Source organism: Mesoplodon mirus, assembly GCF_964341445.2.
Source record: "Mesoplodon mirus genome assembly, chromosome: 18".
Classification (NCBI taxonomy): Eukaryota; Metazoa; Chordata; class Mammalia; order Artiodactyla; family Ziphiidae; genus Mesoplodon; species Mesoplodon mirus.
This window is the reverse complement of record NC_138994.1, coordinates 44532905-44654800: the sequence shown is the minus strand read 5'-3', so window position 1 is coordinate 44654800 and position 121896 is coordinate 44532905. Positions and strand designations below refer to the sequence as shown.

The following is a 121896-nucleotide window of genomic DNA, read 5'->3' as shown; positions in this document are numbered from 1 at the left end:
CTTGTTAACTGTTTCTTGCATTTTGTCTATTCTATTTCCAAGATTTTGGATCATCTTTACTATCATTATTCTGAATTCTTTTTCAGGTAGACTGCCTATTTCCTCTTCATTTGTTAGGTCTGGTGGGTTTTTATCTTGCTCCCTCTCCTGCTGTGTGTTTTTCTGTCTTCTCATTTTGCTTATCTTACTGTGTTTGGGGTCTCCTTTTTGCAGGCTGCAGGTTCGTAGTTCCCATTGTTTTTGGTGTCTGTCCCCAGTGGCTAAGGTTGGTTCAGTGGGTTGTGTAGGCTTCCTGGTGGAGGGGACTAGTGCCTGTGTTCTGGTGGATGAGGCTGGATCTTGTCTTTCTGGTGGGCAGGTCCACGTCTGGTGGTGTGTTTTGGGGTGTCTGCGGACTTTTTATGATTTTAGGCAGCCTCTCTGCTAATGGGTAGGGTTGTGTTCCTGTCTTGCTAGTTGTTTGGCATAGGGTGTCCAGCACTGTAGCTTGCTGGTCGTTGAGTGAAGCTGGGTGCTGGTGTTGAGATGGAGATCTCTGGAAGATTTTCGCTGTTTGATATTATGTGGAGCTGGGAGGTCTCTTGTGGACCAGTGTCCTGAAGTTGGCTCTCCCACCTCAGAGGCACAGCACTGACTCCTGGCTGCAGCACTAAGGACCTTTCATCCACATAGCTCCTCAATTTGGGATGATTCGTTGTCTATTCATGTATTCCACAGATGCAGGGTACATCAAGTTGATTGTGGAGCTTTAATCCACTGCTTCTGAGGCTGCTGGGAGAGATTTCCCTTTCTCTTCTTTGTTCTCACAGCTCCCGGGTCTCAGCTTTGGATTTGGCCTCGCCTTTGCGTATAGGTCGCTGGAGGGCGTCTGTTCTTCGCTCAGACAGGACAGGGTTAAAGGAGCCTCTTATTCAGGGGCTCTGGCTCACTCAGGCCGGGGGGATGGAGGGGCACGGAGTGCGGGGCGAGCCTTTTGGGAGGTCTGAGGTCTTCTGCCAGCGTTCAGTAGGTGTTCTGTAGGAGTTGTTCCACGTGTAGCTGTATTTCTGGTATATCTGTGGGGAGGAAGGTGATCTCCGCGTCTTACTCTTCTGCCATCTTCTGGCTTGATTTTTATGGTAAAATCCCAGTCAGACTTTTTCCCCACAATTTACCATGTAATTTCGGACTTCATTTTAATTAATTTAGATTCACCTTAAGTGGTTGTTTTCTGAGGTACATGATTGTTGATGTAGAAAATCCCAAAGAATTTCCCCCCAAACTCAGAACTATGAAGTGAGTTTAGTAGGTTTCAGGGTATAACATAAACATACAAAAATCAGTTGTATTTCTTTATGCTGTATGCTAGCAGTGAACATGTGGACACCAAAATTAGAAATACAGGGACTTCCCTGGTGGCGCAGTGGTTAAAAATCTGGCTGCCAATGTAGGGGACACAGGTTTGATCCCTGGTCCGGGAAGATCCCACATGCCATGGAGCAACTCACTTCGTGCACCACAACAACGGAGCCTGTGCTCTAGAGCCCGAGAGCCACAACTACTGAAGCCTGCGCGCCTAGAACCCGTGCTCCACAAGAGAAGCCATGCAATGAGAAGCCTGTGCACCACCACAAAGAGAGGCCCCTGCTCCCCGCAACCAGAGAAAAGCCCACGCGCAGCAACAGAGGCTCAATGCAGCAAAAAAAAAAAATAATAATAATAATACAATACAATTAACAATTACTTAAAAACAAAAAGAAAGAAAAAGAAGAGTTTAGGTGTAAATCTAACAAAACATGTACAGGACTTGTATGCTGGAAAGTGTAAAACAAGGAAGAAAGAAATTGAAGAAGATCTAAATAAATGGAAAAACATACTTTATTCACGAATTGGAAGAATCAACATAGTAAGTAAGCTAATTTTCCCCAAACTGGTAAATAGATTTAATGTAATTCTTATCAAAAATTATAACCCTGGCTTTAAAGCTTGACATACAGTATCCTAATTATTATTTTCCCAAAGCACTATAATTGTATTTCCCCCAATGAAAATTTTAACAGCTTTATGGGGATATAATTGATATATAACGAACTGTACATATTTAAAGAGTCTCGACATATGTATACACTGTGACACCATCATCTGAATCAAGATAATGAACATGTCCATCACCCCCAAAGTTTCCTCCTGGTCCTTTGTAATACATCCTACCGTCCTTCTGTGCCTCCCATAAATCCTGCCTCTCTATCCCTAGGCAACCACTGGTCAGCTTTCAGTCAATATAGATTCTTTTTTTTTCTAGAATTTTAGATAAATGGAAAAATAGAGTCTACACTTTTTTGGTCTGACTTCTTTCAATCAGCATTATTATTTTGAGATCCATCCATGTTTTTGTGTGTGTTAATAGTTTATTTTTATCATTTAAAAATTATTTATTTATTTAATTAATTATCTTTGGTCTAAGCCACTGTCATATTTTATCTTTTATTTTGCAGTAGGCTCCTAAATGGTCTCACAGTTTCTACCTCTTACTTATTTATTGTTTCTGGCTGCGTTGGGTCTTCATTGCTGCGGGCGGGCTTTCCTCTGGTTGCGGCGAGCGGGGGCTACTCTTCGTTGCGGTGCTCAGGCTTCTCATTGTGGTGGCTTCTCTTGTTGCCGAGCACGGGCTCTAGGTGCACGGGCTTCAGTAGTTGTGGCTCCGGGCTCTAGAGTGCAGGCTCAGTAGTTGTGGTGCACGGACTTAGTTGCTCCGCGGCATGTGTGATCTTCCTGGACCAGGGCTCAAACCCGTGTCCCCTGCATTGGCAGGCGGATTCTTAACCACTGCACCACCAGGGAAGCCCAATAGTTTATTTTTATCATTTTGTAGTATTACATTATATGGATTTACCACAATGTGTTTATACATTCACCTGTTAATGGCCATTTGGGTTGTTTTCAGTTTGGGGCTATTACAGATAAATATGCTGTGAATATTTGTGTTCAAAGTTTTTGTGTGGACATATGTTTTCATTTCTCTTGAGTAAATACCTAGAAGTGGAACGACTGGAACAAACGGGTAATTTCTTAACTTTTTAAGAGGCTGCCAAACTATTTTCCAAAATGGTTATGCTGTTTTACATGACCACTAGCAGGTGTGAGAGGTCCAGTTCCTCCACCTCTTGGCCAACACTTGGACTTTTAGTCATTGTAATAGGTGTGTTGTGATATCTCATTATGTTTTAATTATTATTCTCCTAATGATTCATGATGAGCATTTTTCATGTGCTCCGTGTATATCTTCTTTGGTGAAATGTTTGTTTAAATCTTTTGGCTCTTTAAAAATTGGGTGATTTGTTTTCTTTTTAGTGAAGATATAGATTTCTATATGTATTCTGGACACGAGTCCTTTATCAGGGGTATAATTTGCAAATACTTTTTCTCAGTCGGTGGCTTGTCCTTTCATTCTCTTTAACAGTGTTTTTCAAAGTGCAGAAACTGAATTTTGATGAAATCCAGTTTATCAATTTTTTCTCTCATGGCTTGTGCTTTTGGTGTTGGCATCTAAGAAATCTTTGTGTAAACCAAGGTCACAAAGATTTACTCTTATGTTTACTTCTAGAAGTTTTTGTGATTCTACTTTTGGTTTCCTCTTTGATCCAAAATTTAATTTAGGGGAGTATTTTGAATTTTTTTGTTTTAAACTGTTATTAATTTTAGACATTTTTGCGATTGAGGCCTGTGCAGTTTATACTGTAAAGGAATGAGGCTGATAGGGGTTGGGAGGCAGGGGAGTGTGGATGGTAGAAGGTGGAAGAGGGACAGGAGTGCATAAAGTATAATTTTTGTCTAGATTGCATTTTTGTTCTACTGCTTCCTCTCTTTCTAGATACCAAACTCCTCATGTTTATACTGCACTAAATCTTTCTTGTCTTATTCTTCCTCTTTTCATAAGTCCTTTCTCTCTCTCTCACCCACTCATCCATCCAGTGTCAGAAAACCCTATGTGCGCTACCTTCACAGTACATCTAGAATCCATCTGCTTCTCGTCATCTCCCAGTGCCTATCTCTTTGGTCTAAGCCACTGTCATATTTTATCTTTTATTTTGCAGTAGGCTCCTAAATGGTCTCACAGTTTCTACCTCTGCCTCCTTCAGTGTATTCTCAATGCAGCAGAGTGATTCTTTTTTTTTTTTAAAGACTTATTTCTTTATTCATTTTGGCTGTGTTGGGTCTTCGTTGCTGCACACGGGCTTTCTCTAGTTGCGGCCAGAGGGGGCTATTCTTCCTTGCGGTGCAGAGGCTTCTCATTGCGGTGGCTTCTCTTGTTGTGGAGCACGGGCTCTAGGCCTGTGGGCTTCAGTAGTTACAGCATGCAGGCTCAGTAGTTGTGGCTTGTGGGCTGTAGAGTGCAGGCTCAGTAGTTGTGGTGCACGGGCTTAGTTGCTCTGTGGCATGTCGGATCTTCCAGGACCAGGGCTCCAACCCGTGTCCCCTGCATTCGCAGGCAGATTCTTAACCACTGTGCCACCAGGGAAGTCCCCAGAGTGATTCTTTTAAAATGTGTGTTAATATCACTCCTCTGCTCAAAACACTCCAAAGATTTCCCATCTCACTCTGAGTGAAGAAAAAAGTCCTCAGGTGGCCCTGAAGCCCTACATGATCCCTGGGGTCCCAGGTTCCTCTCTTATGCCGTAACTATCTTGCTCATTCTCCTCTAGCCCTGCTGGCCTCCTTCCTGTCTCTGGGACATGCCAGACTGCCCCTGCCTCAGGGCCTTTGCATTTTCTTTTGTTCCCTCTGCCTGGAATACTCTTGCTTCCTTCAGGTCTCAGCTCAAATGTCTTTTTATTAGAGAGGCCTTGCTTGACTCCTCTACAAAGTACTAACTGCCTCCCTCTTACTTTTTTTATTTCTCATGAGCACTTATCTGACACATTACACAGCTTCTTATTCTTTTTGTAGATCTTTTAAAAAAATTTTATTTTATATTGGAGTATAGTTGATTAACAATGATGTGTTAGTTACAGGTGTACAGCAAAATGACTCATTTATACCCATACAAGTATCCATTCTTTTTCAAATTCTTTTCCCATTTAGGTTATTACAGAATACTGAGCTGAGTTCCCTGTGCTATACAGTAGGTTCTTGTTGATTATCTATTTTAAATATAGTAGACACAGCTTCTTATTTGTTGACTGCCTTTCTTTCCTTGCAGAATATAAGTTCCCAGAGGGAGGGAACTATGCTTTGTTCACTGCTGTTCCCATAGTACTGAGAGCAGTGCCCGGTGCATAGTAGCTGCTCAGCAACCACCTGTGGAGTGGGTGCATGTGTGTGCCCTGTCTGAAGGGGTAACCTCAGTGAGTGTTTTCCTTAGTAATTTGTAACAATCTAGAGAGATTTAATAAAATTAAGTCCAGTGAAAGATAATTGAGTGTGTGTGTGGTGGAGCTGGAAATGGGAAAGGGGATGCTGGGTGGTGAGGGAGGTACAAATATTGAATGTTCCACAAAGCCATATATAATGTTAAAAAAAATAATAGCTAGGTGAGAACTGTGTTTGAGAATAAATAATTTTGGAAATAACTGAGTCTGGTTCAGTTTATCAGTTCACTGTAGTTTTTATTTATTCAACCTGAAGAGAAAAACATCACAAAGCAAGTGACCCAAAATAGCACATTTTGTGCATTTCTTCAGCCCCTTGGCAGCATCATGCACATGTGTTCACTCTTGGCTGACTTTTGTGTGAACCTCCCGGCTCTTCACCCGCAGCTTGTTGACCTGGGACTCGGCAATGTCAGCCCGTTCCTCGGCCTCCTCCAGCTCGTGCTGGAGCTTGCGGAATTTGGCAAGATTAACATTGGATTGTTCCTCCTAAGAATAAAGTTGTGAGAGTTAGACTTTGTGGTTCTCATTGCACTTGTCACAAACAGGATTATTTCCTCAACTCAGATATTTCCTTCTTATGGTTTGTTTGTCATATCTGATTTCAAATCCAGACAGAACTTGTAACTTCAATTACATTTTTTTTTTTTTTTTTTTTTTTTGCGGTACGTGGGCCTCTCACTGTTGTGGCCTCTCCCGTTGCGGAGCACAGGCTCCGGACACGCAGGCTCAGCGGCCATGGCTCACGGGCCCAGCCGCTCCGCGGCATGTGGGATCTTCCCGGACTGGCGCACGAACCCGTGTCCCCTGCATCGGCAGGCGGACTCTCAACCACTGCACCACCAGGGAAGCCCTCAATTACATTTTTTACTCTAAAGAATGAAAGAAGAAACAGTTTTGAAATGGAAGAGACAAGCTTATTATGTCAAACCCATGTATACGTGAAATCTATTTACAATGTATGGACTGGGTGGAAAGGAGGAAGAGACCCGTGTACGCTTGCTCACAGAGGTTAGAAAGTAAATGTAAAGTCAAATTCTAACTTTGGGAAAATGCCAGTTGAAATGTTTTTGCCATATATTTTGACGTTGGTATACAGAGACGCTGCGGGTGGGGGGATGGGGATAGGAAGAAAGCATGCCCTCTGTTGGTTGGACTTACTACCATTCGTGCCTCTCCCTTTCGTGTTCCCTTACCTCTTACCCACTACATTGTGTCTGGGAGAGTGGGGAACAACCAGGAAAAGTGAAGCTGAAGAATCTTCCAACACATCCTAATTTGCTACAGCGAATGTGCAGGGATAAGTCCCTGCTGATGACACTGGTAGTGAGGGAAGGAGTCAGCTGGGGTAAAAGATTTCTGTTTGGCTTTTGGGAACAATTGATTTTGTGCATTTCTAGAGGGAGAGGAATATTTATCATGGTGTTAGATTTTCTGCTGGATATTCTTTGCAGCTATCAAGTAAGGTGGGTTATTTGGAATTTTCTTTTTTTCCTCCAACCCTTACAAGCTGCTTAATAATAAAAACATCTCGTCTTGAAGTCGTATTCTATAATTAGGATTTGGGGGTAAATTCATATTCATATCACCTCTCTTAAAATAAGAATGACATATTCTTACTTGGTCGCTTTCTTTCTCATTAACACATTCTCTTAATACACTTTCTACCCCCAAAGAAGTTTTCTTCTTCCCTCAGGGGCTTAAAGATACTTACAGCCTCCTCAGCTTGTCTCTTGTATGATTTCACCTTCGCCTGTAATTTATCTACCAGGTCTTGCAGCCTGAGGACATTCTTGCGGTCTTCCTCAGTCTGGAAGTTTGAAAAAAATGGTCTGCATTGAATCCAACAAAATAAACCCACTACAGGTGGTGAAGTAAATCACTTTGATATGATGGCAGGTGGGCCTGGCGTAAATGTGGTCAACTCTGAGGCTTCCTTCATAGTATTAACAGTAGCCACTCTTGTTAAATGTCCACTGTGTGCAGGCACTATGTTGGAGAGTTATACACGTCTCTAATCCTTACCTCCCTACTCTGGTGAGTAGATGTTTTTATTCTATTTTACAGGTGATGAATTAAGATTTACAGTGTTAGGTAACCTATCCAAGTTTAAAAAGTAAGAGAGGCCAAACCAGGACTAATACCAGTTTATCTGTCTTTGAAACCTATATTCTTTCCTCACTTACACTATTTTCTAAAGGCCTTCCTGATTTTCCTAGCTTAGGAAAGGGTCTGTGATAGGTGATTGGGTCATTTGCCCCTTATATATATATCAAGTTAATATGTAGCTATTTGTGAGTACCACCTAGTCACTAGGTTTTCACTTTCCCTTTGTGCAGGAAGTCTGGATATTCTAGAAAGCTCTTCCCCTTACCTGGTAGGTGAGTTCCTTTACTCTTCTCTCGTGTTTCCGCAAACCTTTAACAGCCTCAGCATTACGTTTCTGCTCACTTTCAACCTCTCCTTCAAGCTCACGTACCTACAATCAAGAAAGATATTTATATAGTCAGTCTTGGGGGATGTTAATTAACTCACGACCTACTGAAGATACTGGGTGGCTGTCCCCAGCCATAGGATAAGGATGGGAGTCAATATACAAGAAGAGAGAAGGATGGGGGAGTGCCGTTTTCACTTCCCGGATTCAGAGAGATTGGGAGACCCACCCTGGCCTCCAGCTTCTGGATCTGCTTCTTCCCGCCCTTCAGGGCCAGCTGCTCAGCCTCGTCCAGGCGGTGCTGCAGGTCCTTCACCGTCTGCTCCAGATTCTTCTTCATCCGCTCCAGGTGGGCGCTGGTGTCCTGCTCCTTCTTCAGCTCCTCGGCCATCATGGCCGCCTAATTAGTAAATAAACCAGTATAACAAACCTGGTAATGGCAGGTAACACACAGTTTCATTAAACAAATGCTCATTTGCTCACATCAGTGATGGCCTTCTTGGCCTTCTCTTCTGCATTGCGCGATTCTTGAATTACTTCTTCCACTTCACTCTGGAGTTGTGAAACATCATTTTCCAATTTTTTCTTGGTGTTGATCAGGCTGGTGTTCTGTTAAAAGTAGTGGAAATTTACAAGACCTGCAGTTTGCACACTTGGGATTTTACAAATGTCTTACTCGTCGTTGGCTTATGCAGGGGACCTAATGACAACATTTCACTGAACTTTAAATATTTGTTCAGTGCAAAATGTTAATCATTTGCAAGGTTGGTTCCCCCGGCCCCTCCACTGCCCCAATGTCCATCTGATTTATGCATGAGGACGTGGAGGTTCAAGAATGTCCATATTAGTTAATTGCTCTTTCAATTATATGTCAACCAGACATCGCTAGTGTTCTGTCCTTAAAAGGTTGGAAATGTTAGAAAAGAGTAGATTCTTTCTGTGAGAGCCTGGCACTGAGAGTTTCTCAGTTGGAAGGAATCTATTCTCTGTTAACTTGAATGGTTTGCTCCCTTGGGGAATACTGAATTACTCTTACGAAAACCGTTTCTTAAAATTTCAACCCAGTGGTTCTCTAAGGGAAGCAGTATCACCTCAGTGGGTATTTGGAAATGTATGGGGGTGGATATTTTTGGTTGTCAGAGTAACTAGGGCGTGCTACTGCATTTAACGCCCAGGCTGGTCAGTGATGCTAAAGGTCCTGCAAGGCACAGGGACTGTAGACATAGCAATGCTGAACGCTGAAGTGCTGCTGATGAGAAACACTGCGTGGAACATTTTCAGATTTTGGAGTCAACAGATATCTTTATTCAGGTTTATTCCACACCATGGTTTTCAAAATAATCTAGAGTCAAATCTTATTTTTAAATAAAAAAAGTAATACCTTTGCCCCGTTTTGGTAGAAAATCTTAAAAAGAACACACAGCAAAAAATCATCTATAATCGCATCACTTCAGGGTAATTGCAATTAATATTTTAAAGCATCTCCCCCATCCTCTTAAATATACACATATTTATAAAAATAGAGTACTTCCATATTATAATTCTGATTCATCACTTTACAGTACACCAGCATTTGTTTGGTGTGAGGGTCTCACCTGGGTGTGCAGGAGCTGGACGCGCTCGCTGGCGTCCAGGAGCTCCTGCTCCACCGTCTTCCTGCTCCTCTCCGTCTGCTCCAGGGTGGCCCGCAGCTCCTCGATCTCGGCCTGTAGCAGGTTGGCTCTGCGCTCCGTGATCGCCAGCTGCTCCTTCAGGTCCTCTTGGCCCCGGAGAGCATCATCCAGGTGGAGCTGGGTATCCTGTTAAGTTAATAAAAAGGCTTAGACACCCTGAAGAGGATGCGAACATCCCAGGAGATGAACTGGAAGAAAGGGTTGGTGCCAGGAACGGGAAATGACAGGCCTGTCATTTGAATGAGCATGAAAATGGGGATGTCACCTGCTTAGGTGAGAGAGGATTATCAGGAGACTGATTCTTGTTGTGTTTTATGCCATCAACTGGTTATTTTTCATGTGTGAGTCACCAGTATCTATAATTTATGGAGCATTTTCCATATGCTGTACCCATTACTTGACATCTGCCTTCTCACTTCATCCTCACAAGTAACCCTGTGAGGTGGGTAGTTTCATTCTTAATTTGTAGAAGAAACAGAGGTTCTGAGAGGTTATAATAACTTGCCTAAAATCAGGCAGCTAGTAAGTGACAAAACTAAGACTCAACCTCAGGCCTATTGGTGCCAAAGTCTTTTAATTTCTCTCGTATCATAGCTTATCTCTGGGCTTCTGTTTGTTCTTTTATATAACGTTTCTTTAAAAATAATATATTCGGGGCTTCCCTGGTGGCGCAGTGGTTGAGAGTCCGCCTGCCGTTGCAGGGCACACGGGTTCATGCCCCGGTCCGGGAAGATCCCACATGCCGTGGAGCGGCTGGGCCCATGAGCCATGGCTTCTGAGCCTGCGTGTCTGGAGCCTGTGCTCCGCAACGGGAGAGGCCACAGTGGTGAGAGGCCCGCGTACCAAAAAAAAAAAAAAAAAAAAAAGAATCTGCTTACTAATGCAGGGCACACGGGTTCGAGCCCTGGTCTGGGAAGATCCTACATGCCACGAAGCAACTAAGCCTGTGCACCACAACTACTGAGCCTGCGCTCTAGAGCCCGTGCTCCACAACAAGAGAAGCCACCGCAGTGAGAAGCCTGCGCACCGCAACAAACAGTAGACCCTGCTCGACCCAACTAGAGAAAGCCCGCGTGCAGCCACAAAGACCCAATGCAGCCAAAAATAAATAAATATATATTCTATGTGTATTTATTTTTAGCTACCTCCATACTACGAACTGTATAATTTGTTAAAAGAAAAAAAAATGGATGGTGTAACAAGAAGGTGTTGTGATGAATGGGAGACGGGTCACTTCCCTGACTTGTCTGGGCTGTTAATGTGGACCCATCTACCTTCAGGATCCCTTGGGTGTTCCTGTAGTTCCTCAAGCTCTCTGCTGCCAAGCGGTTGGCGTGGTTCAGCTGTATTTCCATTTCATTCAGATCTCCTTCCATCTTCTTCTTGACTCTCAGAGCATCATTCCTGCTCCTGATCTCAGCATCCAGTGTGCTCTGCATGGACTCCATGACTCTAATGTGGTTCCTCTTCAGCTGGTCAATTTCCTCATCTTTTTCGGTAATTTTCCTATCAACTTCAGACTTGACTTGGTTCAACTCCAGCTGGATACGCAGGATCTTTCCCTCTTCATGTTCAAGAGATGCCTTAACAAAACAGTGATCAATTAATTATTAATCAATTAATAATGGAAAATGAATATTTGGAGGGTACTCCCTTGTGAGCCAAACTCTTACTAATATCAGTTTGTCTAACATTACAAAGTACAATAAAAGAGCTCTAGGACCCTACTAGGTAAATCATCCTTTAATTTATTCAGTCATAGACTTTATTGGGCAACTCTGTAATAAGGGTGCTTTGTAAAGTATAAAGTGCTATACAAATATTCTTCATATGAGTAGTAACAAAAATTATATGATTAAACTTATGTGTAGTGAACAGGAATTCTCTCCCGTTCTATAAATTAAAATGTTCACGTGATATACTAATTCCTGTTGTAGAAATTCTCAGTTTTAAAACATATATATATTTTTGATTACAAAATATGTGTCCATTGTAGAATGTGGGGTAATTTATAAAAACAAAACCTTCCTATTTTGCCTCCACTTAGAGGCACAATTTTAATGTGGTACATTTTTTTCTAGTTTTTTTCCTATTTATATATATTTATACATGATAAAGTTATATTGTATATGCAAATGTGTCTTGCTTTAAAAAATTATCCTCTACCATAAATATTTCCCCATATTAACTACATTTAATGGCTGTAGAAAATTGCATCCCATGGATGTTCTATAGTTTGCTTTACCTTGTTTTTGGATTGGAGATCTTGTGTTTAAACTTTGCCTCCATTTAGGATAATTTTCTTGGGATAGATTCTTAGAAATAGAACTGATAGGTCATATTATTAAAATTTTAAGACTTTTGATAACTGTTGCCAAATTGCCCTTCATAAAGGTTATATGAGTTCAGATTCTCACCTGCTCTGTAATAATGGATCCATCTCATAGTACCATTGCCCAATGAAAACAGTGGTGTTTCCACCAATGTTTATCTTTGATTTTCCCCCCACAACATCAATATACATACCTCTGCTTCCTCTAGGGCAGCCTGAATTTCACATTTCTCTTGTTCCACTTGCTTCTTTATCTTCTCCAGTTCATGGATTTGCTTCCCTCCCTCAGCAATCTGCTCAGTGAGGTCAGAAATCTCCTCTGTGGGTGAACAGAAGAGAGAAGTGGTCAGACTGATATAACATGGAAAGGTCTTTCCAGGGCCATATAAGGTAGGGAAGTTCAAGAGCACTCACGCTGCAAGTTCTTATTTTCTCTCTTTAGCATTTCAAGGTGTTCCAGGGATTCCTCGTAGGCATTCTTGACCTTGAACAGCTCAGTACTGAGAGAACGGGACTCCTTCTGGGAGCCCTCAAGTTCAGCCTGGGTTTCCTCATACTTCTGTTTCCATTCTGATAGGAGCTGAAAAGCAGTAAATTGTCAGCTAATGGAAGGAGAAAGGGAGACTAAGTAAAACATCGATGGAGTTTGAGCAGGCTGGGCCACCTTGTCAAAGTTCCTTTGCTTCTTATCGAGAGCCGCGCAGGCAGCGTTAGACCTCCCCACATCAAGCATGAGGTCCTCCACTTCATTCTGGAGCCGCTGCTTGGTCTTCTCAAGGGAAGCGCATTTGGCGTTCACGGCTTCTGCATGTTCCTCAGCTTCCTGCAGACGCTGGGCCAGCTTCTTCCTGAAAAGTTAGCCAGGCAGTTAAGGAGAGAGGTCAGGAACAGGGGCAAGTGCTAAACTCCTCAGCCCCCTTTCATAGTCCTTTTTCTACAATGTCAAGTAGCATGGTTTTCAAAACTGTGGTAGCCAGAACTGCTTTCTAGATGGATTAAACTGTGAAAAGGTCCAAAGTGGTGAACAACTGGACTCAAGTCCTTTTTGTTTCTGAATTGTTGGAGGCCATTGTTGGAGCTGACATTGTATGTATGTATCTTACAGCATATGATTTCAGGATTTTCAGGGCTTCTGATTGAGTATGGTATGGAGAATGATTAGCCAGGGCAATTCTATTGATTTATATCTCATCTCATTCCAAAAAGGATTTGAGACTAACTAGATATTTTATTGGTCACAGATATACTGGGCATATTCTTTTGCTTTCTCTGACTTTCCATTTTATTTTATATACTTTTCTTCCTAGAGAAAAATAGCCAGTTTCTTCTAATAATATATATTTGGTCATTCTCACCTGAGAGAGGAATGGATAAATAAATCAGGATAATTCATGTAGTCTAAGCAAAGGCAGGGTTTTTCTTTTTATTCCTTCTGAATTGTCTACATTCTTGCTTTACTCCCAATTGTGTGCCAACTATATATGTCTAATGTACACAAAAACCTTTAGCCCTAATGCTCTAGAAGATCTACCTGAAGGTCTCCTTTGGTCTGTACCCAGACTAAGGCTTTACTTTATTCAGACTAACTCTGAACATTATGCACAGTTCGGATGGCCTCCAACATGAGTTTTAAGAGATCTGTCTTTGTACTACAATACTTAAGAAGGTGATCTCTGGAATCAGAATGTCTGGTTCTAATCCCAGCTGTACTATTTATTAATCATATGCTCTTGTGTTAGTTGGTTAACCTCTCACAGTTTCAATTTCCTCATCTGTAAAACAGGGATACATTTAATAATGCAATGTAATGTTGCTAAGAAAACTAAATGAGTTTATATAGGATAGTATTTGACACACAGTATGCACTTAGGGTAGCTTCTGCTTTTGTTATCATCATCATCACAGCTGTTTTCTGGGAGTTGCTGATGAGCTGGGCAGCTAGGAAACCATGTCATGTCCCTCCTCTAGAGTTCACAGCACACACTTGGCCTCCTCCAGCTCCTCCGTGCGCTGGATGGCATCCGTCTCGTATTTGGTCCTCCACTGGGCCACCTCGCTGTTGGCCTTGGACAGCGCCCTCTGCATCTCGGCCTTGGATTCCTGCTCCTCCTCATACTGTTCCCGCAGCAGGTCACAGTCGTGGCGGGCTGACTGCAGGGCGTGGGCCAGGGCGTTCTTGGCCTGTGGAAGTATGAGTTCGGTGACTTAAATTCATTTCTTCAGTGATATTTAATTTATACACTTAAAGGAGAACCTAACTGAATATGTTTAGATTTGATCAGTCAAGAATACTTTTGGTAAAACTTACTTTGGTTTCTTCCTCTAGCTGACGTTTCAGCTCCTCAACCTGCTGCGTAGATGCTTGTTTGGTCCTTGAAAGCTGAGAGACCAAAGCATCTTTCTCATCCAATTGTCGGGAATATTCACCTAAGAATTACCGAAGTAAAGGAATAATGGCATAAACAAACAAGCCTAAAGTTTGTATATATATTTATATGTACATGACAAATACATACTTTATCTAATTATAAATATTGTTACAGAACTGGCTAGATTAAAAAGCAGCATTGCTATTGTAGTGTAACAAATAAACTAGGCTGCTGATTCTTTCTTGCTTTTTTTAAATTTCTTCTAACCCGCTCAGCAAATTCCTATAGTTGATTACTCCCCTCTAATATGGAAGTATTGCTATTAATTCAGAACCCCCGGAATTGCTTTTGTCTAGGCCATAATTGCGGGACTGAGGGAGATCTCTACCCGCTTCCGTCTGCAGGCGTGCCCTCTGAGCCGTCAGGTCACTGAGCAGCCGCTGCTGCTCCTCCTCCTTCGTCTTAAGTTCACTCACTTGGTCTTCTAGAGCGCGGCACATCTTTTCAAGGTTTCCCTACGGCACAGGTACCCATGAAATATGAGACATTGAATACAGTAAAAAAAAAAAAAAAAATTACCACTGGATTCTTAAAATATTTTTAGAGAATAAATTTATGTCAAGTGTGAGTAGAAACTTATGGCACCAACTCTATGGAACATGCTAGGATTCAAGTATGACGGGCGCAAAATCTCCCCAAAGCGCTCATTGTTGGAACTCACTCATTTATCCCAATGATACTTGACACTGACAAAGTAGATTTTGAAATAATCTTAACAGATTATATCCAGCATTAAAAAAAAAAAGAAATAAAATGGAATATATTAGAATACAAAATTTTAGATCAGTGCTATAAACTGCCTACAAACAATGTTGAACGCCAGAGAACAATGAGGGTTCTCACAGGTTATTAACTATGCTCATCTGAAGACAGTATTGGGTACCTTGGCTTTGGAAATGGTCTCTGCATTACTGCTAAGGTCGTCGATCTCCATCTTCAGCTCACTCTTCTCCTTCTCCAGCTTCTGCTTGACCCTCTGCAGGTTGTCAATCTGCTCCCCCAGCTCGGCCACACTGTCCGCGTGCTTCTTCCTCAGCGTGGCCGCCGTGGCCTCGTGCTGCAGGGTGGCCTCCTCCAGGTCCCGGCGCAAATTCTGGAACTCGGCCTCCCGCTTCTTGTTCATCTCAATCTGGGCCGAAGTGGCCCCTCCGGCCTCTTCCAGCCGCTCGCTGATCTCCTCCAGCTCCTGGGAGAGGTCCGAGCGCTGCTTCTCTGCTTTGGCGCGGGAGGCCCGTTCTGCCTCGATCTCCTCCTCCAGCTCCTCGGTGCGGGCCTGGCAGTGACACAGCACATTAACATGAACTCACCTCAATTTCAGTTTTTTTGGGTGCAGAAACCAGTGGAGGTGAGATGACTCACCTGCAACTCTTTGATTTTCTTCTGTAGTTGAATTTCTACTGCCTGCTCATCTTCAACTTTGCTTAGCAGATTGCTGATTTCAAATTCTTTCCTTTAGACAGAAGAACAAGGCATATTAGTACCCATAAGAATTGAAAGATGATGTCACATAGAATTTTTTTTCTGGAGTTCCTACTTTTTAAGTTTCTCATCAAGTTGCTGTTTGTCATTTTCTATATCTACTATGGATTCTTGGGCCAATTTTAGGTCACCCTCCAGTTTCCTCTTGGCTCTTTCTAGATCCATTCGAAGTTTCTTTTCTTGTTCTAGAGACCCTTCAAGCTAATGAGAAAATAAGCTTTGTTAAAAATTGAAAGTATATTAAAAAAACCTTTCAAATGGATAAAACTTTCAAATGGATAAAAACACACATCATCCACTTGCTGTTCTAACTTGGCTTTAGCTTTGGTCAGGGTGTTCACTTTGTCCTCTTCTGCCTGCAGGTCATCCAGGGTCTGCTGGTGGGCCTCCTGGAGGGCCTTCTTCTCCTTGGTCAGCTTAGCTATGACTTCGTCCAGGCCTGCCATCTCTTCTGTGAGGTTTTTCACCTAGAAAGGTTAAGGAAGAGATTATCTCTAAAGCAGCTTAGTTAGATGGCAGAGTCTCTATATGCTGTATACAAATATATTTCATACCTTGTTCTCTGTGGCATGTTTCTCCTTCTCAATCTTGGCCAGTGTCAGCTCAAGGTCATCTATGTCTTTCTTCAGTTCCGAACATTCGTCCTCCAGTTTCCTCTTCTTGGCCGTCAGCTCAGCGTTGAGCTCTTCCTCATCCTCAGCTCTCTCAGTCACTTCCTTGATCTTTGCCTCCAGCTGGATTTTGTTTTTAATCAGTTGCTCACACCTTTCCTCTGCATCAGCCAAGGCGTCAGCTTCCTGTGGAGAGATTTGCTGAGCTGTTTAGAGAATTTGTTACTTATTTTGAACTTGTACTTTGCACAAAATAGTAGTGTTTACTGAACGCTAATGAATTTTTCAGTATGAATACAAATTAATTGAACATCATTCCATTGTCTGGAGAAACGTAGCTAATTAGATATGGCACTATAGATTTAGAAGCAAATTAGCCTGAAAAATGACTGGATTGAAGCAAATGACTATTTTAAAAAGTATTGTGTAGAAGAGTGGAAGGACCAAAGGAAGCCTGGGTTCTTGTCCCAAATTTGCCTCCATATGTATGACCTTGTGCAAATTGATTTACTCCTCTTACCCTCAATTATCTCATGTAATTAAGAGGATTGGAATAAATGATTACTAAGAGCATTTCAACTATAATATTCAAAGATTTTTGACTTAAGTCAAATTGGTTAGTTTGGGTTTTGATCATTCCCTACTTGCCTCAAACAACTAGTTGCTACATTGAATTTTAAAAAGAAAAACTATGTAACATTATGCCTATAAATACATTTCCATGAAGCATTTTTCATATACTCAAAACCTCTCTGATAGACCATAACAGTGCTGTATAATTGTCCAAGGCTTCCATTTCCATTTTAAGAATTACCTATTAGTCTCAAAATGAATATTAGACTATATAAGAACTTGTAATTTTGAGAAACTACATAACTCAATGAAGTTTTTATAAATGATTAAAGGACTCATAAAAATCAGTTCAGCCACGACCTTATTACTCTGGGCTGGGGAATTTCTTTAACTTCTCAGTGTTTGTTTATATCTTAAGTTTTTAAAATGCTTAAATGTTTGATAATGAGGACTTCAGGGTTCCTTTGCTTTTATTTTTAATAGTCATACACTCAGTATATATTTACTCACTGACTAATGATAATACCTATGAAAAGAGGTTAAGATGAATAGGCTATGATTGGGACAATGTAACCTTTATATAAGTGAACTTATCAGAAGGAAAAGTTGAAAATAGCTTAAACATTTTAAGAAAACTATCCTTTTTTAAACAGATTTCTTCATGACATTGTTGGGCTTGTTGGACCAAGGAAATGGGAGGTTGTATTTGGCCAGAGTGCTGATGCCAAGCCTACCCCCACTCTGATTACAACTTCTTCTTTAACCAATAAACAGAGGCCTTGAGAACTCAGGATCAGTATCAAAGGAAGAATCACAGAGGTCACTAGCTCTGTCTTCCACCGTGGTAGTTCAGTTCAAGCAACTGCAAATGAATTTATTGAGCTAAATCCTGGGGGTTGAGGAAAAGAGATACAGAGAGAAATAAGAATAACTGTCTTTTATGAGTTTAAATACAATCTCATACACTTGTATTCAGGAAATAGGGCTCTTATAAGACTGGGATGAAGCAGGCAAGGCAGATGAGTAAAATGACAGATTTGGGGGCTTGCCTTTAAACTGCTTCCTTCATGCCTATTAAATTTGTGATATTGTTAAATAAATTCTTCAATCTCCCATTTTCCATTTGCAATTTGGAAGTAGTTGGTGCCTTGCTTCTTCACAGGAATATTGAAAGTTAAGTGAAATACTGAAAAAAGCAACTAGAAATTTTCTTTTTCAAGAAAAGGCCATTTGTAAATCCAGAGTGTATGTGAATTCCAGAAAAGCTTCCATGACGTGCATGCAGCACACAGAGTACTCACAGATTGAACCTGGAGCTGCAGCTCATTTTTCTCTTTCAAGAGAGTCACCATTTTTTCCTCCAGTTCCTTCCTTTTTGCCTCTGACTTGGCAAGTTCATCTTTGGTTTTCTGGAAATCTTCCTTCATGGTGGCCATCTCCTTCTCGGTTTCTGCACTCTTGAGGAGGGGCTTGATCTTGAAGAAGAGTTTCATCCAGGGCCAGTGCTTGACGTTCATGAAGGCACGTATATTATACTGGATGCAGAAAAGGGCTTCTCTGAAATGACAGAAAAGTATCAGTGTAGATTGATCCATTAGAGACAATGTCATTGTTAGTATTATTTTTTTACATACAAACTCCCCTTTTAATGACCCCCACACACACGTAAGTGATGTGTCAAATTCTGTGTATTTTATATGCAGGACACATGCGCACACGCACACACACACACACGTGCGCCCTCACACTCAGAGCGGTCCTCTGTGACCACTTTGCTCGTGCACTGCTCATACGCACTGCTCATACTGAACAATTGTGTGTTCTCAGGTCCCTGTCACGTTAGCAAAGAAGCTGACTTTAGAGGAGGAATACTTTGTATATATGAGCAACACATACCATTTTAAGAGTATTTGAGAAATCACAATATTAGTGACTTGGTATTGGGTGTGGCAGGTGTACGTTAATTGTGCTGCTTGGCCTTTGGCACACTGACATGACCTGTGAAAGGGCATGGCTTGCTTTCCTAATTGCCCACTGAAATTGAGCGTATGGTTTATCCTGTTTTCCTTGAAACCTCTCCTCTTATTTTAATCACTGCCGAATTATCTACTCCATAAACAACTTTTGTTAGTTTCCTCACATAATAGACTGGCTTTTCTCAGGTCCTTTCAAATGCCTACTTCTTACCTGCTCAGTTAGATTGTTAATGTCTGCAGAGCATTTAGCATGGATTGAACTACGAAATTTGTTTTATTTAAATAACATTTTAAAATAGTAATAAAAGATATTCCTTCTGCACACTGTAGCAATAGACTGGCAAGATTTACCTGCCTTATAACAATGTGTTTGCCTCTTCAAGCTTGTTAAAATGGAGATTCTCTTTCTATAGGTCCAATTTATAAGAACCATATCTCTGAGAAGGCAGATATCATGACATAAACCATAATGTTGACACATGGAAAAGACTTGGGAACACTTATACCACAGAAGTAAATAAGTACAGATGAGCAAAATGAATGCAAAACGTGTGTGTAAGGACAGGGAATGCAGTAGTGCTGGGTGGATGGGTTGGATGAGGTTAATTAGAGGAAGCGGAAATGGAAGTCTTGAATTGGTAAAGAGATAAATTAGGTTGAGAGGGGAGGGCTTGTGCAAACAGGAGAGAAGGAGATAAGCAAATTGTTTAGCCTGGCTGGAAAAGGCTGTGCAGTGGGAGATGATAGATGAGGTGGGGAATAGAGAGTGGCCTTGACAGACACACAAGCAACTTGGATTTGATGTGGGAGACCGTGGGGAACTGCAAACAGATACGGCATGATGAAAATAGTGTTTACTGCAAATGATTCCTGCTGCTGTATGTGAGATGAATGAAAGGGAGAAACTGAGGGAGGAGAGACGTGTTGAAGGGAATCCCAGTGTGAGGGGTTAAGCAGAGGCTGATGTGTTGTAAGAGTGAGTTCGGAACTGGGTGAGAAGTGCATATTAACCACAAAATGAAAGAGTTAATGAATAAGGAAGACGGATGTAAAGTCTCTAAGAGACCTTACAGTCCTTATCCTCTGCATGGTTACCTCCTTTGCAGCATCTTCTGATATTCTACCCTCATTAGGAATCCCCTACAGATGGCTTGAGTTCTTGTTATAATCTGGGCCAACTTTTCATCTCTCATTTCTTCCAGAAGACCCAGCAGGCCAGCTTTGAAGAAAACCTGGAGAGAGGGAAAGTTACAAATCATCCCAGACTACAGGAGATACAACTATGGCAGAGGACTTGGATCAGGTGTAAGTAATAGCCATACCTTTGTATGTCCAAATTTGTACTGGGTGTGATCAATATCAATAGAGGCAAGAAGTTTCTCAGAAGCCTTCTTGCTGTCAATGAACTGTCCATCTGGAATAGCACTTGCATTTAAAACTTTGTATCTGTTCAGTCAAAGAAAGAAAGAATGATTAGGAAGGTGTGATCATATATGAAAACCAAACGACACCAAAAAAAAGTCAGTAAAAAGAGAAAAAGCAAAAGTAGAAAATCCAACTGTCCTTTTAGGTTCAGATAGTAAAACAATACGATTTTCCACAAGCTAATGCATGCTTCCATTCCTATTTTTAAGAAATGCCACCTTCTCTAGCCTGTATTCCGTTCTAGCACCACAAGACTATATTATTTGACTTAATTTCATAGTATTGACGAAGCAGGATACATAAAAACAATGAACAGAGGACAACAGTGAAAATGGTTAATTAGTCACAGCATTCAGTGAAATGTGACAGAGGGAGACTGGCCTTTGTTTAAAATCCCCATATAAGATTCTGCTTGGGAAGCCCTTCCTGCAGATGCGGATGCCCTCCAGCACACCGTTACACCTCAGCTGATGCAGGACAAGCTCATGCTCCATGGCGCCTAAAAATAAATCAGAGTACTTACTACTGGGCACTGAATTTTCAAACTTGCGCCTGTGTGATTATTTCATGCTCTTAGATCTTACCAGGAGTTTTGGTTTCGTTGGGAATGATGCACCGTACGAAGTGAGGGTGTGTGCTCCTCAGATTGGTCATCAGTTTACTTAAATTTTCCTAGAAAACCAGGTAGAAGGGACTTGATGAGAAAGTTCTATTTCAGATTTCTTTTTTTTTTTGGTAATTATACGGAACGAACCTAGGCACTTTCTTAACTATATTAGGTAAAAGTCTATGAGGCTTCAGTTGCTCTGTGTTTTAAAGGTCTCAAGAGTTCTAGCCTGCCAAAAAACTGGAAGGCTAAAGTGCTGGGAAGAAATGCAGCTCTCCCTCGTATTCGTTTATGACACCTAGGATCTATCCTGTAAACAAACTGCAAATTCAGTAGCCTTGACACACAGGAAGTATTCTTGACGGGGAATCAGAAGACAAAGGACTACAGTCTCGCTTTGCCACTAATGAGCTGCTTGACTCTATAAAATCCCTTTTCTCTTTCTGGGCCTCATCTGAAAATAGTTGAGATTACCTCTAAGGCCTCTTTCATCTCTCTCAGTGCTAATATTTTTCACAGTAGTAGTTTACAGTGGTAACCTAGGTTAGCCAGTGTCCCAATGTTTGCCAGTCCTTCTTTGAGTGTATTATTCCCTGGGACCTGTAACCTCTTGTTTTTTGTTTTTTTTTTAAGAAGAGTCTAAAATCATAAGACTGTATGACCTTGTGTGAGTGGATCTTGAGTACCTGAGTATGATCACAGTCTGAAGCATATGGGGGGAGTTACTCCAGAAATAGAGTAACTGATTATGACAGACAGTGGTGTTTTACTTCACCACAGAAAACTAGCAAGTAGCTATTTCTCAGTATTTCTTAGGTATATTCATTGAGAAGGCAGAGTTGCTTTATTTTTCATATCTCAGTTAACTATTAGGAAATAAGTAATGTGAGTTTCTAATCTTGCAATTATATACAAGGATAAGTTGATGAAACAAGGGCATATTTGGTGAAATAATGCAAATTGGTAGTGAGAAAAAAAGAACAGGGCTATTTTCTTGTTTAGGTCATACATAGTATCTGCATTTTAGTTTTAAAAAGAATGAGACTTAGCCATAGAAATCCTGACAAAGCAGCCATTAGACCAGATGCTCCATATGTTCCCCTTTAGAAGAGCCAGTTTTTTTTTTTTTTTTTTTTTTTTTTTTTTTTTTTTTGCTGTACGCGGGCCTCTCACTGCTGTGGCCTCTCCCGTTGCGGAGCACAGGCTCCGGACACACAGGCTCCGCGGCCATGGCTCGCGGGCCCAGCCGCTCCGCGGCATGTGGGACCCTCCGGGATCGGGGCACGAACCCGTGTCCCCTGCATCGGCAGGCGGACTCTCAACCACTGCGCCACCAGGGAAGCCCTAGAAGAGCCAGTTTTTAAGCCATCTAAGAGAATCACATTATTTGTAGTAATGTTATTATTACTGTTATTCTTAAGAGATATTTTTCTATCTTAATCATCCATCTAAATCACTAGGTTTGGCTTTAGCTAATTTTCAGCTATTACAAAAAATTAAATCCACCTCGGAGGACAAAGATGTGATTTGGTAGAAGGATGTCCTAAAGGGTGTGTCTCGGGCTCAATTCTCAAAGGGGAACTCAGGAACATTCTCAAAGGGCAACATTGGTGGAATAAAGATACGGCTTTCAGGGCTTCCCTGGTGGCGCAGTGGTTGAGAGTCCGCCTGACGATTCAGGGGACGCGGGTTTGTGCCCCGGTCCGGGAAGATCCCACATGCCTCGGGGCGGCTGGGCCCGTGAGCCACGGCTGCTGAACCTGTGCGTCCGGAGCCTGTGCTCCGCAACGAGAGAGGCCACAGCAGTGAGAGGCCCGCGTACCGCAAAAAAAAAAAAAAAAAAAGATACGGCTTTCCACAGGGAGACCTTTGAAGTTCAGCTGTGCTTCCTTAAAAATCGGCCTTATTATATAACAGAAAGCTTCTAAGCGTATTTTGGAATTCCTGAATACATTAGATGAGCATAATAAGGAATAAGAGGTAAAACATTCAGCCCTACAGGAGGAGTATTGCTTTGGCTGTACCCTGACAAGAAGGAATATTTGAAGTAATTCCTATTAACATTCCATTCCCTCCTAATTTATTCTAAATCCTTTATTCTTATCCTAATTATGATAAGTCATAGAAACTGGATAGATTTTTCGAATTAAATTTGTACTTTACCCTGAAAAGGGCTGACACAGTCTGGAAAGAAGAGCCCTTCTTCTTAGCACCTTTCTTTGCGCCGCTGTCTAAGATAAAAAGAAAACCCATCAACGAAAGTAGAATCCCCGAGGCTGGAATGGTATGTGAACATTCTATGGGGATAGGTTAATTTAGATCAGGGGCACAGAAAGTACCGGCTTCAGCAGTAGCATATGTGGAAAAGAGACTGGTCAGAGTCTTCATTGCAGACTTCTGGTACAGCCCAACCACAGTGTCATTCAGGGGGTCCTTGTTCTTGTCCAGCCAGCCGGTAATGTTGTAGTCCACGGTGCCCGCATAGTGGACCAGTGAGAAGTGGGCCTCGGCCCTGCCCTTGACCAGTTTGGGCTTCTGGAAGTTGGCAGACTTGCCCAGGTGCTGGTCATACAGCTTGTTCTTGAAGGAGGTGTCTGTGGCCTTGGGGAACATGCACTCCTCTTCGAGGATGGAGAAGATGCCCAGTGGCTGAATTCAGAAAAGTAGACATTGGTGTCAACCTATCTTGTCTCAAAATATATAGACATAGTGGCTGTCATTTGACTGAATTATGAGCACTCCTAATTAAATATATTTATAAAGTAAACCAGGGTCATAGCTCAAAGAGGTCCTTTTGTTATCATTAGAATGACTTTTCCACCATTCTTTCTCACATTCAATCCATAGCATTATTTTCAATTAAAAGAATAGCTGGATATAAACTCCAAATGTCAGCACTGCATAAGTGCGGGCGACTTGTTAAAATGTTCTGTGATTACCACATTTTCCCCTGTTTGGTGAATTAATCTATTGTCAGTTTTATTTTTCTATGAAAAGGACTTACTGACTTAGAATGATGTTTACTTTATATGCAATAACTTAACGGTATAAATAATGCAAACCTTATTTAAGACATTTTGTGCATTTAATCCCTTAAAGATAGATTATGAAGAAGCGTAGCAATTTGACTCTTGACTTCCAAACAGATTACCTTTGATATAAGCCCTAGCTGTGTTACCTGTGCATTAATTTTGATCTAGAAAATAGTTATTTCTATTGTTGACATCTTGGATCATAGTGGAGATAGATTTAGAACAAATGAGGTAGTTCTTCTAGTGAAGCAGACCATCTCAATAGAGATGCTGCTTTAAACCTGGATCTGAGTCGGTGTTAGAACAGAACTTGTTATGACAAAATGAAGCTAAACACTCTCTGATTCTTCTTACGTAAAAGTTGGAAAGAGAAAGTCATTTCTAAAGTAATTTTCTAACTTGTTCTGATCAGTCTATTTAAGATTACAGTAATACGTTCTGGAGTTGCTTAAGGCACTTGGGAAAGTTATCCTTTCAGTTCGGGTTTCCTTTAGAAGTCAGGCGGACCTTCTCGATGAGCTCAATGCAGGCGGCCAGGTCCATCCCGAAGTCGATGAACTCCCACTCGATGCCCTCCTTCTTGTACTCCTCCTGCTCCAGCACGAACATGTGGTGGTTGAAGAACTGCTGCAGCTTCTCGTTGGTGAAGTTGATGCACAGCTGCTCCAGGCTGTTGAACTGCACAAAACCAAATTTCCAACATTAAGCGGATTTTTATAGCAGTAGAATTCATTACTGAAAAATCTTTTATTGAAAGTATGTGGAATACAGTAATGAAATCAAGTTTAAACTGATTGTTGTCTCTTCAGAAATCCCAGGGAAAAAATGATCATTTCTGACATGAACCCTTTTCATGATTTCTGAGACTATGAACTGTCACTACGCTTCTACCTCTAGGCCGTTTCTCCTCCATGTGAGGTGCCTTGTGTATGGGCCAAACATTGCATAGCCAGGTTCCTGTCGTGGCTTTGCCTTATATGGCTGGAGGCTCTTTAGTGAGTGTTTTGATTTTCTTGCATCTGTTTCTCCACATGTAATTAGAAGTAATATTAGTTACTCCTTCGTGGGTTCTTGTGAAGATTAAATGAGGTAACATTCTGAAGAGCTTAGTAGAGTGCCAGAAATACAGCCTTTGTGATAAATGTTAGCCATTATTATTACTTCTGTTACTATCTAGTTACCTGCTAGCTCTTTCGTTCTAGGTGCCGTGCTGGAGAAAGCAATGTAGACACTACAAGTGTAAGTGAATAATAATACTCTGTATATCAAAACCCAAATTGCCTTTCTCCCACTTTTTATTAATATGAAGATAAACTCACATCAAAGATCTCAAAGCCAGCGATGTCCAAGACCCCGATGAAGTACTGCCTGGGCTGCTTGGTGTCCAGCTGCTGGTTGATGCGGGTGACCATCCACAGGAACATCTTCTCGTAGACGGCTTTGGCCAGAGCGCCCACTGCATTGTACACCTTCATGGACAGAGTAATGTTTGTTGGCACTATGAAAGGCCTGGGATGTATGTGATTCATTGAGGTTGTGCACTTACCTGCTGCACAGTCTGGCCTTTGGTGACGTATTCATTGCCGACCTTGACCCTGGGGTAGCAAAGGGCTTTGAGTAGATCAGCAGAGTTCAGACTCTGGAGATAGGCAGCTTTGTCAGCAACTGCAGAGACACAATTCAAGGAATGTTGTTTAACAGCAGATACTTCTTCAAGGTAGTCTTTCCATTTTCCTCCATCCATTTTCGTTACTCTTTAAATAAAAAGCTTTAAATAATTCTAGAGAAGATCAGGTGAGGCTCTCTGTATATTAGAGCATATACTTGCTAATAAATGGTCAGTCAGTTACAACTGGCCTTTGGTGATTTGTTGCAAGCAACTCCTGAGAAATTTAACAACAATAAAAAGATGTCCAGTGTTTATGGAAATAATTTATGTAACACAAAAGCCAGAGTCCCTGCTCTTTAGACACAGTACCTGGGGGTGGAAGGGAAGATAAATACACCTTATCTCAATTTAGCTCCTCCCAATTTAACCTCAACGAATTAGTTTCTTTATCTGAAAACGTGAGGATTAAATTTTAGTGCATGATTCCTACAGAGTCCCCTTCTAAAATTTTGTCAATGACTATGATGTAAATGAGGGAGAGAGAATGTCGAGCCAGGGTGGTCAGGAAAGGCTTAAAGGAGCAGATAACTTTAGCTTCCGTGGTAGATCCTGTAAGTTGCATGTTCTTTCCATACATAGAGTATATGATTTTTCTTTCTCAGTTTCTTTTTTATCTTGTTGCCTAGATTGTCTGAGGGTAAATGTAGACAACACACACACACATGTGCACAGATGTCCTCCAACCCCAGCTCTGTGTTTGGGCAAGACCCTGTATCCCTCCACTAGGTTTGCCCAGCTGGTGCTGAAGTAGACCAATATGCCAAGTTATCCTATATACCTTCTCGCCATTGCTAAGGCAAAGCAAGCTCACGGTTCTGTCTCATTCCCTCTCTAATGATCTGGCCCCAGGTTGTGCTTTTTAGATATATCCTTACAAGTGGCTATTAGGGTTCATTTGGGCTACATAGAAAGATGGAGATATGGAGATGTGAGGAGGGAAAGGGGGTGAGGAAAGCATGCAGTGTGTATAAATGTGTACATGCCCCTCAGAAGTCCAGCTACAAAGGAAATGTGAGTTTAGAATAACTGTTTTTTTCTTGCCGTATTCTCTAATTTAAACCCTGATGGAGGTTCATTTGGTACCTTCGGTGCCATCTGGCTCCGCTTGCTCCTCACGCTGCTTTTGCTTGAATTTCATGTTCCCATAATGCATTACTGCCCCTGTGAGCTTATAGATGGACACTTTCTCCTCAGGAGTAAAGCCCAGGATGTCAATGGCTCTCTGCCAGGAGAAATGACAGGACAAAGTTAGGGCAGAAGAGACTAACATATTTTGGAGAATTTACACTATATTCTAAGGTAACCACACTTATGGTGTGGTTGCTATTGTCATTGCCATACATAATGGATTTTTTTTTTTTTTTTTTTTTTTGTGGTATGCGGGCCTCTCACTGTTGTGGCCTCTCCCGTTGCGGAGCACAGGCTCCAGACGCGCAGGCTCAGCGGCCATGGCTCACGGGCCCAGCCGCTCCGCGGCATGTGGGATCTTCCCGGACCGGGGCACGAACCTGTGTCCCCTGCATCGGCAGGTGGACTCTCAACCACTGCGCCACCAGGGAAGCCCCGTAATGGATTTTTAAAAAGTGAGTGTGTGTCTTACATCAGTGGCCATCAGCTCTTCTTGGTCATCAATGCTAGGGACTGTGATCTCCCCTTGACTGACGAAGGCAAAGTCATATGGGTTGGTGGTGATCAGGAGCATTTCTGGATACACAGAATTCAGGATGTATGTTTTACATTAGAAGTTGTTAACAAAAATAGTAACTTTTGTCTGTGAATTTAAGTTCATCCTTACCAATCAGCTCTGGCTTCTTATTGGAAGTGATCTGATAAAAAATATGGTAGCTTCTTTCTGCCTTTAACTGGAAAGTAACTCTAGACTTTTCTAGAAGATCTGGAAAGAGAGGGAGATAGACATTGAATTAGAAAAAATACCAATGCTGCTGAGATATTAAACGAACTGCAGTGTCTTTGGCTAAAATTGGGGCCTAAATTACATTAGGCTCCATTGAGATTTCAACGTGATGATCGATCCTGTTGGTACTACATGTAAGAATTCCAAAGACATATGACAATTACCCAAGGTTCTCACCGTCTAAGGGCAGAGAGTGAAGTATGCATGCTCTAATAAAAATCAACTTTGCATATGGATGACCTGTGACCTCTGTATTATAATTGATCCTAATATCCCCTCCTTCCTCAGATCACCTTAGATTCTTTGGTGAGGGACTACCTTGGAAACACCTACCAAAGCTCAGATCAAGAGCAAATCACAGAAATGTATTGTAAGCCTATAGATAACTCATAGAAGTCCATAGATAGTCCTACTGTTTTTCCTGGAGAAAATGTCATAGTTGCTTCTGGGGCAGGAATTGCAGAATGTGTTATAGAGCCATCAGTCTGAGACTGAGGTAAATAGAGCACACAGCGATTATGGATAAGTCTGGCATTAGCTCACGGGCAACTCTGCCAGCAGGCTCAGTGCTCAACAAGTGTTGCAGGATATCCCTGCAAATGACATCACTTGTTTCTCTGTTTGATTTTCAATGGTCCTGTTACTCACATGTTTCAATATCAGCAGAAGCCAGTTTCCCTGTGGTACCGAAGTGGATCCTGATGAATTTACCCTTGCAAGTGAAAAAGATGATGTTATATACAAAACTGTTAGCACACGAGTAAGAAGAGATTGAGTTAATAACCCAGACATGCCTTTTTGGGCATTTAAAGCCTGAGAAAACCCTTCTGTGACCCAGAGACTCACAAAGCGAGAGGAGTTGTCATTCCTCACGGTCTTGGCGTTGCCAAAGGCCTCCAGCAGGGGGTTGGCACTGATGATTTGATCTTCCAGAGTCCCCTGCAAAGGCAAGAGCAGTCCTCACACCTGGGGCTTCCTGTGCGCCCTGCCAGTCTTGATTCTGACACGCCGGTCAAACCCACCTGCATTTTGCTAGTTTCATCCTTCTTCTTCTCTCCAGTAACTGCAATTGTTGCAAAGTACTGGATGACACGCTTCGTGTTCACAGTCTTTCCTGCCCCAGATTCTCCGCTGTCAAACAGAAACCAGAGATGAGATCAGAACTACAGCTCACATTGTCGACATCTAAGACAATCACCACAAACCAGAGAAGAAGAAAAAAATCGCATACGTGATCAGGATGGACTGGTTCTCACGATCTGTAAAAAAGAAATCAAGACCATCAGTTTTTAAAAATAGTACACATTCAGGCTTCCCTGGTGGCGCAGTGGTTGAGAATCTGCCTGCCAATGCAGGGGACACGGATTCGTGCCCCGGTCCGGGAAGATCGCACATGCCGCGGAGCAGCTAGCCCCGTGAGCCGCAGTTACTGAGCCTGCACATCTGGAGCCTGTGCTCTGCAACGAGAGGCTGCGATGGTGAGAGGCCCACGCACCGCGATGAAGAGTGGCCCCCACTTGCCGCAACTAGAGAAAGCCCTCACACAAAAACGAAGAGCCAACACAGCCATAAATAAATAAATAAAAATTTAAAAAAAGGCAGAATTCCTTAAAAAAATAGTACACATTCAATACAAAGATTATTGACTCTGTAAAGATTAATCAGTTTATCCTTTTTAACATTTTGAAGATGTTGCCTGTGATCTTGGTTTTGTGTGTAGCTCCCAGATAGTACTTGCCTCTTGTAGTAAAATTTGTGAAAATGAGAGGCAAAGAATCATGTGTTTCTTCTTAAAATATTATTAATTTTAAAACTTATGGGAAGTTTCAAACGTATACAGAGGTAGAGGCAATAACGTATAAAGAGCTCCTATGTACCCATCATACAGTTTCAACAGTTATTATTTGGCCAACTTTGTATAACCTGTACTCCCATCCTAAACTCACTTGGTTATTTTAAAGAAAATTCCAGGCATCGTATAATTTCATCTGTAACTACTTCAGTAAGAATCATACAATTCTGAAGTTTCATTTAACAGATGAAGAAACAAACCCAGAGAGAAATAAGTGACTTTTCTAATAGTTACGTAGCTTATCAAGATGTTTAGGTCTGTTTGACTTCCAGTTTATATATTTTTCTGCTACCTGGCCTCCTCCCGGTTTTTCATTTTAATTTGACAGCTGGTAATACTAAAAAAGGAAGGGATCTGGAATTGTAAATGTTGGTGTTCATTTACTTTTATTTTCCTTTTTATTTTATACACATTTCTAAGTAATAAAAACAAAAATTGCCACTAGTTATATGACTGATATGTTGGATATATACCAATTTTCTGATTTGTTAAATCTTTAATTCTATACTGATACAGATTTTAGAGCATTCTCAAATCTAAAAAAATCTATTCAGAGAAATAAATGCTAATTTGGATGCTATTTAGATGTGGATATAGACTTTAGAGAACTTCAAAGCTCTATTCAGGGAAGTAGAGACAGATTTTGGAACATACTCAGATTGATTTCTTTTTCCAATAGAAGAAAAATCAAGAAAGAGCATATCACATCTAGTGGGAACATAGATAAGAAAACAATGTTCTAGTCTCTAACCTGATCAAATGCCACAGTTTTGGGTGTTTTTTTTTTTTTTTTTTTACAAAAATCATGTTTGGAGATAAGTAATCTTGAATTTGGAGCAACCCAAAAACTTGGGGGAGTGGGGACCTCTGTAGGGATGGTGGTGTACATAGCAGTGTAAATGCAACTGCTAAGTGTTAAAACCTCTGGAATGAGCCCACATTTGGATAATTTCTGGAAGGTAGCTAGCTTCTGCTGACAACCAAAGAACAGTTTCCTGGTATGATATCCTTGTAGAACTGCTGGCCAATTTGTAATGGAAGATTCCTATTTTATCCCTTTCTCTTTCCTCTTCTCCTTTAAAAGACAATTTAAAAACAGTGCAAAAACAAACAAATAAAAAAACAAAAAGGAACAAAATCTTCTCCAGTTTTAATATCTCATGGAAGAACAGGAAACTCAGGAATTTAGAATATTTCCAAAGGCAATACATTTGGTGTGTGCCAATAAAAGGTTTTCATGCTGTATTTGGGCCTACAATTCGCATCAAAGCCATTTGTTTATGCTTTGATAAGACAGGAATAACAGACTTTGATATAATTAAAAAAATATATTTTCAGGACTTCCCTGGTGGTCCAGTAGTTAAGACTTTGCCTTCCAACGCAGGGGTTGCAGATTTGATCCCTGGTCAGGGAGCTAAGATCCCATATGCCTTGCAGCCAAAAAACCAAAACATAAAACAGAAGCAGTATTGTGACAAATTCAATAAAGACTTAAAAAAAATGGTCCACGTCAAAAAAAAAATCTTAAAAGTATTTTCAAAGAAAGAGAGATTTCTATTCTATTCTTCTAGGAAAATACTTCAAAATCTTTGAGAGGAAAGTCATAGCTCTTTCTTTACTCCTGTTCTACCCCAAAGGCTAGTGATATTAGCTGTGTCTTTTAAAGATAAGGAATTCACAAAGCTTTCCCGCTATGGCTGGTAACTATTTTCCTTGATTGCTGTGGATGTGGATATTTTTTAAAAATCTACTTGAACTTTTTTTCTGTCCAAATCAGAAAGTAAAAAATGTGACAGAGCAACAACAAATATGTTTATGGAGGTCTACTAATGATTTCAACGAGGCTTCTGGTTACCAGCTGGGTTAGCTTGGGTAGGTCAATGAATTCAGTGAGCTTCACTTTACTCATCTATAGAATGGCTGCAGGGAAGAATATGTGATATTACAGCTCTGAAAGTTTCTTGAAAGCAGTGAAGCCCCACGTGGCTGCAATGTATTATTGTAATCAAAGCCCCAAATCTGTTTGTTTGTTAAAGATTCTATTTCCACATTTTTGTAAATAGATGCGTCACTCACTCACCAGTCAGCATGAACTGAAAGGCGTTGTCAGAAATGGAGAAGATGTGGGGCGGGGCCTCCTGGCGCTTTTTGCCTCGGTAGGCAGCCACCACCTCAGGGTTGTACACCGGCAGCCACTTGTAGGGGTTGACGGTGACACAGAAGAGGCCCGAGTAGGTCTGAGAAAATCAGAATAGTCAACATGTGGGATTTGTTTTTACCTGGAGAGATAGGTGGAATAAAGAGATACTGAAGGGCACTCACATAGATCATCCAGGCTGCGTAACGCTCTTTGAGGTTGTACAGCACTCCTGGCTCGTGCAGATGGGTCATCATGACCATGTCCTCCACCTTGTCAAATTTGGGAGGGTTCATGGGGAAGACTTGGTCTTCTTTGACAGTTAGAGTCTGGCAAGTCAAGTAAGAGACAGGTTTGTAGTAATGGTTGGAGGCAGGATTTATGTTTATCTGCTTTAATTATCAGACTACAGTTGTGGACACTTTCCATTATATTACTCGGTGTCCTTTAAATAAAGGCATGAAAATACATTCATCTTAGCGTTTGATGGTAAGAAAATCTGTTTCCTCTGATGAGCTAGAATACATACTACTCTTTAAAAAATACTTTTTTCCTCCCACATTTCCTTGTCCCAGGTTTATTTATCAGTTTATATCATTTTACTTAAATGGGTTTAATTTTTCATTTTTCCTGGCCATTTATTACAAGCAGCTTCAATTTGGGGGGAAGTAATGGGGATATTAATACATTGTTTATCTAAATAGATAGTAATTGTTTTGATAGGAGAAGCTAGTTTTTATTTCTCCCAAGTTTGGGGATTTAGACTGGGAAGTGAGGAATTGAAGGAAGATGCTGGAGGCCAAGCCTAGTGGCTTTAAAGTCCTTTGGGTAGTTGGGAAAGGGAGAAATGAGGTTACTGCTGAGAATTTCTTTTACCTTCCAAATCTGATGTCTGTTAATGGACCAGAAGGGTGTCTGTATTGGCAATAGGCTTAGAGATTCTGAGCAAGGAAGGCTTCAACTTGAAGCAAGGAGGTGGAGGAATAAAGCGGGGAATATTTTCTCCTTATGTTTTTACTTACTGCTCCACTTTCTGTCTTTACAGTTACTTTCCCTCCTTCTTTGCTTTGTATGATGCTCTTCACATAGGATTCCTTGGGCTCCACCACAAAGACTGATGTTTTAGCATCGAAGGGCTTGTTTTGGGCTTCAATCCGCTCCTTTTCCGATTTTCGAAGGTAGGGAGCAGCTTCGCCAAAAACAGCCATCTCACCGTCCAAACTCGCACTCATGGCTGCGATTTATTTAGAGAGAATTTTGCCTTGGGGAAAAAACGAGGGAGAGGAGAAATAGAAACCGTAAGTTATACATATGAGCTAGGATTTGAAATGAAAGAAATGTTGAGGCTCCATCGCCTGCCTGGGCTGTGACTGTTCTTCCAAGCTGTTGCTGACCAGTGTTATCATACAGTAACCCTAGCACAGGGCTGGTTTGGAATGAGACTGCAGTTTGAGGCTTCGTTTTTAGGGCTTTGAAAATTTCCTTCCCAGATGGCAGATCTTGATCTTCAGGGCTAAGGCATCTACAACTGAGTGAGAACGGAATCCTTGCATATTTTATTCTCTAAACTGTAACAATATCTATAGCTAAGACTGTTGTTGATGGATTGTTTTATAGCAACTGTCATTCTTTAATCCCCAGTTTTCCTTCTGCATAATGTTTGCATCTGCCATTTGCTAGGACAATCATAGAGTTAGGAGGGAAAGTTTGTTTTGTGCAAATGGAGATTGATACTTTCCAAGCTATCAAAAACATCTTTGCCTTTTAGATGGCCATTTTTTCTCTCATAAGCCAAATAATTATTTTTAACATCTACTTTATGTTAATATTTGGTGTTATATCTCTTGGTGGGTCATTAAAAACCCCATAATAAATTCTTATCATTCTAGGTTTTTTTTTTTTTTTTTATCACTTGGCTTGTTACCAAGAGACTTAGCATTGCCTTAATTCCAAAATCTCTTTTAACATTCTCCTTTTGACATGAGAGATTTCAACTGTCAGTTAACAGATCTAACCACAGAGAAATGAGAGCTTCAGCACGAAGAAGTTTCTTCATCCCACATAAATTCCACAGACTTCTTTTCTTTCCGTCCAGAAGAAGAAAAGAGACAAAAATTTAAGAGTTCATGGCATGTATGTGAGCCATTGTCCTCCATTGATAGCTATGTCTCTCAGTGTTGGTGTGTTACTTCGGTTGGGTCTTTCCTTTGCTCTCAGGCAGTGAATTACTTGGGGGGAGGGCCAGGATCTCTTCTAAATCAGGTACGATATTTAGCCCTCTGTGGGTGTAATACTTGTGATTTTTTAAACGAACAATAACCTTTCTAAAAACTACAGTGAATCATGAAAAAGTAGCTAAAATACCATGGTTTTAACAAGATGTTTGTTTTTGTTTACATTTTTAGATTAAGAATTTTTCTGGGTATTTAAAAAATATTGGTAAAGTGTATAAGTATTCAGTGCTTGTCAGGAGGGGGAGGTTGGCATGGAATAGTCCATTGCCCCTGGACAGTTCTAAGTGCAGCTGAGAACTCACTGTCAAAATTCATTCTTTCCTAAATGGTCCTTTAATCCTGGAATTCAGATGAGGGTGGTCTCTGAGAATAAGACATGCTGAAAAAATGATTTCCCAGCATTTATAAGCAGACATTTGGAAGCACAATCTATTTACATAACTGCAAAAATATGGAAATGGTGTACAGTGAGGAGCTGTTCCCAGCTTCGTTAGCCTAAATAAATCCCCTCTGTCATCAATAAATGAATAAAGCAGAGTCTTACCTCTGGATTCCAGATGAAGATGCAGGTTCAGAAGCGTCTAACACTGTAAAACAGCAAGTTTCTTATTAGTGAAGCTCTGAAATTCCAGTAAGCTAGTTACAGAATTAAAATATTTCCCTGGTCTAAAACTTGTCTGTATGAAAATAAAAGTCAAAGTTGGGAGGAACAGTCGCATGCTCAGAGATGGGCCACGGGGTAAGCTGTTTCTGCCCCCAGAGTCCTTCAGGTCCCAAGGCCCCCATCACTTACCTCTGGGTTCTTGGTGGAGATGAAGCAGGAGGGCTCCTTCGTGCTTATATAGGGGCTGATGTGCTGATGCTGCAGCTACCTCCTCTTTGTTAGAGCAAGACATTTGGCAGCATGAACCCTCAGAGTAATCTGTACTGACATCTGTCAGGTTTGGATATAATTAGAAGTATTCATATTATTTTGAGTATGTGAACCAATCTCCTATAAATAACGTGACAGCGACCAATCTGCTGGCAGAGAATGCTTTCTAGTGTGCTGCGAAGGTAATCTTCGACAGTGCCTGGTGGGGCCTCCTAAAAGCTATATTCGTTTTGGCAAACTCTCTCGCACATGCCTGTGGTGACCCAGTGATCACATACTCAGCGACGCATTGCTTTCAGGGCCCTATAACCACTTTTCCTTCTTTGGTACCACAGGAACCCCCACCTCCTCCACACCCTTGGGCCGCTTCCAAGGCTCCCCCTTGGAGTCTGGGCTCGGGCAGCAGGGCCAAGGTGAGAGGAGATGCTATCCTGAGTCTCTACCGTCGGGTCAGTGTCCATCCACTCAACACTGAAAAAAATGATTATTTACTACAAAATAATAGGTATTCATTGTAGGAAAAAAATACAGATGAGCAAAGAGGAAAAAATGTCTATAATCCCAATATGCAGAGATAAGATATAGACATATAAGTACATATATGTCTTACAACCTATTTTAAAAATTATGTCACAGGTAATTTTCATACCACTAATGAAATTTACACCCTTATTCTTTCTTTTTTAAAATAATTAATTAATTAATTTTGGCTGCATTGGGTCTTCGTTGCTGCGCGCAGGCTTTATCTAGTTGCGGCGAGCAAGGGCTGCTCTTCATTGTGGAGCACGGGCTCTAGGTGTGCGGGCCTCACTAGCTGTGGCATGTGGGCTCAGTAGCTGTGGCTCGTGGGCTGTAGAGCTCAGGCTCTGTAGCTGTGGTGCACTGGCTTAGCTGCTCTGCGGCTTGTGGGATCTTCCCGGACCAGGGCTCAAACCTGTGTGCCCTGCATTAGCAGGCGGATTCTTAACCACTGTGCCACCAGGGAAGTCCGTACACTCTTATTCTTTTTTTTTTTTTTTTTTTTTGCGGTACGCGGGCCTCTCACTGTTGTGGCCTCTCCCACTGCGGAGCACAGGCTCCGGACGCGCAGGCTCAGCGGCCATGGCTCACAGGCCCAGCCGCTCCGCAGCATGTGGGATCTTCCCGGACCGGGGCACGAACCCACGTCCCCTGCATCGGCAGGCGGACTCCCAACCACTGCGCCACCAGGGAAGCCCCACTCTTATTCTTTAAACAAATTATATTATGATCATTCTTTTAAAGTTAGAATCTTTTCTTCTTTTAATGGCTAGGGATATTGAGGTATAATTTATATACAGCAAAATTGACTCTTTTTAGGTGACGGTTATATGAGAGTTTTTCTGCTGCTATTTAAAAAATATTTTTAAATTTACAATAAAATTCACTTCTTTTGTTTTATAGTTCTATGAATTTTTGCATGTGCACTCTTTCTTGTAACCACTGGCGTAGACAGGATGCAGAACTTCATCTCTGTGAGTTTCGATAAACGTGCTGTTGTATAACCTCTTACGTTCTAATTATATGAAAAATTAAAGCCTTGTAGATAAGACTAAAATTAATTGGATTGCATCTAATGTCTCATCAAATACGATATTTGATGTATACTTTATATCTGGTTTTCTAATAATTGTAATCATAAATGAATTAAACTGTTCCATTCGTAGATATAAGGCCAAGAGAATTGAAAACATACGCTTATACAAAAACTTGCACATAAATGTTCATAACAGCATTATCCATAATAGCTAAGTGGAAACAACCCACATGTCCATCAACAGACAAATGGATAAATAAAATGTGGTATATCCATACAGTGGTATATTATTCAGCCATGAAAAGGAATGAAGTACTGATACATGATACAACATGGATGAACCTTGAAAACACTAATGCTAAGTAAACAAAGCTGGATGCAATGTGTTCATATTTGAATAACAAGAACAGGCAAATCCACAGAGACAAAAAGTAGGTTAGTGGTTGCCAGACAATGGTCTGGAGAGGAGAGATTGGGGAATGACTGCTAATGGGGTTTCTTTTTTTTTTTTTTCTTTTTGCGGTATGCGGGCCTCTCACTGTTGTGGCCTCTCCCGTTGCGGAGCACAGGCTCCGGATGCGCAGGCCCAGCGGCCGTGGCTCACGGGCCCAGCCGCTCCGCGGCATATGGGATCCTCCCAGACCGGGGCACGAACCCGTATCCCCTGCATCGGCAGGCGGACTCTCAACCACTGCGCCACCAGGGAGGCCGGGGTTTCTTTTTGAGGTGATGAAAATGTTCTGGAATTAGATAGTGGTTATGGCTGCATAACTTTGTGAATCTACTAAAACCACTGAATTGTTCATTCAAATGGTGAATTTTATAGTATGTGAATTATATATAAAAAATGCATTGGATTTTACCACTGTTTTTTCTGTATCTATTGAAATTATATTTTTTTCTCCTCTCACTTGTTAATATAATGAACTGTGTTAGATTTCCTCACTTTTACTGTTCTGCAATTCATGAAATAAAACCTATTGATGTAATGTTTAATTTCCTGCTGCTTTAAGTTTACGCATTTTTTTTGTAAATGTGGAATTTCTGCATCTGAGTTCATATGGGATTAGGCTGTAGTTGTCTTTTCTTGTGCTATCCTTTTCTGGTTTTGATACAGGATCGTGCTAGTTTTGTAAAATGAGTGCCTCCTATTTGTTTCTATTTTCTTCAACAGTGTGTTTAGGATGTGAATAATCTGTTCCATGAAGGCTTGGAACAGTTCCTTCAGGAAACTCGTTTTGCCTGTAGCCTCTTTGGAGGAGAAATCTTTCAATCTAATGTAAGTTTTTTCATGACTATTGATTAGTTTGTTCAGAGTTTCTACCTTTTTTTTTTTTTTTTTGCCCATTTGGAGAATTTATATTTTCCTAGAAAATTGCCCATTTCACGTGGGTTTTTAGATTTTTTTTGTGCCTATCTTTTTATAGTTAAAAAAACTCCTGTGTAGGCATCTATTCCTTTTAATTTTTTTAACGTATTTTAATTTTGTTCTTTTTATTTTAAACCGTATTTGCCAAAGTTTTGTCTTTTGTGTTGGTCTTTTTAATTTAGATTTACCAAATAAGTTTTCTTCTATTTTATTATTTTCTGCTTTTAATCTTATTCATTCCTTTATTTCTTTAGTTTTTTTATATTGGTCTTTAATCTAGCATCTTGAACTGAAAGCTAACTTCATTTACATTCATTCTTTCTTATGATTTTGCATGTTTATTTATGGTTATAAATTTTTCTTTGGTTACTACTTTGGCTAAATCCCATGGGTTGATATGTAGTACCCTTGTATGATTGTCCTTCAATTATAATTATTTTAAAGCTTCTATTTCCATTTCAACTCCCAAATTATCTAAAGTATTTTTTTTAAATTTCCAGATGTATAAATTTGGGCTTCGTGGGGAGGATTCTCTTTTAGCTGATAGTTCTTTTTATTGTGTGTGTGTGTGTGTGTGTGTGTGCGCGTGTGCGCGCGCATGCACATGCAGTTTATTTCCTAGTAGGCCCAATAGGAATGAGGGATCTCATGTGTTTATTTTTGTGCATGTAAGTAGTACAATAATTCAGATAGCATCCAGAGCAGAATATTATCAGCACCCCATAAACCTTTCTTGATCCTCCTCATTATAACTCTTATTTCCCTCTCCTAAAGGTAACTATGATTTTTACTTTATTTTTTATTAAGAAAAAATTTTTTACCATATTTATTGGAGTATAATTGCTTTACATTGTTGTGTTAGTTTCTGCTGTATAACAAAGTGAATCAACTATATGTATACATATATCCCCATATCCCCTCCCTTTTGCGTCTCCCTGCCACACTTATTATCCCATCCCTCTAGGTGGTCACAAAGTACCAAGCTGATCTTCCTGTGCTATGTGGCTGCTTCGCACTAGCTATCTATTCTACATTTGGTAGTGTATATATGTCAATGCCACTCTCTCACTTCGTGCCAGCATACTCTTCCCGCTCCCCATGTCCTCAAGTCCATACTCTACATCTGCATCTTTATTCCTGTCCTGCCCCTAGGTTCTTCAGAAGCATTTTTTCTTTTAGATTCCATATATATGTGTTAGCATACAGTATTTGCTTTTCTCTTTCTGACTTACTTCACTCTGTATGACAGACTCTAGGTCCATCCACCTCACTGCAAATCACTCAATTTCGTTTCTTTTCATGGCTGAGTAATATTCCATTGTATATATGTGCCACATCTGCTTTATCCATTCATCTGTTGATGGACACTTAGGTTGCTTCCATGTCCTGGCTATTGTAAATAGTGCTGTAAATGAACATTGTGGGTACATGGCTCTTTTTGAATTATGGTTTTCTCAGGGTATATGCCCAGTAGTGTGATTGCTGGGTCATATGGTAGTTCAATTTTTAGTTTTTTAAGGAACCTCCGTACTGTTCTCCATAGTGACTGTATCAATTTACACTCCCACCAACAGTGCAAGAGGGTCCCCTTTTCTTCACACCCTCTCCAGCATTTATTGTTTGTAGATTTTTTGATGGTGGCCATTCTGACCGGTGTGAGGTGATACCTCGTTGTAGTTTTGATTTGCATTTCTCTAACGATTAGTGATGTTGAGCATCCTTTCATGTGTTTGTTGGCAATCTGTATATCTTCTTTGGAGAAATGTCTATTTAGGTCTTATGCCCATTTTTTGATTGGGTTGTTTGTTTTTTTGTTATTGAGCTGCATGAGCTGCTTGTATATTTTGGAGATTAATCCTTTGTCAGTTGCTTCATTTGCAAATATTTTCTCCCATTCTGAGGGTTGTCTTTTTGTCTTGCTTATGGTTTCCTTTGCTGTGCAAAAGCTTTTAAGTTTCATTAGGTCCCATTTGTTTATTTTTGTTTTTATTTCCATTTCTCTAGGAGGTGGGTCCAAAAGGATCTTGCTGTGATTTATGTCATAGAGTGTTCTGCCTATGTTTTCCTCTAAGAGTTTGATAGTTTCTGGCCTTACATTTAGGTCTTTAATCCATTTTGAGTTTATTCTTGTGCATGGTGTTAGGGAGTGTTCCAATTTCATTCTTTTATATGTAGCTGTCCAGTTTTCCAAGCACCATTTATTGAAGAGGCTGTCTTTTCTCCATTGTATATTCTTGCCTGCTTTATCAAAGATAAGGTGACCATATGTGCATGGGTTTATCTCTGGGCTTTGTATCCTGTTCCATTGATCTATATTTCTGTTTTTGTGCGAATAACATACTGTCTTGATTACTGTAGCTTTATAGCATAGTTTGAAGTCAGTGAGACTGGTTCCTCCATCTCTGTTTTTCTTTCTCAAGAATGATTTGGCTATTCAGGGTCTTTTGTGTTTCCATACAAATTGTGCAATTTTTTGTTCTAGTTCTGTGAAAAATGCCATTGGTAGTTTCATAGGGATTGCATTGAATCTGTAGATTGCTTTGTGTAGTATAGTCACTTTCACAATGTTGATTCTTCCAATCCAGGAACATGGTATAGCTCTCCATCTGTTTGTATCATTTTCAGTTTCTTTCATCAGTGTCTTACAGTTCTCTGCATACAGGTCTTTTGTCTCCTTAGGTAGGTTTATCCCTTGGTATTTTATTCCTTTTGCTGCAGTGGTAAATGGGAGTGTTTCCTTAATTTCTCTTTCAGATTTTTCATCATTAGTGTATAGGAATGCAGGAGATTTCTGTGCATTAATTTTATATCCTCTTACTTTACCAAATTCATTGATTAGCTCTAGTAGTTTTCTGGTAGCATCTTTAGGATTCTCTATGTGTGGTATCATGTCATCTGCAACAGTGACAGTTTTACTTCTTCTTTTCCGATTTGGATTCCTTTTATTTCTTTTTCATCTCTGATTGCTGTGGCTAAGACTTCCAGAGCTATGTTGAATAAGAGTGGTGAGAGTGGGCAACCTTGTCTTGTTCCTGATCTTAGTGGAAATGGCTTCAGTTTTTCACCATTGAGGATGATGTTGGCTGTGGGTTTGTCATATATGGCTTTTATTATGTTGAGGTAAGTTCCCTCTATGCTTACTTTCTGGAGAGTTTTTATCATAAATATGTGTTGAATTTTGTTGAAAGCTTCTTCTGCATCTGTTGAGATTATCATATGATTTTTATCCTTCAATTTATTAGTATGGTGTATCACACTGATTGATTTACGTATATTGAAGAATCCTTGCATTCCTGGGATAAACCCCACTTGATCATGGTGTATGATCCTTTTAATGTGCTGCTGGATTCTGTTTGCTAGTATTTTGTTGAGGATTTTTGCATCTATGTTCATCAGTGATATTGGCCTGTAGTTTTCTTTTTTTGTGACATCTTTGTCTGGGTTCGGTATCAGGGTGATGGTGGCCTCAGAGAATGAGTTTGGGAGTTTTCTTTTGTCTACTATATTTTGGAAGAGTTTGAGAAGGATAGGTGTTAGGTCTTCTCTAAATGTTTGATAGAATTTGCCTGTGAGTCCATCTGGTCCTGGGCTTTTGTTTGTTGGAAGATTTTTTTTCTTTTTTTTTTTGCGGTACGCAGGCTTCCCACTGTTGTGGCCCCTCCCATTGTGGAGCACAGGCTCTGGACGCGCAGGCTCAGCTGCCATGACTCATGGGCCCAGCTGCTCTGCAGCATGTGGGATCTTCCCAGACCGGGGCACGAACTCATGTCCCCTGCATCAGCAGGCGGAATCTCAACCACTGCACCACCAGGAAAGCCTGTTGGAAGATTTTTAATCAGAGTTTCAATTTCAATGCTTGTGATTGGTCTGTTTATATTTTCTATTTCTTCCTGGTTCCATCTCTGACGGTTGTGCTTTTCTTAGAATTTGTCCATTTCTTCCAGGTTGTCCATTTTATTGGTGTAGAGTTGCTTGTAGTAATCTCTCATGATCCTTTGTACTTCTGCAGTGTCAGTTGTTACTTCTCCTTTTTCATTTCTAATTCTGTTGATTTGAGTCTTCTCCCTTTTTTTCTTGATGCGTCTGGCTAATGGTTTATCAATTTTGTTTATCTTGTCAAACAACCAGCTTGTAGTTTTATTGATCTTTGCTATCGTTTCCTTCATTTCTTTTTCATTTATTTCTGATCTGATCTTTATGATTTCTTTCCTTCTGCTAACTTTGGGGGTTTTTTGTTCTTCTTTCTCTGATTGCTTTAGGTTTAAGATTAGGTTGTTTATTTGAGATTTTTCTTGTTTCTTGAGGTATTGCTATAAACTTCCCTTTTAGAACTGCTTTTGCTGCATCCCATAGGTTTTGGCCATCATGTTTTCATTGTTATTTGTTTCTAGATATTTTTTGATTTCCTCTTTGATTTCTTAAGTGACCCCTTGGTTATTTAGTAGCATATTGTTTAGCCTCCATGTGTTTGTATTTTTTACAGTTTTTTTTCCCTGTAATTGCTATGTAGTCTCATGGCGCTGTCGGAAAAGATACTTGATATGATTTCAGTTTTCTTAAATTTACCAAGGCTTGATTTGGAACCCAAGATATGGTCTATCCTGGAGAATGTTTCATGAGCACTTGAGAAGAAAGTGTATTCTGTTGTTTCTGGATGGAATGTCCTATAAATATCAATTAAATCCATCTTGTTTAGTGTGTCATTTAAAGCTTGTGTTTTCTTATTTATTTTCATTTTGGATGATCAGTCCATTGGTGAAAGTTGGGTGTTAAAGTCCCCTACTATTATTGTGTTATTGTCGATTTCCCCTTATGGCTGTTAGCATTTGCCTTATGTATTGAGGTGCTCCTATGTTGGGTGCATAAATATTTAGAATTGTTATATCTTCTTCTTGGATTGATCCCGTGATCATTATGTAGTGTCCTTCTTTGTCTCTTGTAATAATCTTTATTTTAAAGTCTGTTTTGTCTGATATGAAAGTTGCTGCTCCAGCTTTCTTTTGATTTCCATTTGCATGGAATATCTTTTTCCATCCCCTCACTTTCAGTCTGTATGTATTCCTAGGTCTGAAGTGGGTCTCTTGTAGACAGCATATGTACGCGTTTTGTTTCTGTATCCATTCAGCCAGTCTATGTCTTTTAGTTGGAGCATTTAATCCATTTACATTTAAGGTGGTTATCGATATGTATGTTCCTATTACCATTTTCTTAATTGCTTTGGGTTCGTTATTGTAGGTCTTTTCCTTCTCTTGTGTTTTCCTTCATAGAGAAGTTCCTTTGGCGCTTGTTGTAAAGTTGGTTTGGTGGTGCTGAATTCTCTTAACTTTTGCTTATCTGTAAAGGTTTTAATTTCTCCATCGAATCTGAATGAGATCCTTGCTGGGTAGAGTAATCTTGGTTGTAGGTTTTTCCCTTTCATCACTTTAAATATGTCCTGCCACTCCCTTCTGGCTTGCAGAGTTTCTGCTGAAAGGTCAGCTGTTAACCTATGGAGATTCCCTTATATGTTATTTGTTGTTTTTCCCTTGCTACTTTTAATATTTTTTGTTTATGTAATTTTTGATAAGTTGAATAATATGTGTCTCAGCGTGTTTCTCTTTGGGTTTATCCTGTATGGTACTCTCTCTGCTTCCTGGACTTGATTGACTATTTCCTTTCCCATGTTAAGGAAGTTTTTGACTGAAATCTTTTCAAATATTTTCTCAGACCCTTTCTTTTTCTCTTCTTCTTCTGGGACCCCATAATTTGAATGTTGGTGCGTTTAATGTTGTCCCAGAGGTCTCTGAGACTGTCCTCAATTCTTTTTATTCTTTTTTCTTTATTCTGCTCCCTGGCAGTTATTTCCACCATTTTTGTCTCTTCCAACTCACTTACCTGTTCCTCTGCCTCAGTTATTCTGTTATTGATTCCTTCTAGACATTTTTAATTTAAGTAATTGTGTTTTTCACCACTGTTTGTTTGCTCTTTAGTTCTTCTAGGTCCTTGTAAATGTTTCTTGTTTTTTTTCCATTCTGTTTCCGAGATTTTGGATCATCTTTACTATCATTACGCTGAATTCTTTTTCAGGTAGGTTGCCTATTTCATCTTCATTTATTTGGTCTTATAGGTTTTTACCTTGCTTCTTCGTGTGTAACATATTTTTTTGTCATTTCATTTTTTTTTGGATGGGTGGTGCTGTATTCTTGTCTTACTGGTTGTTTGGCCCGAGACATTCAGCCCTGGAGTTTGCAGGCAGTTGGATAGAGCTGGGTCTTAGTGCTGAGATGAGGACCCTGGGAGGCCTCACTCCGGGGTCTCCCTCCAATTGATATTCCCTGGGATCTGAGGTTCTCTGTTAGTCCAGTGGTTTGGACTTGGAGCTCCCACAACAGGAGCTCGGGCCCAACCTCTGGCCTGGAACCAAGATCCCGCAAGCGTGCAGCAGGCGAAGTAGTGGTCCTCCAAAGACATGGACATCCAAATCCCTCGAACTGCCCGGCTGATGCGTGGCGATGAGGACCTGGAGCCACTGGAGGGTCAGGGCGGTGGCCTGAGGCGCACAGGGTGGCCTGGTGTCCTTGGGGTCAGAGTCGGGCCATCTGTGCCACCCATGCCGACTGACGTGCCAGGAACTCTGCCTGAGCTTGACAGGAATCTGAACCCCAGATTCACGTCCAATGCCCTGGATTTGCTATTAACATTTTCTTAATTGTTTTGGGTTTGTTGTTGTAGGTCTTTTCCTTCTCTTGTTTTTTCTGCCTAGAGAAATTCCTTAGCAGTTGTCGTAAAGCTGGTTTGGTGGTGCTGAATTCTCTTAGCTTTTGCTTGTCTGTAAAGGTTTTAATTTCTCCATCGAATCTGAATGAGATCCTTGCTGGGTAGAGTAATCTTGGTTGTAGGTTTTTCCCTTCATCACTGTAAATATGTCCTGCCACTCTCTTCTGGCTTGCAGAGTTTCTGCTGAAAGATCAGCTGTTAACCTTATGGGGATTCCCTTGTGTGTTATTTGTTGCTTTTCCCTTGCTGCTTTTAATATTTTTTCTTTGTATTTAATTTTTGATAGTTTGATTAATATGTGTCTTGGTGTGTTTCTCCTTGGATTTATCCTGTATGGGACTCTCTGTGCTTCCTGGACTTGATTGATTACTTCCTTTCCCATGTTAGGGAAGTTTTAAACTATAATCTCTTCAAATATTTTCTCAGTCCCTTTCTTTTTCTCTTCTTCTTCTGGAACCCCTATAATGCGAATGTTGGTGCATTTAATGTTGTCCCAGAGGTCTCTGAGACTGTCCTCTGTTCTTTTCATTCTTTTTTCTTTATTCTGCTCTGCTATAGTTATTTCCACTATTTTATCTTCCAGGTCACTTATCCGTTCTTCTGCCTCAGTTATTCTGCTATTGATTCCTTCTAGAGAATTTTAAATTTCATTTATTGTGTTGTTCATCATTGTTTGTTTTCTCTTTAGTTCTTCTAGATCCTTGTTAAACGTTTCTTGTATTTTATCCATTCTATTTCCAAGATTTTGGATCATCTTTACTATCACTACTCTGAATTCTTTTTCAGGTAGACTGCCTATTTCCTCTTCATTTGTTTGGTCTGGTGGGTCTTTACCTTGCTCCTTCATCTGCTGCGTATTTCTCTGTCTTCTCACTTTGCATAACTTACTGTTTGGGGTCTCCTTTTTGCAGGCTGCACGTTCGGAGTTCCCATTGTTTTTGGTGTCTGCCCCCAGTGGGTAAGGTTGGTTCAGTGGGTTGTGTAGGCTTCCTGGTGGAAGGTATTGGTGCCTGTGTTCTGGTGGATGAGTCTGAATCTTGTCTTTCTGGTGTGCAGGACCGCATCCAGTGGTGTGTTTTGGGGTGTCTGTGAACTTATTATGATTTTAGGCAGCCTCTCTGCTGATGGGTGGGGTTGTGTTCCTGTCTTGCTACTTGTTTGGCATTGGGTGTCCAGCACTGGAGCTTGCTGGTCGTTGAGTGGAGCTGGGTCTTAGCGTTGAGACAGAGATCTCTGGGAGAGCTCTCACCAATTGATGTTACGTGGGGCCAGGAGGTCTCTGGTGGTCCAATGTCCTGAACTCGGCTCTCCCACCTCAGAGGTTCAGGCCTGTCACCTGGCCAGAGCTCCAAGACCCTGTCAGCCACATGGCTCAGATGAAAAGGGAGAAGAAAAAGAAAGAAAGAAAAATAAAATAAATAAAGTTATTAGAATAAAAATTTTAAAAAAATATTATTAAAAAAAGAGCAACCAAACCAATAAACAAATCTGCCAATGATAACAAGCACTAAAAACTAAACTAAGATAAACATATAAATCTGAAAGTAGTCAGTTGCATACAGCAAACCCCAAGTCTACAGTTGCTCCCAAAGTCCACCACCTCAGTTTTGGGATGATTTGTTGACTATTCAGGTATTCCACAGTTGCAGGGTACATCAAGTTGACTGGAGATTTAATCCGCTGCTCCTGAGGATGCACGGAGAAATTTCCCTTTCTCTTCTTTGTTTGCACAGCTCCTGGGGTTCAACTTTGGATTTGGACCCACCTCTGCATGTAGGTCGCCCTCTGGTGTCTGTTCTTCGCCCAGACAAGAGGGGGTTAAAGGAGCGGCTGATTAGGGGCCTCTGGCTCACTCAAGCTGGGGGGAGGGAGGGGTACGGAGTGCGGGGCGAGCCTGCGGCGGCAGAGGCCAGCGTGACGTTGCACCAGCCTGATGCGCGCCCTATGTTCTCCCAGGAAAGTTGTCCCTGGATCACGGGACCCTGGCAGTGGTGGGGTGCACAGGCTCTCGGGGGCAGGGATATGGATAGTGACCTGTGCTTGCCCACAGGATTCTTGGCTGCAGCAGCCGTGTCAGCATTTCATGCCCGTCTCTGGTGTCTGCACTGATAGTCGCGGCTTGCTCCTGTCCCTGAAGCTCGTTTAGGTGGTGCTCTGAATCCCCTCTCCTCACGCACCCTGAAACAATGGTCTTTTGACTCTTAGGCAGTTCCAGACTTTTTCCTGGACTCCCTCCTGTCTAGCTGTGGCGTACTAGCCCCCTTCAGGCTGTGTTCACGCAGCCAACCCTGGTCCTCTCTCGGGGATCTGACCTCCGAAGCCCAAGCCTCAGCTCCCAGCTCCCAGCTCCCGCCCGCCCCGGCGGGTGAGCAGACAAGCCTCTCAGGCTGGTGAGTGCTGGTCGGCACCGATCCTCTGTGCGGGAATCTCTCCACTTTGCCCTCTGCACCCCTGTGGCTGCGCTCCCCTCCATGGCTCCAAAGCTCACCCCCACCCACCCACCCCCCATCTCCACCAGTGAAGGGACTTCCTAGTGTGTGGAAACCTTTCCTCCTTCACAGCTCCCTCCCAGAGGTGCAGGTCCTGTCCCTATTCTTTTGTCTTTGTTTTTTCTTTTTCTTTTCCCCTACCCAGGTACGTGGGGAGTTTCTTGCGTTTGGGGAAGTCTTGAGGTCTTCTGCCAGTGTTCAGTAGGTGTTCTGTAGGAGGTGTTCCACATGTAGATGTATTTGTGATGTATTTGTGGGGAGGAAGGTGATCTCCACATCTTACTCCTCCACCATCTTGAAGTTCTTCCCAATTTTTACTTTTATGATAATAGTTTCTCTGCTTTTCTTTATAGTTTATAGTATGCTTCCATAAACAATGCATATACATTTTCCTTGCCCCCACCCCATGCAGATACATTTTTTACCTGTTTTTAAGCTTCATATGAGACAACTTTATTTATTCTTTAGTGTCTTGCTTCTTTTGCCCAACATTATTGTGAGATTTTTTTCCATGAAGTTACATGTAACTGTATTTTATTTTCATTACTGTACAGTATTACATTGTGTGATAATGTACTTTATTCATTCTACTGTAGACAAAATTTGGGGTTGTTCCCAGTTTTTTCTATAGTTTAAATTTTATTTACATTTTGCAAGATGAATAGTGACCGTCATGTCTGTGATATCTTGTTCTAGAAATAGTTAATACTTCTTTTGTGGCTTTGTACGTGGGTCAGGTGTTGTTCCTCCCCTTCCTCCTTCTCCTACTCTTCTTCTTTTAACAGGTTCATTCAGGTAGAATTTTATATACCTTAAAAGTCATTCATTTTAAGTATATAGTTCAGTGAGTTTTAATAAATTTATGCAGATGTGCAGCCATAACCACAATCCAGTTTTATAACACTTTCATCAACTGAAAAAGTTCCCTTTGCCCATTTGTAATCACATTCCAGCCCAGACTCCAGCCAACAACTGATATGCTTTCTGTTTCTATAGTTCTGCCTTTTCTAGAAATTTCATATAAATGGAATCCTACAGTGTGTAGTCTTTCCTGTCTGGCTTCTTTCCCTTAGCATGCTTTTGAGTTCATCCATGTTGTTGCATGTATCAGTAGTTCATTCATTTTTGTTGCCAAGTAGTAGTCTATTGTATAGATGTGCCACATTTTCTTTATCCATTCAAGTTGATGGACATTTGAATTATTTCTAGTTTTGGCTATGATGCATAATGCTAGTGATAATATTCCATACAAGTCATTGTGTGGACATTTGTTTTCATTTCTCTTGGGTAGATAACTAGGAGTTGAATTGCTAGATTGTATATGGCTGCTTTCTTAAGAAACTGCCAAATTCTTTCCCACCGTGGCTGGACCATTTTACACTTCCACCAATAATATGAGGCTTCCAGTTTTTTTACATTTTCACCTACACTTGTATTGTCCTTCCTTTTGGTTATAGCCATTCTAGTGAGTGTAAAGTGGTATCTTACTGTGGTTTTAATTTGTATTTCCTTAATGAATAATGATTTTGATTACTTTTCATGTGTTTATTTGCCATTCATGTATTTTCTTTAGGTGAAGAGTCTATCCAAATCTTTAGCCCATTAAAAAAAATTGGATCATTTTCTTACTTACTTATTAGAGGTCTTTATGCATACACACATATATAGATATATGTTGTGATATAAGTCCTTTATCAGATATATGATTAACAAATATTTTATTTCAGTCTGTGGCTTGTCTTTTCTTTATCTATTTATTTATTTATTTGTTTATTTATTTATTTATTTATTTGCATCTGGTCTTAGTTGCAGCAGGCGGGCTCCTTAGTTGTGGCATGTGAACTCTTAGTTGTGGCATGCATGTGGGATCTAGTTCTCTGACCAGGGATCGAACCTGGGCCCCCTGCATTGGAAGCGCAGTCTTATCCACTGTGCCACCAGGGAAGTCCCTTTATTTTCTTAAGGGTGCCTTTTGAAGAGCAAAAGTTTTAAATTTTGATGAAGTCCAATTTATCAATATATTTTTTTATAGATCATGCTTTTTGTGTCATATCTTACAAATATTTCCTAATGCAGAGTCACAATATTTTTCTTGTATGTTCTTTTGTATGTATGTTATATTAATAGCTCTTACTTTTAGGTTTATATACCATTTCAAGTTAAGTTTTGGGTCTGGTGTGAAGTAAGGGTCTAGGTTCATTTACTTTTATGTATAGATGTCCAGTTGTTTTAGTACCATTTGATGAAAGACTATCCTTTCCTTACTAAATTACCATAGTATATTTGCTGAAAATATTTAATGACTTTTCTTGTTTTAAAATTGAAACTATTTAGTATGAGAAAACTACTGAGTTTTCCTCCCCAGAGTCAACAACAGTTATCAGATTCTTGTGTGCCCTTGAGAGGTATTTTATGCATGTATAAGCAAATATAGTTATATTCTTTTTCTCCCCCTACATGACTCAATTTTTGTGAATGTTTTAGATCAGTGTTTTTAACCTTTTTTTCATAACTGCCCACTGAAGAGAAAAATTAAATTAAATTTATTAAGTTTAATTTCTCTTTAAGAAATGAATACTAAGATTTTAATTAAATGGATTTAAATTTAAACTTTAATTTCTCCATGACAAAAGAGATTAAGCAATAAGGTTTTTTTCAGATATGCTTGAGCTTTTTTCCTGGGGGAGAGGAGCGGCACAGACTATTATAATACTAAGACATTTTTGCTCCCTTAGGTACTAATTTTTACTTTCTAAGGAGTGATGTCACCTCCACTGAGAATGTATATATTAGATGTTTGAAAAGCATTTATGTTCCCTCATTGTTGGCTACAAAATTTTATTTATCTTTACAATTCAGCTTATTATTTGTTTTTCAAATCATCTGTATTTTAGTTTTGTCTGCTTGATCTGTGATTTTTCTAATAGATGTAAGTTAAAATACTCCACTCTGATTATTCTCAGATTGTTCAGATTTTTGTTTGTGTAATTCAAAGATAGTTGCCAACTCCAGATAAATTTATAATAATTTTATCTTTCTGGTAGATTGTGCCTTTTAAAAATGAAATATGAACTATCCCGGCTGCTTTAATATTATTTTGCTTTGAGTTGTGTTTTTGCTAATACTTTGCTATACTGTGTTGCTTTTACTTTTGGGTAGCATATATATGGATTATCTTTTCCCATACCTTTATTTTCAGACTTTCTGAATATTTTATTTTACGTCTAACTTTAAAAAATCAAGTAGCTACTTTAAAAATTCATTATGCAAACTTCTTTTAATAAGTAAGTTTTAGAGGCAGCAAACTGGCTGGTGTGCCTTTTATGGTGTGCACAGTGTTTTAAATATCCATGTAACTAGCCAGACGTTATTTTTGTATGATTTTAGGCAAGTCACCTAACCTCTGTAAGTTTCAGTTTGTTCATCTGTTAAAGGAAAATTATAATAATTTCCCACCACCTCACAGGATTAATGAGAAATATAATTAATCCTCACAAGATCAGTGAGAAATACATATAAAGCATCTAGCATAGTATCCGGCACTGTAGAAAGTATTTGATAAATATTGGCTATTACCAATAGCCATCGTGAGCCAATTACCACTCTATTTAAAACCATGTAAAAGATAGGGCTGTATCACTATGGGTCATGGGATGTCACTGGAGTCTTTTAAACAAGGAACAGATGTTATAAGATTTGCATTTTAACCACAATTATGGTAGCATCATGGAAGATGGATTAGAGGAGTGCAACAGAGATAAGGAACCTCTGCAGTTGTTGTACTATTTTAGGAAAGAGCTAAGAACCTAAGCTAAGCCAGTAGCTCTTGGAAAAGAAAAGAGGTGGGGAGTGGGGAATTGTAGACTTGACTGTGCTTGCTGCTGGTGAAACAGAAATAATTTTAGATGCTTAGGAATCCTTTAAATTTATCCTACCCCAAGACAACGAAAACTAAACTGAATTTCCTGAGATTAGGGTAATGTTTCTCAGTGGAAAGGGAACAGACTTGGAAGTAATAGGCGAAGGATAGAGCTATAATTCAATGGCAAATTGCAATATTAGAATTTCCAGGAATAATAAACTTTTACCAGACGATGAAGTAGCAAGCCACCCTACCTGACATCAAACATATTTTAGAAATGTGGTGATGAAAACAGTGTGAAGTTAGTGTAGGTGAAGACAAGTAGATCGGTAGAACATAATATAGTCCAAAAATGGGTTCTTGCATGTATAGAAATTTAGTATATGAAAAGGTGGCATTTCAAATCACTTGGAGGGAAAGAAAGGACTATTGAATAAATGGCATTGAAACTTAAAAAAAAAATTAAATTAGGTCCTTGCCTGACACCATTTATAAAAATAAGTTCTAGGGCTTCCCTGGTGGCGCAGTGGTTGAGAGTCCGCCTGCCGACGCAGGGGACACGGGTTCATGCCCCGGTCGGGGAAGATCCCACATGCCGCCAAGCGGCTGGGCCCGTGAGCCATGGCTGCTGAGCCTGCACGTCAGGAGCCTGAGCTCCTCAACGGGAGAGGCCACAACAGTGAGAGGCCCGCGTACTGCAAAAAAAAGAAAAAAAAAAGTTGATAGTAGCAAATGATGGTGTGGGGTAGTGGCTGCTGTCATATCCTGTGGATAAGGGTGTAAAATTCCAGGGCGGTTTGTTACGTCTTTTGAAATTTAAAATTGCAGTAATTTCCCTCTTACTCTCTTTCCTATGGAAGCACAGGGGGACGAGAGGTATGCCAAGATTATGCATTTAGCATTTCTTCTAATAGCAAAACTTTAGAAACAACTTAAATGTCCTGTCATTTACTTTGTAATAAATTAAGTGGCCACCTGTTGAGTGGTGGTGCTCTGGTTATGTGGTGAGTGGTTGAAACCTAACACTTTAATCTGAGATTTGGATCAACATAATGTATTTTCCACTTGTTTTCTTTGAGATATAGCCCTGAAAATGGAAAACCTTATTTAAAATGACAAACAATGAAGTAAAGCGTTTTAATGGGCAATATATAAGAAAACTAAACTATGAGCTATATTTTGCTAAAGCTTATTTATTGGTATATTCCTATCTTTCTCCAATGCAGGTCTCTCTCTCTCTCTTTTTAATTTATTCATTTATTTATTTATTTTTGGCTGCGTTGGGTCTTTGTTGCTGCGTGTGGGCTTTCTCTAGTTGCGGCGAGCGGGGGCTACTCTTGGTTGCAGTGTGCAGGCTTCCCATTGTGGTGGCTTCTCTCGTTGCGCAGCATGGGCTCAGCTGCTCTGTGGCGTGTGGGATCCTCCGGACCAAGGCTTGAACCCGTGTCCCCTCCACTGGCAGGCGGATTTCTAACCACTGCGCCACCAGGGAAGTCCGCAGATATCTCTTATATAATTCTTGTGTGACAAGTCATCTCTTTTAACTTAGAGCAAAAGCTCTTCCAGGGTCTGGCTTATATCCCTTGTCCTTGCTCTTCTCACTGGTATGTGCTTACAGTTAAGCCCAGAGTCAGCATTAGGTTACTGTATCTAATGATCCTTCTGCTCTGAGAGCCCTTGCCAAAAATTAGTTTACAATTCCCAAGACTCTCTTTGCCCTAAGCATTTCTCTATCTTTCTGTCAAGTGAGGAAGAGCAGAAGAATTATAGCCACTTAAGGCATCTCTTCCTTTCTGATATGAGACTGTAGTTATCTCATCTTCAACCAAAGGAAACAACTACTCTCTTTTCATGACTCATGCCAAAGAGGGATGTTGTTTAGATACATCTATGTTCTTCCATGTAGTTCATTTCTTTTTATTGGTGAGTAGTTTTCCATCGTGAGGATTTACCGTATTTTTTTCATCTATTCTCTTGCCAATGGATATTCTTTCTTTCTGTGGACATATCTTTTATTTATTTTGGTTAAATCCAAAGAGTGGAATAGCTATATCAAAAGGTGTAAAAGTATGTATTTAATTTAAAAGAAATGGCCAAACAATTAAAAAATACTTGAGCCATTTTACATCCTCACTAGCAATATATGAGAAATGTACTTGCTCAGCATCCTTGTCAACATTTATCATTGTCAGTCTTTATAATTTTAGCCATTCTTATGGACGTGTAGTGGAAGCTCCTTGTGGTTTTAATCTGTATCCTCTAGACCAGTGATACTGAGCATCTTTTAATTTGGTTATTGGACCTTCACATATCTTTTTTTTGAAAGTGTCTGTGAAAGTCTGTTGCCCATTGTTATTGGACTGTTTGCTTTTTTATTGGTTTATAACATTATATAACTTTTATGTGTACAGTATTACATTTCAACTTCTGTATGCACTATGGTGTGCTCACCACCAAAGGTTTAGTTTCTATCTAGTCACCATATAGTTGACCCCCTTTACCCATTTTTCCCTCCCCCAACCCCCTTCTCCTCTGGTAACCACTACTCTACTCTGTTCTCTGTATCTGTGTTTGCTTTTGTTTATTTTGTTTTGTTTTGTTTGTTTAGTCCACATATTAGTGAAATCATACAGTATTCATCTTTTTCCATCTGATTTATTTCATTTAGCATAATACCCTCAAGGTCCATCCATGTTGTTGTATATGACAAGATTTCACCTTTTTATGGCTGAGTAGTATTCTATGTATACCACATCTTCTTTATCCATTCATCCATCAGTGGACACTTAGGTCGTTTTCATATCTTGGCTGTTGTAAATAATGCTGTGATGAACATAGGAGTGCGTATATCTTTTTTAATTAATGTTTTCATAATCTCTGGATAAATACCCTGAAGTGGGATAGCTGGATCATATGGTAGTTCTATTCTTAACTTTTTGAGGAATCTCCATACTGTTTTCCATAGTGGCTACACCAATTTACATTCCCATCAGCAGTGCATGAGGGTTCCCTTTTCTTTACATCTTCACCAACACTTGTTACATCTTGCCTTTTTGATAATAGCCATTCTAACAGGCTTAAGGTGATGTCTCATTGTCATTTTGATTTGCATTTCCCTGATAATTAGTGATGTTGAAAATCTTTTCATGTGCCTGTTGGCCATCTGTATATCATCTTTGGAAAAAATGTCTAGTTAATTCCTCTGCCTATTTTTTAATCAGGTTGTTTATTTTTTGGTTGTTGAGTTGTATGAATTCTTTATGTATTTTGGATATTAACCCATTAATGGACATATGATTTGCAAATATCTTCTTTCATTTGGTAGGTTGTCTTTTTCTCTCTCCTCTCTTTCTGGTAGCCCCATTACACATATACTGGTGTGTTTAATGGTTTTTCATGTTTCTCTGATTTTTTTTTCCATTTCTTTCTCCTCTCTTCTTTGGTTTGCATAGTCTCTATCACTCTGCCTTCAAGCTTGCTTATTCTTTCTTTCTGTTCAAATATACTGTTAAGCCCCGCTAATGAATTTTTATTTGTTATTGTGCTTTTCAATTCCAGAATTCCATTTGGTTCCTTTAAAATAATTTCTTTTAAAAAATATTTATTTATTTATTTATATTTTGACTGCACTGGGTTCTTTTTTTTTAATTTATTTATTTTTGGCTGCATTGGGTCTTTGTTGCAGTGTGCGGGCTACTCTTTGTTGCGGTGCGTGGGCTTCTCACTGCGGTGGCTTCTCTTGTTGCAGAGCACGGGCTCTAGGCGCCCGGGCTTAAGGAGTTGTGGCTCGCAAGTTCTGGAGTTCAGGCTCAGTAGTTGTGGCGCGTGGGCTTAGTTGCTCGGTGGCATGTGGGATCTTCCCGGACCAGGGCTCAAACCCATGTCCCCTGCATTGGCAGGTGGATTCTTAACCACTGTGCCACAGGGAAGCCCCTGCACTGGGTTTTAATTGCGGCGTGCAAGCTTCTTAGTTGCAGCATGTGGACTCTTAGTTGCAGCAAGGGAATCTTAGTTGCAGCGTGCATGTGGGATCTAGTTCCCAGACCAGGGATCGAACCTGGGCCCCCTGCATTGAGAACGTGGAGTCTTATCCACTGGACCACCAGGGAAGTCCCAATAATTTCTATCTTTTTATCGATAGTTTCTATTTGATGTGAAATTGTCATCATGCCTTCCTTCCTTTTATCATGATTTCTTTTATCTCTGTGAACATATTTATAATTGCTATTTTGATGTCTTTTATGTTAAATCCAACATCTGGTTACTGTCACTGGCAGTTTGTGTCGCCTTCTTTTTTCAGTGTACAGGTCATAATTGTTTCTTTGTATGCCTCATAATTTTTTGTTGGAAACTAGACATTTTAGATAATATGTTGTAGCAACTCTGGGTACTGCCACCATTCTCAGGGCGTGTTAGTTTTATTTGCTTATTTATTTGTTTTTAACTGGCTGGCTTATTTTAATGAAGTTTATTTCCTACCCATAGGCTTAAACCTCTGAGGTTACTCCCCTTAGAAGTGAAGTTTTGGTATGCCTACAGTCACCTTAGGATGGCAGTGGTTTTGATAAAGCTCTTTTTTTCTCTTTTCCTGACCACATCTGGCTGTTAAACTCCACTAATTTCTGGCTGATTACTTTATTGTTTTTAATAATGCCCTTGGGCATAGATTGTTCTACAGATGAATCCAATAAAATTCTGGCTCCTTTAAAAAAATAGCTTCTGAGGTCAGTGTTTGATATTTGTTCTTACACCTGTAGGACTCCTCCTAACTATAGTATTCCATAGTTTCTCCTGAATGCTAGCTGGCCTACAGGTTAACCTGTATCATGCATCTTTCCCAATTTCCTTTCACAGCTTCTGCTGTCCTTGAGAGTGAAGTTAGGCTTGAACTTCTCTGCCCTCTTTTGCAAATGAAATCAGTTCCTTTGGGTAAATATTAGGAGCTCTCTGTTTTATGACCTACTTCTCCCCTCAGGCAAAGTCTCTGAGCCAAGGCTTTGGAGCTGGTGGTAGGCACAACTGTCAACTTCTCTCCTAGTGACACTCCTACCCTAGGAGCTGAGCACTTGCTGGTGCCTGAGGTCCTCTTGGCTTATCCCTCTTGGAGTGGAACCAGCACCTTAGAAAGCAGATGTAGGTTTAATCAGGGCCTCAGTGCTCTAAGCACACTGGATCCATGAAAGAGCCTTTATTCTATGAGGGATGGCTGGGAAGGAGAGAGCCCCCACCTCATGACTGCACTTTCCAAGGACTTAGCCTCAGAAACAGGTAGCTGGAGGGAGAATGAGAAATACTGATGTCTTGTCCTTCCTGGGAAGAAAGTACTCTGTCTGGGAGCAGCCTGTGTTCTTGGCTTTAGTAATTGGGAGTGGAGTCCCTGTTTCTCTGAGCTGGGAGGGTGGAAGAGAGGAAGTGATCTTGATTCAAATATCGCAGACCCTTAGGGACTTCCCTGGTGGTCCAGTGGTTAAGACTCCACACCTCCAATGCAGGGGTCGGGGAACTAAGACCCCACATGCCGCGCGGCAAAAAAAAAAATCACAAACCCTTACCCTTATTACAGAATTTTTATAGATTTTCTTGATAGACATTTCTTCATTTGCTGTTTTCCCTTAGGACCATTTCCGAAGGCTTTCAATATTGTTGTTTTTAAAGTAATTTTCACAGTTTCACTGGGCAAAGGGTCAGTGGGACTCCTCAGGCTGTCTTGCCAGAAATTGGTTCTTCCTATAGTATTTGTGTGTGTGTGTGTGTGTCTTTGTGTGTGTGTGTGTGTGTGAGTGTAGGTGTGTATTTCTTTGCATGTCATTTTTGTAGTTGCTTTAGGTATGTATATAGAAAACTTACCATTGTCTTCTTTTGTTGTCATGTTATCAGTTCAAGTGAAATATAGAAACTTTACCTCCCTATAAGTCCCTTTACTCTCCCCTATTTATTGATACAATTGTCTTAAATATTTCCTCTTACATACGTTTATAGCCACATCAGACAGTGATATAATTTTTGCTTCAATCATTAAACATAACTTAGAAAACTTAAGAGAAAGCCTGTTGTATCTACTACTGTTTTTGATTCCTGTGTTCTTTCCTTTTTGATGTTCCAAGGTTTCTTCCTTTATTGTTTCCTTTCTATTTAGAGGACTTTCTTTAGCCATTCTTTTAGGGTAGGTATGCTGATGACAATTTTCTTAGTTTTCACTCATCTGAGAATGCTTTGATTTTCCTTTCATTCCTGAAGCATATTTTTTTTCCTGGGCACAAAATTCTGGGTTGACAGTTCTTTTCTTTTAGCACCTGGAAAATATCCTATCACTTCTTTCTGGCCTCCCTGGCTTCTGGTGAGAAATTCTCAATTATTTGAATAAATGGTATCTCTGGCTATTTCCAAGGTATTTTTCTTTGCTTTTAGTATTCAGAAGTTTATGATATGTCTTGCTGTGGATTCTCTGAGTTTATCCTATTTGGATAAACTCCGTATTAAATCTGTAGGTTATGTCTCTTGCCAAATTTAGAACTTTTCAGCCATTATTTCTTTGAGTACTTTTTCACTCTCTTCCTTCTCTTTATCTAGGACTCTGACAATATGAATGTTATAATTTTTGTTATGGAGCCACAGAGCCCTTAGGCTCTGTACATTTTTCCCATCCATTTTCTTTCAGTTGTTTAGATTGGGTTATTTCTGCTCTATATTCCAGTTCACTGACTCTTTCCTATGTCCTCTCCATTTTTCCATTGAGCCCATTTATTGAGTTTTAAAAATTTGTTATTTATTTTTCATTTCTAAAATTTCCATTTGTTATTTTTAGATCTTCTGTTTCTTTGCTGAGACTTTATATTTTTATATTTGTTTTAAGCAGGTTCATAATTGCTCCTTGAAGCATTTTTATTGTAGATGCTTTAAAATCTTTGTCAGATAATTCTGATATCTCTATCATCTTGATTTTGGCTTTTTCCATTCATTTATCCTTTTTCATTCAGTGCGAGATCTTCTTGAATGGTGAGTGATCTTCAACTGAAGCCTGGACATTTTTGTATTATGTTCTGAGATTTTGGATCCTATTTAAACCTTTTATCTGGTTTCCTGTGACATTGTTCTGTCAAGGTAAGGGGGGTGGTGGCACTTCAGTACTTCCAGGTACAAGTCCAGGTTTCCTTCTGTTGACACCTGAGAGGGAAGTCTCCTTATTATTCCTGGGTGGGGATGGGTGGCTCCCATGTGTTCTCCTCTGACACCACAGTTGGGAGGTGGTGGCCTCATTACCACTGGGCAGTGGTGAAAATGCTGACTTTCTACTAGGCCTCCTCTGACCGTGCGAAGGACAAGAGGTGCCTTGTTGTTGCCTGGTGGTTGAGAGTCAGGGATCCCCATGTCATTTTTTTTTTAATTTTGAAAAATATTTAGTAGCATGGATACATGTTCACAACACTATCTTACTGAAAAACACAGCATATAACATTCTTTATTTATTTTCTTTTTTCTTCCTACTATAATGCATGCTCACTGTAGTAAGTCACATCACATGTTGTAGTAAGTCAGATAGTATCACCCCATGACCCAGTTAATATAGTCAGTGTTAACAATTTGGTCAGTTTCCTTCACACCTTACTTCATGCTTATATAAACATATACACAATTATATACATATATACAATATGTTTTTAATTTTATAAATCTATTTATAGATTTTAAAAGTACTGGGTGGAATCCAGTACTGTATGGAATCCAGTACTTTTAAAATCTATAAGTAACTTGGATGGAATCCAAGTTATTTCTGAGAAATTAGATTAGGAAATATTTTTTTATTTTTCTGTATTTTCCAAATTATCTATATAGAACATTAAAAAAACACTGAGTGAAGCCATACCTGAGTTAACCAGGTATTTTTTGTTTTGTTTTGTTTTGTTTTTTTAGCATCTTTATTAGAGTATAATTGCTTTACAATGGTGTGTCAGTTTCTGCTTTATAACAAAGTGAATCAGTTATACATATACATATGTCCCCATATCTCTTCCCTCTTGCATCTCCCTGCCTCCCACCCTCCCTACCCCACCCCTCTAGGTGGTCACAAAGCACCTAGCTGATCTCCCTGTGCTATGCGGCTGCTTCCCACTAGCTATCTATTTTACGTTTGGTAGTGTATATATGTCCATGCCACTCTCCCACTTTGTCCCAGCTTACCCTTCCCCCTCCCCGTATCCTCAAGTCCATTCTTTAGTAGGTAGGTCTGCGTCTTTATTCCCGTCTTACCCCTAGGTTCTTCTGACCATTTTCTTTTTTTTTTTTTTTAAGATTCCATATATATGTGTTAGCATACGGTATTTGTTTTTCTCTTCCCCATGTCGTCTTTACTGGCACCATTTGTGGGGTCCCATTACTGGCTAGCAAGCATGAAAGTCTCATCTTCCTTGAATGCTGTGAAACTGTCTAACTTCCTCAGTGCTCTTCTGGGCCTTTCTTTATACCACTGTTGGAACCGTGCTTTCATTCTGCGTTCTTATTAATTTCTGTCATTGTAATCTCTAATGTGGGGCTATAGTACATCATATGTAATTCCTTTGTGAAATACTTGGTCATAATATAGAGCTGTGGTTTTTAGAATGTAGTCCCTGGACTAGCAGCATCAGCATCACCTGGAACTTGTTAGAAATGCAAACTCTTGGGCCCCAAAATAGACCTACTGAATTAGGAACTCTGGAAGTGGGACCCAAAAATCTGTGTTTTAACAAGTCCTCCAGATGATTCTGATGCATGCTACATTTGAACACCACTGATGTGGAGGTTCGCATAATCCCTTGGCTCATGAGGAAGGATGCTGGAAGTCTTAATGCTCAGAGTCACCCCTCAGCAAAATTGTTAATAAATGGCCGTTGTGGACATATTTTCTTATCTTCCCCTTGCCCTCCCTCAGGGTTGTCCTCCTTCAGGCACATCTCAAGAGACCTCTTTCTTTAGATACTTTCTTAGTTGATTAGCCAATAATTCTCTTTCTTTAGATACTTTCTTAGTTGATTAGCCAATAATTCTAGCTAGGGTATTAGCTGAAATTAGTATATTTTCAATTTAATAAGAGATTAAAGTGAACATCCTCCAAGATGCCAAGTATTCAGTCTCTAATAGGAAGCTATTTAGATATAAGATTGATAGAAGGGGAGGTAATGTTTTGGAGTAATGTTTGGAGGTAATGTTTTGAGATTTCTTCTGTTCTTGGTATCTCTTGGTTATGTGAACAGTTATGAATTGAATTGAGGGAAGAAGATTCATGTTATTTCCAAGTATCAGTATGTCAGTGGTCTCACATTTTGCTTTCAGTGACCATGGCCTTTAAGGCCTCAGAACATAGAGTGGTAAAGAAATAGGCCTTAGTATAAATTCTTAGGAGATTTTATTAGTTTAATGATACCTGGCTGGATACCAAAAGCACTAGGGCATAGTCATCTCTGCCTAGTTTCCTATGTGTATATTTTAAATAGGTTCATCAATAAGTTAGGGAAAATGTTCCTTGCCCTTTGTAACTTTTCCCAGTTTTCTCCCAGTCTCAATTTCTTTCCAATACAGTTAGTCTAAGTGCTACTTATCAGGGAGGAATCAGACTTAAACTACCTCTATTTTTCCTGATTTAAAGTTGGTTTTGGAGACAGCCTCCTGCTCTCTCCTTGCTTGTATCCTGTTTAGATTCTCTTATCCAGTATCAATAGTTGAGAAACAGTTCCCAAATCTCAATGATACCTCATATCAATTAAAGACAATGCAAAGAGTGTTACAAATATTTATAGATGATCATGTGTGGTTTTCTTGTAAGATATAAGGAAATAGGTCTATGAATCACTTAATCTGTGAGGAAGATGAAGAAGAATATTAACTAGCATAGTTGTGACTCTAAATTCTTGCTGCTTTAATCAGGGACCCCAGAGTAATTGACCCCTAGATAATGAAATCCACTCTCAACTCTCTACGTAAGCAATTATTTAAATAGTTAGGAGACAGAATAATAAAGCAGTTGCCCATTGCTTTTGAGGTCAATAGGTTAACTCTACAGAGTTTAATTAAAATTTGATAATAAATGCCTACTCTAGGCAGGATATTTCATTAGTCTTCATCGTGGCCTAGGTAGAATATTCCTTATAATTATTTTCTACCGCTTTTAAATTCTCTTCTCATGAAGCAGGCTTCTTATTGCTAATTAGGATTCTCACACTGGGGAAAGAGATTCCCCAAAAGCAGCCTCCTCATTAGAAAGGGATATCCACCACTGTAAAAGAATAAATTGGTATTCAACTATCTTATTTTTAAAATGTCTACACAATGAAGCCAAATTGTAAGCTTTAAACAAGTATCACTGCTCCCCATCCCCCACTTTGGCAATAGCTATGATAAAATTTCAGTCACATTCTTTTTTATATTAAGAAATTATTTTTCTGGTTCCTGCTTAAAATATGTATGGTACTGAGAAAATTCAGGTTCCTTGGTAAGCAGAATTGTATGTAGAAATTAGGTCAACAGGAAGATTTATCTAAAAAGTTCTGTCCTTTTTCTTGGAGAGGTATGTGGTTCAGAGGAGAAAAATTTCCCCCCAGACGGAAATAAAAATCTATAACCACAAAGTAACTGGGAATGCTGGCAAACTGTCTAACCTCTCCAGTGCTCTCCTGGGCCTTTCTTTATACCAGTGTTGGAACCCTGCTTTCATTCTGCGTTCTTGTTCATTTCTGTCACTGTCATCTCTAGTGTATCTCATTCAAAAAGCCTCCATAGTATTTCCAGGCTCTGGTCTTTCCTATCCTCCTTCATCCTCCACACTACTGCCAGAATTGTGTCAACTCTCCTCCTTGTGAAATTTGACCGGTTAGATACGTGTCCTAATTCTTTAGCCCTGCGTGTGAGGCTGAACCCCTCATAGTCAGGTCTTAGCTTCTGTCTCTGGCCTTCTCGGATGCCCTTTGCTCATGGAGCCTCTGCTTCAACTACTCTGAAATCTCATGCTTGTTTTCTCTTCTTAGAATGACCATCTCCTTTTCTCTTTCACATGATAACTATTTACTCATCCATCTCCCTTGAGCTAATTCCATCTCCCTTGAGAAACCTTTCTGGATTCCCCAGGTTCACATCTCACTCTATGTTAGTACCACACTTTGTTTTCATGCTTCTCTCAGAGTACACATATTGTACCAGCATCTGTTTGAATTGCTATCACTTGCTGGCTTGAGCTCTTCAAAAGCAGGGATGGTTGTCATATCCTTGGTGCCAATTTCTGTACAGACACGTTCTTGATACTCAATAAAATTGGTTGAATGGAATTGAGTATCCATTAACCACCTTTGCATCCTCTTAGAGCACTTCATTTCATTTGCCTTCTATGAAAGTTGGTTCCCTGACCACATTCGTTTTTTGTCATTATCTCTGACTGCACAAAGTAGGAGCATAACAAATGTTGAATAAATGAATTAGTTCAATAGCACTATTGAGCATGTAATTAAGAGACACATGCATTTTTAGACTGCAAAATTCTCTGCAGATTTATTTCCTTGACATTACAATGACATATGACAGTGACAAAGAACTTTACATTTTGTGCATTTCCTTGGTCACCTTTCAGCATTTGAATGAATTACTCTTCACTTATGACTTTTGTGTGAACCTCCCGGCTCTTCACCCGCCGCTTGTTGACCTGCGACTCGGCACTGTCAGCCCTTTCCTCGGCCTCTTGCAGCTCGTGCTGGATCTTGTGGAATTTGGCAAGGTCGACATTGGCTTGTTCCTCCTGAGAAAAGAAATGCATTTGAGAGAACAAGAAAATTTGACATTTTCTGATTCTTACTGCCTTTGTTACTAAGAGCAGCTATAGGATTTGCTTCATGAGTGAGAAAGCAAAAGGTTCTGTTCTTTGGTGATGTACCTGTTTGGGGTAGGGCATCCCACATATTCACCTTTGTGTTGGTGGGCTTACAACCCCTGTTCACTCTCTCGCACTTGACTCTCTTCCTGACAAAATTAAGATGCTACAGTGACAACAGGGATATCAAAGTAGCAGGAATTTGAATCAACCTTGTTTCTGTGAAACAAACTTTAAAAAGTAGGCACTGTGGTAGTATTGGGTGTGGAGAACCTTAAGGAAGGTTTTAGAATTAACAGGATGAGAAAGATAACTGCAGCCAAATGGAAAAGAAATGTTCTGAGGTCAATTCATCATGAATTTAAATAAGGCTTAGATTCAGAGTGCTCATTTGCACATCCCCTATGGGTGCTGGGAATTGCTGGGAGTAGAGTGTTCTAGTTAGGGAGGGAGGTGGGTTGTAACCAAGGGACATCTCTACACTGCCTTGTCTGGAAAACTGCTAGAGGTCTCAGAAGAAATGAACCTGAATCTCTAAGGCTCCAATAATTAGTGGTAAGATTTTTTTCATTCTAAATAAATACTCATTTTCAAACCTAATTTTGTATTCCCAATTTTGTGTTCTTTGCCTTAATGCAAGCCTCTTAAATTCTATGAGCTTTAGTCTCCACAAATCCTGGCCCTGCTCCTGAACCTTTCTCTGTCACTGGGGAGGTACTTACAGCCTCTTCAGCTTGTCTCTTATAAGCTTTAACTTTGGTTTGTAATTTGTTCACCAAGTCCTGTAGCCTGAGGACATTCTTTCGGTCCTCCTCAGTCTGGAATGAAAGAGGTAGCAAATAGTGTCATTGTTTGAAAACAACTCATTTTTTATTTTCTTGAAAGCAGTAGGCTTGAATTATGTGGAAGGGCTGGTCACCTAGTAAGTAAGTTCCTTCACTCTTTTCTCATGTTTCCGAAGACCCTTGACAGCCTCAACATTGCGCTTCTGTTCATTTTCAACCTCATTTTCAAGCTCCCTCACCTGGAAGAGGACAAAGGTGTTTAGCCACTTGGCTGTAACTAGCAGCATGAACAGGCTGGGAATTGAACAGACTGGGAGACCCACCCTGGCCTCCAGCTTCTGGATCTGCTTCTTCCCGCCCTTCAGGGCCAGCTGCTCAGCCTCGTCCAGGCGGTGCTGCAGGTCCTTCACCGTCTGCTCCAGGTTCTTCTTCATCCGCTCCAGGTGGGCGCTGGTGTCCTGCTCCTTCTTCAGCTCCTCGGCCATCATGGCTGCCTAATTAGCAGTAAAACAAAACCAGTAGAGAGAGCTGAGACAGCCCATCAAGATTCTAACTTGACCACCCCCGTGTGGTCCTCTGCTCACGTCAGTGATGGCCTTCTTGGCCTTCTCTTCTGCATTGCGAGCCTCTTGGATAATGTCCTCCATCTCTCCCTGGATTTGGGAGATGTCTGTCTCCAGCTTCTTTTTCGTGTTGATCAGGCTGGTGTTCTGGTTAAAATATCAAATTTGGAAATACTAAGTACATGAGAGCAAAATTATAATGTCCAATGTTCTAATGAACCCACAAACTAATTAATTAAGGTAACTAATTAGTATCCCTTCTCGTTCCATAAATTATCTGAGTTGACAGTATACTTTTACAAGACAGTCAACTCTGAATGTCATAGTTCATATAAACAAAAATATTGTTAATCCAAAGATATTACATATTTTAAACTTTAACCTCCATAAAACATTATGAATAAATTTTTAGATAGTACTAAGATTTGAGCAAGAATTTCATTTTCAGTCCACTGTATTTTTGACTTTTATGTTATACTCACCTGGGTGTGCAGGAGCTGGACGCGCTCGCTGGCGTCCAGGAGCTCCTGCTCTGCCATCTTCCTGCTCCTCTCCGTCTGCTCCAGGGTGGCCCGCAGCTCCTCGATCTCGGCCTGCAGCAGGGTGGCTCTGCGCTCCACGATCGCCAGCTGCTCCTTCAGGTCCTCTTGGCCCCGGAGAGCATCATCCAGGTGGAGCTGGGTATCCTGTGGAAGAACGATCATTGAGACACCTTGTTCTCAGGGCTGCAGTCACCCCAACCGCCCTGGGACCATCTCCTGAGCCCATTTACCTTGAGGATGGCTTGAGTGTTCCTGTAGTTCTTCAGGGCCTCAGCAGCCGTGCGGTTGGCGTGGTTCAGCTGGATTTCCATTTCGTTGAGGTCTCCCTCCATCTTCTTCTTGAGCCTGATGGCATCATTTCTGCTCCTGATCTCAGCATCCAGCGTGCTCTGCATGGACTCCACGACTCTAATGTGGTTCCTCTTCAGCTGGTCAATTTCCTCATCCTTTTCAGCAATTTTCCTGTCAACTTCAGACTTGACTTGGTTCAGCTCCAGCTGGATGCGCAGGATCTTTCCCTCCTCGTGTTCAAGAGATGCCTTAATGACAGCAAGGGGTGACATTAACAGGGAACGGAAGTGCATAGTATTTTAGAGATAGGAATTAGTTCCTACCTTTGTGCTACTATAAAGCATCTTTATTCCATTGTTACAGAAATTTCTGCAGTGTGTTGTTGTTGGTTTTGTATAATTCTGTCTCCCCAGCTAGCTAATGCCCATGGGGGCAGGGCCCCTAACTTATTCGTCTTTGTTTTCTCGGTGTCTAGCACACAGTTCCTGATGTCCAGTTATGTTAGTTGTATGCATGGTCAATTTTCCATCCTCATATTTATTACCCAGAGTAAAAATTATTTTTCTTTTCTCTTGATTCACCTATTCTTGCATGTATTAGATCTTAATTCCTCTCAAAATGGTTTTAGAGTCTACAATAAAATGTCTACCTCTGCCTCTTCTAAAGCAGCCTGAATTTCAGACTTTTCTTGTTCCACTTGTTTCTTTATTTTCTCCAGTTCATTTATATACATTTCCCTCCTTCTGCAATCTGCTCAGTGAGGTCAGAAATCTCCTCTGTTCATGAAAAAATTTTTTAAAAAATTCAGTCAGTGAGGGAAAACATTCTTTCAAATCTTTTGTTGAAGAAAAGGTAAAATGTACTCACGCTGCAAATTCTTGTTTTCCTGCTTCAAGGTTTCAAGTTGGTTAAGGCTTCCTCATAAGCATTCTTAACCTTGAACAGCTTTCTGCTGAGGGCGTGGGACTCCTTCTGGGAAGCTTCAAGTTCAGCATGAGTTTCTTCATACTTCTGTTTCCATTCTGATAGGACCTGAGGGGCAAGGAATGGTCAAGAAATTGGGTGGAGAAAGTTTGATGGGATGAAAACCATTTATTCTGGCAACTTTCAAACAGAGTTGAGATGATGGGGGACTGAAAAATAATTATGAATGAGAAGAGTAGAAAGCACAGGAGCCCCCCCTCCTCCCCACCTACTCATGGAGCTGGAGCTGCTGAGAACAGCCCTCAGCTCAGATGGTTTGAATAGGCACATGGAAGGTGGGAGGCTGTCCTTAATCACATGTTGAATGCTGAGACAGAAACTGGTGCAGAAATTACCTTATCGAAGTTCCTTTGCTTTTTGTCCAGGGCTGCACAGGCGGCATTTGTCCTCTCCACATCAATCATGAGGTCCTTGACCTCATTCTGGAGCCGCTGCTTGGTCTTCTCAAGGGAAGCGCATTTGGCATTCACAGCTTCTACGTGTTCCTCGGCATCTTTCAGACGCTGGGCCAGCTTCTTCCTAAAAAGTGAAATAAGGACAATAGAAGTGAATGGTCACTCAGAAACTCTTCTAAGGCATCCATCAAAACATTATAATTCCTATCTGGCTCTACATTATTCACAGAATAAATGACTAGATCTCTGCTGAAACTTTCTCTTGAATTAGCAGGTCCCTTCCTTAAACTTTCTGTTGAATAAGATTCTCCCTCTTAAGTTCAGTCTTGAACTTTTGATTGCATTGAATATTTAGACCTTTAATAACAATATGTGTTATTTCTTATTACAGAGCTTAGTGTCTACATTTTAGTCTTTAACACTGTATTCTTTTTTCCTCTACAAATAACCATGTTTTTACATCTCAAAAGGAGGAGCTGTGCTTTAAAGTCTGATTATTTTTCTCCTACATATCTGTCACCCTGGACCGATTTTTCCATTAATGGCTAAGAGGGAGGAGCAGCACGGGAGAGTATAATTGACTCTTATTCTATCTACACCTGTATGGATAGGATGATGTCAGAAGTTCTCCTTTTAAAAAATAATCATTCAGCTTCCTCTTGCCTTCTTCCTTCTACCCTCTAACTTAATTTCTTTCCCTAGACAACCTAGAGTATTTGTTTTTCTGGCTTAGGTTTATGTCATGCATGATTTTTCGTAGGTTTTTATTTGGGGAGCAATGGACATTTGCCCGTGTGGTATTTAATATCAGGTGCACTTTGATTGTTAACAGAGCTATTTTCATTTTAGGTAATTCTAGAACATACTTGGCCTCCTCCAACTCCTCTGTGCGCCGGATGGCATCCGTCTCATATTTGGTCCTCCGCTGGGCAACCTCACTGTTGGCCTTGGACATTGACCTCTGCAGCTCAGCTTAGGCTTCCTGCTCTTCCTCATACTGTTCCTGTAGCAGGTCACAGTCTTGGTGGGCTGACTGCAGGGCGTGGGCCAGGGCACTCTTGGCCTGAGAACATAGAGATTGGTGACTTAATTTTATATCTTTAAAGTGATGTTTAGGCCCTAAGCTCCTGTAGGCCAGCAGAAGAAAATCTGTAGAAGTAAGCAGAAAACAATCTCAAAAGCAAGGATAATGACAGAAACAACAACAGCTGTAAGTAGGGCTAACCTTTATCTCCTCTTCAAGCTGCCTTTTCAGCTCTTCTGTCTGTTGTGTGAATGCTTGTTTGCCCCTCAAGAGCTGAGAAACTAATGAGTCCTTTTCATCTAGCTGGTGTGAGTATTCACCTATAAAGATCAAGAACCAGAAAACTCAACCTTACTTTGGAAATTAAAGCTCTAAATTACAAACTGGAGCAGGGAAGGGAGCTGGGTCTGAAACATGATGGAGAGTGTGGATTTTAGCAAACCACCAATTTCCACTTCAACCCTGGTGAGGACATCTATGTGAAAATGAGAAGTAGGGAAGACTTTGAGGCAGATTACGTGCTTCTGAACAACACAAAAGATTTGGGGAGATATTTCAAATTATTTGATCACAGTAGAAATTGGTGAAGAAATATGTGAAAAAAAATGTAAATCAAGCCAACAAAAAGCATTCCAGTGTTTTTTGTGTAAGGCAACAGTGTTGTACTAGTTTACCTTTCACTGAAACTTGATTGAAACAGAATTCTTTGGAAAATAGGAGACTTTGAGCAGTTCCCTCTGAAATGATGTTTGAAGGAAAATCCTGGAAGAATTTTTATATTAAGAAACAATCAAGTGTCTTTCCACCCCAAGAACGAGTTGGTTTGTGGATAACTAATCAGTTCTTAAACTAAGTGGCATTTAAATTTGTCTCCCATTCTTTAAGCACCATAATTCAGAAAATACACTCTATAGTTGACCCTCGAACAATCGGGGTTAGGGGTTTCGACCCTCTGCACGGTTGCAAATCCGGTTATAACTTTACAGTCAGCCCTCTTTTTTCACATCCATGGATTCAACCAACTGTGGATCATCTAGTACTGTAGTGTGTTTTTATAGAAAAAAAATCACGTATAAGTGGGCCCACACTGTTCAAACCTATGTTGTTCAAGGGTCAACTGTATTATGTTAAAAAAAGAGAAAACACTTTCAGCACCATTTTTGAACTGGTTACCTGGAAGCCTTATCTCTTTAACATTTAATAAGAATCACAGCTTTCATTTTTTTTTTCATACCACTAAATTACTAGGAATAAACATGTAATGAGGAAAAGAAACTACAGGGAACATTCTGATTATTTGTGAATACAGTTTTTCTTTTTCATAAAGTGTACTTATCAACTGTATAACAATAATAAAAGCCTTACTTGAGCTTTGTTCTAGAAAGAACAATATTTGAATGAATATGAAAGAGTAAAGTGGTTCTCCAACAATTTGATCTACCTATTACATTAGTGGTCCAAATGACCCACAAAACAATTTCCATCTTATTACCTCTCACTTGGGGAGGAGAACTTTGGTAGAAAGTTGGACAAGTTCATAGGGGGAGGAGTAAATGCAGAGACCCTCCAATTTGGATAATCAAAACTCTGTGTACCTCATTTGAATGCTCCTGGCTGGATTGTGGTCCTGAATATTTCCCTACTTAACTGTGGTGCTACCGGCAATTGGCAAGACTTCAGGGAAAAGACTGGAGTAAGCGTTCTTGGACATGTAATTTCATCACTACCCTAATCCGACATCTTTAAAATGGGGATAACATTACACAGACTAATGAGGGTAAAAAAGTAATTAACTTGTGGAAGCACTTTGAAAAGCAAAAGTAAATACTGTCAGGATACACTTTTTTATTAGATAACTTTTAGATTAGAGTGAAATCTGCTTTAAAGTGTTAAAAAATAAGAGAGCCTGGGTCTCTATTTAAAAGAAAACAAACCCAAAACCAAAAAGACAGAAAGGAAGAAAGTAGTCCATGCTGGTGGTCAATAAGGTGTTCATATGAGCGGCACCTTCCAGGGAGGTCATATGTGAGCTCAAATAACTCAGTGTAGAGTTTTTCAGCAACTGGATAGCCAAGATAAATTTATCATTCAAGGTCAACACTGGTAGATGGCCCACCTGACCTGTCTGCAGACGTGCCCTCTGAGCCGTCAGGTCATTGATCAGCTGCTGCTGCTCTTCCTCCTTTGTCTTAAGTTCACTCACTTGGTCTTCTAGAGCACGGCACATCTTTTCAAGGTTCCCCTGCATTCAAAAAGTGGTAAACGGCATCTTAAGCAAGTATTTGGACCATAGAAATTTGCAGTAATCTAAGCATTCCATAGGAGCTGCAGTACTCATTTATTTTGAGAATAAACTACCTTTACAAAAAAAAAAACAACAACAACTGAGGCCTTAGTTTGTGATGGAAAGAGTAACAAGACACATAGTCTAAACCTACTGCCATGAAATTGCTTTGAGAAACTAAGCCTTTACTCACTTGGCTTATCTGTGATATGAGAATAGTGGTACTTGATGACTCAGCTCATGAAACTTCTTTGAGAAGCAGATTATGTATTTGTGCTTAAGGGAAAAACAAAAAGCCTAATCAAGGTGAGGTGTTTTAAAAATTGCAAAATACATCATTGAATTGTATTTTTTATTGGAAAGAACTTGAGTTTTCAGGATGCATATTCTTTGGGGACAGCTCTTCTCCTGTAAAGAGGGAGCACTTGGCCCCATCACATGGGAGTTGCCCTTCCTGCGACCAGCCTCCTGCCATAGTCTCCTCCTGCCAGTTACTAGTGATTCTTGAAAGGCTCACTCACACCTGTCCTACAGAAATCTCTTAAGACTTAAATCATGATTGTACCTTGGCTTTGGAGACCGTCTCCATGTTGCTAGCAAGGTCATCAATCTCCATCTTCAGCTCACTCTTCTCCTTCTCCAGCTTCTGCTTGACCCTCTGCAGGTTGTCAGTCTGCTCCCCCAGCTCGGCCACACTGTCCGCCTGCTTCTTCCTCAGCGCGGCCGCCGTGGCCTCGTGCTGCAGGGTGGCCTCCTCCAGGTCCCGGCGCAGCCTCAGGAACTCGGCCTCCCGCTTCTTGTTGAGCTCTGTCTGGGTGGATGTGACGCCGCCCGCCTCCTCCAGCCGCTCGCTGATCTCCTCCAGCTCCCGGGAGAGGTCCAAGCGCTGCTTCTCTGCTTTGGCGCGGGAGGCCCGCTCCGCCTCGATCTCCTCCTCCAGCTCCTCGGTGCGGGCCTGGCAGTGGGGAAAAGCTCAACGTTAGCTCCTTTGTGTTACTATTTTGTCATGTTGAATGAAACTGATGGAAATCATGGACTTACCTGTAACTCCTTGATCTTCTTCTGCAGTTGAATGCCAAGTGCTTGTTCATCTTCAGTCTTGCTTTGCAGGCTGCTCATTTCAAACTCTTTCCTGTTAGGAGAGCAGCACATTAGCTCATACTCTGTCCTCTTGCCAGTCTTCTTCTCTGTGTGTAACTGAACGTTTTTGTATTGCTGGTGTTGAGGAAGTGCTAAGTGCATGTTTTACAAGTCAGTACTGTACCATATTCATTAAATACAAAAGTTAAAGATGTCCTTATTTGTTTTTTTCTGTGTGCTGTGAAGTAATATTTTTGAGATCCAGACAACGAGCAGGTTACAACTGAATTCTCTCATACTCACTTTTTGAGTTTTTCATCAAGTTGCTACTTATCATTTTCTATATCCATTGAGGATTCTTGGGCCAATTTTAGGTCACCCTCCAGCTTCCTCTTGGCTCTAAGTCCATGCACAGTTTCTTTTCTTGTTCCAGAGATCCTTCAAGCTAAATATAAATAATGTTGAGTCATAAGGATTGCTTAGCTTCCCTTTGAAGAAAATGATTTCCTTGATAATCCTAGACTTACGTCATCCACTTGCTGCCCTAGCTTGGTTTTAGCTTTGGTCAGGGTGTTCACTTTGTCCTCTTCTGCCTGCAGGTCATCCAGGGTCTGCTGGTGTGCCTCCTGGAGGGCCTTCTTTTCCCTAGTCAGCTTAGCTATGACTTCGTCCAGGCCTGCCATCTCTTCTGTGAGGTTTTTCACCTAGAAAGGTTAAGGAAGAGATTATCTCTGCTCTAAAGCAGCTTAGTTAGATGGCAGAGTCTCTATGTGCTGTATACAAATATATTTCATACCTTGTTCTCTGTGGCATGTTTCTCCTTCTCAATCTTGGCCAGTGTCAGCTCAAGGTCATCTATGTCTTTCTTCAGTTCTGAACATTCATCCTCCAATTTCTTCTTCTTGGCCGTCAGCTCAGCATTGATCTCTTCCTCATCTTCAGCTCTCTTAGTCACCTCCTTGATCTTTGCCTCGAGCTGGATTTTGGTTTTGATCAGCTGGTCACATCTGTCTTTTGCATCAGCCAAGCTAGCTGCTTCCTGAGAAGGGACAGTAGACACTTTTAGATCTTGTTCTGTGGCCATGTTCAGATTTTATTAAGATTTTGAAACCAAGCAAATAAATTGTGCTTTAAAGCTTTAGGTTAATTTTTATTAGCTTTACATCATTTAGGAAATATTTATTGGGCACTCCACTTATGGCACTGGAGATTTTTAAAAAGAATTTGTCATAATTCCTGATGAATTTATAATAAAATTAGACTTATTAATGATGGGGTTCAGGATACACTATCCCAAAGTATGGTACCTTGGTATAATGAATATCTTAAGCTAAAGGAGTTTGAGAAAAGAGCAGAAATAGGAAGCCCACCCTGACCCATTCCCCTCACTGTTCTTCCCTGAAACAGTTCATAAAACTTCCATGTGGAAGTTCCCCTCCCTGTACTGGGAGGAAAGAAGACATTCTTATCACAAGAGGTGGGGAATTTAGGACTGAGAAGGCTGTATAAACAAACCTTGTTAAACTAACCCTTATCTTCCTAGTTATTTCTTCATCACTTACTACCCCAGTCCAGACCCCTTTGTCTTGTCAATTCTTCACATATTTATCATTTCTTTGTCTAAAGGGTATAACAGCTCCATGCTCTGGTCACTTCTTTAGATCTTTATTCTCTTGTGAAGGCTCCCATATACACATAAAAATTAAATAAAATTTGTTTGTTTTTCTCCTGTCAATCTATCTTTGTCAGTTTAATTTTCAGACCCAGCCAAGGAACCCTAAGAGGGTCAAGGAAATTTTTTTACTCCCCTGCGTGATAACCTGTGTTTAATGTGTTGGTATATAATTTCAGTTAGTTTTCTTTATTTAATATTATTTTCCCGAAAAGTTTAGTATATGGAAAGCAAAGAAAATGGTTGGGTGTTTAGCAGAAAAGTGAATTAAAGGGAAAGACACATGCTACAGTGACAGAGTGGGTGGAATTAATGGGAGCATGCGGAAGAACTAAGGGGAACGGAACATTTTAGAAGGTGGTGCTAGAGAAGTAGCAAGCATGTTTCTCAGGAGAAGAAATAGGAGTTTGAATATAAACCCTCTGAGGGCAGGGACTATGTCTCTTGCTCAAAGTTGTATCCCTAATGCTTGGAACTTCATGAAATATTTATTAAATGGGTAGTTGATAGAGTAATGTTGAAAAGAAGTCATATTATTCTGAGAAGAGTATACTTAGATCAGTTATACTGATTATACTTGGATCATATTATACTGAGAGAAATAAACTTCCATACAATTATCTCTTGATTCTTGACAGTGTGATGAACCCCTCCTCAATTTGGAAAACCTTTGTCTCCATAAACCATAAGGAAAGTCACAGTGCCAGCCTAGGTATTTATAATTCATTTTTCTTTAATTTTTCTAGTTATGTGTCTAAAACCTGTGTGCCCACTGGAACCAGTGCAGATTCCCTTCTGAATTCAGAGAACTAGAGAGTAGCTTTTAATGTTTCTGTTGTTGATTTCAGTGGTGGCAGCTGAAATTTTCTTGTCATTTGGGTCACAGAAATGGGTTAGACAGTGGTGTTGATCAAATATTTCTTCTCAAGCCTCTGGATATTTCTTGGGACATCAAAACAAGAACATCAGTACTATTTTTCATGCTTTGCCTCATTGACACTATTTATAGAAAGTATTGCCGTTATCTTTGCAATGATCTTATTCTTTCAGGTCCTAGAGACTTTCTAAAGATATAGTTGAGAGGGAAATTGCCAGGGGACCATAGATTTTAAAATTCAGAATATGGGTTTCGAGTTGATACATTCTCATCATAAAGTCTCCTCGCTCTACACTGTCAACAGTGTTCTTTCTTCACTGCTCTTATTTGTATTTTTCAGCAGGGAGAATCTTAGGGAACAAAGATCACTTTCTTTACTGCCCATATTTTGCTAGGAGAAACAACAGGGGAAATGAAAAATGCTTTTATTTTTCCCTTCTCAACAGAAAGGAATCCTACCACAGAGCTTTTTAGTAATATTGTATATGAAATTTTATGGAACATTCTGAATTAAGAAAGATTGATAATCAGTCCCTTAATAAGGTGGAATTTAGACTCTCCCCTAGCAACTGCTGAATTGAAATTTTAGCATCAGATTGCAAGCAATGGCTTCTGATACTCACAGATTGAACCTGGAGCTGCAGGTCATTTTTCTCTTGCATCAGAGTTACTATTTTCTCTTCAAGTTCTTTCCATTTTGCCTCTGACTTGGCTACCTCTTCTTTGGTCTGCTCAAATCCTTCGTTCATGGTGGCCGTCTCCTTCCCAGTCTCTGCACTCTTGAGGAGGGGCTTGATTTTGAAATACAGCTTCATCCAGGGCCAGTCTTTCACATGCATGAAAACACGACTATTGTACTGCATACAGAAGATGGACTCTCTGTGATAGGAACAGAAATGTTCAAAGTCAGGTATAACAGGAAACAGAATTAAAAGGCCTAGGCTGATGGGGTTTAGTAACATTTCCTATTTTACCTCCCCTCCACCATCTTCTGGTACTCCACTCTTGCCAAGAACCCTCTGCACCTGGCCTGGGTTCGAGTAATCAGCTGGGCCAGCTTGTCATCTCGCATCTCCTCTAGGAGCCCCAGAAGGCCAGCTTTGAAAAAGACCTGTGCATGGGCAGAGTTGCAGATCAGAAACTTTCCATAGGCTCCAAAGGGACAGGCATAGTGTCTGGTGGGCCTTAGAGACTATTACCTTGGTGTGACCAAATTTATACTGGGTGTGGTCAACGTCGATGGACGCAAGGAGCTTCTCAGAAGCCTTCTTGCTGTCAGTGAATTGTCCTTCAGGGATTGCACTTGCATTTAATATCTTGTATCTGTTTGAGCCAAACAAATAAATGATAGAGCCGTTGTCACCAACAAGAAGTCTTCCTGCCTTATTATAGAAACAACTTAACTGTTGGGTAGTCTAACACAGATAAACAAGTGATCATATCTATCTCTTTATCTAGCCTTTGTATATTCAAAGGGTGTCAAACTTTTGGTATATCAATACAGAGTCTGTTAAATTTGTTGCTCTTCAATTTTAATAGAAGTTATAAAGGATAGGATTATTTCATTGAAAAATGAAATAACAAGAACCTTGTAAAATAATTCACAGTGAGAAAGTCTGACCTCTGTTTGAAGTCTGCATACAGGATTCTGCTTGGGAACCCCTTCCTGCAGATGCGGATGCCCTCCAGCACACGGTTACACCTCAGCTGGTTCAGGACAAGCTCATGATCCATGGCCCCTAAAAAGAGATACATTTTCCATAATAGTCTAATGAGAAGTCACACTAGAGCTTGTCTGGATATCAGAAGTGTTCTTACCAGGGGTTTTGGTTTCACTGGGGATGATGCACCGTACAAAGTGGGGGTGAGTGCTCCTCAGGCTGGTCATCAGCTTACTCAAATTCTCCTGTGGAGCCATGTGAATATTTGGTTAAAAATGCACTATTTTTGTACATTCATATTTATAGACATAATTATCATGATCCATGATACTGTTTTAATTTCAGTGATTAGTATCCAGATTGAATTTGCAGAGGGTTATCTCTGGAAATATCTCTATTTTCCCTATCTTTGTGCATTATAAACTCGCTGTTGAAGTGGTTATTCATTCCTGTTGAATTTCCTAGCATATGTTATAAAGTTACGGCATTTTAACACATGGAAATACTCTACCCATAATCTTTTGCCTAGATAATATGGTCCAATTTACAAAAAACTCAAAATCTTCTTCCAGCTCTCCCATTTCTTTCTTTACCCAACTTTCAATTGTATCTGCTTCTCTAGCACATGCTTATTCCTTATCATTACATAGCTGTGTCTTCCTGCTGGTTTCATAGAAAGGGGCCTTTTAATGCCTTGTTCTGCAAATTGGCAGAAAACGGATAGCCATATTGCAAATGTGAGAGGTTTTCCACCCTATGGAAATCCTGATTTTTCAGAATAACTAGAACTTCAGTTATTACAGATAAGATTGTCAAAAGATAAGTACGTTTTCCTTAAAAAGCTATTTCTTATCACACCTGATTTCTTATTTTCTTCTTTAGATCAGCCTCCAAATCCTACCACTATTTTTCTATCCTCACCTTTCAGAATCTACTCATTTCAGTTTTACGCCAATATACACCTAAGCACCTACCCCATTTGGACGTTCCCAAAGAAAATCTCATGTTTTGCTTAATCTTCTCCCAGAAGAAGCTTTTAAGTGTCAAATGACCTTATTTCCCAGCCCCAATATTGAATTTTACCGTCTCATACTGACTCTGACCTCCTGGCACCTGTGTCTCCTATACACTGAGCTATCTCTTCCAAGCTACCCCACGCCTTCCTGCGAGAGTCAGTGCTGCTGACCTGTCTCCTGGAGCCACATTTAGTTCTAGAATCCTTGCACGATTATTTACCCTTCCCCACATAGTAAAGTAAAATTTAACTTCCTGAGCCTAATTAGAGAGAGAAAGTGAAGTTTGTACCCTGAAGACAGCTGACACGGTCTGGAAAGAGGAACCCTTCTTCTTGCCGCCTTGCACCGCCACCCTCTAAGGGGAAGAAAAATCACAAGCACTCATAGTACAGGCTTTCTCTGCCTCAGCTTTATACATTAAGTAAAAGATTAATTCTGTTGATAATTACCTGCTTCAGATGTTTCCTCAGAGAAAAGGAAAGCTAGAATCTTCACTGCGGAATTCTGGTACAGCCCGACCACCGTCTCGTTCAGGGGGTCCTTGTTCTTGTCCAACCAGCCAGTAATGTTGTAGTCCACGGTGCTGGTGTAGTGCACCAGGGAGAAGTGGGCCTCAGCCCTGCCTTTAACCACCTTGGGCTTCTGGAAGTAGGCAGACTTTCCAAGATGCTGGTCATACAGCTTGTTCTTGAAGGAGGTGTCTGTGGCCTTGGGGAACATGCACTCCTCTTCCAGGATGGAGAAGATGCCCATAGGCTGAGAGAATGAAAAGAAACATGGCACTTGAATTTTGTCTGCCTGTAGAAATAATGTGGAACACAATGATCCTATTTGAGTAAATTCATCATTTCATTCTTTACAGTTAGTGAAAACTCATTTCTTTGCTCAGAAGTTGTTAAATCACAAATATTTTTATCAGATACCTATCAAGATCCGGGTGTGGTGTTGGGCTCCGGGATATGATGGAGAGTAAGATAAACAAGGAAGGAGTTCTGGTGGAGTTTGTGTCTTTGCCCCAAAGGCCTTAGAGCAATATTTCTCCAGGTGTGACTTGCAGATGGGTTGTGTCAGAAGTACTTGGTAAAAATGCAGATATTCCAAGGCTCCACCTCACACTTACCCAAAAGTATTTCTAGGAGTGAGATTAGGGAAATGTGCAGTTTTACTAAAAGTACTTGTGGCAAGTCTTTGACACAACTGAGAGCCTCTTCTTTAAAGCACTAGAAATTCCAATTTCAAATGCCAGCAGTGATGACTCCAAGGCTGACAAAGAAATAAGAAGTAAAACATACTCTCCTCAGAGCTCTTTTATAAGGAAAGATGGCTTAAGTATCAGGCTTGCATTGCACACTGTGGGGAAATGTAGAGTTCTGGACTCTCTAGAAAAGATTCAGTCTCCTTTTACCAGAATACCTACCTTGGAGTTGGCAAAGGAATTTTCCTGATTTTAGTTACAAGTAGAAATCTCTTACCAGAGTATACAGTGAATGTTATGATTTTCTTTTAAATATGGGTCAGCAGTGTGATCTGTGATCTGAGAAAGGGAAGAGAACCTTCTCGATGAGCTCAATGCAGGCGGCCAGGTCCATCCCAAAGTCGATGAACTCCCACTCGATGCCCTCCTTCTTGTACTCCTCCTGCTCCAGCACGAACATGTGGTGGTTGAAGAACTGCTGCAGCTTCTCGTTGGTGAAGTTGATGCACAGCTGCTCTAGGCTGTTGAACTGGGTATTTCGAATACCAAAGAGTTTGAGTGAGTTTGGAAGATCCAGTGGAGACTCAGCAAAGCAGACACAAAGTGGAAGGGTGCTTTGAGGCTTGTCATTGATGCAAACAACTCACATCAAAGATCTCAAAGCCAGCGATGTCCAAGACCCCAGTGAAGTACGGCCTGGGCTGCTTGGTGTCCAGCTGCTGGTTGATGCGGGTGACCATCCACAGGAACATCTTCTCGTAGATGGATTTGGTCAGAGCGCCCACTGCATTGTACACCTTCATAGGCAGAGTAATGATCGTTGCTGTTATTAAAGACGTGTCCTGAAGGCCTGGAAAGAGTGAGATTCACAGAGGTTGTGCCATTACCTGCTGCACAGTCTGGACTTTGGTGACATACTCATTGCCGACCTTGACCCTGGGGTAGCAGAGGGTTTGGAGCAGGTCAGCAGAGTTCAGACCCTGGAGAGAGGCAGCTTTGTCAGCAACTGCAGAGACACAGTTCAAACATCCAACATGACCTACCATGACCCCACCATTCCTAGAGGCAGAGTAAGGAATGAATCATTACTATGTGGGGTTAAATTTGTATGTGGCCATCAGATGCTCAGGTGCAAAGGAGACATGAGTTTGGAGTGGGCTTATTTGCCTCTATTCTCTCATTTAACCCAGATGGAGGTTCATTTGGTACCTTCGGTGCCATCTGGCTCTGCTTGCTCCTCACGCTGCTTTTGCTTAGATTTCAAGTTCCCATAATGCATTACTGCCCCCATGAGCTTGTAGATGGACACTTTTTCATCAGAAGAGAAGCCCAGGATGTCAGTGGCGCTCTACCAGGAGAGGTGAGAGGGCAGAATTAGGGCACAAGACACTAACTTATTTAGAAGAACTTATACTGTGTCCTTATTCACACCTACAGCAGGTTGTCGTTGTCATTTCCATACACAATGACTTATTTTTAAAAAACTGCATGTGTAACTGACGTCTGTGGCCATCAGCTCTTCTCGGTCATCAGTGCTAGGGACTGTGATCTCCCCTTGACTGACCAAGGCATAGTCATATGGGTTGGTGGTGATCATGAGCATTTCTGGGTGCATAGAATTCAGGGTGTATGTTTTACATTAGAAGGTGTGCTAATAAAAACATTGGCTTCTAACTTAATAAATTTAAGCTCTTTCATACCAATTAGTTCTGGCTTCTTGTTAGACATGATCTGGTAAAAAAAAATATGGTAGCCTCTTTCTGCCTTTAGCTGGAAAGTGACTCTAGACTTCTCCAGAAGATCTGCAATGGAAAGTAGACATTGGATTAGAGGGAAAAATGATAAAGTTCCTGGAATGATTTTGGAACTTGGGGTCATAAGCTAAATCTCACTGGCCCCATGAGATTTCAGCTGAATGGTCCCGTGAGGTATCACATATTACGTCTCTACCACTGCGGTTGCTCTTGCCACCTCTAGAAGGAAACTGAAGTTGCCTGGCTCAAGACATATTCATTTCTCATACAGAAGATTCTTGACATTTCAAATATAATTGATTCTTGATAGCCTCTTCCTCCTCAGGGTCTCTTCTTGCTTTATAACAGGGGTTACTAAGAGCAACATTTATCAAGGCTCACACTAGGAAGAAATCACATACGCTAAACCCAAGTTATAAACCCCCAGTCTTAGTTTTTTCTTAGAAAAATTGGAAATTTCTTCTGAGGCTGGCATCCTTCAGATAAGCCCAGCAACTCCTGGCAGTTTCTAGAGCACCGTTGGCTCCTGACTGAAGTGGGTGAAGCACCCTGTGGGCTCTGGTTAAGACTGGCATTACCCGCAGGCATGTTTGGCAGTGACTGGTGTTTCACAGGCTCCAGGCTCAGCAGGAGCTGTAAGATGTTCCTCCCAACCATCATTTGTCATTCTTGGATTCTATTTAGGAGGTCCTGTTACTCACATGTTTCAATATCAGCAGAAGCCAGTCTCCCCGTGGTACCGAAGTGGATCCTGATGAATTTACCCTTGCAAGTGAAAAAGATGATGTTACATACAAAACTGTTAGCACACGAGTAAAAAGAGATTGAGTTAATAACTCAGACAGCCTTCTCTGGCATTTGAGAGGACACCTGAGAAAACCCTTCTGTGAACCACAGACTTAAAAAGCGAGAGGAGTTGTCATTCCTCACGGTCTTGCCGTTGCCAAAGGCCTCCAGCAGGGGGTTGGCACTGATGATTTGATCTTCCAGTGTCCCCTGCAAAGGTAAGGGCAGTCCTCACATGTGGGGCTCGGGAGTTTCTTTCTTGACAGCTTGGATCCTGACGTGGCAATCAGACCCACCTGCATTTTGCTTCCTCCTTCCTCTTGTCCCCAGTGACTGCAATTGTTGCAAAGTACTGAATGACACGCTTCGTGTTCACAGTCTTCCCAGCCCCAGATTCTCCGCTGTCAAGCAGTGATCAAATATGTGTGAGAAATTAAGCTCTGTGACAAAGGAAACTACTTCCTCCATTAGCATTTACTGTCTTACACGCCTGTCTTTATATGTCCTTGTCAGAGTCCCCTAGCTCTTTCTCTTCAGGCCACATTTAGCCCATATTATTTCTGTTGCTTTGCACTGATAAGCATCTGAGATAGTCGATCATTAATCATATAGCACTTATTTCTTGAGTGCTTAAAATGTGTCAGGCTCTCTTCTAGGTGCTGAGGCCGGGCCTCAGGGGTCCAAGAAGCAGCTCCTCAAGCACTACGTAGTAAATGAAACAATTAGTAAAAAACTCTCTGAAGCAATGCATGTGTTCTTCAGCTTCCTTAGACTAAAGATATTCCCAAGTTAGGTCTTTGAAGGAATAGACATTCCTCAAGTAGGCCTTGAAAATGAACCACTGGGAACATTCTCAAACTGCCCAAACTTCAGAAGGTGTGTGTGCTCACTGTCCAGTACTGGGTTCTGGCCATGTGTGGACATGGTGTTTTATATCTCCTAATCCCTGGAAAGCTCTGGAACTTTTAAGACTGGACTAGCAAACGATGTAATTTGCAACATTGTTATTTTATATTTGGATGCAGTCTGAGCCCTATAATAAGTGATAGCAATAGTTAGTTCCAGGCTGATTATGCCATTGCTTTAGTATGGGGCATGAACTAATTTCTTCTTTTGGATTGTGATTTTCCCAGTGAAAATAAAATAGAAATAAGTATCAGAATAATAATACATACATGATTAAGATAGACTGATTCTCTCGATCTAGAAGAAAGACAGTGGACAATCAGCGTATCTACTAGTTACACAAACAAAACTTTCTATAGGGAAACACTGAGGGCATTGGGTGTCAGTGTCATATTCAGTGGGGTTTTTCCTTATATTATTGTGAAGTTACACGTGGTGTTGTCATTATGTCTCTTAAGTTGGGGAAGAGAAACATTAAAATGTGTCATAGTTTAAACTCCTTATGCCCCACAGGAAGTGTGTCCTTCTGGTTTAAAAGAAAGAGCATCCTTTCCAGAGACACATTCCCTAATTGTCATCTATAGGTTCCAGTGGCCTGCTCTTTGCTAATGAATGCATATAACTGAAAAATGCTCACTATGCTAAGGATTTGGACTGTATTTCATAGTTCAAAATAGTGTTAATCAGGCCAAAATTGAGATTTAGTTTCTAAATGGTTCAAGTACACACACACAGACACGCACACGCACACACATCTCTGTCTCAAGGTCCCAGACTGCAGCCCTAATTCTTTTTTTTTTTTTAATTAGTTTCTGCTTTATAACAAAGTGAATCAGTCATACACATACATCGTTCCCACATCCCTTCCCTCATGCATCTCCCTCCCTCCCACCCTCCCCATCCCACCCCTCCAGGCGGTCACAAAGCACCGAGCTGATCTCCCTGTGCCATGCGGCCGCTTCCCACCATCTATCTACCCCACGTTTGGTAGTGTATATATGTCCATGCCTCTCTTTCGCTTTGTCACAGCTTACCCTTCCCCCTCCCCATATCCTCAAGTCCATTCTCAAGTAGGTCTGTGTCTTTATTCCCGTTTTACCCCTAGGTTCTTCATGCCATTTTTTTTTTTAAATTCTGTATATGTGTGTTAGCATACGGTATTTGTCTTTCTCTTTCTGACTTACTTCACTCTGTATGACAGACTCTAGGTCTATCCACCTCATTACAAATAGCTCAGTTTCGTTTCTTTTTATGGCTGAGTAATATTCCATTGTATATATGTGCCACATCTTCTTTATCCATTCATCCGATGATGGACACTTAGGTTGTTTCCAGCTCCGGGCTATTGTGAATAGAGCTGCAATGAACATTTTGCAGCCCTAATTCTGATCAGCCTCCCAAAAGCATGTTATTGGGTCAAAGAAAGATCAGGTAAGAGAGGGTGCCTCAATCAGAATAAAGTCCTTTTAAGGGGGTACAGTGACAACTTCCTTTTGAATGCAGTAGTCCCCGAATACCATTTTCATTCAGAGAGAGGCTGTTATCTCTGAAATGGGTTCTGATGACTTTAAAGACGTAACAATACTTCTTAAAGTATCTAATTCAAAATCAACAAGAAACCTAGGTATTAAAATGATTGAGCATATATTTTTCATTTCTATTCAGACAATACTATTCAGCTGTTAATTTAACCTTTTTTGTGACTTAAATATATAAAATCATGTATGTCTAAGCAAGGAGACTGTAAACAAACTTATTAGGGTTGGAGTAGTAGCGTAGTCTGGTAAAATCGTGGAGGTAGAATCAGGAGAACTGAGTTTTAATCCCCACTTGACAATGTGTACCTCTCTGTGCTTTAGTTACCTCTTGTGTGCAACTAGGGGGTTGGATTTGAGTATTTCTAAAGGTCTTTTTAACTTTTCCATTTTGTGATTATAGGTGGTGAAATAATTTGTATGAAAAACAGTCAAGCCACTCACCAGTCAGCATGAACTGACAGGCATTGTCAGAGGTGGAGAAGATGTGGGGCGGGGCCTCCTGCTGTTTTTTGCCTCTGTAGGCAGCCACCACCTCTGGGTTGTACACTGGCAGCCACTTGTAGGGGTTGACGGTGACACAGAAGAGGCCTCAGTAGGTCTGCACCGTAAAGGAAAAAAAGGAATATAATTATTTCATGGGGACCTTCATAACATACTATTTTTCAAAATATTAACCACCTGCATGAGCAGAGGCCGTGAGAACAAACTCACGTAGATCATCCAGGCTGCGTAACGCTCTTTGAGGTTGTACAGCACTGCTGGCTCGTGCAGGTGGGGCGTCATGACCATGTCCTCGACCTTGTCAAATTTGGGAGGGTTCATGGGGAAGACTTGGTCTTCTTTCACAGTTACTGTCTGTCAAGTCAAGTAAGAGAAGCCAGGTCGACAAAGGAGTGTCAGCTCCCCTAACTGGCAGTGGGGCCCAGTCTAATCCCCTCCAGATGTTTTACTCACAGCTCCAGCTTCGGTCTTGGCTGTCACCTTCCCTCCTTCTCTACTCTGCACGGTTGCTTTCACAAAGGACTCCTTAGGGTCTACCACGAAGATTGAGGACTTGGCATCAAAAGACCTATTCTGGGCCTCCATACGCTCCTTTTCAGGCATTCGGAGGTAAGGAGCAGCCTCCCCAAAAATGGCCATCTCAGCGTCGGAACTCATGGCTGTGGGTTATTGATGGCAGCCAAATCAAAGACACTGCCTGGCAGAGGAAGTACAGATGTTATAGAAAATCAGCAACTGGGCCATTCGATTCATGTTTTAAAAAACCACAACATTATTCCTTGACAAGTTGAGCACTAGCATCTTTTTGGGTATGGTCAACTCCCTGGCTTGGCTGGAGGTGAAATGTCAGTCTCCGTGTTCTGTGCCAGTGGTGATAGATACTTATTCTTGCAGTTGGAAAGAGACCGTTGTTTCTGGCTCATCTACTGTATGATATTGTAGCTCCTTTCTCTGTTTCGTTTGCATATTTTTTAAACAACTTTTTTGGAGTATAATTGCTTCACAATGGTGTGTTAGTTTCTGCCCTACAACAAAGTGAATCAGCCATGCACACACATCTGTTCCCATATCCCTTCCCTCTTACGTCTCCCTCCCTCCCACCCACCCTCCCTATCCCACCCCTCCAGGTGGTCACAAAGCACCGAGCTGATCTCCCTGTGCTATGCAGCTGCTTCCCATTAGCTATCTACTTTACGTTTGGTAGTGTATATGTGTCCATGCCTCTCTCTCGCTTTGTCACAGCTTACCCTTCCCCCTCCCCATATCCTCAAGTCCATTCTCAAGTAGGTCTGTGTCTTTATTCCTGTTTTACCCCTAGGTTCTTCATGGCATTTTCTTTTCTTAAATTCTATATATATGTGTTAGCATACGGTATTTGTCTTTCTCTTTCTGACTTACTTCACTCTGTATGACAGACTCTAGGTCTATCCACCTCATTACAAATAGCTCAATTTCGTTTCTTTTTATGGCTGAGTAATATTCAATTGTATATATGTGCCACATCTTCTTTATCCATTCATCCAATGATGGACACTTAGGTTGTTTCCATCTCCGGGCTATTGTAAATAGAGCTGCAATGAACATTTTGGTACATGTCTCTTTTTGAATTATGGTTTTCTCAGGGTATATGCCCAGTAGTGGGATTGCTGGGTCATATGGTAGTTCTATTTGTAGTTTTTTAACGAACCTCCATACTGTTCTCCATAGTGGCTGTACCAATTCACATTCCCACCAGCAGTGCAAGAGTGTTCCCTTTTCTCCACACCCTCTCCAGCATTTATTGTTTCTAGAATTTTTGATGATGGCCATTCTGACTGGTCTGAGATGATATCTCATTGTAGTTTTGATTTGCATGTCTCTAATGATTAATGATGTTGAGCATTCTTTCATGTGTTTGTTGGCAGTCTGTATATCTTCTTCGGAGAAATGTCTATTTAGGTCTTTTGCCCATTTTTGGATTGGGTTGTTTGTTTTTTTTGTTACTGAGCTGCATGAGCCTCCTATCATCAGCTTATACAGAACGCCATGCTAAGATGACTGCAGGACTTCTCCAGCTCTTTCACTTGTAGTTCTTATCTTCCAGTGGGATTATAAGCACCTTGCAGACAGGGAGTGTTTTCCTTCTGCAACACCCTTCACACCTCTTAGAACACATGCTGGGTGTGGGGAAGGACCAAAGTTGGCTTTATAAATTAAAACATCAATAGAAATAGGTTGCTAAAGTTATAGGAACTATTTAGTACCTGGTGAAAACCTTTTCATTATAGATTTGGGATTTACAAGGACTGCCTGATAAAGGAAAGCAGAAATGTGAGGAGCCTTGTTTTGCATTGTTTAGTTAAAAATATCCTATTTTACATTAACTTCTCTTGTTCCTGTGTCATAATTTTGACAAACTCAGTTTCTTCACCTGTCTTTAATATTTCTCAAAGGCATTATAAAATGTTATTACCTATGTTTTCTTGCTTTATTACTAGTATTCTCATAAAAATTTCAGAAAACTTTTTCTTTTCAAGATCTGTCTCCTGCCACTTTAACATTCATCAATCCTGTGAATAATGATCATATATAAACTATTTTATAATAAAGATCTTTTTTTTAACATCTCTATTAGAGTATAATTGCCTTACAATGGTGTGTTAGTTTCTGCTGTATAACAAAGTCAATCAGCTATACATATACATATATCCCCGTATCCCCTCCCTCTTGCATCTCCCTCCCACCCTCCCTATCCCACACCCCGAGGTGGTCACAAAGGACCGAGCTGATCTCCCTGTGCGATGCGGCTGCTTCCCACTAGCTATCTATTTTACATTTGGTAGTGTATATATGTCCATGCCACTCTCTCACTTCGTCTCAGCTTACCCTTCCCCCTCCCCGTGTCCTCAAGTCCATTCTCTACGTCTGCGTCTTTATTCCTGTCCTGCCCCTAGGTTCTTCAGAACCATTGTTTTTTTGTTTTTTTAGATTCCATATATATGTGTTAGCATACGGTATTTGTTTTCCTCTTTCTGACTTACTTCACTCTGTGTGACAGACTCTAGGTCCATCCACCTGACTACAAATAACTCAATTTCGTTTCTTTTTATGGCTGAGTAATATTTCATTGTATATATGTGCCACATCTTCTTTATCCATTCATCTGTCGATGGACACTTAGGTTGCTTCCATGTCCTGGCTATTGTAAACAGTGCTGCTGTGAACATTGGGGTGCATGTCTCTTTTTGAATTATGGTTTTCTCAGGGTATATGCCCAGTAGTGGGATTGCTGGGTCAATGGTAGTTCTATTTTTAGTTTTTTAAGGAACCTACATACTGTTTAAAAAGATATCTTTTCAAGGAAAACTCAAAAGCACTTGGGTAATCTTCTCAACATTTTTCTATTCAAACTACAGTGATTTGGATAGCACAATTAAAATCCTTTATGTTGCTAAAAATGCTCACATTTTTCATATTATATTTTTTTAAATGTCCATTTTACAGAGTGTGAAACAATATGGAGGTTTCAGCCACTTTTCCAAGGCAAGGATTCAATCCATTCTATTAATCCATTTAGACAGCATCTCAAGGTTTTTTATATTATATACAGTGGTGAGTAAAAGCTGTGTATAGGAAATTTATTGGTTTGGCCAAAAAGTTTGTTCAGGCTTTTCCATTAAGATGTTATGGGGGGGCCTCCCTGGTGGCGCAGTGGTTGAGAGTCCGCCTGCCGATGCAGGGGATGCGGGTTCGTGCCCCGGTCTGGGAGGATCCCATATGCCGCGGAGCGGCTGGGCCCGTGAGCCATGGCCGCTGAGCCTGCGCGTCCGGAGCCTGTGCTCCGCAACGGGAGAGGCCACAGCAGTGAGAGGCCCGCGTACGGAAAAAAAAAAAAAAAAAAGATGTTATGGGGGCTTCCCTGGTGACGCAGTGGTTGAGAATCTGCCTGCCAGTTCAGGGGACACGGGTTCGAGCCCTGGTCTGGGAAGATCCCACATGCCGCAGAGCAACTGGGCCCGTGAGCCACAACTACTGAGCCTGTGCGTCTGGAGCCTGTGCTCTGCAGCAAGAGAGGCCGCGATAGTGAGAGGCCCGCGCACCGCGATGAAGAGCGGCCCCCGCTCACCGCAACTAGAGAAAGCCCTCGCACAGAAACGAAGACCCAACACAGCCAAAAAAAAAAAAAAAAAGTTACGGAAAAAAACCCGAACGAACTTTTTGGCCAATGCAATACATTCTCTGTAAATGAACAGTAACACTGTAAAATTTTGTATTGCATGTTGTAATTCACTTATTTAAAATACAATCTGCAATGCTGGAAATGGAAAAAATTGTATCTAAAAACTCCTAAAGATTCTGAGAAAGCGTTCCATTTATTGCAAAAGATATAAATTAATGAGAACCAGTTTCTAAAGTCTCCCTCAGAGTTTTTCAAGGGAAGCATGAACAGCCCTGAAATTGAAATGCTTTTATTTTATAACCTCCACCCCCCGCTGCCCCCGACCACTCTCCAAGCCACTGCAGATTTCTTGCTCCGTGCGAGGAATGAGAAAAATTAGTATCTTACCTTAGAGATGCAACCTTGAAGTGGGTCAGAACTGTAAGAAAATGAGCAAATTTCTTCTTATTAAATGCTAACAATTCCCAGTAATAGCATGAAGGATTATGAATTGAGAAGCAGGAAATGACTGGAACACCAAAACATCTAATTAAAATTGCCACGTAGTAAGTTGGTAATTCCTTGGAAGGGCTGCCATGGGCAATGTGGGCCAGGATGTGTGGCATGCGTGTGGGCAGCCAGGCATCCCTGTTGGCCCTTCAGACAGAGCCCTGTCCTCACACACGCTTACCTTGAAGCTTTATGAGGAGAGAGAAATCATACTCATTCCAAGGGTACTTTTATAGGGTCAGATATGGAAAGCACGTAGCTTCCTCCTCTTTCTTAAATCATATTTGGCAAAACGTGTTTTTGGCAATGAAGGTCTCCCAAGTATAATTCCCCTCATATTAAAGATGTTTGGATATAATTAGAAATATTTCCTCTCACATTGGGTTAAGTGTATAAATCAATCTACTATAAATAATTTGAGTTGTTGGCAACCTGGAAGTGACTGCCTATGGAATAATGTAAGGTGGTGTTTCAAAGACAGCTATGATATGTGTTCCCTGAACTTTGTTGCCTGCTGCTCTTGTGTTTCACTGAATTGCCCATGTGTAGTCTTTTCAACTGCCCGCACAATTGCAGATATTATACTAGGGAGGAAAGTTTCTGCTCTTTACCAGAGTGTCAGAAAAAGATTGTTAGTTTCTCCCAAGAAACCATGATTTTTTTCCCCCATTTATTGTACTTTTTCAAGGATGCTCGGAAATTTATTTTAAAACTTTCTTCATGAAGAGCAGCCAAAGATAGACAGCTTCTTTCGTTTCCTTCAGTCAGTCACCTCTGATTCATTGTCAAATAATTCCACGGCTTCGCTGAGCTGGGTTGTCCTGCTTCTTTCACTTTTGTTTTCTAAATGTAAGTTGCTTGTGAAATCTCTTTTCCTCTATGAAACTCAACATAGGAACAAACTAGAAAACAGGGTGTTTCTCTGTCTAATTATGCAGCATCTGTGACTTCTCCATCAGTTATCCATGGTATATATCTCACATTTTGCTTACGAACAATGCCTGCACATTATTTTCTATTCTGATGTTTAATTTAAAAATATATTTGTTTTATTGTCTCTGTGGTCTTGCATCTCTTATGTCAGCATTGTCTCTCTAAGACTGAGACAAAATTTGCTTAATATACCCTGTATTGCAACCATTCATGTATTATTGTACTTGTATGTCAGTTGATTTAATGGAAAGAGGCTGCCTTCTGAAAGCAGATATCTGGAGATACTGTTTGTAATGGTCACAGGATTTTATTGCTGTAAGGGCCTATCTAATCCATATTCCTCACTTCACTAATAAAGTAACTGAGATTCAAAGAACAGAAGAGAGTTCACAAATCACACAGCAGTGTAAACCTTGGTCACCTGACTTGCAGTCCAGTGTGCTTGCTGGCAACACTCTTCTACCTCAGTAGGTTAAAGCCATCAGGAAGGGTCTTCCAGGAAACATGCATCTGAGAGGGGCTTTCCTAGCCAATTCTTAACCTGCTTTGCAACCACAGGTACATCATTTTATTTTCTTAGACACTTTCTTTATCAGGCATCTGCAAAATGTCACGGTGTTCTCAGAAAGAGAACATTTTAATAATGCTCTCAATAGGATTTGATGGGAATTTTAAGACAGCCTTTTGACTGCTCTGGATAGATTCTCCAGTAAGTAGAGAATAGATGTTGGTTTTGGTTATTACTGCCAAGTTCTGAGGCACCTAAGCATTTACAGGTGACGTGGGAACGCAGTGAAGGGGGCCAGTGCAGCGAGGAGCGATTCCACACCCTTCCTAAGGCCAGTGTGAATCCAAATTATCTGTGAACCTACTTCCACACATCTAATTAAGTCATTCTCTTGCAGGGCCATTTAAACCAATATACTCTTGCTTTCTATCCAGATGGGAAGTCACCATTCAGTTTTTCCTTTACACTGTCCAGGAAGGCTATTTTTTTGGCTATGCATCGCAACTAAATCCAGCTTAAAAAATCTTGTTTCTCGGGCTTCCCTGGTGGCGCAGTGGTTAAGAATCCGCCTGCCAATGCAGGGGACACGGGTTCAGGCCCTGATCTGGGAAGATCCCACATGCCGCAGAGCAACTAAGCCCATGTGCCACAACTACTGAGACTGTGCTCTAGAGCCTGTGAGCCACAACTACTGAGCCTGTGAGCCACAACTACTGAAGCCCGCATGCCTAGAGCCTGTGCTTTGCAACAAGAGAAGCCACCACGATGAGAAGCCCATGCACTGCAACGAAGAGTAACCCCCGCTCGCTACAAGTAGAGAAAGCCTGCGTGCAGCAACGAAGACCCAACGCAGCCAAAAATAAATAAATAAAATAAAAATTTAAAAATCTTGATTCTCTCAGGAAGCTCCTCTGAGTTACTCAGATTGCTACCATAGCTAGTTTTTGCACCAAATTCATATGTATCATTATGTGGGTTTAATATACATGTGAATAATTTATTTGGGGATCATATTTTATCGATACTTTTATTCATTTATTTTGGCTCTTCACCTGATTACAGGGGGCCATGAAGTCTGAAAACATACTTGCCTATTGATAATAATATATAGAATAATAGTTCCTTTGTCTCCAGACTTTATAGCCACTTTGTAGCTTTCACATGGAGAAAGGTCACATCTCACTGTTTCATGTGGTACCCATTATCCAGTGCATATACTATGAATATATTGTATATATTACATGTATTAATGATGAAAATCTTCCTGTGCTAATAATACTCCATTGAATTTGTATTAGTTATTAAGCAACAAGAATTAATGATATAGTTCAGGAGGCATCCCCTGTGTGAAAATGTAACTAGTGCCATCCTTTGTATAGACCCGGAAAATAGGTTCATGTTAGGGGAAGCAGGAGCTTTCTAAGATCCTGCTATACCCCACTATTAGGGAAAGGTTAGAAATAAAAATAACTTCCGTATTTCTGTGCATCAGAACAGGCTTCCCTGATCAGTGACAACTTTATGGTCTTAAAGTATTACTATAGACCTAAAATAAAAGCAAGTACTTAATTCCTTCTTAGTGGCAGGTCGAATGTGACTGTTTGATAGTCTTGTGATTATTCATGTTTTGACATCGCTTCAGGAGAGAGAGAGAAAAGAAGACCAGTCTAAGGATATTGCTTGCACAGTGCCCTATGCTCTTTATTTCTTTTGCAGTAGGGCAGGATAGACAATAATTACAGAGAGAAATGACCAAAGACTTCACATTTTGTGCTTCTCTCCAGTCATTCCATAGCGTCAGGACATGATCACTCTTCACTTATGACTTTCGTGTGAACCTCCCGGCTCTTCACCCGCAGCTTGTTGACCTGGGACTCAGCAATGTCAGCTCTTTCCTCGGCCTCCTCCAGTTCATGCTGGAGCTTGCGGAATTTAGATAGATTTGTATTGGATTGTTCCTCCTGAGAATAAAAATGGAATTGTAAGGTACCCATACTGGTCATCTTTCTAGACTCTGTAGGCCTAAGGGAAGAAAGGACTTGCCATCTGCAGAAAAGTTAAAATACCCAGCGGGAAACCTTATTGTCTTACCACCTTCTGAATTTTGCTTATCATTGAAATTAACTTTGTGATTTATTTGGGGCTCCGTGTCTCATAAATAATCGCAACTCTACTTTTGCAACCAAAAGGTGGAAAAAAATATGTACTACAATTAGAGTAAGAAAAATATAAGAGCAGAGAAGAAGGCAAGGATAAAATCATGCTTGTTAATGCTTGCTGGAAGATGACTATTCACTTGAGTTAGATATTCTTTATCATTAAGGATGAATTTCTTAATAGCTTCTTTATATTGAAATAAATGTTGAATTTTTATCATATATCATTTTGGCACATTTCAAAGCAATCACTTTTTTTCTCCTACTTTGGATGTAATGATTCTATTGACAGACTCCTTAATATTAAGTAATCCTTACTTTGTAGGAATTAAGCCTATTTAATCACTGATGGACAGTCTTCTTAATATTTATTTATTTATTTTTATTTGGTTGCACAGGGACTTAGTTGCAGCAGGTGAGCTCCTTAGTTGTGACATGTGAACTCTTAGTTGTGGCATGCATGTGGGATCTAGTTCCCTGACCAGGGATCGAACCCAGGACCCCTGCATTGGGAGCGCAGAGTCTTAACCACTGGACCGCCAGGGAAGTCCCGACAGTCTCCTTAATAAAAGTAAGGGTTGCTATAACTATACTCATGAATAAAACTGCCTTTAGTGTCTTCCCCCCTGTTCTCTTTTGGACAGGTTTTGGTATGCGGGTTATGCAAGCTTCTTAAAATGATTTGGAAATCTTTTCATCTTCTACCATGCTCTGGAATGGCTTACATAGCTCAGGGATTATCTGTTCCTTGAAATTTTGAAAGACATATCTGGACCTGAGTCCATTTTCAGAAGTATTTCTGAAATAACTTATTCAGCCAACTTAGTAATTTATATTCTCTTATTTCTTTAAGATTTTAACTGTCTTAACATTTATATTTTACATTTAAAAATTACCTTTCTACCTGTATGGTTTGTCCCATTTCTCATCTGTAATGTTGTGAGTTTGTATTTTCTCTCACTTTTTCCTTGATTAATCTAGTTATAAGTGTATTTATTTTATTAATTCCCTAGATGTTAGTGAGATTATCAAATTAGAAAATAGAATACTCTAATTCATTAATTTCTACCTTTATCTTTTTTTTTTTTTTTTTTTTGTGTGTGCAGTACGGGGGCCTCTCACCATTGTGGCCTCTCCCACTGCGGAGCACAGGCTCCGGACGCACAGGCCCAGCGGCCACGGCTCACAGGCCCAGCCGCTCCGCGGCACGTGGGATCCTCCCGGACCGGGGCACGAACCCACGTCCTCTGCACCAGCAGGCGGACTCTCAACCACTGCGCCACCAGGGAAGCCCTCTACCTTTATCTTTATCAACACCTCTTACTTTTGTTATTTTATTATTATTTATGATTTCTTTATTGGACTGTCAGTTTTCTTCATTTTTTAAAATTCTTGATTCATAATGAAAGCATATAAAGCAATGAATTGTCCTTCAAGGACAGCTTTGGTTACATTCTAGACTTATAAAAGTCTCTTCTTCCTTGAAATTTTATTTACAGTTAAAAATTATTCAGTAATTATGTTTTTATTTAATCCAAACATTTTTTAGGAAAGTTAGTTTTTTAACATTTAAGTGCTCGGAAATTTTTGTTTATATGTTCTCATTACTTTACAACTTTATCACACTGTGGCTAGAGAATGTGGCCTGTATTATTTCTGCTTTGAAATTTTTTGAGGTTTCTTTGTGGGTTGAATGTTAACTTTAAAAATCAATCTATTAATATTACAGATAGTAAGCAATAAGTTAAAAAATGTGCAAACATTTTTAAGAAGTAAACAGACTTCTATGAAGCAAACAGCTTATTTACTACAAGAAGTAAATAGTAAATCTAATTATTTATTTATTAGTTTTTCTTAACAGAGGACTTCTCCCTTCCCTCTGTCTTAAGGATACTTACAGCCTCCTCAGCTTGTCTCTTGTAAGATTTCACTTTTGCCTGAAGTTTATCTACCAAGTCCTGAAGCCTGAGTATATTTTTCCGATCTTCTTCCGTCTGAAAGATGATAAAAACCACAGGGCCTTACTTCAAAGGCACATGACTGTTGTATCATCTCATGTGACTGTTTCCTGTATATGCAAGGAGTGCTTAGCTGATAAAAACTGTTGCTGTACCTGGTAGGTGAGTTCCTTCACTCTCCTCTCATGTTTCCGAAGACCCTTGACAGCTTCCGCACTACGCTTTTGCTCACTCTCGACCTCTCCTTCCAGCTCACGCACCTGCGAATAAGTAGGCTCTTAAGAGTTTTGATCCAGTAAGGCATTGGGAACAAATGGAAATAGATAGATATTGAGAGACCCACCCTGGCCTCCAGCTTCTGGATCTGCTTCTTCCCGCCCTTCAGGGCCAGCTGCTCAGCCTCGTCCAGGCGGTGCTGCAGGTCCTTCACCGTCTGCTCCAGGTTCTTCTTCATCCGCTCCAGGTGGGCGCTGGTGTCCTGCTCCTTCTTCAGCTCCTCGGCCATCATGGCTGCCTAATTAGCAGTAAAACAAAACCAGTAGAGAGAGCTGAGACAGCCCATCAAGATTCTAACTTGACCACTCCCGTGTGGTCCTCTGCTCACGTCAGTGATGGCCTTCTTGGCCTTCTCTTCTGCATTGCGAGCCTCTTGGATAATGTCCTCCATCTCTCCCTGGATTTGGGAGATGTCTGTCTCCAGCTTCTTTTTCGTGTTGATCAGGCTGGTGTTCTGGTTAAAATATCAAATTTGGAAATACTAAGTACATGAGAGCAAAATTATAATGTCCAATGTTCTAATGAACCCACAAACTAATTAATTAAGGTAACTAATTAGTATCCCTTCTCGTTCCATAAATTATCTGAGTTGACAGTATACTTTTACAAGACAGTCAACTCTGAATGTCATAGTTCATATAAACAAAAATATTGTTAATCCAAAGATATTACATATTTTAAACTTTAACCTCCATAAAACATTATGAATAAATTTTTAGATAGTACTAAGATTTGAGCAAGAATTTCATTTTCAGTCCACTGTATTTTTGACTTTTATGTTATACTCACCTGGGTGTGCAGGAGCTGGACGCGCTCGCTGGCGTCCAGGAGCTCCTGCTCTGCCATCTTCCTGCTCCTCTCCGTCTGCTCCAGGGTGGCCCGCAGCTCCTCGATCTCGGCCTGCAGCAGGGTGGCTCTGCGCTCCACGATCGCCAGCTGCTCCTTCAGGTCCTCTTGGCCCCGGAGAGCATCATCCAGGTGGAGCTGGGTATCCTGTGGAAGAACGATCATTGAGACACCTTGTTCTCAGGGCTGCAGTCACCCCAACTGCCCTGGGACCATCTCCTGAGCCCATTTACCTTGAGGATGGCTTGAGTGTTCCTGTAGTTCTTCAGGGCCTCAGCAGCCGTGCGGTTGGCGTGGTTCAGCTGGATTTCCATTTCGTTGAGGTCTCCCTCCATCTTCTTCTTGAGCCTGATGGCATCATTTCTGCTCCTGATCTCAGCATCCAGCGTGCTCTGCATGGACTCCACGACTCTAATGTGGTTCCTCTTCAGCTGGTCAATTTCCTCATCCTTTTCAGCAATTTTCCTGTCAACTTCAGACTTGACTTGGTTCAGCTCCAGCTGGATGCGCAGGATCTTTCCCTCCTCGTGTTCAAGAGATGCCTTAATGACAGCAAGGGGTGACATTAGCAGGGAATGGAAGCATTCAGAAGTTTTTCTGCACATGTTCCTTCCACTAATTTTGTGCTGTTTCTTTTTCTGTTCAATATATGTGGCTAGTCCTAATTTTTTTTTTGTATCTGTTTACAATGCACATTTTTGACTTGTACCTCTGCTTCTTCTAAAGCAGCCTGAATTTCAGACTTTTCTTGTTCCACTTGTTTCTTTACTTTCTCCAGTTCATGCATACGTTTCCCTCCTTCTGCAATCTGCTCAGTGAGGTCAGAAATCTCCTCTGTTGTTTGGGTAAAAGACAGGTAGAGGTTTGATCAGACATAGGACATAAGAGGAAGGTTCCTCCAAGGCATGAAAATTATTGAAAGTGAAAGGGACTCACGCTGCAAGTTTTTGTTCTCTCGTTTCAAAGTTTCTAGCTGATCCAAGGACTCCTCGTAGGCGTTCTTCATCTTGAACAGCTCAGTGCCAAGAGAGCGGGCCTCCTTCTGAGCGGCCTCGAGCTCGACATGAGTTTCCTCATACTTCTGTTTCCATTCTGCCAGGACCTGAAACACCCACCGAGAGTGGTTACCTCCTGGAAAGGATAGAGGACAATGGTGGAGAGCAGAGGCTGCTGTAGAAACTACCTTATCGAAGTTCCTTTGCTTTTTGTCCAGAGCTGCGCAGGCAGCGTTTGTCCTTTCCACATCGAGCATGAGGTCCTCGACCTCATTCTGTAACCGCTGCTTCGTCTTCTCAAGGGAAGCGCATTTGGCGTTCACAGCTTCTACATGTTCCTCAGCAGCCTGCAGCCGCTGGGCCAGCTTCTTCCTTGAAGATTATGTTTGTAGAAAGAAGTGAACCAAACCAAGAATTATGAACTATTACCATGCTGAAAAGTATGGGGAACTTCATATTAAAAATATCCATTCATTCACTCAACAAATATTGATGAGCTTTTATGAACCAGATGCTGAGTACACAGCAGTGAACAGGACTGAAAAGGTCCCTGCCTCGTGAAGCTTCCAAACAAGTGAGAAACAATAAGCAAGTGAGAAAATGCATAACAACACATTGCAGATATAAGTGCAGTGAAGGAAAATAAAATGGAATATGGCGTGGCCAACTATTCTAGATACTCAGGGAAGTCCTCTCCGAGGAGGTAACATTTCAGTCAAGATCTAAAAGAAGTCAGAGTGAGCCAGAGGGAGATCGGTGGGGAGAGTATTCCAGACGCAGAGGGGCCAACAACTGCAAATCCCTGAAGCAGCAATGAGCTTGGTGTGCTTGATAACCAGCAATAAGGCTGGTTATCTGTATAATTACTTGTTATTCTTTGTTTCCTTAACTAGATTTGAGGCTAGGACGGTAGTGATGGTGTTTGCTTTATTCCTGTCTTATTCTCAGGGCCTGATAGTGCCTGGCAAATAGGAGCTAATTAATGAACGTTTGTGGGATAATTCACTGAATCTTCAAAGGTTGTGTCTTTCTGATTCAACATCCAGCCTTCTCTGCACATTCTCTCCTATCTGCACACATACTTGGCCTCCTCCAGCTCCTCCGTGCGCTGGATGGCGTCCGTCTCGTATTTGGTCCTCCACTGGGCCACCTCACTGTTGGCCTTGGATAGCGCCCTCTGCATCTCGGCCTTGGATTCCTGCTCCTCCTCATACTGTTCCCGCAGCAGGTCACAGTCGTGGCGGGCTGACTGCAGGGCGTGGGCCAGGGCATTCTTGGCCTGTGGAGGTAGTTACACCTTCTTTTTACTGTATATTTAATTGTTTAATTCTTAAGTTTCAAAACCTTTTTAAAGTTGGTGTAATGGACTCCAATTAGGGTTAGGTTAGGGGGAAAAAATGAGTCTTAAAACGATAGTTACCTTTATCTCCTCTTCAAGTTGCCTCTTTAATTCCTCAGTCTGTTGAGTAAATGCTTGCTTGCCCCTTGATAACTGAGACACCAAAGATTCTTTTTCATCTAGCTGACGTGAAAGTTCACCTGATAGGCAAAAGACATGGCACCACGTTTTAAAGCAAAGAAAAAGTTTTGCAAGCCCATATTAGAAATAAGTTTAAACTCTCAACACCGCCTTCCAGTTGAGTACTCAGATGATTGAATTCTCTGTTGACACCTTCATGCTAATGTCAAATTTCTCATTTTTATGGTGAAACTTACATATTAACCTGAATGAATAAATACAGCTTAAATTCTCTTTGTTCTCTCCATAACTGATTCTTCCAGGGTTATATAATATCATGCAAAACCTGTTGATAACTGTCAAAGAAGGTAGCTAAAATTTCTAATTCTACATTGTCCCTGTTTCATAAGACTTTTGAGGGACTGGGTTATCCATTGCCCTATTCAGGAATTCGGTTCACTCTGATCTAGATAAAAAGAAGCTTAGTCTAAAACAGGAGCCCTGGACCCATGCTGGAGTGACTCCTGATCCTAAGCATCCCCTCCATGTGACCAAATCCTCAAGGCGTTTGTGGGGCAGAGCTTGACCCAGTCCTATGGAAGTCTTCATCTCCAGCATTGTCCCCAAGTGACCTTGCCTGTAGGATGAGAGCCTGAGCTGTTCAGTGAATCACACATGTTCTCAGTTGCTTTTATTAGGCTCTCACATCACCATATCAGTTGTTTTTGACCACATCGTCTCCACTTTTAGGCCTCATAGAGGAGAGAGTTACCAGATTCTGTCTGCAGGCGTCCCCTCTGGGTTGTCAGGTCACTGATCAGCCGCTGTTGCTCTTCCTCCTTCGATTTCAGCTCACTCACTTGGTCTTCCAGGGTGCGGCACATCTTCTCTATGTTTCCCTGTGAGAGAAAAAGTAGAAGAAGCAAATGAAGACATTTTAATAATATTTTGCTATGGCTGCAATTTCTTCTAAAACAGAAAAATATTTATTTTGACATATAAAATAAATTTTCTTATATGTAATATGATATATTGGAATTTTTTCTATATATTTTATGATTGCTGTCCTAAGTTGACACTATACATTAGGGTTTTTAAAAAGCTAATTGTGAAGCTTTGTTCAGTATTCCAGGCATACCTCATTTTGCTGCTCTTCACAGATACTGCATGTTTTTTGTTTTTGTTTTTTTGGGTTTTTTTTGTTTTTTTTACAAATTGAAGGTTTGTGGCAACCCTGTGTCCAATAAGTCTGTCAGCGCCATTTTCCCAATAGCATTTGCCCACTTCATGTCTCTGCATCACATTTTGGTAATTCTCACAATATTCAAACTTTTTCATTATTATATTTGTTACAGTGGTCTGTGATCAGTGATCTTTGATGTTACTACGATGACTCGTTGAAGGCTCAGATGATGGTTAGCACTTTTTTTAGCAATACAGTATTTTTAAATTAAGGGATGTATATTTTTTTAGACATAATGCTATTGCACACTTAATAGGCTACAGAATAGTGTAAACATAACTTTTATATGCACTGGGAGACCAAGACATTTGTGTGAATTGCTTTATTTTGATAGTTGCTTCATTGTGGTGGTCTGGAACCAAACCCGCAGTATCTCTGAGGTCTGCCTCTAATAAAAATTCTAAAGATCATCTACTGAATTTAAGATTTTGTGAGAATTGAATGGCACATTTTCTAAAAGCATGTTTATAAATACTTGATTGTTTTTATGTGCAATGAAGCTTTGCTTATGGGATAATTGGGGATTTTGGGGAGCTGTGTTCTCCAGTTGGAGAACAAGAGAACACTCACGACCTGTGCTCACTGCTGGTGCCGTCATTTGTTAGTAGCGTCATGGGGCCGATGTGCTTCGCGTCTCTGAATATTAGTTTCTTCATATGATTAAGTGGACATAATACACATACTAATATCTTTCTTGCTTACCTCCTGGATTACTACAAAGAACAAATGACATGTTGTGTGTAAAGGGCCCTGTGCAGACTGACATGCACATAAAGGGTCATTGTTGTCAATGACAGTTTCTCAGACTGCGGTACCTTGGCTTTAGAGATGGTTTCTACATTGCTAGCAAGGTCATCAATCTCCATCTTCATCTCACTCTTCTCTTTCTCCAGCTTCTGCTTGACCCTCTGCAGGTTGTCAATCTGCTCCCCCAGCTCGGCCACACTGTCCGCCTGCTTCTTCCTCAGCGTGGCCGCCGTGGCCTCGTGCTGCAGGGTGGCCTCCTCCAGGTCCCGGCGCATTTTCTGGAACTCGGCCTCCCGCTTCTTGTTCATCTCAATCTGGACCGCAGTGGCCCCGCCGGCCTCCTCCAGCCGCTCGCTGATCTCCTCCAGCTCCCGGGAGAGGTCCGAGCGCTGCTTCTCTGCTTTGGCGCGGGAGGCCCGCTCCGCCTCGATCTCCTCCTCCAGCTCCTCGATGCGGGCCTGGCAGTGGGGAAAAGCTCAGTTTTAGCCGTTTTATGTCATAACTGTGCCTCTTTGAGCCAGACTGATGGAAATATGAACTTACTTGCAGCTCTTTGATCTTCTTCTGCAGTTGAATGCCAAGTGCTTGTTCATCTTCAATCTTGCTTTGCAAATTGCTGATTTCAAACTCTTTCCTTTTTGAAAAGTAGCAAAGGATAGCAGTTGAGTTCATATGCAACATTGGAAGCAAGTTGATAAGCAATTCTTTTTACTTACTTTTTGAGCTTTTCATCAATTTGTTGTTTTTCATTTTCAATGTCCATTATGGACTCTTGGGCCAACTTGAGGTCACCTTCAAGCTTCCTCTTAGCCCTTTCTAGGTCCATGCGAAGTTTCTTTTCTTGCTCCAAAGACCCTTCAAGCTAAATACAAATAATGTTGAGTCAAAAGGATTGCTTAGCTTCCTTTCAAAGAAAATAATTTCCTTGATAATCCTCGACTTACGTCATCCACTTGCTGCTCTAGCTTGGTTTTAGCTTTGGTCAGAGTGTTGACTTTGTCCTCTTCTGCCTGCAGGTCATCCAGGGTCTGCTGGTGGGCCTCCTGGAGGGCCTTCTTCTCCTTGGTCAGCTTTGCGATGTTTTCATCCAGACTTGCCATCTCTTCTGTGAGGTTTTTCACCTTAGGAAGTAAAAACACTTTGCATTACATGTTACATTTTGGTGGCTTCAGTTTTATGCTTGTATTCCCTAATAATAATAAAAAAGTAAACTTTCCTTGTATACATTTCCTACCTTATTTTCCGTGGCATGTTTCTCCTTCTCAACCTTGGCCAGTGTCAGCTCAAGGTCATCTATGTCTTTCTTCAGTTCCGAACATTCGTCCTCCAGTTTCCTCTTCTTGGCCGTCAGCTCAGCATTGATCTCTTCCTCATCCTCAGCTCTCTCAGTCACCTCCTTGATTTTGGCTTCGAGCTGGATTTTGGTTTTGATCAGCTGGTCACATCTTTCCTCTGCATCAGCCAAGCCTTCAGCTTCCTTGAATTGGAAACAAAATCAAAATTGGGAAGTAAGAATGAAGTATTTCACAATGATAACGGTGTAAATCACCACTATTGGTTCTTTGGCTTAAACTTTTATGAACCACCTGCTGTGTGTGATGCAGGGCGCTCCACATTGTGAGAAAAACAAAATGTATCAGATATTGTCCTGTTCCTTTAGAAGAGTACATTCTACAGTAGATTAGAAAACTTTACCCTAACAAGCTACCATTAATTCAGAAACCAGTTAGTGACATAAGAGATCAGAGAAGTTGTGTCAGATATGGTTTCATGAATGAAGTGGCATTTGAGTTGGGCTTTGAGAATGGGTAGGATTTGGTCTTATAGAAATGAATTTATTGGGGGAAGGATCAGGAGGAGAGAAAGGGTTCCAGCGGGAGAAATTCTGTATGGAGCCGCCACTGAATTATTTCCCTTTGTAGTCTTGGCGGATGATCCTGGTTAAGATGCTCTAAATTCTATTTGAGGCATACAGTGATCAAGAAATTCCTAGCAACCTATGTTTCTACTTAAGAGGGTTGGGGGTGGACAGGAAATGAGAGAGAAATTGACAGATACATTCATCAGTGAGCCTCCATATCAGTCTTTGAATATATAAAAGAATAAAATGTGCTGCATATAGCCAGGTAGTGAGTATAGTGGTGTAGGACAGAGTCTAAGTGATTCTCTAGGGACAAGAGAAGAGAATTCAGGATAGATTCGAAAGGGGTGGGGACAGAAAAACAGCTCTTTTCCCTTCTGTAATCTAAAAGAAGGAATTATTACACCGCCCAAACTTGACAGAAGAGACCAATCTTAATCAGCAGGGAAAACATACGATTTTGTGATGAGTAAATTATACCAGACCAATTGAGTTCACTCCAAATGAAAGACAGTCTCATAAATTACATTTCAGAGTTGATGGAAGCAATTCTAAAATACTTGGTTTGGGAGTAGCAGCAGGCTGGTTGGAGAGAGAGAGTTGGGGGTAGGCAGAGCAAATTAGGTACTGATGCAGCAGCCCGGGTGTGATGTGCTACGGCACTGACTATGGAGATGGATTGGAAGGAGCAAATCTCAGTTTTGGAGATGAATAACAAACAATAATTCAATAAAAATTGATGTAGAATACTGTTATTTGTCAGCTCTACATGCTGTGATTTAAGACCCATAGACATCTAGAAGTTCAGGGAAGTTTCAAAGAAAACAAATCACTCTCTCCATGCTATCCTCTCCTTAATATTTTATCTGGGCTAGCTTCATGTTAAAATCACTTTCAAGGACTATCTTCATAGGGAAAAGAAGTTGTAAACCCTGTAGTTTGATGAAATTGTACAGAATGGAAGAAAATGGTCAGTTCTAGCTCATTGCCCTGGGTCTGGTTTGGGGGCAGTATTGGGTGATGAAGGAATAAGGACTCATTAGGACCATCAGAGCGCTCTAACCTTCTCCCTCTAGTGTGTGTCTCTCACTCTGACTACCCAACACACTGCCTCTAGTTGTGGCTAGAGTCATAGTGCTTGCGTCCTGATTAGCAGTACACAGGATGATACCACTACTTACAGCCTGAACTTGGAGCTGCAAGTCATTTTTTTCTTTCAACAGTGACACCATCTTTTCTTCCAGTTCCTTCCTTTTTGCCTCTGACTTGGCGAGTTCTTCTTTAGTTCTCTCGAACTCTTCCTTCATGGTGGCCATCTCCTTCTCCGTCTCCGCACTCTTCAGCAGGGGCTTGATCTTGAAGAAGAGTTTCATCCAGGGCCAGTGCTTGACATTCATGAAGGCTCGGATGTTGTACTGGATGCAGAAGAGAGACTCCCTGAAATTTAATTGATGCAAATTAGATATTGTGTGGATGATGAAATGAGGTGGAATCTTGGCAGTGAGAGTTGGAGGTTCTGCCCTCCACCATGTTCCTCACCTACTTTCAAAAGCACAGACGAAAGAAATTATATTTGGGGATGGTGGTCAAGGACTCATTAATCATTCCTTTCTCTACGTTGGTGCTTCTCAAACTTTTGTGTGCATAAGAATCATCTAACTTCTTTTTTTTAAATTTATTTTATTTTTTTGGCTGTGTTGGGTTTTCGTTGCTGCATGTGGGCTTTCTCTAGTTGTGACAGGTGGGGGCTACTCTTCGTTGTGGTGTGCAGGCTTCTCCTTGCGGTGGCTTCTCTCGTTGCAGAGCACAGGCTCTAGGCGCACGGGCTTCAGTAGTTGTGGCACGCAGGCTCAGTAGTTGTGGATCCCGGGCTCTAGAGCACAGGCTCAGTAGTTGTGGTGCATGGGCTTAGTTGCTCCATGGCATGTGGGATCTTCCCAGACCAGGGATCGAGCCCGTGTCCCTTGCATTGGTAGGCGGATTCTTAACCACTGTGCCACCAGGGAAGTCCCTCATCTAATGTCTTGATGATCTCATCTCATCAAATACTGGTTCCTGGACCCTTTCCCCAGAGAGTCAGATTCTGCAGATATGAGGTGGGGCCTAAAATTTGCATTTTTAACAAGTTTGCAAGAGATGCTGATGGTGTAGGTCCAAGGACCACCCTTTGAGAAGTACTGCTCTGCTTTAGTGCTTTGCAAACTTTCCTATGTGAATGCCACTGAGAGCAGTGAAGGGGGAACCAGACCCCTCAGGGATGTGGGGCATGGGATAAAGGGACTCATTAAAAACTCAGAATTTCTTTGAAAAATCTCTGGTTTTATATTTTGATGTTGTATGATTTTTGCATTCTACTCTAATCTCATCACATTTGTTTTAATCTAAATTATTTTAAAAAATTAATTACCTTCATATATGGGCAATTAATTGCCCCAATATATATCTATATATATCTACATATATCTATATATATAAATATATATATAGGTTCATGACCAAACTTATTATTTTTAATGAAATAGAATACAGTAAAAGATATGAGCAGAACTACAGGTGATCGAAAATCTGTTCCATGTAAATTATTTATATATTTACACACACATGCATGTATTCATGGATATACAGGTAGCAATATAAAATGCATTTCTCCCTATGGATCCCGTTCATATGCGTCCTGCAGTTTGAGACACCTGACTCGTAGTCTTAGAACTCTGTCCCTGCATCAAATTAGATCACTAAAAATCCAGGTACCTCGGTGAAATTGTATTAACTTACTGAAAAAATTTTTTTCACCAATTTTGCCCTTAATAAGTTAAATCATAATAATTCAATAACAGAAATGATCAGATGAAGAAGTGTTTCTGCATCTTGAGTAAAACCACTGTTGAAAATACTGTCTGCTATGCAGTTCAGTGTGTCTTATTTAATGATCTACCCAGTAAATTCATATTAGAACCAAATGCTAGGGCAACACTTTGTCTCTGCTTACTCAATAGTATGTTTTCTCTTGTTAGATAAGACCTACACATCTCTACCTCTTTTTTATTATGCTTCTTTCTCCTTTTTATTTTTTACCCGAGCATTCGATGTATTCCGTGATGATGATTCCTACCTTAACTTTTCTGGTACATGTATATCTCCACTTCAGCATCAGACTCTTATTCATCCCTTCTTACTCTGGTGGCCTTATCATATCTGAGCCTTAACTCTAAGCCACCTCAAATATGCTTCTGAAGGATGTGACTAGACAAGCAATATGTTTGTATACCTCCTCTCCACCATCTTGTGGTACTCCACTCTTGCCAAGAACCCTTTGCACCTGGCCTGGGTTCGAGTAATCAGCTGGGCCAGCTTGTCATCTCGCATCTCCTCTAGGAGCCCCAGAAGGCCAGCTTTGAAAAAGACCTGTGCATGGGTAGAGTTGCAGATCAGAAACTTTCCATTGGCTCCAAAGGGACAGGCATAGTGTCTGGTGGGCCTTAGAGACTATTACCTTGGTGTGACCAAATTTATACTGGGTGTGGTCAACGTCGATGGACGCAAGGAGCTTCTCAGAAGCCTTCTTGCTGTCAATGAATTGTCCTTCAGGGATTGCACTTGCATTTAATACCTTGTATCTGGTAAAGTAAATATAGTTTTTTAAAACTTGGTTTATTGATGAGACTAGAAGTAGCTAAGTATTAAATGATCCATTAAAAAACCCAAGAGCTTTAAAACAATTATTCTTTCTTCACAGGAAGGACATTGTATACATAGATGGTCAATCTAGTATCTACTGTCTATTTTTATTCCATTTTACCTTCCTGCGCAGTTGCAGCTTTCCTTTCTGCCTCATCAGACCCTGTTCTCAGGAAAGTATTCTACAATTTTGTTCACATTAGTGTGTAGATGACCAACAAAAAAACATATTATCCTTGCTAGATGCATTTGCTATTGATAGTACTTACCTCTACTCAGTTTTTGGAAGGATTAAATGAAATAATCCAAACATATTAAGCAGTCAAAAATGGTTGTTCTCATAATTATTGAAGTTAATGTAGACATCTATGAGCTAAGCCAGGAGCATGGTAAACCCAGTGGAAAGTCTCTAGAGTGCTTAGTATGTGGCATATCTGTGTTTGAAAGGTGTTTTGAGGCTTATAACTTTTTACTCTTTTTGTAGCAAATTAAAAATAACAAAGGCATATTTTTCACTAAATTGTTTTGCTTGCACTAAATGTATTTGTACTAAACTCCAGGAAACACCATAATTAGGAGAGTCTGACCTCTGTTTGAAGTCTGCATACAGGATTCTGCTTGGGAAGCCCTTCCTGCAGATGCGGATGCCCTCCAGCACACCGTTACAACGCAGCTGGTGCAGGACCAGCTCGTGCTCCATGGCCCCTAAAAAACCCGTATTTATTTCACTGCAGAGTTTTGTTAAAAGGAGGTATGGCAGTCATGCTTTGTGCTTCCACTCTAGAACTTCTTACCCGGCGTTTTTGTTTCATTGGGGATGATGCACCGCACAAAGTGAGGATGGGTACTCCTGAGGTTGGTCATCAACTTGTTCAGATTCTCCTGTAAAATCAGGGAAAATCCTGTTATCTGAGATTTAGACATGGTTATGAGCATTTGGTGATGTCTATAAAATCAACGTCCATAGCTGAGTTGAATGATCCTTCTGGACCACATTAACTTAAGGTACCACCTTGATAAACTTTTCCTGACATGCAGTTTCCTCCTTAATAGCTCTTTCTCCACTTGAGTTGGCAGGAGTTACACATATAAAGCAGGCTGTCAGGTGATTCTTTTCAGTGTATACAAGCACCGTCCTCCTTCCTACCCTTGTCCCTGGCCACCCACATACATCTACAAAGCCATTGCCTTCCCATCCTGGATGGTCACCCTTCTACCAAACTCTGTGGTTCTCCAGGAAGGAAACACAAGCCTACACTACATTTGGACTTATTCTCATAAATACAGCTTCCCCTTTCCAGCTCTGTCAACTTCTAGGGCATAAAGATTATCTATAAGGGGAACAATCCTACCAGTTAAATTGAGAATTGACTAGATTATGAACATGGATACCATATTAGGTTCCTTAAAGCCTAGCTGTTAGATTTTCATTAGTCCTACTGGTGATTTAGTCTCTGAGCACATGCCATTGCTTATTTCCACGACTCAACTAGATTATGCAGTGCAGAGCATTATGTTTTATAACATTTCCTGTAAAATATTTTTTATTATTTGGCTTAGCATGAAAGATGACCTGATAATTCCTGAGTAATTTAAAGCTCTCCTCTTCGAAGCTAGACGAACAGAAGCCCTTAGTTAAGGTCAGTCCTTTCCTAAATGACTTGTGGAGAGAAGGCTTTGTGCTTTTAAAAACAAATTCCCAAAATAACAAGAGAGTGTCAAAAACCGTTTCTTTCTTACTCTGAAAAGGGCAGACACGGTCTGGAAAGAAGAGCCCTTCTTCTTACCACCTCTCTTGGACCCGCCGCCCGCCTCTGGAGAAAAAATAAGAAAAGGTGTCATTCAAACGTAGTTTTGAATTGACAGGGCTATTTCTTGCCTATTTGTTGACTTCTGTGCTCAGATGGAACATTTTTCCAACACAGGTGACCTCTCTGTTTGAGCCTGAATGAATCTTATATGTCAACTAAGTTTGCATCCACTTTTCAGTGGTACTCAGTAACCAGCAGATATGGAGGAAAAAGCAGGAGAGAATCATAGAAGCCAAGCCTTTTCATTGGTGGAGATGTTGAAAGTTCCTTTCTGACCCTTTGCAGTAGGACCTCCATCAGTGCTGGAGTGAATGTATAATCACAATGCAGCCTACTTACTCAGGACTTGGAGGCACAATAGATTTGGCCCTGCAGCACTTCAGCCTGGGCTATGATATCACTAGCCTCAATCTAACATCGCATTTTGTAGCATCAGGAGAACATGTTGGGATTTTTTTGAGCATTACCTGCATCCATACTTTGAGCCCCAGAGAAGAGGTGAGCTAGAGTCTTCATTGCAGACTTCTGGTACAGCCCGACCACCGTCTCGTTCAGGGGGTCCTTGTTCTTGTCCAGCCAGCCAGTAATGTTGTAGTCCACGATGCCGGCATAGTGCACCAGGGAGAAGTGGGCCTCAGCCCTGCCTTTAACCACCTTGGGTTTTTGGAAGTTGGAAGACTTTCCAAGATGCTGTTCATACAGCTTGTTCTTGAAGGAGGTGTCTGTGGCCTTGGGGAACATGCACTCCTCTTCCAGGATGGAGAAGATGCCCATCGGCTGAAAGCAGACCACAACACAAAGTTACAGTTCTATGTAAGCATTTTTCTTTGTCTATAGAAATTAAACAAGGTGCAGTGAATAATTTATTTCTCACAGAACATAGTTTCCAAAACTTGAAACAGACCTTCTCGATGAGCTCAATGCAGGCGGCCAGGTCCATGCCGAAGTCGATGAACTCCCACTCGATGCCCTCCTTCTTGTACTCCTCCTGCTCCAGCACGAACATGTGGTGGTTGAAGAACTGCTGCAGCTTCTCGTTGGTGAAGTTGATGCACAGCTGCTCCAGGCTGTTGAACTAAATAAACGGATGTGTTTACTTTTCTGTTAGCAAATTGAACAGTTTAAGATATAGGGCTTCTTAATTTAAAAATGTAGAATAGCTTTTAGATTATGGGTATCAAAATCCTTGGGGGGCTGTGAAATCTACTGTTTTCTCTGCTGCCATTTTATACAAAATCCTAAATCATCATTATTATTAATTCTCTTTTCTTGCACTTGCTCAAATTGACTCAGGTGCTTTTCTGAGTTCCTACTTAATCATTCCATGTTTATTCCCATCATCTTCTGCATTTTCTGTTGACACATTTAACAGCTAATTTGAAACCCCTTAGAAGCTGACTGGGAGGAGTCTGTTGTGTGGAAGCCATCATGGTCGGCGTTGCAAGGGAGCGATAATTGCCACCCCTACTCTTTGATGTGAAGCGAAAAAAATCAAGATTCCAAATATTATGTACAGTATATTAACACACACTCATAGGTTTTTAAAAGCCAAAATGTTAACATTAACTAGATATAAATAGTGGAATTAACATGGGCTCCTTTTCCTTCATTTTCCATAATTTCTGCCATGCCTAGGTTTTGCATTTATAATTAGAAAAAGATAAACTTCTTTAAAACTATAAGCAGGAAAAATGTGTCTTATAATCAAATATGAGTTTTTATCCCATATCACATTGATGAGAATTAAGGGTTCCTTGCATTGAATTTATTAATGCTGACTCTAAATTGCTGACCTTTTCTCAGCTCTTATTATCTGCCTAAGTGTTTCTGAATGGTTTCCCTGCCACATATTCAGAGCATATTATGCACTGCACAGGTTTATTTTGATATTTTTATATTAACTCCACTTTGCATTGTGGGATTTTTAAACCCCTCACTACAACAACCTAATTCCTAACTGCCTTTGGATCATGTAGCAAGTTAAAGAGTCCTCATTAAGTAGCTTATTTATCATAAAAGTGGGATTGCCACTACAATAAATGATTAGCTGCCCAATCACTGACTTTTAAATTTTAGCATAACTTTTTGACCTTGGTAATAAAAGGTTATAATATTCACAGATTTCTTCTTATTGATGTTTCCATTGCTTTACTGTAAAAACCCCTTAGCAATGTACTACCAACTCACATCAAAGATCTCAAAGCCGGCGATGTCCAAGACCCCGATGAAGTACTGCCTGGGCTGCTTGGTGTCCAGCTGCTGGTTGATGCGGGTGACCATCCACAGGAACATCTTTTCATAGACAGCTCTGGCCAGGGCGCCCACTGCATTGTACACCTTGAAAGACAAAGGTGTATCCCTTGAGGTTCATAGAGGACCTTGAAATGCTTGCATCCCTGGCTGTGAACTTGAATTATGCACCTACCTGCTCTACAGTCTGGCCTTTGGTGACATACTCATTGCCGACCTTGACCCTGGGGTTGCAGAGGGCTTTGAGCAGGTCAGCAGAGTTCAGACTCTGGAGGTAGGCTGCCTTGTCAGCAACTGAAAGGAAGAAAGGATAGAATGATGTTATTATGGCCCAAAGCAACCCACTTCCTCAAATAAAAAAAAATTTTTTTTAAGCTACAGGCATTTTGTGCAGTGTTTTCAGAATATCTTTTTGAGTATTCTTGCCCATTTTCTTCACTAAGTTCAAGACCTTTGTTATAGGTAGTGTTCCCTAAAGAACTTCAGAAATTGTAGGGACATATGTCTGATACCCATGCCGCACATATCTTATATAGGTATACTTTCAAATGCAATTCTTGGAAATGAATTTGTCTTCCCAGGAAAGCTCAAGGGTAACAAGTTAAGAATGTGAGTTTTGGGCTTCCTTGGTGGCGCAGTAGTTAAGAATCCACCTGCCAATGCAGGGGACACAGGTTCGATCCCTGGTCCGGGAAGATCCCACATGCCACAGAGCAACTAAGCCCGCGAACCACAACTACTGAGCCTGTGTGCCACAACTACCCGCATGCCTAGAGCCTGTGCCCTGCAACAAGAGAAGCCACCGCAATGAGAAGCCCCTGCTCACTGCAACTAGAGAAAGCCCGCACGCAGCAACGGAGTCCCAACACAGCCAAAAATAAATAAATTAAATTAATTTTTTTTTTTTTTTTTTTTTTTTGCGGTACGCGGGCCTCTCACTGTTGTGGCCTCTCCCGTTGAGGAGCACAGGCTCCGGATGTGCAGGCTCAGCGGCCATGGCTCACGGGCCCAGCCGCTCCGCGGCATGTGGGATCTTACCGGACCGGGGCACGAACCCGTGTCCCCTGCATCGGCAGGCGGACTCTCAACCACTGTGCCACCAGGGAAGCCCCAATAATTTTTTTTTTTAAGTGTGATTTTCAAACAAACATGAAGTCAGGTGGATGACTCAGTTGATACCTTCAGTGCCATCTGGCTCCGCTTGCTCCTCACGCTGCTTTTGCTTGAATTTCAAGTTTCCATAGTGCATCACAGCCCCCGTGAGCTTGTAGATAGATACCTTCTCATCATTAGTAAAGCCCAAGATATCAATAGCACTCTGCCAACAGAACCAATAGAATAACTGTCAGGTTATGATCCACATGTTTACTATTAATAGTTCACATTTGGATAATTCCTGATTTGTTGGTCAGACTGAGGAAACTACCAGTACTGATGGAAACAAGGAACTCCTTAGATTGTGTGTCTAGGGAGCTAGTCAACTGGAAGCCAGCGCAGAGCATTGGAATCACAGGCACATACCCTCTGAAGATGCAAAAAGTAAACTTAAAATAGAGAACAAGGATAGTAAACTTATTATTTTGAGAGGTGGTATGGATTTAATGCAAGTAGATTATAAAATAATGGTTTAGGGAAATTCAGAAAGGATAGCTCTTTAAAAGACTATCACGGGAAAGTGAGATGTTGCAGGGGCACATCCCAGTCTTTTCAGTTGACTCCAGGTGGCACATCCACGCCCATCTTTGAATCTTCTTTTGTGATTTCTATGAGAAACTTGAGTATTTATCTAGCGGGACCATTGCTCTGATCCCAAATAATCATTCTAATTTTCTTGTGTTCTACTTACATCCGTGGCCATCAATTCTTCCTGATCATCAATGCTGGGCACGCTGATCTCCCCTTGACTGACGAATGGGAAATCGAATGGGTTGGTGGTAATCAGAAGCATTTCTAAGTACATGAAACAGAGCAAAGGTAAGCAGAAATATCCTCTTCATTAAAATAACAGATTTCTAGACAAATTCTAAGGCACTAGGATGGAAAAAGCCATGATATGTTACTGCCCAATGAAAAAAAAGAGATTATGGAAGAGCATGTAACTGTGATTCCAGTTACTGTATGTATGTATCTATTTGTAAAGATATATCTACAGAAAATGACTGGAATGATATTCATTCAAGTGGTTATAGTGATTATTTTCATAGTGATAGGATTTGGAGGTGTTATTTTCAGTTTTCCCTTTGAATTTTTATAATGAGCACACATAAATTTTTACCAAACTTACAAAGCTGTTTTCAAAATCAAGACAATATGTACAGTTGACAAAATTCCATCATGGAATACTGAGTTGGACCAGGCATTGCTAGGTGCGGGTGTAGTAATTTTGAAAAGGAATTATGACATTTCTTACCAATTAGTTCTGGTTTCTTGTTTGATGTGATCTGATAAAAAATATGATAGCTCCTTTCAGCCTTAAGCTGGAAAGTAACTCTAGACTTCTCTAACAGATCTGGAAGGAAATAAATAACAAAGAGGAAAAATGTAAAAATTCATATGAGATGCAAATTTTAGTCAATATTATAGGTCATAAGAAACAGAAATTATTGTAAAGTATATCCAAGCACTTACATGTTTCAATATCAGCAGAAGCCAGTTTTCCTGTAGTGCCAAAGTGGATTCTAATGAATTTACCCTTGAAAGAAAAATTAACATTACTACTTTGTTTTTGAATCATATCAAATCTTTGAGAAACTCAAAACACTTGAAGTGCTAACATTTTAATATTAAATCAATTCAGAGACAATTTGTTTCAGGTAGAAAAAGGTGTATCTCCTATTTTTTAGGTAAAATAATTTTATCTTTAAAATTTAAAAATTGTGGATAATTGTAAATAGTGAAAGATGAACTCAGATATAGGGTCATATATCTTTTTTTTTTTTTTTTTTTTTTTTTTTTTTTGCGGTACGCGGGCTTCTCACTGTTGTGGCCTCTCCTGTCGTGGAGCACAGGCTCCGGACGCACAGGCTCAGCGGCCATGGCTCACGGGCCCAGCCGCTCCGCAGCATGTGGGATCCTCTCGGACCAGGGCACGAACCCGTGTCCCCTGCATCGGCAGGCGGACTCTCAACCACTGCGCCACCAGGGAAGCCCGGGTCATATATCTTTTTAGACAGGACTTGGATCCATGTTATTACATGCTCAGAGGAAAAGGAAAGAACCATGGTATAATATAATGAAATTGGAATGGAATGAAAAAGACTCAGAGAATATATTCACAAGCATCCCATAAATTTTGACCAGTGAGCAGTGTCTGTAATAGTGGCCAAGAGACTTACAAAGCGAGAGGAGTTATCATTCCTCACGGTCTTGGCGTTGCCAAAGGCCTCGAGCAGGGGGTTGGCACTGATGATTTGATCTTCCAGAGTCCCCTGCAAAGGCAAGAGCAGTCCTTACATGTGGGGCTCGGGAGTTTCTTACTTGACAGCTTGGATCTGGATGTGGCAATCAGACCCACCTGCATTTTGCCAGCAGTACCTTCGTCCTTCCTCTTCTCCCCAGTGACTGCAATTGTTGCAAAGTACTGGATGACACGCTTCGTGTTCACAGTCTTCCCAGCCCCGGATTCTCCACTGTCAAATAAAAACCAAGTCAGTAGAGGTCCCAAAGCTGGTAGCTTTTGCAGTCATGAAAAGAAAGCATCAGATCTACTTACGTGATCAGGATTGACTGATTCTCGCGGTCTACAAAAGAGAAATTAAGGACGGTCAATACTGCCTAACATCTTACGGAAAAACCTGAACGAACATTTTGGCCAACCCAATATTTGTAAATGGAGAGTACATAAAATGGCATGGACTTAGTATTTTTTTTTTTTTTGCGGTATGCGGGCCTCTCACTGTTGTGGCTTCTCCCGTTGCGGAGCACAGGCTCCGGATGCGCAGGCTCAGTGGCCATGGCTCACGGGCCCAGCTGCTCCGCGGCATGTGGGATCTTCCTGGACCGGGACACGAACCCGTGTCCCCTGCATCGGCAGGCGGACTCTCAACCACTGCGCCACCAGGGAAGCCCCGTGGACTTGGTATTTTTCAGCAATCCCGAGGACTTGGTGGCCCTAGGCCTAGCACCTTTGCCAGAACCCCTCTCTCCTGCTCCCTGTGCCACCCCCCGCACATTAGTGTACAGACTGCCACTGAAACAGAACGCTGCAAAGAAGCAGCAGACTTTCTCTTTTTATACTCCACCACTAAATACTCACTGAAAGTGGACTTTTGGGTTTTCAGGTGGATTTAGATGACAAGTTAGTAGCATGTTTATTGTAGGTACAAGAAGTAATGCAAAATAGGCATTTGAGATACTTTTAGTGCGTGAGAAAGAGTAAATATGGTAAAGGTGGTAGCTTGGAAATAATCATGGCCTTAGTCATATTTTTAGGGAAAGTAAAAGTTCATTTTGATGTTTTACTCTCTCTGAAGGGGAAATCTTTCAACCCTTTCCCCAGAGTGCCTTTGTACCTTAGACTGACTTAGCTGAGACAATATTCTAGGAATAAGATGTACAGTATAACTGTTTTAATACCAGATACACCTTAAAATCTGGAGTGTGTTTAGGTTGGTTCTGGGCAAAGGGCAATAGCATTTAGGGGACCACCTCAAAGAGTGTGCTGAGACAGGTAGAGTCTCTTTCTCCTATGGTTCTGTTCCAAAAAGATGCACAAAACATCCAACTCACCAGTCAGCATGAACTGATAGGCGTTGTCAGAAATGGAGAAGATGTGGGGCGGGGCCTCCTGGCGCTTTTTGCCTCGGTAGGCAGCCACCACCTCAGGGTTGTACACTGGCAGCCACTTGTAGGGGTTGACGGTGACACAGAAGAGGCCCGAGTAGGTCTATGCAAGGGAATAAGAAAGAATAACTAGCCGAACACCTTTCCCGTGATTTGTGCAATTCACTCATTAAATGAATTTTCACTAAAAGGAACACTTTAATCAAGTGCTCGACATGTCTTCAAGGCATCAGCACGAAAACTAGTTGAAAGGTTCAACAAGACAGCAGAATCCTTGAGGGAAGGGACTATAGCTTAGACTTCTCATTATTCCTTTTGGGATTTGTCCCAGTGATTTTCACATAGCAGGAGCTCCAAAGTTTTGGGGTTTTTAAAATGTAGTATAAGACATTTTTTACTGTAGTTTAGAAAATGGGCATATATTTCCTTTGTAGCATTAAGATCTTCAAATTCATGAAAACATAAATTTGGTACCTAAGTACTCAACAATACGGAATAGGTGAACTATGGAAAATCTTCTTAAGATACTATGATCCAGTCATTTATCCAGTATGCAGCAATACTGGGGAAATATTTGTAAAATACTACTGGGTTATAAAGATACAGAACACAAAATGATGTAAATACATTAAGATTACAACAGATGGGTTTCCAAAATCTTTGACAACTGGTCTAGGATAAGTACCAACCAATCAGAATGGATGCTGACTCTAAACACCAGGTACACTTGTGTAGGTGTTGTCCAGCTGAATAGCAGCAGCGGCTAAACTATACAGAAATGACGGGAATTCCCTGACGGTCCAGTGGTTAGGACTCTGAGCTCCTGTTGTAGGGGGCGTGGGTTTGATCCCTGGTCAGGGAACTAAGATCCTGCAAGCCGTATGGTAGGGCCAGAAAACAAAAAACCAAGAAAACCCTATACAGAAATGTCAGCCTAACATAATAGATTCAATTAGAAAGTACTACTGAGTTCGTATTATGTGCAAAGCCTCTGCAAGGCCCTAAGAATGAAACATAAATGAGATGTTGTTCCTTGAGGAACTTTCAGTCTATGTAGGAGACAGACATGTAAATGACTGATGGTGGAAAAACATTGTCAGTGTTATTGCAGAGACAGAAACAACAGGACACAACATCCAACTTTGCCTGGGGAAGTTGGAAAGTTTTCATCAAAGAGACATTCCACACAGAAGGGACCAGAACACAGAGATACAAATTGTGGTTATTTTGGAGGAGTGAAACTTGGTCTTTAAAAACATTATTTTTAAGTGTTAATACATGAGTTTATATTTTCCTTCTGAATGATTCTGTATCAGGAATGGGGATGAGGGGAGATGTAAGCATGTGGTTGAGATATAAACAGTAGCTGCTCCAGCGTTTGTTCAGGGGCTCTCTGGCAAACCCAATCCTTGTGGACAACGGCCTTGCCTGGCTTTGGATGAGAAGACAAAGGATTAAGTGCCAGCTGTTGGGTTGTGCCTTACAACAGCAATCGTGAACCTTTTAACTAGTTACATTACTAGTGAAAGTGCAATGAGTCGCTACTTGTAACCCATTTATACTATAATGGGCTGACAGGGTCCAGTGATAAAGCCCACTTTGGGGGTGGGGGGCACTCACGTAGATCATCCAGGCTGTGTAACGCTCTTTGAGGTTGTACAGCACTCCTGGCTCGTTCAGGTGGGTCATCATGGCCATGTCCTCAATCTTGTCAAACTTGGGAGGGTTCATGGGGAAGACTTGGTCTTCTCTCACTGTCAGAGTCTGGTAAACAGGAAGGGTAACTGTTTGTCAACTGAGTGACCAAACAAAATAATCAGTAGAATGTGGTTGGCTCCTGGGAGTCTACTCACTGCTCCTCCTTCGGTCTTCACTGTCACTTTCCCACCTTCTCTGCTCTGGATGGTCCCTTTGACAAAGGATTCCTTGGGCTCGACCACAAAGACAGATGTCTTGGCGTCAAAGGGCCTATTCTGGGCCTCAATGCGCTCCTTTTCAGACTTTCGGAGGTAAGGAGCAGCCTCCCCAAAAACGGCCATTTCCTGGTCTGCACTCATGGCTGCTGAACTCAGAGGTCCTAAAGGAGATGAAACATTTCATACTAGAGATTCCGGATTGTCATCTATATCCATAAATCTATATCTTGATGATATTTCATAGGCCCAGTTGAAAATTCCATCAGGCAGGTGCACTGTACTCCATGCTACAGTTATTGAAACAAACATATTACAAGGACTCAAAGGCATCAGGGGTCACTGTGTACCCAGCATTGTACACAGTGGCTTTTTATCTTCTTTCATCCTTCAAGAATGACATTCTAATAAGAGGGCTGGGTGGTGGCCTCGCATGCTGCTAAGGAGCTTGTGATCTTGGGTTGCACTTGATCTTTCTGAGCCTCAGTGTCTCCATCTTTAGAATAGGGATTATAATATTGCCTTTCTGAATCCACAACCCATGAGATAGAGTGAAGACACTTTGAAAAAGAAAAGTTAAAATAATGACTGAGAAAGCAAGTTGAAATAGTTGAGGCTACTAGATATAAAATGTCATTTATTATAATGCAAGAGAGTTACATTTCCTGCCGTATAATATAAGAGAACTTTATTTTCTCTGTGAGATGTTCAGCTAGAAATGCTCATGTTCAACGGATTTGGCGGGGGGTCAGATTATAATTTTGTTTACTATTTTTTTTTTTAGCTGGGTGCTTAGTAGAGTTTCTCTAACATAATTTCTTTGCATATTAAATCCAGTTAATCAGTTTAACCCAGTTAAACTAATTGAGGATAAAAGCCACAGCAGACGTTATCCTCATTCTTCCACATTAAAGTCTCCCTCTGCTATTCCACATTTCCTTCCGAAAGAGGCAGGCTCCGGCTGCCCCATTCTGTGTTGTCAGCAGGTTGCCGGTGGCATCAGTAGAATGAAAGGTTTAGCAGAGGATGCTACTTCAGTCATTACGTGATCAAATTACTTGAAACTCATTTTAATCATCTTCCCACCAGTCTCTCTCTTTAGAAATGCAGTGTGTAGTAGTGGAACAGACTAATATCTTTACTATCTATGTGACAAAAGTTTCATAGTGTTTTGGTTTCATACAGCACTCAGCACTGGATAAAGTAACTTTTTAAAAGTCTTTAAAGAAGTAAAAGAAGCATTTTCCTAGGTACTTCTTATTTGTTAGATATCATGTTTGCTAAGTGAATTCTAAAAGCAGGACACATTTTTATCAAATTTGAGATTTTTAGCTAGGGAATCTTAGTGCAGATTTTTTTTTTCCTACAGAAACAAAATAATATTCTATTAACAACTATTCTCTTGCAAAAATGTCGTCCCACCAGTGCCTGAGTCCTAAGACTAGGTGCATTGCTCTAAAAGGCAAGTCCTCCGTCTCCTTCTCCCACACCTTTCCTGAAATACAGTTGTTAAGGTATATTTACTGAGACAAGCACTTTCTCAAAGGTTGCTAAATGACACAAATCTGTTCTAGAGGCTCTCGCCTTCTCCTCCAGGGACTGGTTAGTCCAAATCTTACCTTGTTAGCAAGTGAGAAGATGCAGCCTGGAAGTGAGACAGTTCTATAAAAGAAAAGGGAAAAGTACTTGATTAGTTAACCAAAAAGAAAACAAAGCAAAACAAAAATCCCATTTGTGGCATTAATTGCTATTGTAAACAGAAGGCAACAAAAGTCATGGGTGTAAAATGTGCAGTATCAGAAAGAGCAGTACCCCAGCCAGCAGCTGCAGCTGACACTGGGCAGTGTAGCTAGCCAGTGTTCCTCTTGAAAGTCCGGTCCTGTTCCCACTTACCTTGGAGCTTTTTAAAGCAGGACGAGTCAGCCTCATTCCAAGGGCTCCTTTATATGGATAGCTATGGAAACAATGCAGCTGCTTCTTCTTTCTTAAGGCAAAAGGAATTTTTTGGCAAAAAAAGTCTTGGCAATCTTGTATCCCCGCATAAATCTCATTCATGTTAAGAATGGTTGGATATAATTAGAAATGTTTTTCTTATTGAGTATGTGGATAAATCTCTTATGGATAACTTGAGAAGATGATCTGAAAGGAAGGTTCACGCTGGTGGTTAAAGGCAGTGGCTGGGCAGCCAGAATACCTGGCTTCTCTCATAAATTCCTCCTGGCCTTGCTGGGCATGCCTTTTGGGGTTGTGTTGCATCACTTTACATATTTAACAGATTAAATGATAGAAATAAAGGACAAATATTTATTTTAATTTTGTGAGGGTTAATTTTTACCTGTCGATCTTTTTCTTCCAGCCCTGCAAAATTAAGCTATGTGCCTTGAGCGATTTAAAAAGAAAGTCCTCCCTTCCAGTATTCTTGTAGTTTGGGGAATACCCTTACTCTCTCACTGTTTTGCTTTTGCCCAAGCTAGTCCTTACACAGCACACTATTTCCTGTCCACCTACTCATTTGATTTGCCTGCAAAAAGAAAGGCTGAATATTTAAAGGTGCTTTTAGGGAGTACTTTTCAATATTTTTCATGTCAGCACACTGGGGAAAAAAATAATAACCTTCATGTAGCGTGCTAGAAAAACGTGGGCGTGATTTGGTTATGTATATAAATAAAGGCCGTGGTGAGAACATGTCTTTATGTAACATAAATATAATATACATAGCATTAAGGAATATATTAAATACTGAATGTGTCTAAAACTTCCAATTTTCTTTTTTTAATCTTTTAAGGAGAAATTTCAGCTAGGTGCCATGAACAAAACTGATTTATATCTGACTTTGTACTTGAAGTCATGACATGTTTCCTGATCAGAAATTTTTTAAATGAGGGCATAGAGTATGTGCATTCTTAATAATTACCACTGTGGAGAAACTTTGCCCAAGAAGGCTATAAAATGTAAAACCATATATATATATTTTACAACTGTTGAAATTGTATTTTAAAAATGTATAGTTTTTCCTTCATTGACAAATATAATGCTGAAATTTGTAGGATAATAAGAATAAATTTTGAATCCACTTGAACTCTTTTTTATATCAAATATTTCAAAAGATGATGAAGCCCTAATCTTTAAAACGTCCACGCGTTAGAGGAGTTATCCCGCATCCAGGTTGGTCACTACTGAAAGGGCACATCGACCACAAATACACAGAAGTGTCTGATAGAGTCAAAGGCCCAAATTTGGAGCTACCACTCTGAGCTGTTTCCACCAGGACAATCCACTTGGCCTTCTTATACCCCTGCGCGGGCTGGCTGCGCTCTGGCTGCATGCCTTGTTCCAGGCATCCTGGAACATCAGCCCTCCCAGAAGCTCCAGGGGTCTCTTGCCTACAGCTGGCAACATCACACTCTCAGCTGGCTTCTGAAGTGCATGCCTTCTTGGTTCCACTCAGCACATGCTTAATGCCACCACTGTGCTTGCCTGCTTTGAGTATTGTAGAGTACGCTGTCAAACTCGAAGTCAGCCCAGGCTACCCTCTGAGGAACCCCTGGCTAACTTCTCACAGCTAGAGAGCACCTCCCAAGGCACTGGCCTCTCTGCCCATCAGCCACCCTGTGACTGATGGGATCAACATTTCATGGCACATCGGTAACCTCTTTGATGCTAAGGTTCACTGGCTGGCAGCTCTGCTTTGAGGTGAGCTGTGGTTCTATTTCCCCATACTAAGCAGCCATTTTTACTGCTCAGACCAGTATTTTGATATGTCTTGTTCTATTCCTGATGCCCGTGGGCATTTTCTCTATGCTTTATTAAATATTTCCTGTCTTATGTCGTTTACAAAATGCCCTCCTCTTTTAAGTCATGTCATGGTTATGTATTCTGCTTCCTCGGTTTGTAAACTCCTTTGGCAGATACCATATTTATTCACAGAAGTGTCTAACATATATACTTTAATGTAAAGAAGAAAATGCAAAGCCTCATTGCCATTGGTTGAGAAATACTTCTAACTGTTCCCTTTGCTATGTGGCTCATGACTTGTCCCTGGTAGATGTTCTCTGCGAACTAGGGCTTAGGGAATATGTCAGCCAGGATAATCTGCTTTTCCATTCTGCAAACAAGTCAAAGACACACATATCCTTCTGGAATTTTTCTTGATTTCACCAATATTTTGGCCACTGTTCTAATGAGTCAGGAGCTTTTGACTTTCTGTTGCTTACCCCTTGGGATATGTGTCACATTTAGGAATAGTGACAACTCAGGAATAGAAGGAATTCAAGAGTGAATACTTAAAGAAGGTCCAAAGGGAATGGCAGCCACTGACTGTCTTCAGAAGGTTATAATTTAGCTGGGAAACTAAAAAAGCATAGTTAAGTGGCTTGGGTCACCTTCTAAACAATGTGATTGCAGGTTTAAAAGTACAGTGTACAGGTTATTTGCAGGGAAGGAGCCATATTTTAGGCATCTGTTTGATCTTCATCAACACCTAGAATGGTGCAAACCTATAGAAAGTGCCCCCCGATTCCAGCTTACAAATTCCCAATGTTCCAAGTTTCTTTAACCTGATCATTCTTGTCCCCAGCAACAGATTGGAATCTGGATTTGACTTGAATACACACAAGCTGGGTATCCTTGGGTATTTAGTAAACCTCCCCAGTAGACTCCATTTCCTGATCCATAAAATGGATAATGAAGTGATACCTCATAAAGCTGTTTGAAGAATAAATAATACAATGCCTTAAAGCTTAGAACAGTGTCTGGCACCCATTATTAATTCCATAGATATTAATAATTGTGATTTCTATGCCCCCATCTTTTGTTAACTTCTTACTGTGAGCTCTCTGTTGCAGTGAAGTGGTTTCCTTTCTGATTCATGTATGGAACAAGACATACTTGTTTCACTGATTATTTCAGCTACCCAGTAAACATTTTCAGAAAATTCCTATATGCCAGGCTCTTAGGTAAGCTCCCCACTGCCACCATGGCATGTCCGCCTCTCTTTTGTATCATTCACATATCTCATGTATAATCAAAATCCAGCTCAGGACTTACCCAGACATTTTTTTTGCAGTTATCCTACCTGCTAGAGGAAGGGTAGTTTGGCCTGGAAAGAGACAAACTGTTACATTAAGATAGTTGTGAAGAAATGAGAGTCCAGTCTAGAGAGTTGGTGGTAGAAATGAAAAGAAAGAATGCTCAAGAAACTGGTTAACTGGTGCTTTCCTGCGGGAGGAGAAATTAACGTTTGGTAGCAGTGCCGAAGGGAGACAGGTTTCACACTATACCTTTCATACCTTTTGAATTTTTGTGCTGGGTGCATGTTTAATTGCTTTAGAAATAAAAAGTGATGATTTGTCAAAAGAGGATCCCTCTAAAAAATGTAACAAAGAAAGGATGTAATTGAAAGAAGTGCAACCACAGAATTAAAGAGATAAGAGACAGAGGAGTCGAGATCCAAGAGGTAAGTGTCCAGTGGCCACTTCTCTCTCTTTTCTGTAGACTAGACTCCATCAATCAGCATGTTGAAAACTATGGACGTTGAGGTTGTTTTCTAGGAATGTGTTGGCTTTCTGGTTCAGATTGGTCCCTTTGTACTAGCAACCCACATGTGTGTAAAGTCCCATCAGTAGAAATCTGCACTTCCAAGTGTCTAGTCATAGAATTCCCTGAGAATTTGCTTTATAAAGAAAAGAGAAAATGGCTATCAAGAGGCCTATGGGAGTGCTCATAATTCAAAGTTACTGAGAGAGATGGTGAGGATCATTCAAAAGCCGTTTATAATTTGGTTTTGTCATGTATTACATGGCTCTTTTTAGTAGTTGGGGATTGAGTTTTGAAATAATACATTACTTAGTCCTAATTTAAAATAGGTGTGGGAGAGGGAAAGTTTGTATCTGTGAGCGTTGATGGGTAGAATTGTTCAGGAAGTTGCGGGAACTGTGCTGTGCTAAAACGCAGGAATCCAAAGGCTTGTATGCAAAGCATCCTACTAAGCGCTTAGCAGAGAAGAAGGTGGGCTATATTTGGTGCCTGACACCCAGCAGTTCCACCAGCACAGAGCATGTAATCTGTGTGTGGAAAAGGGCGTTTGGTGACCCTTCGTGGAGAAGTTTCAGAGAAGAATAACTAACTCCCTTAAGACTAAACCAATGTTTGTTTGTTTTCCTAATGACAAAAGTAATATAGGTATGTGGACATTCTAGAAGTTTGGGAAAAGAACAACAAAAGAATGAAAGTCAAGATAATTTCTTAATGGTGGAATTAGAGAAAAATGTATTCACTTCTGCACATCTCAACATTCACTTACCAACTTGTATCAGGTTAATTTAATTATGCAATTAAGAGGTGTAATAAGTATGTTTTGGTCTCAATTATTCTCCTGTTTATCAAATAGTAGACATCCATTCATGTTAGTCAAATGATTAAAAATAAACGAACATTACTTTGGTAATGCCACTATGTTCATAGCATTTTACAGCCTGTAAACATCTTATGGGCATTATCTTACTTTTGTCTTTCAAAGCTCTGGCGTGTGGATGGGGCAGATAAACTCTCCTCATTTTATATTTGAAGAACCATGATTCAGAGGGTGTGTGAAATGGCTTGCCTAAGCAGAGTGGAGCTCAGATCAAGATTTCCTGCTCCACTCTCCATTGCTTTTAATACCTAATATATGTAACTCTGATTGCTGTTCATTCTAGAACTGCTCTAACTCCTTTAGGTGGACTATTAGGATGTAAGTTAGTAAACTGCTAGCCTTCACCAGACATCTTACAACATTCTGGGGAAGGTAAGATGATATGCTAATATAAATTTACCAGTAGTTATTCTGGAATGCAGACAATTTTAAGTGTGCACCCCCAGAGGAGATGGGGTGGAATAGTCCTTGCCCCCAACCCTTTGCTACCCTGTTCTCTCAGTCACCTGGAAGTTAGTGCACTGACTGTAACATTACACACACATTTCTTTAGTGCAGGGATGGGATCTGGTAGAGGAGTGAGGGAAGGCTTCATAGAATTGACATCTGAGATGGTCCAGGGAGGAGTGGGTAGGATTTGACAGGTGGAGATCCAGGAAGAAAGAAATTCCGGGTGCCAGAACAGAAACAGAAAGAACAAAGGCGGGAAGAGGGGAAGCCTGAAGCCTGTCTGAGGACGAGGGAGCTGTCTTGTCTGATGACAGCCGCACAGATGTGGAAGGGAGATGTCGAGGGAGACAAACTGAGACTAGTTTTGTCAGAAGCTGTTTCTGTGCCTAACCCATTCAGAATGAAATGTCTTTTAATCCCAAACTGTAAATGAGGCTGACCAGAACACCTGCTGCAGGAGCTTTCTGCCTTTGTCCCCAGACCACTGATCCCCTGCCCCCCTGCCCCGTTTCCTTATTTTTCATTCAGTTCTGCGCTGTGGTTGGTTTTGCATCCCCCATTTCCATACTCACCACACTAGCCTTTCACTGTTGGGCTCCCTTCTGCCCTTGAGCTGCCCTTGCTCTCTTCCTCCCTGGACCATGCTTGCTTATAC

General features: G+C 40.8%; 3 protein-coding genes across 7 annotated transcripts; all 3 read right to left on the bottom strand.

Moving 5' to 3' along the window:
* Positions 1 to 5634: 5634 nt before the first annotated feature.
* LOC309794273 (myosin-8) lies at positions 5635 to 82972 on the bottom strand (the record flags this gene model as incomplete). Of its 4 annotated transcripts, XM_082605529.1 has the most annotated exons (39): positions 5635 to 5837; positions 7063 to 7158; positions 7723 to 7827; positions 8012 to 8182; positions 8266 to 8391; positions 9378 to 9581; positions 10730 to 11038; positions 11982 to 12106; positions 12202 to 12367; positions 12452 to 12635; positions 13772 to 13968; positions 14096 to 14214; positions 14545 to 14671; positions 15100 to 15489; positions 15576 to 15666; positions 15751 to 15896; positions 15986 to 16162; positions 16250 to 16492; positions 18181 to 18436; positions 19951 to 20087; positions 20178 to 20301; positions 20662 to 20779; positions 20865 to 20952; positions 23051 to 23118; positions 23218 to 23536; positions 24427 to 24597; positions 25239 to 25388; positions 25466 to 25584; positions 26672 to 26810; positions 27189 to 27292; positions 27384 to 27482; positions 28152 to 28215; positions 28350 to 28442; positions 28526 to 28634; positions 28735 to 28762; positions 31436 to 31592; positions 31678 to 31764; positions 82613 to 82669; positions 82769 to 82972. In XM_082605529.1, 39 exons carry the CDS (start codon positions 82970 to 82972, stop codon positions 5688 to 5690), a joined length of 5817 nt encoding a protein of 1938 aa, XP_082461655.1. In that variant the 3' UTR covers positions 5635 to 5687. The 4 variants fall into 4 exon arrangements, with proteins under 4 accessions (XP_082461655.1, XP_082461654.1, XP_082461652.1 ...); XM_082605528.1 differs by lacking the exon at positions 31678 to 31764 and having other exon boundaries at positions 23227 to 23536; positions 82526 to 82669; XM_082605526.1 differs by lacking the exons at positions 82613 to 82669; positions 82769 to 82972 and adding an exon at positions 32515 to 32782 and having other exon boundaries at positions 31678 to 31821.
* On the bottom strand, positions 62237 to 82201 carry LOC309794218 (myosin-1-like; the record flags this gene model as incomplete). Its single annotated transcript, XM_082605426.1, is given in 42 exon segments — positions 62237 to 62389; positions 63184 to 63279; positions 63384 to 63485; positions 63570 to 63740; positions 63831 to 63956; positions 64292 to 64495; positions 64582 to 64890; positions 65292 to 65372; positions 65375 to 65418; positions 65510 to 65557; positions 65560 to 65674; positions 65962 to 66145; positions 66888 to 66994; positions 66998 to 67084; positions 67247 to 67365; positions 69162 to 69167; positions 69170 to 69287; positions 69895 to 70284; positions 70371 to 70461; positions 70713 to 70735; positions 70739 to 70806; positions 70809 to 70854; positions 70937 to 71113; positions 71206 to 71448; positions 73582 to 73837; positions 73933 to 74069; positions 74158 to 74281; positions 74580 to 74697; positions 74777 to 74864; positions 75925 to 75981; positions 75983 to 75990; positions 76085 to 76391; positions 77189 to 77359; positions 77478 to 77627; positions 77718 to 77836; positions 78040 to 78178; positions 78332 to 78435; positions 78531 to 78632; positions 79286 to 79349; positions 79488 to 79580; positions 79663 to 79771; positions 82140 to 82201. Coding segments are annotated over 42 exon segments (5316 nt in total).
* A 7140-nt stretch (positions 82973 to 90112) lies between the features above and the next one.
* Positions 90113 to 114523, bottom strand: LOC309794274 (myosin-2; the record flags this gene model as incomplete). Of its 2 annotated transcripts, none has more annotated exons than XM_082605530.1 (38): positions 90113 to 90365; positions 92459 to 92554; positions 92674 to 92778; positions 92862 to 93032; positions 93123 to 93248; positions 93584 to 93787; positions 93874 to 94182; positions 94350 to 94474; positions 94577 to 94742; positions 94824 to 95007; positions 95718 to 95914; positions 96056 to 96174; positions 96867 to 96993; positions 98153 to 98542; positions 98628 to 98718; positions 98801 to 98946; positions 99029 to 99205; positions 99319 to 99561; positions 101127 to 101382; positions 103214 to 103350; positions 103439 to 103562; positions 104211 to 104328; positions 104418 to 104505; positions 105364 to 105437; positions 105902 to 106211; positions 106339 to 106509; positions 107622 to 107771; positions 107860 to 107978; positions 108864 to 109002; positions 109531 to 109634; positions 110095 to 110193; positions 110313 to 110376; positions 111020 to 111112; positions 111199 to 111313; positions 111397 to 111424; positions 112413 to 112569; positions 114087 to 114230; positions 114320 to 114523. In XM_082605530.1, the coding sequence occupies 38 exons, from the start codon at positions 114521 to 114523 to the stop codon at positions 90213 to 90215; spliced, it is 5823 nt and encodes a 1940-aa protein (XP_082461656.1). In that variant the 3' UTR covers positions 90113 to 90212. The 2 variants fall into 2 exon arrangements, with proteins under 2 accessions (XP_082461656.1, XP_082461657.1); XM_082605531.1 differs by having other exon boundaries at positions 111205 to 111313; positions 114320 to 114505.
* Between the last annotated feature and the right edge of the window lie 7373 nt (positions 114524 to 121896).